The sequence below is a fragment of the Nansenia antarctica genome (assembly GCF_963989245.1).
Source record: "Nansenia antarctica genome assembly, chromosome: 9".
Taxonomy (NCBI): Eukaryota; Metazoa; Chordata; class Actinopteri; order Argentiniformes; family Microstomatidae; genus Nansenia; species Nansenia antarctica.
This window is the reverse complement of record NC_137679.1, coordinates 27,247,449-27,390,430: the sequence shown is the minus strand read 5'-3', so window position 1 is coordinate 27,390,430 and position 142,982 is coordinate 27,247,449.

The following is a 142,982-nucleotide window of genomic DNA, read 5'->3' as shown; positions in this document are numbered from 1 at the left end:
TTCAGTCATTAACAGAGCTGTTCTGAAAGTGTCCAAGCGGTCTGTTCTTAGAGTGGACTGTTTTTTGCATTCGTTCTCAAGTTATATCAAACTATCAAATTGTTGTTTTCTGCCTTTCACGAGCACATTTTGACTTGTTGTTGAATAATCCTATAATGTAACTCTAAATGACAATCAGAGCAACTTGAATTGCGTGTGTGCAGCCTTTTGCTCAAAAGTGATCAACGTTTCGTTTTCAGAGTCTCTTTTGACAATCTCTTCGAGAGCTGTTTTCAGTCATTAACTGAGCTGTTCTGAAAGTGTCCAAGCGGCCTGTTCTTAGAGTGGACTGTTTTTTGCATTCGTTCTCAAGTTATATCAAACTATCAAAGTGTTGTTTTCTGCCTTTCACGAGCACATTTTGACTTGTTGTTGAATAATCCTATATTGTAACTCTAAATGACAATCAGAGCAACTTGAATTGCGTGTGTGCAGCCTTTTGCTCAAAAGTGATCAACGTTTCGTTTTCAGAGTCTCTTTTGACAATCTCTTCGAGAGCTGTTTTCAGTCATTAACAGAGCTGTTCTGAAAGTGTCCAAGCGGCGTGTTCTTAGAGTGGACTGTTTTTTGCATTCGTTCTCAAGTTATATCAAACTATCAAAGTGTTGTTTTCTGCCTTTCACGAGCACATTTTGAATTGTTGAATAATCCTATAATGTAACTCTAAATGACAATCAGAGCAACTTGAATTGCGTGTGTGCAGCCTTTTGCTCAAAAGTGATCAACGTTTCGTTTTCGGAGTCTCTTTTGACAATCTCTTCGAGAGCTGTTTTCAGTCATTAACAGAGCTGTTCTGAAAGTGTCCAAGCGGCCTGTTCTTAGAGTGGACTGTTTTTTGCATTCGTTCTCAAGTTATATCAAACTATCAAAGTGTTGTTTTCTGCCTTTCACGAGCACATTTTGACTTGTTGTTGAATAATCCTATAATGTAACTCTAAATGACAATCAGAGCAACTTGAATTGCGTGTGTGCAGCCTTTTGCTCAAAAGTGATCAACGTTTCGTTTTCGGAGTCTCTTTTGACAATCTCTTCGAGAGCTGTTTTCAGTCATTAACAGAGCTGTTCTGAAAGTGTCCAAGCGGCCTGTTCTTAGAGTGGACTGTTTTTTGCATTCGTTCTCAAGTTATATCAAACTATCAAATTGTAGTTTTCTGCCTTTCACGAGCACATTTTGACTTGTTGTTGAATAATCCTATAATGTAACTCTAAATGACAATCAGAGCAACTTGAATTGCGTGTGTGCAGCCTTTTGCTCAAAAGTGATCAACGTTTCGTTTTCGGAGTCTCTTTTGACAATCTCTTCGAGAGCTGTTTTCAGTCATTAACTGAGCTGTTCTGAAAGTGTCCAAGCGGCCTGTTCTTAGAGTGGACTGTTTTTTGCATTCGTTCTCAAGTTATATCAAACTATCAAAGTGTTGTTTTCTGCCTTTCACGAGCACATTTTGACTTGTTGTTGAATAATCCTATAATGTAACTCTAAATGACAATCAGAGCAACTTGAATTGCGTGTGTGCAGCCTTTTGCTCAAAAGTGATCAACGTTTCGTTTTCGGAGTCTCTTTTGACAATCTCTTCGAGAGCTGTTTTCAGTCATTAACAGAGCTGTTCTGAAAGTGTCCAAGCGGCCTGTTCTTAGAGTGGACTGTTTTTTGCATTCGTTCTCAAGTTATATCAAACTATCAAATTGTAGTTTTCTGCCTTTCACGAGCACATTTTGACTTGTTGTTGAATAATCCTATAATGTAACTCTAAATGACAATCAGAGCAACTTGAATTGCGTGTGTGCAGCCTTTTGCTCAAAAGTGATCAACGTTTCGTTTTCAGAGTCTCTTTTGACAATCTCTTCGAGAGCTGTTTTCAGTCATTAACAGAGCTGTTCTGAAAGTGTCCAAGCGGCCTGTTCTTAGAGTGGACTGTTTTTTGCATTCGTTCTCAAGTTATATCAAACTATCAAAGTGTTGTTTTCTGCCTTTCACGAGCACATTTTGACTTGTTGTTGAATAATCCTATAATGTAACTCTAAATGACAATCAGAGCAACTTGAATTGCGTGTGTGCAGCCTTTTGCTCAGAAGTGATCAACGTTTCGTTTTCAGAGTCTCTTTTGACAATCTCTTCGAGAGCTGTTTTCAGTCATTAACAGAGCTGTTCTGAAAGTGTCCAAGCGGTCTGTTCTTAGAGTGGACTGTTTTTTGCATTCGTTCTCAAGTTATATCAAACTATCAAATTGTTGTTTTCTGCCTTTCACGAGCACATTTTGACTTGTTGTTGAATAATCCTATAATGTAACTCTAAATGACAATCAGAGCAACTTGAATTGCGTGTGTGCAGCCTTTTGCTCAAAAGTGATCAACGTTTCGTTTTCAGAGTCTCTTTTGACAATCTCTTCGAGAGCTGTTTTCAGTCATTAACTGAGCTGTTCTGAAAGTGTCCAAGCGGCCTGTTCTTAGAGTGGACTGTTTTTTGCATTCGTTCTCAAGTTATATCAAACTATCAAAGTGTTGTTTTCTGCCTTTCACGAGCACATTTTGACTTGTTGTTGAATAATCCTATATTGTAACTCTAAATGACAATCAGAGCAACTTGAATTGCGTGTGTGCAGCCTTTTGCTCAAAAGTGATCAACGTTTCGTTTTCAGAGTCTCTTTTGACAATCTCTTCGAGAGCTGTTTTCAGTCATTAACAGAGCTGTTCTGAAAGTGTCCAAGCGGCGTGTTCTTAGAGTGGACTGTTTTTTGCATTCGTTCTCAAGTTATATCAAACTATCAAAGTGTTGTTTTCTGCCTTTCACGAGCACATTTTGAATTGTTGAATAATCCTATAATGTAACTCTAAATGACAATCAGAGCAACTTGAATTGCGTGTGTGCAGCCTTTTGCTCAAAAGTGATCAACGTTTCGTTTTCGGAGTCTCTTTTGACAATCTCTTCGAGAGCTGTTTTCAGTCATTAACAGAGCTGTTCTGAAAGTGTCCAAGCGGCCTGTTCTTAGAGTGGACTGTTTTTTGCATTCGTTCTCAAGTTATATCAAACTATCAAAGTGTTGTTTTCTGCCTTTCACGAGCACATTTTGACTTGTTGTTGAATAATCCTATAATGTAACTCTAAATGACAATCAGAGCAACTTGAATTGCGTGTGTGCAGCCTTTTGCTCAAAAGTGATCAACGTTTCGTTTTCAGAGTCTCTTTTGACAATCTCTTCGAGAGCTGTTTTCAGTCATTAAACAGAGCTGTTCTGAAAGTGTCCAAGCGGTCTGTTCTTAGAGTGGACTGTTTTTGCATTCGTTCTCAAGTTATATCAAACTATCAAAGTGTTGTTTTCTGCCTTTCACGAGCACATTTTGACTTGTTGTTGAATAATCCTATAATGTAACTCTAAATGACAATCAGAGCAACTTGAATTGCGTGTGTGCAGCCTTTTGCTCAAAAGTGATCAACGTTTCGTTTTCGGAGTCTCTTTTGACAATCTCTTCGAGAGCTGTTTTCAGTCATTAACTGAGCTGTTCTGAAAGTGTCCAAGCGGCCTGTTCTTAGAGTGGACTGTTTTTTGCATTCGTTCTCAAGTTATATCAAACTATCAAATTGTTGTTTTCTGCCTTTCACGAGCCCATTTTGACTTGTTGTTGAATAATCCTATAATGTAACTCTAAATGACAATCAGAGCAACTTGAATTGCGTGTGTGCAGCCTTTTGCTCAAAAGTGATCAACGTTTCGTTTTCAGAGTCTCTTTTGACAATCTCTTCGAGAGCTGTTTTCAGTCATTAACTGAGCTGTTCTGAAAGTGTCCAAGCGGCCTGTTCTTAGAGTGGACTGTTTTTTGCATTCGTTCTCAAGTTATATCAAACTATCAAAGTGTTGTTTTCTGCCTTTCACGAGCACATTTTGACTTGTTGTTGAATAATCCTATATTGTAACTCTAAATGACAATCAGAGCAACTTGAATTGCGTGTGTGCAGCCTTTTGCTCAAAAGTGATCAACGTTTCGTTTTCAGAGTCTCTTTTGACAATCTCTTCGAGAGCTGTTTTCAGTCATTAACAGAGCTGTTCTGAAAGTGTCCAAGCGGCCTGTTCTTAGAGTGGACTGTTTTTTGCATTCGTTCTCAAGTTATATCAAACTATCAAAGTGTTGTTTTCTGCCTTTCACGAGCACATTTTGACTTGTTGTTGAATAATCCTATAATGTAACTCTAAATGACAATCAGAGCAACTTGAATTGCGTGTGTGCAGCCTTTTGCTCAAAAGTGATCAACGTTTCGTTTTCGGAGTCTCTTTTGACAATCTCTTCGAGAGCTGTTTTCAGTCATTAACAGAGCTGTTCTGAAAGTGTCCAAGCGGCCTGTTCTTAGAGTGGACTGTTTTTTGCATTCGTTCTCAAGTTATATCAAACTATCAAATTGTAGTTTTCTGCCTTTCACGAGCACATTTTGACTTGTTGTTGAATAATCCTATAATGTAACTCTAAATGACAATCAGAGCAACTTGAATTGCGTGTGTGCAGCCTTTTGCTCAAAAGTGATCAACGTTTCGTTTTCAGAGTCTCTTTTGACAATCTCTTCGAGAGCTGTTTTCAGTCATTAACAGAGCTGTTCTGAAAGTGTCCAAGCGGCCTGTTCTTAGAGTGGACTGTTTTTTGCATTCGTTCTCAAGTTATATCAAACTATCAAAGTGTTGTTTTCTGCCTTTCACGAGCACATTTTGACTTGTTGAATAATCCTATAATGTAACTCTAAATGACAATCAGAGCAACTTGAATTGCGTGTGTGCAGCCTTTTGCTCAAAAGTGATCAACGTTTCGTTTTCGGAGTCTCTTTTGGCAATCTCTTCGAGAGCTGTTTTCAGTCATTAACTGAGCTGTTCTGAAAGTGTCCAAGCGGCCTGTTCTTAGAGTGGACTGTTTTTTGCATTCGTTCTCAAGTTATATCAAACTATCAAAGTGTTGTTTTCTGCCTTTCACGAGCACATTTTGACTTGTTGTTGAATAATCCTATATTGTAACTCTAAATGACAATCAGAGCAACTTGAATTGCGTGTGTGCAGCCTTTTGCTCAAAAGTGATCAACGTTTCGTTTTCAGAGTCTCTTTTGACAATCTCTTCGAGAGCTGTTTTCAGTCATTAACAGAGCTGTTCTGAAAGTGTCCAAGCGGCGTGTTCTTAGAGTGGACTGTTTTTTGCATTCGTTCTCAAGTTATATCAAACTATCAAAGTGTTGTTTTCTGCCTTTCACGAGCACATTTTGACTTGTTGAATAATCCTATAATGTAACTCTAAATGACAATCAGAGCAACTTGAATTGCGTGTGTGCAGCCTTTTGCTCAAAAGTGATCAACGTTTCGTTTTCGGAGTCTCTTTTGACAATCTCTTCGAGAGCTGTTTTCAGTCATTAACAGAGCTGTTCTGAAAGTGTCCAAGCGGCCTGTTCTTAGAGTGGACTGTTTTTTGCATTCGTTCTCAAGTTATATCAAACTATCAAATTGTAGTTTTCTGCCTTTCACGAGCACATTTTGACTTGTTGTTGAATAATCCTATAATGTAACTCTAAATGACAATCAGAGCAACTTGAATTGCGTGTGTGCAGCCTTTTGCTCAAAAGTGATCAACGTTTCGTTTTCAGAGTCTCTTTTGACAATCTCTTCGAGAGCTGTTTTCAGTCATTAACAGAGCTGTTCTGAAAGTGTCCAAGCGGCCTGTTCTTAGAGTGGACTGTTTTTTGCATTCGTTCTCAAGTTATATCAAACTATCAAAGTGTTGTTTTCTGCCTTTCACGAGCACATTTTGACTTGTTGAATAATCCTATAATGTAACTCTAAATGACAATCAGAGCAACTTGAATTGCGTGTGTGCAGCCTTTTGCTCAAAAGTGATCAACGTTTCGTTTTCAGAGTCTCTTTTGACAATCTCTTCGAGAGCTGTTTTCAGTCATTAACTGAGCTGTTCTGAAAGTGTCCAAGCGGCCTGTTCTTAGAGTGGACTGTTTTTTGCATTCGTTCTCAAGTTATATCAAACTATCAAAGTGTTGTTTTCTGCCTTTCACGAGCACATTTTGACTTGTTGAATAATCCTATAATGTAACTCTAAATGACAATCAGAGCAACTTGAATTGCGTGTGTGCAGCCTTTTGCTCAAAAGTGATCAACGTTTCGTTTTCGGAGTCTCTTTTGACAATCTCTTCGAGAGCTGTTTTCAGTCATTAACAGAGCTGTTCTGAAAGTGTCCAAGCGGCCTGTTCTTAGAGTGGACTGTTTTTTGCATTCGTTCTCAAGTTATATCAAACTATCAAAGTGTTGTTTTCTGCCTTTCACGAGCACATTTTGACTTGTTGTTGAATAATCCTATAATGTAACTCTAAATGACAATCAGAGCAACTTGAATTGCGTGTGTGCAGCCTTTTGCTCAAAAGTGATCAACGTTTCGTTTTCGGAGTCTCTTTTGACAATCTCTTCGAGAGCTGTTTTCAGTCATTAACAGAGCTGTTCTGAAAGTGTCCAAGCGGCCTGTTCTTAGAGTGGACTGTTTTTTGCATTCGTTCTCAAGTTATATCAAACTATCAAATTGTAGTTTTCTGCCTTTCACGAGCACATTTTGACTTGTTGTTGAATAATCCTATAATGTAACTCTAAATGACAATCAGAGCAACTTGAATTGCGTGTGTGCAGCCTTTTGCTCAAAAGTGATCAACGTTTCGTTTTCAGAGTCTCTTTTGACAATCTCTTCGAGAGCTGTTTTCAGTCATTAACAGAGCTGTTCTGAAAGTGTCCAAGCGGCCTGTTCTTAGAGTGGACTGTTTTTTGCATTCGTTCTCAAGTTATATCAAACTATCAAAGTGTTGTTTTCTGCCTTTCACGAGCACATTTTGACTTGTTGAATAATCCTATAATGTAACTCTAAATGACAATCAGAGCAACTTGAATTGCGTGTGTGCAGCCTTTTGCTCAAAAGTGATCAACGTTTCGTTTTCAGAGTCTCTTTTGACAATCTCTTCGAGAGCTGTTTTCAGTCATTAACTGAGCTGTTCTGAAAGTGTCCAAGCGGCCTGTTCTTAGAGTGGACTGTTTTTTGCATTCGTTCTCAAGTTATATCAAACTATCAAAGTGTTGTTTTCTGCCTTTCACGAGCACATTTTGACTTGTTGTTGAATAATCCTATAATGTAACTCTAAATGACAATCAGAGCAACTTGAATTGCGTGTGTGCAGCCTTTTGCTCAAAAGTGATCAACGTTTCGTTTTCGGAGTCTCTTTTGACAATCTCTTCGAGAGCTGTTTTCAGTCATTAACAGAGCTGTTCTGAAAGTGTCCAAGCGGCCTGTTCTTAGAGTGGACTGTTTTTTGCATTCGTTCTCAAGTTATATCAAACTATCAAAGTGTTGTTTTCTGCCTTTCACGAGCACATTTTGACTTGTTGTTGAATAATCCTATAATGTAACTCTAAATGACAATCAGAGCAACTTGAATTGCGTGTGTGCAGCCTTTTGCTCAGAAGTGATCAACGTTTCGTTTTCAGAGTCTCTTTTGACAATCTCTTCGAGAGCTGTTTTCAGTCATTAACAGAGCTGTTCTGAAAGTGTCCAAGCGGTCTGTTCTTAGAGTGGACTGTTTTTTGCATTCGTTCTCAAGTTATATCAAACTATCAAATTGTTGTTTTCTGCCTTTCACGAGCACATTTTGACTTGTTGTTGAATAATCCTATAATGTAACTCTAAATGACAATCAGAGCAACTTGAATTGCGTGTGTGCAGCCTTTTGCTCAAAAGTGATCAACGTTTCGTTTTCAGAGTCTCTTTTGACAATCTCTTCGAGAGCTGTTTTCAGTCATTAACTGAGCTGTTCTGAAAGTGTCCAAGCGGCCTGTTCTTAGAGTGGACTGTTTTTTGCATTCGTTCTCAAGTTATATCAAACTATCAAAGTGTTGTTTTCTGCCTTTCACGAGCACATTTTGACTTGTTGTTGAATAATCCTATATTGTAACTCTAAATGACAATCAGAGCAACTTGAATTGCGTGTGTGCAGCCTTTTGCTCAAAAGTGATCAACGTTTCGTTTTCAGAGTCTCTTTTGACAATCTCTTCGAGAGCTGTTTTCAGTCATTAACAGAGCTGTTCTGAAAGTGTCCAAGCGGCGTGTTCTTAGAGTGGACTGTTTTTTGCATTCGTTCTCAAGTTATATCAAACTATCAAAGTGTTGTTTTCTGCCTTTCACGAGCACATTTTGACTTGTTGAATAATCCTATAATGTAACTCTAAATGACAATCAGAGCAACTTGAATTGCGTGTGTGCAGCCTTTTGCTCAAAAGTGATCAACGTTTCGTTTTCGGAGTCTCTTTTGACAATCTCTTCGAGAGCTGTTTTCAGTCATTAACAGAGCTGTTCTGAAAGTGTCCAAGCGGCCTGTTCTTAGAGTGGACTGTTTTTTGCATTCGTTCTCAAGTTATATCAAACTATCAAAGTGTTGTTTTCTGCCTTTCACGAGCACATTTTGACTTGTTGTTGAATAATCCTATAATGTAACTCTAAATGACAATCAGAGCAACTTGAATTGCGTGTGTGCAGCCTTTTGCTCAAAAGTGATCAACGTTTCGTTTTCAGAGTCTCTTTTGACAATCTCTTCGAGAGCTGTTTTCAGTCATTAAACAGAGCTGTTCTGAAAGTGTCCAAGCGGTCTGTTCTTAGAGTGGACTGTTTTTGCATTCGTTCTCAAGTTATATCAAACTATCAAAGTGTTGTTTTCTGCCTTTCACGAGCACATTTTGACTTGTTGTTGAATAATCCTATAATGTAACTCTAAATGACAATCAGAGCAACTTGAATTGCGTGTGTGCAGCCTTTTGCTCAAAAGTGATCAACGTTTCGTTTTCAGAGTCTCTTTTGACAATCTCTTCGAGAGCTGTTTTCAGTCATTAACAGAGCTGTTCTGAAAGTGTCCAAGCGGCCTGTTCTTAGAGTGGACTGTTTTTTGCATTCGTTCTCAAGTTATATCAAACTATCAAAGTGTTGTTTTCTGCCTTTCACGAGCACATTTTGACTTGTTGAATAATCCTATATTGTAACTCTAAATGACAATCAGAGCAACTTGAATTGCGTGTGTGCAGCCTTTTGCTCAAAAGTGATCAACGTTTCGTTTTCAGAGTCTCTTTTGACAATCTCTTCGAGAGCTGTTTTCAGTCATTAACAGAGCTGTTCTGAAAGTGTCCAAGCGGCCTGTTCTTAGAGTGGACTGTTTTTTGCATTCGTTCTCAAGTTATATCAAACTATCAAAGTGTTGTTTTCTGCCTTTCACGAGCACATTTTGACTTGTTGTTGAATAATCCTATAATGTAACTCTAAATGACAATCAGAGCAACTTGAATTGCGTGTGTGCAGCCTTTTGCTCAAAAGTGATCAACGTTTCGTTTTCGGAGTCTCTTTTGACAATCTCTTCGAGAGCTGTTTTCAGTCATTAACTGAGCTGTTCTGAAAGTGTCCAAGCGGCCTGTTCTTAGAGTGGACTGTTTTTTGCATTCGTTCTCAAGTTATATCAAACTATCAAAGTGTTGTTTTCTGCCTTTCACGAGCACATTTTGACTTGTTGAATAATCCTATAATGTAACTCTAAATGACAATCAGAGCAACTTGAATTGCGTGTGTGCAGCCTTTTGCTCAAAAGTGATCAACGTTTCGTTTTCAGAGTCTCTTTTGACAATCTCTTCGAGAGCTGTTTTCAGTCATTAACAGAGCTGTTCTGAAAGTGTCCAAGCGGCCTGTTCTTAGAGTGGACTGTTTTTTGCATTCGTTCTCAAGTTATATCAAACTATCAAAGTGTTGTTTTCTGCCTTTCACGAGCACATTTTGACTTGTTGTTGAATAATCCTATAATGTAACTCTAAATGACAATCAGAGCAACTTGAATTGCGTGTGTGCAGCCTTTTGCTCAAAAGTGATCAACGTTTCGTTTTCAGAGTCTCTTTTGACAATCTCTTCGAGAGCTGTTTTCAGTCATTAACAGAGCTGTTCTGAAAGTGTCCAAGCGGCCTGTTCTTAGAGTGGACTGTTTTTTGCATTCGTTCTCAAGTTATATCAAACTATCAAAGTGTTGTTTTCTGCCTTTCACGAGCACATTTTGACTTGTTGTTGAATAATCCTATAATGTAACTCTAAATGACAATCAGAGCAACTTGAATTGCGTGTGTGCAGCCTTTTGCTCAAAAGTGATCAACGTTTCGTTTTCGGAGTCTCTTTTGACAATCTCTTCGAGAGCTGTTTTCAGTCATTAACAGAGCTGTTCTGAAAGTGTCCAAGCGGCCTGTTCTTAGAGTGGACTGTGTTTTTTGCATTCGTTCTCAAGTTATATCAAACTATCAAAGTGTTGTTTTCTGCCTTTCACGAGCACATTTTGACTTGTTGTTGAATAATCCTATAATGTAACTCTAAATGACAATCAGAGCAACTTGAATTGCGTGTGTGCAGCCTTTTGCTCAAAAGTGATCAACGTTTCGTTTTCAGAGTCTCTTTTGACAATCTCTTCGAGAGCTGTTTTCAGTCATTAACAGAGCTGTTCTGAAAGTGTCCAAGCGGCCTGTTCTTAGAGTGGACTGTTTTTTGCATTCGTTCTCAAGTTATATCAAACTATCAAAGTGTTGTTTTCTGCCTTTCACGAGCACATTTTGACTTGTTGTTGAATAATCCTATAATGTAACTCTAAATGACAATCAGAGCAACTTGAATTGCGTGTGTGCAGCCTTTTGCTCAAAAGTGATCAACGTTTCGTTTTCGGAGTCTCTTTTGACAATCTCTTCGAGAGCTGTTTTCAGTCATTAACAGAGCTGTTCTGAAAGTGTCCAAGCGGCCTGTTCTTAGAGTGGACTGTGTTTTTTGCATTCGTTCTCAAGTTATATCAAACTATCAAAGTGTTGTTTTCTGCCTTTCACGAGCACATTTTGACTTGTTGTTGAATAATCCTATAATGTAACTCTAAATGACAATCAGGAGCAACTTGAATTGCGTGTGTGCAGCCTTTTGCTCAAAAGTGATCAACGTTTCGTTTTCGGAGTCTCTTTTGACAATCTCTTCGAGAGCTGTTTTCAGTCATTAACAGAGCTGTTCTGAAAGTGTCCAAGCGGCCTGTTCTTAGAGTGGACTGTTTTTTGCATTCGTTCTCAAGTTATATCAAACTATCAAATTGTTGTTTTCTGCCTTTCACGAGCACATTTTGACTTGTTGTTGAATAATCCTATAATGTAACTCTAAATGACAATCAGAGCAACTTGAATTGCGTGTGTGCAGCCTTTTGCTCAAAAGTGATCAACGTTTCGTTTTCAGAGTCTCTTTTGACAATCTCTTCGAGAGCTGTTTTCAGTCATTAACAGAGCTGTTCTGAAAGTGTCCAAGCGGCCTGTTCTTAGAGTGGACTGTTTTTTGCATTCGTTCTCAAGTTATATCAAACTATCAAAGTGTTGTTTTCTGCCTTTCACGAGCACATTTTGACTTGTTGTTGAATAATCCTATAATGTAACTCTAAATGACAATCAGAGCAACTTGAATTGCGTGTGTGCAGCCTTTTGCTCAAAAGTGATCAACGTTTCGTTTTCAGAGTCTCTTTTGACAATCTCTTCGTGAGCTGTTTTCAGTCATTAACAGAGCTGTTCTGAAAGTGTCCAAGCGGTCTGTTCTTAGAGTGGACTGTTTTTGCATTCGTTCTCAAGTTATATCAAACTATCAAAGTGTTGTTTTCTGCCTTTCACGAGCACATTTTGACTTGTTGTTGAATAATCCTATAATGTAACTCTAAATGACAATCAGAGCAACTTGAATTGCGTGTGTGCAGCCTTTTGCTCAAAAGTGATCAACGTTTCGTTTTCAGAGTCTCTTTTGACAATCTCTTCGAGAGCTGTTTTCAGTCATTAACTGAGCTGTTCTGAAAGTGTCCAAGCGGCCTGTTCTTAGAGTGGACTGTTTTTTGCATTCGTTCTCAAGTTATATCAAACTATCAAAGTGTTGTTTTCTGCCTTTCACGAGCACATTTTGACTTGTTGTTGAATAATCCTATAATGTAACTCTAAATGACAATCAGAGCAACTTGAATTGCGTGTGTGCAGCCTTTTGCTCAAAAGTGATCAACGTTTCGTTTTCGGAGTCTCTTTTGACAATCTCTTCGAGAGCTGTTTTCAGTCATTAACAGAGCTGTTCTGAAAGTGTCCAAGCGGCCTGTTCTTAGAGTGGACTGTTTTTTGCATTCGTTCTCAAGTTATATCAAACTATCAATTTGTAGTTTTCTGCCTTTCACGAGCACATTTTGACTTGTTGTTGAATAATCCTATAATGTAACTCTAAATGACAATCAGAGCAACTTGAATTGCGTGTGTGCAGCCTTTTGCTCAAAAGTGATCAACGTTTCGTTTTCAGAGTCTCTTTTGACAATCTCTTCGAGAGCTGTTTTCAGTCATTAACAGAGCTGTTCTGAAAGTGTCCAAGCGGTCTGTTCTTAGAGTGGACTGTTTTTGCATTCGTTCTCAAGTTATATCAAACTATCAAAGTGTTGTTATCTGCCTTTCACGAGCACATTTTGACTTGTTGTTGAATAATCCTATAATGTAACTCTAAATGACAATCAGAGCAACTTGAATTGCGTGTGTGCAGCCTTTTGCTCAAAAGTGATCAACGTTTCGTTTTCAGAGTCTCTTTTGACAATCTCTTCGAGAGCTGTTTTCAGTCATTAACAGAGCTGTTCTGAAAGTGTCCAAGCGGTCTGTTCTTAGAGTGGACTGTTTTTGCATTCGTTCTCAAGTTATATCAAACTATCAAAGTGTTGTTATCTGCCTTTCACGAGCACATTTTGACTTGTTGTTGAATAATCCTATAATGTAACTCTAAATGACAATCAGAGCAACTTGAATTGCGTGTGTGCAGCCTTTTGCTCAAAAGTGATCAACGTTTCGTTTTCAGAGTCTCTTTTGACAATCTCTTCGAGAGCTGTTTTGAGTCATTAACAGAGCTGTTCTGAAAGTGTCCAAGCGGCCTGTTCTTAGAGTGAACTGTTTTTGCATTCGTTCTCAAGTTATATCAAACTATCAAAGTGTTGTTTTCTGCCTTTCACGAGCACATTTTGACTTGTTGTTGAATAATCCTATAATGTAACTCTAAATGACAATCAGAGCAACTTGAATTGCGTGTGTGCAGCCTTTTGCTCAAAAGTGATCAACGTTTCGTTTTCGGAGTCTCTTTTGACAATCTCTTCGAGAGCTGTTTTCAGTCATTAACTGAGCTGTTCTGAAAGTGTCCAAGCGGCCTGTTCTTAGAGTGGACTGTTTTTTGCATTCGTTCTCAAGTTATATCAAACTATCAAAGTGTTGTTTTCTGCCTTTCACGAGCACATTTTGACTTGTTGTTGAATAATCCTATATTGTAACTCTAAATGACAATCAGAGCAACTTGAATTGCGTGTGTGCAGCCTTTTGCTCAAAAGTGATCAACGTTTCGTTTTCAGAGTCTCTTTTGACAATCTCTTCGAGAGCTGTTTTCAGTCATTAACAGAGCTGTTCTGAAAGTGTCCAAGCGGCCTGTTCTTAGAGTGGACTGTTTTTTGCATTCGTTCTCAAGTTATATCAAACTATCAAAGTGTTGTTTTCTGCCTTTCACGAGCACATTTTGACTTGTTGTTGAATAATCCTATAATGTAACTCTAAATGACAATCAGAGCAACTTGAATTGCGTGTGTGCAGCCTTTTGCTCAAAAGTGATCAACGTTTCGTTTTCGGAGTCTCTTTTGACAATCTCTTCTAGAGCTGTTTTCAGTCATTAACTGAGCTGTTCTGAAAGTGTCCAAGCGGCCTGTTCTTAGAGTGGACTGTTTTTTGCATTCTTTCTCAAGTCATATCAAACTATCAAAGTGTTGTTTTCTGCCTTTCACGAGCACATTTTGACTTGTTGTTGAATAATCCTATAATGTAACTCTAAATGACAATCAGAGCAACTTGAATTGCGTGTGTGCAGCCTTTTGCTCAAAAGTGATCAACGTTTCGTTTTCAGAGTCTCTTTTGACAATCTCTTCGAGAGCTGTTTTCAGTCATTAACAGAGCTGTTCTGAAAGTGTCCAAGCGGCCTGTTCTTAGAGTGGACTGTTTTTTGCATTCGTTCTCAAGTTATATCAAACTATCAAAGTGTTGTTTTCTGCCTTTCACGAGCACATTTTGACTTGTTGTTGAATAATCCTATAATGTAACTCTAAATGACAATCAGAGCAACTTGAATTGCGTGTGTGCAGCCTTTTGCTCAAAAGTGATTAACGTTTCGTTTTCAGAGTCTCTTTTGACAATCTCTTCGAGAGCTGTTTTCAGTCATTAACAGAGCTGTTCTGAAAGTGTCCAAGCGGCCTGTTCTTAGAGTGGACTGTTTTTTGCATTCGTTCTCAAGTTATATCAAACTATCAAAGTGTTGTTTTCTGCCTTTCACGAGCACATTTTGACTTGTTGTTGAATAATCCTATAATGTAACTCTAAATGACAATCAGAGCAACTTGAATTGCGTGTGTGCAGCCTTTTGCTCAAAAGTGATCAACGTTTCGTTTTCGGAGTCTCTTTTGACAATCTCTTCGAGAGCTGTTTACAGTCATTAACAGAGCTGTTCTGAAAGTGTCCAAGCGGCCTGTTCTTAGAGTGGACTGTTTTTTGCATTCGTTCTCAAGTTCTATCAGTGTTGTTTTCTGCTTTTCTGGAGCACATTTTGACTTGTTGTTGAATAATCCTATAATGTAACTCTAAATGACAATCAGAGCAACTTGAATTGCGTGTGTGCAGCCTTTTGCTCAAAAGTGATCAACGTTTCGTTTTCGGAGTCTCTTTTGACAATCTCTTCGAGAGCTGTTTTCAGTCATTAACTGAGCTGTTCTGAAAGTGTCCAAGCGGCCTGTTCTTAGAGTGGACTGTTTTTTGCATTCGTTCTCAAGTTATATCAAACTATCAAATTGTTGTTTTCTGCCTTTCACGAGCACATTTTGACTTGTTGTTGAATAATCCTATAATGTAACTCTAAATGACAATCAGAGCAACTTGAATTGCGTGTGTGCAGCCTTTTGCTCAAAAGTGATCAACGTTTCGTTTTCAGAGTCTCTTTTGACAATCTCTTCGAGAGCTGTTTTCAGTCATTAACTGAGCTGTTCTGAAAGTGTCCAAGCGGTCTGTTCTTAGAGTGGACTGTTTTTGCATTCGTTCTCAAGTTATATCAAACTATCAAATTGTAGTTTTCTGCCTTTCACGAGCACATTTTGACTTGTTGTTGAATAATCCTATAATGTAACTCTAAATGACAATCAGAGCAACTTGAATTGCGTGTGTGCAGCCTTTTGCTCAAAAGTGATCAACGTTTCGTTTTCAGAGTCTCTTTTGACAATCTCTTCGAGAGCTGTTTTCAGTCATTAACAGAGCTGTTCTGAAAGTGTCCAAGCGGCCTGTTCTTAGAGTGGACTGTTTTTTGCATTCGTTCTCAAGTTATATCAAACTATCAAAGTGTTGTTTTCTGCCTTTCACGAGCACATTTTGACTTGTTGTTGAATAATCCTATAACGTAACTCTAAATGACAATCAGAGCAACTTGAATTGCGTGTGTGCAGCCTTTTGCTCAAAAGTGATCAACGTTTCGTTTTCAGAGTCTCTTTTGACAATCTCTTCGAGAGCTGTTTTCAGTCATTAACAGAGCTGTTCTGAAAGTGTCCAAGCGGTCTGTTCTTAGAGTGGACTGTTTTTGCATTCGTTCTCAAGTTATATCAAACTATCAAAGTGTTGTTTTCTGCCTTTCACGAGCACATTTTGACTTGTTGTTGAATAATCCTATAATGTAACTCTAAATGACAATCAGAGCAACTTGAATTGCGTGTGTGCAGCCTTTTGCTCAAAAGTGATCAACGTTTCGTTTTCGGAGTCTCTTTTGACAATCTCTTCGAGAGCTGTTTTCAGTCATTAACTGAGCTGTTCTGAAAGTGTCCAAGCGGCCTGTTCTTAGAGTGGACTGTTTTTTGCATTCGTTCTCAAGTTATATCAAACTATCAAAGTGTTGTTTTCTGCCTTTCACGAGCACATTTTGACTTGTTGAATAATCCTATAATGTAACTCTAAATGACAATCAGAGCAACTTGAATTGCGTGTGTGCAGCCTTTTGCTCAAAAGTGATCAACGTTTCGTTTTCAGAGTCTCTTTTGACAATCTCTTCGAGAGCTGTTTTCAGTCATTAACTGAGCTGTTCTGAAAGTGTCCAAGCGGCCTGTTCTTAGAGTGGACTGTTTTTTGCATTCGTTCTCAAGTTATATCAAACTATCAAAGTGTTGTTTTCTGCCTTTCACGAGCACATTTTGACTTGTTGTTGAATAATCCTATAATGTAACTCTAAATGACAATCAGAGCAACTTGATTTGCGTGTGTGCAGCCTTTTGCTCAAAAGTGATCAACGTTTCGTTTTCGGAGTCTCTTTTGACAATCTCTTCGAGAGCTGTTTTCAGTCATTAACAGAGCTGTTCTGAAAGTGTCCAAGCGGCCTGTTCTTAGAGTGGACTGTTTTTTGCATTCGTTCTCAAGTTATATCAAACTATCAAATTGTAGTTTTCTGCCTTTCACGAGCACATTTTGACTTGTTGTTGAATAATCCTATAATGTAACTCTAAATGACAATCAGAGCAACTTGAATTGCGTGTGTGCAGCCTTTTGCTCAAAAGTGATCAACGTTTCGTTTTCAGAGTCTCTTTTGACAATCTCTTCGAGAGCTGTTTTCAGTCATTAACAGAGCTGTTCTGAAAGTGTCCAAGCGGCCTGTTCTTAGAGTGGACTGTTTTTTGCATTCGTTCTCAAGTTATATCAAACTATCAAAGTGTTGTTTTCTGCCTTTCACGAGCACATTTTGACTTGTTGTTGAATAATCCTATAATGTAACTCTAAATGACAATCAGAGCAACTTGAATTGCGTGTGTGCAGCCTTTTGCTCAGAAGTGATCAACGTTTCGTTTTCAGAGTCTCTTTTGACAATCTCTTCGAGAGCTGTTTTCAGTCATTAACAGAGCTGTTCTGAAAGTGTCCAAGCGGTCTGTTCTTAGAGTGGACTGTTTTTTGCATTCGTTCTCAAGTTATATCAAACTATCAAATTGTTGTTTTCTGCCTTTCACGAGCACATTTTGACTTGTTGTTGAATAATCCTATAATGTAACTCTAAATGACAATCAGAGCAACTTGAATTGCGTGTGTGCAGCCTTTTGCTCAAAAGTGATCAACGTTTCGTTTTCAGAGTCTCTTTTGACAATCTCTTCGAGAGCTGTTTTCAGTCATTAACTGAGCTGTTCTGAAAGTGTCCAAGCGGCCTGTTCTTAGAGTGGACTGTTTTTTGCATTCGTTCTCAAGTTATATCAAACTATCAAAGTGTTGTTTTCTGCCTTTCACGAGCACATTTTGACTTGTTGTTGAATAATCCTATATTGTAACTCTAAATGACAATCAGAGCAACTTGAATTGCGTGTGTGCAGCCTTTTGCTCAAAAGTGATCAACGTTTCGTTTTCAGAGTCTCTTTTGACAATCTCTTCGAGAGCTGTTTTCAGTCATTAACAGAGCTGTTCTGAAAGTGTCCAAGCGGCGTGTTCTTAGAGTGGACTGTTTTTTGCATTCGTTCTCAAGTTATATCAAACTATCAAAGTGTTGTTTTCTGCCTTTCACGAGCACATTTTGACTTGTTGAATAATCCTATAATGTAACTCTAAATGACAATCAGAGCAACTTGAATTGCGTGTGTGCAGCCTTTTGCTCAAAAGTGATCAACGTTTCGTTTTCGGAGTCTCTTTTGACAATCTCTTCGAGAGCTGTTTTCAGTCATTAACAGAGCTGTTCTGAAAGTGTCCAAGCGGCCTGTTCTTAGAGTGGACTGTTTTTTGCATTCGTTCTCAAGTTATATCAAACTATCAAAGTGTTGTTTTCTGCCTTTCACGAGCACATTTTGACTTGTTGTTGAATAATCCTATAATGTAACTCTAAATGACAATCAGAGCAACTTGAATTGCGTGTGTGCAGCCTTTTGCTCAAAAGTGATCAACGTTTCGTTTTCAGAGTCTCTTTTGACAATCTCTTCGAGAGCTGTTTTCAGTCATTAAACAGAGCTGTTCTGAAAGTGTCCAAGCGGTCTGTTCTTAGAGTGGACTGTTTTTGCATTCGTTCTCAAGTTATATCAAACTATCAAAGTGTTGTTTTCTGCCTTTCACGAGCACATTTTGACTTGTTGTTGAATAATCCTATAATGTAACTCTAAATGACAATCAGAGCAACTTGAATTGCGTGTGTGCAGCCTTTTGCTCAAAAGTGATCAACGTTTCGTTTTCGGAGTCTCTTTTGACAATCTCTTCGAGAGCTGTTTTCAGTCATTAACTGAGCTGTTCTGAAAGTGTCCAAGCGGCCTATTCTTAGAGTGGACTGTTTTTTGCATTCGTTCTCAAGTTATATCAAACTATCAAATTGTTGTTTTCTGCCTTTCACGAGCCCATTTTGACTTATTGTTGAATAATCCTATAATGTAACTCTAAATGACAATCAGAGCAACTTGAATTGCGTGTGTGCAGCCTTTTGCTCAAAAGTGATCAACGTTTCGTTTTCAGAGTCTCTTTTGACAATCTCTTCGAGAGCTGTTTTCAGTCATTAACTGAGCTGTTCTGAAAGTGTCCAAGCGGCCTGTTCTTAGAGTGGACTGTTTTTTGCATTCGTTCTCAAGTTATATCAAACTATCAAAGTGTTGTTTTCTGCCTTTCACGAGCACATTTTGACTTGTTGTTGAATAATCCTATATTGTAACTCTAAATGACAATCAGAGCAACTTGAATTGCGTGTGTGCAGCCTTTTGCTCAAAAGTGATCAACGTTTCGTTTTCAGAGTCTCTTTTGACAATCTCTTCGAGAGCTGTTTTCAGTCATTAACAGAGCTGTTCTGAAAGTGTCCAAGCGGCGTGTTCTTAGAGTGGACTGTTTTTTGCATTCGTTCTCAAGTTATATCAAACTATCAAAGTGTTGTTTTCTGCCTTTCACGAGCACATTTTGACTTGTTGAATAATCCTATAATGTAACTCTAAATGACAATCAGAGCAACTTGAATTGCGTGTGTGCAGCCTTTTGCTCAAAAGTGATCAACGTTTCGTTTTCAGAGTCTCTTTTGACAATCTCTTCGAGAGCTGTTTTCAGTCATTAACTGAGCTGTTCTGAAAGTGTCCAAGCGGCCTGTTCTTAGAGTGGACTGTTTTTTGCATTCGTTCTCAAGTTATATCAAACTATCAAAGTGTTGTTTTCTGCCTTTCACGAGCACATTTTGACTTGTTGTTGAATAATCCTATAATGTAACTCTAAATGACAATCAGAGCAACTTGAATTGCGTGTGTGCAGCCTTTTGCTCAAAAGTGATCAACGTTTCGTTTTCAGAGTCTCTTTTGACAATCTCTTCGAGAGCTGTTTTGAGTCATTAACAGAGCTGTTCTGAAAGTGTCCAAGCGGCCTGTTCTTAGAGTGGACTGTTTTTGCATTCGTTCTCAAGTTATATCAAACTATCAAAGTGTTGTTTTCTGCCTTTCACGAGCACATTTTGACTTGTTGTTGAATAATCCTATAATGTAACTCTAAATGACAATCAGAGCAACTTGAATTGCGTGTGTGCAGCCTTTTGCTCAAAAGTGATCAACGTTTCGTTTTCGGAGTCTCTTTTGACAATCTCTTCGAGAGCTGTTTTCAGTCATTAACTGAGCTGTTCTGAAAGTGTCCAAGCGGCCTGTTCTTAGAGTGGACTGTTTTTTGCATTCGTTCTCAAGTTATATCAAACTATCAAAGTGTTGTTTTCTGCCTTTCACGAGCACATTTTGACTTGTTGTTGAATAATCCTATAATGTAACTCTAAATGACAATCAGAGCAACTTGAATTGCGTGTGTGCAGCCTTTTGCTCAAAAGTGATCAACGTTTCGTTTTCAGAGTCTCTTTTGACAATCTCTTCGAGAGCTGTTTTCAGTCATTAACAGAGCTGTTCTGAAAGTGTCCAAGCGGCCTGTTCTTAGAGTGGACTGTTTTTGCATTCGTTCTCAAGTTATATCAAACTATCAAAGTGTTGTTTTCTGCATTTCACGAGCACATTTTGACTAGTTGTTGAATAATCCTATAATGTAACTCTAAATGACAATCAGAGCAACTTGAATTGCGTGTGTGCAGCCTTTTGCTCAAAAGTGATCAACGTTTCGTTTTCGGAGTCTCTTTTGACAATCTCTTCGAGAGCTGTTTTCAGTCATTAACTGAGCTGTTCTGAAAGTGTCCAAGCGGCCTGTTCTTAGAGTGGACTGTTTTTTGCATTCGTTCTCAAGTTATATCAAACTATCAAAGTGTTGTTTTCTGCCTTTCACGAGCACATTTTGACTTGTTGTTGAATAATCCTATATTGTAACTCTAAATGACAATCAGAGCAACTTGAATTGCGTGTGTGCAGCCTTTTGCTCAAAAGTGATCAACGTTTCGTTTTCAGAGTCTCTTTTGACAATCTCTTCGAGAGCTGTTTTCAGTCATTAACAGAGCTGTTCTGAAAGTGTCCAAGCGGCCTGTTCTTAGAGTGGACTGTTTTTTGCATTCGTTCTCAAGTTATATCAAACTATCAAAGTGTTGTTTTCTGCCTTTCACGAGCACATTTTGACTTGTTGTTGAATAATCCTATAATGTAACTCTAAATGACAATCAGAGCAACTTGAATTGCGTGTGTGCAGCCTTTTGCTCAAAAGTGATCAACGTTTCGTTTTCAGAGTCTCTTTTGACAATCTCTTCGAGAGCTGTTTTCAGTCATTAACAGAGCTGTTCTGAAAGTGTCCAAGCGGCCTGTTCTTAGAGTGGACTGTTTTTTGCATTCGTTCTCAAGTTATATCAAACTATCAAAGTGTTGTTTTCTGCCTTTCACGAGCACATTTTGACTTGTTGTTGAATAATCCTATAATGTAACTCTAAATGACAATCAGAGCAACTTGAATTGCGTGTGTGCAGCCTTTTGCTCAAAAGTGATCAACGTTTCGTTTTCGGAGTCTCTTTTGACAATCTCTTCTAGAGCTGTTTTCAGTCATTAACTGAGCTGTTCTGAAAGTGTCCAAGCGGCCTGTTCTTAGAGTGGACTGTTTTTTGCATTCTTTCTCAAGTCATATCAAACTATCAAAGTGTTGTTTTATGCCTTTCACGAGCACATTTTGACTTGTTGTTGAATAATCCTATAATGTAACTCTAAATGACAATCAGAGCAACTTGAATTGCGTGTGTGCAGCCTTTTGCTCAAAAGTGATCAACGTTTCGTTTTCAGAGTCTCTTTTGACAATCTCTTCGAGAGCTGTTTTCAGTCATTAACAGAGCTGTTCTGAAAGTGTCCAAGCGGCCTGTTCTTAGAGTGGACTGTTTTTTGCATTCGTTCTCAAGTTATATCAAACTATCAAAGTGTTGTTTTCTGCCTTTCACGAGCACATTTTGACTTGTTGTTGAATAATCCTATAATGTAACTCTAAATGACAATCAGAGCAACTTGAATTGCGTGTGTGCAGCTTTTTGCTCAAAAGTGATCAACGTTTCGTTTTCAGAGTCTCTTTTGACAATCTCTTCGAGAGCTGTTTTCAGTCATTAACAGAGCTGTTCTGAAAGTGTCCAAGCGGCCTGTTCTTAGAGTGGACTGTTTTTTGCATTCGTTCTCAAGTTATATCAAACTATCAAAGTGTTGTTTTCTGCCTTTCACGAGCACATTTTGACTTGTTGTTGAATAATCCTATAATGTAACTCTAAATGACAATCAGAGCAACTTGAATTGCGTGTGTGCAGCCTTTTGCTCAAAAGTGATTAACGTTTCGTTTTCAGAGTCTCTTTTGACAATCTCTTCGAGAGCTGTTTTCAGTCATTAACAGAGCTGTTCTGAAAGTGTCCAAGCGGCCTGTTCTTAGAGTGGACTGTTTTTTGCATTCGTTCTCAAGTTATATCAAACTATCAAAGTGTTGTTTTCTGCCTTTCACGAGCACATTTTGACTTGTTGTTGAATAATCCTATAATGTAACTCTAAATGACAATCAGAGCAACTTGAATTGCGTGTGTGCAGCCTTTTGCTCAAAAGTGATCAACGTTTCGTTTTCAGAGTCTCTTTTGACAGTCTCTTCGAGAGCTGTTTTCAGTCATTAACAGAGCTGTTCTGAAAGTGTCCAAGCGGCCTGTTCTTAGAGTGGACTGTTTTTTGCATTCGTTCTCAAGTTATATCAAACTATCAAAGTGTTGTTTTCTGCCTTTCACGAGCACATTTTGACTTGTTGTTGAATAATCCTATAATGTAACTCTAAATGACAATCAGAGCAACTTGAATTGCGTGTGTGCAGCCTTTTGCTCAAAAGTGATCAACGTTTCGTTTTCGGAGTCTCTTTTGACAATCTCTTCGAGAGCTGTTTTCAGTCATTAACTGAGCTGTTCTGAAAGTGTCCAAGCGGCCTGTTCTTAGAGTGGACTGTTTTTTGCATTCGTTCTCAAGTTATATCAAACTATCAAAGTGTTGTTTTCTGCCTTTCACGAGCACATTTTGACTTGTTGTTGAATAATCCTATATTGTAACTCTAAATGACAATCAGAGCAACTTGAATTGCGTGTGTGCAGCCTTTTGCTCAAAAGTGATCAACGTTTCGTTTTCAGAGTCTCTTTTGACAATCTCTTCGAGAGCTGTTTTCAGTCATTAACAGAGCTGTTCTGAAAGTGTCCAAGCGGCCTGTTCTTAGAGTGGACTGTTTTTTGCATTCGTTCTCAAGTTATATCAAACTATCAAAGTGTTGTTTTCTGCCTTTCACGAGCACATTTTGACTTGTTGTTGAATAATCCTATAATGTAACTCTAAATGACAATCAGAGCAACTTGAATTGCGTGTGTGCAGCCTTTTGCTCAAAAGTGATCAACGTTTCGTTTTCGGAGTCTCTTTTGACAATCTCTTCTAGAGCTGTTTTCAGTCATTAACTGAGCTGTTCTGAAAGTGTCCAAGCGGCCTGTTCTTAGAGTGGACTGTTTTTTGCATTCTTTCTCAAGTCATATCAAACTATCAAAGTGTTGTTTTCTGCCTTTCACGAGCACATTTTGACTTGTTGTTGAATAATCCTATAATGTAACTCTAAATGACAATCAGAGCAACTTGAATTGCGTGTGTGCAGCCTTTTGCTCAAAAGTGATCAACGTTTCGTTTTCAGAGTCTCTTTTGACAATCTCTTCGAGAGCTGTTTTCAGTCATTAACAGAGCTGTTCTGAAAGTGTCCAAGCGGCCTGTTCTTAGAGTGGACTGTTTTTTGCATTCGTTCTCAAGTTATATCAAACTATCAAAGTGTTGTTTTCTGCCTTTCACGAGCACATTTTGACTTGTTGTTGAATAATCCTATAATGTAACTCTAAATGACAATCAGAGCAACTTGAATTGCGTGTGTGCAGCCTTTTGCTCAAAAGTGATTAACGTTTCGTTTTCAGAGTCTCTTTTGACAATCTCTTCGAGAGCTGTTTTCAGTCATTAACAGAGCTGTTCTGAAAGTGTCCAAGCGGCCTGTTCTTAGAGTGGACTGTTTTTTGCATTCGTTCTCAAGTTATATCAAACTATCAAAGTGTTGTTTTCTGCCTTTCACGAGCACATTTTGACTTGTTGTTGAATAATCCTATAATGTAACTCTAAATGACAATCAGAGCAACTTGAATTGCGTGTGTGCAGCCTTTTGCTCAAAAGTGATCAACGTTTCGTTTTCGGAGTCTCTTTTGACAATCTCTTCGAGAGCTGTTTACAGTCATTAACAGAGCTGTTCTGAAAGTGTCCAAGCGGCCTGTTCTTAGAGTGGACTGTTTTTTGCATTCGTTCTCAAGTTCTATCAGTGTTGTTTTCTGCTTTTCTGGAGCACATTTTGACTTGTTGTTGAATAATCCTATAATGTAACTCTAAATGACAATCAGAGCAACTTGAATTGCGTGTGTGCAGCCTTTTGCTCAAAAGTGATCAACGTTTCGTTTTCGGAGTCTCTTTTGACAATCTCTTCGAGAGCTGTTTTCAGTCATTAACTGAGCTGTTCTGAAAGTGTCCAAGCGGCCTGTTCTTAGAGTGGACTGTTTTTTGCATTCGTTCTCAAGTTATATCAAACTATCAAATTGTTGTTTTCTGCCTTTCACGAGCACATTTTGACTTGTTGTTGAATAATCCTATAATGTAACTCTAAATGACAATCAGAGCAACTTGAATTGCGTGTGTGCAGCCTTTTGCTCAAAAGTGATCAACGTTTCGTTTTCAGAGTCTCTTTTGACAATCTCTTCGAGAGCTGTTTTCAGTCATTAACTGAGCTGTTCTGAAAGTGTCCAAGCGGTCTGTTCTTAGAGTGGACTGTTTTTGCATTCGTTCTCAAGTTATATCAAACTATCAAATTGTAGTTTTCTGCCTTTCACGAGCACATTTTGACTTGTTGTTGAATAATCCTATAATGTAACTCTAAATGACAATCAGAGCAACTTGAATTGCGTGTGTGCAGCCTTTTGCTCAAAAGTGATCAACGTTTCGTTTTCAGAGTCTCTTTTGACAATCTCTTCGAGAGCTGTTTTCAGTCATTAACAGAGCTGTTCTGAAAGTGTCCAAGCGGCCTGTTCTTAGAGTGGACTGTTTTTTGCATTCGTTCTCAAGTTATATCAAACTATCAAAGTGTTGTTTTCTGCCTTTCACGAGCACATTTTGACTTGTTGTTGAATAATCCTATAACGTAACTCTAAATGACAATCAGAGCAACTTGAATTGCGTGTGTGCAGCCTTTTGCTCAAAAGTGATCAACGTTTCGTTTTCAGAGTCTCTTTTGACAATCTCTTCGAGAGCTGTTTTCAGTCATTAACAGAGCTGTTCTGAAAGTGTCCAAGCGGTCTGTTCTTAGAGTGGACTGTTTTTGCATTCGTTCTCAAGTTATATCAAACTATCAAAGTGTTGTTTTCTGCCTTTCACGAGCACATTTTGACTTGTTGTTGAATAATCCTATAATGTAACTCTAAATGACAATCAGAGCAACTTGAATTGCGTGTGTGCAGCCTTTTGCTCAAAAGTGATCAACGTTTCGTTTTCGGAGTCTCTTTTGACAATCTCTTCGAGAGCTGTTTTCAGTCATTAACTGAGCTGTTCTGAAAGTGTCCAAGCGGCCTGTTCTTAGAGTGGACTGTTTTTTGCATTCGTTCTCAAGTTATATCAAACTATCAAAGTGTTGTTTTCTGCCTTTCACGAGCACATTTTGACTTGTTGAATAATCCTATAATGTAACTCTAAATGACAATCAGAGCAACTTGAATTGCGTGTGTGCAGCCTTTTGCTCAAAAGTGATCAACGTTTCGTTTTCAGAGTCTCTTTTGACAATCTCTTCGAGAGCTGTTTTCAGTCATTAACTGAGCTGTTCTGAAAGTGTCCAAGCGGCCTGTTCTTAGAGTGGACTGTTTTTTGCATTCGTTCTCAAGTTATATCAAACTATCAAAGTGTTGTTTTCTGCCTTTCACGAGCACATTTTGACTTGTTGTTGAATAATCCTATATTGTAACTCTAAATGACAATCAGAGCAACTTGAATTGCGTGTGTGCAGCCTTTTGCTCAAAAGTGATCAACGTTTCGTTTTCAGAGTCTCTTTTGACAATCTCTTCGAGAGCTGTTTTCAGTCATTAACAGAGCTGTTCTGAAAGTGTCCAAGCGGCCTGTTCTTAGAGTGGACTGTTTTTGCATTCGTTCTCAAGTTATATCAAACTATCAAAGTGTTGTTTTCTGCATTTCACGAGCACATTTTGACTAGTTGTTGAATAATCCTATAATGTAACTCTAAATGACAATCAGAGCAACTTGAATTGCGTGTGTGCAGCCTTTTGCTCAAAAGTGATCAACGTTTCGTTTTCGGAGTCTCTTTTGACAATCTCTTCGAGAGCTGTTTTCAGTCATTAACTGAGCTGTTCTGAAAGTGTCCAAGCGGCCTGTTCTTAGAGTGGACTGTTTTTTGCATTCGTTCTCAAGTTATATCAAACTATCAAAGTGTTGTTTTCTGCCTTTCACGAGCACATTTTGACTTGTTGTTGAATAATCCTATATTGTAACTCTAAATGACAATCAGAGCAACTTGAATTGCGTGTGTGCAGCCTTTTGCTCAAAAGTGATCAACGTTTCGTTTTCAGAGTCTCTTTTGACAATCTCTTCGAGAGCTGTTTTCAGTCATTAACAGAGCTGTTCTGAAAGTGTCCAAGCGGCCTGTTCTTAGAGTGGACTGTTTTTTGCATTCGTTCTCAAGTTATATCAAACTATCAAAGTGTTGTTTTCTGCCTTTCACGAGCACATTTTGACTTGTTGTTGAATAATCCTATAATGTAACTCTAAATGACAATCAGAGCAACTTGAATTGCGTGTGTGCAGCCTTTTGCTCAAAAGTGATCAACGTTTCGTTTTCAGAGTCTCTTTTGACAATCTCTTCGAGAGCTGTTTTCAGTCATTAACAGAGCTGTTCTGAAAGTGTCCAAGCGGCCTGTTCTTAGAGTGGACTGTTTTTTGCATTCGTTCTCAAGTTATATCAAACTATCAAAGTGTTGTTTTCTGCCTTTCACGAGCACATTTTGACTTGTTGTTGAATAATCCTATAATGTAACTCTAAATGACAATCAGAGCAACTTGAATTGCGTGTGTGCAGCCTTTTGCTCAAAAGTGATCAACGTTTCGTTTTCGGAGTCTCTTTTGACAATCTCTTCTAGAGCTGTTTTCAGTCATTAACTGAGCTGTTCTGAAAGTGTCCAAGCGGCCTGTTCTTAGAGTGGACTGTTTTTTGCATTCTTTCTCAAGTCATATCAAACTATCAAAGTGTTGTTTTATGCCTTTCACGAGCACATTTTGACTTGTTGTTGAATAATCCTATAATGTAACTCTAAATGACAATCAGAGCAACTTGAATTGCGTGTGTGCAGCCTTTTGCTCAAAAGTGATCAACGTTTCGTTTTCAGAGTCTCTTTTGACAATCTCTTCGAGAGCTGTTTTCAGTCATTAACAGAGCTGTTCTGAAAGTGTCCAAGCGGCCTGTTCTTAGAGTGGACTGTTTTTTGCATTCGTTCTCAAGTTATATCAAACTATCAAAGTGTTGTTTTCTGCCTTTCACGAGCACATTTTGACTTGTTGTTGAATAATCCTATAATGTAACTCTAAATGACAATCAGAGCAACTTGAATTGCGTGTGTGCAGCTTTTTGCTCAAAAGTGATCAACGTTTCGTTTTCAGAGTCTCTTTTGACAATCTCTTCGAGAGCTGTTTTCAGTCATTAACAGAGCTGTTCTGAAAGTGTCCAAGCGGCCTGTTCTTAGAGTGGACTGTTTTTTGCATTCGTTCTCAAGTTATATCAAACTATCAAAGTGTTGTTTTCTGCCTTTCACGAGCACATTTTGACTTGTTGTTGAATAATCCTATAATGTAACTCTAAATGACAATCAGAGCAACTTGAATTGCGTGTGTGCAGCCTTTTGCTCAAAAGTGATTAACGTTTCGTTTTCAGAGTCTCTTTTGACAATCTCTTCGAGAGCTGTTTTCAGTCATTAACAGAGCTGTTCTGAAAGTGTCCAAGCGGCCTGTTCTTAGAGTGGACTGTTTTTTGCATTCGTTCTCAAGTTATATCAAACTATCAAAGTGTTGTTTTCTGCCTTTCACGAGCACATTTTGACTTGTTGTTGAATAATCCTATAATGTAACTCTAAATGACAATCAGAGCAACTTGAATTGCGTGTGTGCAGCCTTTTGCTCAAAAGTGATCAACGTTTCGTTTTCAGAGTCTCTTTTGACAGTCTCTTCGAGAGCTGTTTTCAGTCATTAACAGAGCTGTTCTGAAAGTGTCCAAGCGGCCTGTTCTTAGAGTGGACTGTTTTTTGCATTCGTTCTCAAGTTATATCAAACTATCAAAGTGTTGTTTTCTGCCTTTCACGAGCACATTTTGACTTGTTGTTGAATAATCCTATAATGTAACTCTAAATGACAATCAGAGCAAATTGAATTGCGTGTGTGCAGCCTTTTGCTCAGAAGTGATCAACGTTTCGTTTTCAGAGTCTCTTTTGACAATCTCTTCGAGAGCTGTTTTCAGTCATTAACAGAGCTGTTCTGAAAGTGTCCAAGCGGCCTGTTCTTAGAGTGGACTGTTTTTTGCATTCGTTCTCAAGTTATATCAAACTATCAAAGTGTTGTTTTCTGCCTTTCACGAGCACATTTTGACTTGTTGTTGAATAATCCTATATTGTAACTCTAAATGACAATCAGAGCAACTTGAATTGCGTGTGTGCAGCCTTTTGCTCAAAAGTGATCAACGTTTCGTTTTCAGAGTCTCTTTTGACAATCTCTTCGAGAGCTGTTTTCAGTCATTAACAGAGCTGTTCTGAAAGTGTCCAAGCGGCGTGTTCTTAGAGTGGACTGTTTTTTGCATTCGTTCTCAAGTTATATCAAACTATCAAAGTGTTGTTTTCTGCCTTTCACGAGCACATTTTGACTTGTTGAATAATCCTATAATGTAACTCTAAATGACAATCAGAGCAACTTGAATTGCGTGTGTGCAGCCTTTTGCTCAAAAGTGATCAACGTTTCGTTTTCGGAGTCTCTTTTGACAATCTCTTCGAGAGCTGTTTTCAGTCATTAACAGAGCTGTTCTGAAAGTGTCCAAGCGGCCTGTTCTTAGAGTGGACTGTTTTTTGCATTCGTTCTCAAGTTATATCAAACTATCAAAGTGTTGTTTTCTGCCTTTCACGAGCACATTTTGACTTGTTGTTGAATAATCCTATAATGTAACTCTAAATGACAATCAGAGCAACTTGAATTGCGTGTGTGCAGCCTTTTGCTCAAACGTGATCAACGTTTCGTTTTCGGAGTCTCTTTTGACAATCTCTTCGAGAGCTGTTTTCAGTCATTAACTGAGCTGTTCTGAAAGTGTCCAAGCGGCCTGTTCTTAGAGTGGACTGTTTTTTGCATTCGTTCTCAAGTTATATCAAACTATCAAATTGTTGTTTTCTGCCTTTCACGAGCCCATTTTGACTTGTTGTTGAATAATCCTATAATGTAACTCTAAATGACAATCAGAGCAACTTGAATTGCGTGTGTGCAGCCTTTTGCTCAAAAGTGATCAACGTTTCGTTTTCAGAGTCTCTTTTGACAATCTCTTCGAGAGCTGTTTTCAGTCATTAACTGAGCTGTTCTGAAAGTGTCCAAGCGGCCTGTTCTTAGAGTGGACTGTTTTTTGCATTCGTTCTCAAGTTATATCAAACTATCAAAGTGTTGTTTTCTGCCTTTCACGAGCACATTTTGACTTGTTGTTGAATAATCCTATATTGTAACTCTAAATGACAATCAGAGCAACTTGAATTGCGTGTGTGCAGCCTTTTGCTCAAAAGTGATCAACGTTTCGTTTTCAGAGTCTCTTTTGACAATCTCTTCGAGAGCTGTTTTCAGTCATTAACAGAGCTGTTCTGAAAGTGTCCAAGCGGCGTGTTCTTAGAGTGGACTGTTTTTTGCATTCGTTCTCAAGTTATATCAAACTATCAAAGTGTTGTTTTATGCCTTTCACGAGCACATTTTGACTTGTTGAATAATCCTATAATGTAACTCTAAATGACAATCAGAGCAACTTGAATTGCGTGTGTGCAGCCTTTTGCTCAAAAGTGATCAACGTTTCGTTTTCAGAGTCTCTTTTGACAATCTCTTCGAGAGCTGTTTTCAGTCATTAACTGAGCTGTTCTGAAAGTGTCCAAGCGGCCTGTTCTTAGAGTGGACTGTTTTTTGCATTCGTTCTCAAGTTATATCAAACTATCAAAGTGTTGTTTTCTGCCTTTCACGAGCACATTTTGACTTGTTGTTGAATAATCCTATAATGTAACTCTAAATGACAATCAGAGCAACTTGAATTGCGTGTGTGCAGCCTTTTGCTCAAAAGTGATCAACGTTTCGTTTTCAGAGTCTCTTTTGACAATCTCTTCGAGAGCTGTTTTGAGTCATTAACAGAGCTGTTCTGAAAGTGTCCAAGCGGCCTGTTCTTAGAGTGGACTGTTTTTGCATTCGTTCTCAAGTTATATCAAACTATCAAAGTGTTGTTTTCTGCCTTTCACGAGCACATTTTGACTTGTTGTTGAATAATCCTATAATGTAACTCTAAATGACAATCAGAGCAACTTGAATTGCGTGTGTGCAGCCTTTTGCTCAAAAGTGATCAACGTTTCGTTTTCGGAGTCTCTTTTGACAATCTCTTCGAGAGCTGTTTTCAGTCATTAACTGAGCTGTTCTGAAAGTGTCCAAGCGGCCTGTTCTTAGAGTGGACTGTTTTTTGCATTCGTTCTCAAGTTATATCAAACTATCAAAGTGTTGTTTTCTGCCTTTCACGAGCACATTTTGACTTGTTGTTGAATAATCCTATAATGTAACTCTAAATGACAATCAGAGCAACTTGAATTGCGTGTGTGCAGCCTTTTGCTCAAAAGTGATCAACGTTTCGTTTTCAGAGTCTCTTTTGACAATCTCTTCGAGAGCTGTTTTCAGTCATTAACAGAGCTGTTCTGAAAGTGTCCAAGCGGCCTGTTCTTAGAGTGGACTGTTTTTGCATTCGTTCTCAAGTTATATCAAACTATCAAAGTGTTGTTTTCTGCCTTTCACGAGCACATTTTGACTAGTTGTTGAATAATCCTATAATGTAACTCTAAATGACAATCAGAGCAACTTGAATTGCGTGTGTGCAGCCTTTTGCTCAAAAGTGATCAACGTTTCGTTTTCGGAGTCTCTTTTGACAATCTCTTCGAGAGCTGTTTTCAGTCATTAACTGAGCTGTTCTGAAAGTGTCCAAGCGGCCTGTTCTTAGAGTGGACTGTTTTTTGCATTCGTTCTCAAGTTATATCAAACTATCAAAGTGTTGTTTTCTGCCTTTCACGAGCACATTTTGACTTGTTGTTGAATAATCCTATATTGTAACTCTAAATGACAATCAGAGCAACTTGAATTGCGTGTGTGCAGCCTTTTGCTCAAAAGTGATCAACGTTTCGTTTTCAGAGTCTCTTTTGACAATCTCTTCGAGAGCTGTTTTCAGTCATTAACAGAGCTGTTCTGAAAGTGTCCAAGCGGCCTGTTCTTAGAGTGGACTGTTTTTTGCATTCGTTCTCAAGTTATATCAAACTATCAAAGTGTTGTTTTCTGCCTTTCACGAGCACATTTTGACTTGTTGTTGAATAATCCTATAATGTAACTCTAAATGACAATCAGAGCAACTTGAATTGCGTGTGTGCAGCCTTTTGCTCAAAAGTGATCAACGTTTCGTTTTCAGAGTCTCTTTTGACAATCTCTTCGAGAGCTGTTTTCAGTCATTAACAGAGCTGTTCTGAAAGTGTCCAAGCGGCCTGTTCTTAGAGTGGACTGTTTTTTGCATTCGTTCTCAAGTTATATCAAACTATCAAAGTGTTGTTTTCTGCCTTTCACGAGCACATTTTGACTTGTTGTTGAATAATCCTATAATGTAACTCTAAATGACAATCAGAGCAACTTGAATTGCGTGTGTGCAGCCTTTTGCTCAAAAGTGATCAACGTTTCGTTTTCGGAGTCTCTTTTGACAATCTCTTCTAGAGCTGTTTTCAGTCATTAACTGAGCTGTTCTGAAAGTGTCCAAGCGGCCTGTTCTTAGAGTGGACTGTTTTTTGCATTCTTTCTCAAGTCATATCAAACTATCAAAGTGTTGTTTTATGCCTTTCACGAGCACATTTTGACTTGTTGTTGAATAATCCTATAATGTAACTCTAAATGACAATCAGAGCAACTTGAATTGCGTGTGTGCAGCCTTTTGCTCAAAAGTGATCAACGTTTCGTTTTCAGAGTCTCTTTTGACAATCTCTTCGAGAGCTGTTTTCAGTCATTAACAGAGCTGTTCTGAAAGTGTCCAAGCGGCCTGTTCTTAGAGTGGACTGTTTTTTGCATTCGTTCTCAAGTTATATCAAACTATCAAAGTGTTGTTTTCTGCCTTTCACGAGCACATTTTGACTTGTTGTTGAATAATCCTATAATGTAACTCTAAATGACAATCAGAGCAACTTGAATTGCGTGTGTGCAGCTTTTTGCTCAAAAGTGATCAACGTTTCGTTTTCAGAGTCTCTTTTGACAATCTCTTCGAGAGCTGTTTTCAGTCATTAACAGAGCTGTTCTGAAAGTGTCCAAGCGGCCTGTTCTTAGAGTGGACTGTTTTTTGCATTCGTTCTCAAGTTATATCAAACTATCAAAGTGTTGTTTTCTGCCTTTCACGAGCACATTTTGACTTGTTGTTGAATAATCCTATAATGTAACTCTAAATGACAATCAGAGCAACTTGAATTGCGTGTGTGCAGCCTTTTGCTCAAAAGTGATTAACGTTTCGTTTTCAGAGTCTCTTTTGACAATCTCTTCGAGAGCTGTTTTCAGTCATTAACAGAGCTGTTCTGAAAGTGTCCAAGCGGCCTGTTCTTAGAGTGGACTGTTTTTTGCATTCGTTCTCAAGTTATATCAAACTATCAAAGTGTTGTTTTCTGCCTTTCACGAGCACATTTTGACTTGTTGTTGAATAATCCTATAATGTAACTCTAAATGACAATCAGAGCAACTTGAATTGCGTGTGTGCAGCCTTTTGCTCAAAAGTGATCAACGTTTCGTTTTCAGAGTCTCTTTTGACAATCTCTTCGAGAGCTGTTTTCAGTCATTAACAGAGCTGTTCTGAAAGTGTCCAAGCGGCCTGTTCTTAGAGTGGACTGTTTTTTGCATTCGTTCTCAAGTTATATCAAACTATCAAAGTGTTGTTTTCTGCCTTTCACGAGCACATTTTGACTTGTTGTTGAATAATCCTATAATGTAACTCTAAATGACAATCAGAGCAAATTGAATTGCGTGTGTGCAGCCTTTTGCTCAGAAGTGATCAACGTTTCGTTTTCAGAGTCTCTTTTGACAATCTCTTCGAGAGCTGTTTTCAGTCATTAACAGAGCTGTTCTGAAAGTGTCCAAGCGGCCTGTTCTTAGAGTGGACTGTTTTTTGCATTCGTTCTCAAGTTATATCAAACTATCAAAGTGTTGTTTTCTGCCTTTCACGAGCACATTTTGACTTGTTGTTGAATAATCCTATATTGTAACTCTAAATGACAATCAGAGCAACTTGAATTGCGTGTGTGCAGCCTTTTGCTCAAAAGTGATCAACGTTTCGTTTTCAGAGTCTCTTTTGACAATCTCTTCGAGAGCTGTTTTCAGTCATTAACAGAGCTGTTCTGAAAGTGTCCAAGCGGCGTGTTCTTAGAGTGGACTGTTTTTTGCATTCGTTCTCAAGTTATATCAAACTATCAAAGTGTTGTTTTCTGCCTTTCACGAGCACATTTTGACTTGTTGAATAATCCTATAATGTAACTCTAAATGACAATCAGAGCAACTTGAATTGCGTGTGTGCAGCCTTTTGCTCAAAAGTGATCAACGTTTCGTTTTCGGAGTCTCTTTTGACAATCTCTTCGAGAGCTGTTTTCAGTCATTAACAGAGCTGTTCTGAAAGTGTCCAAGCGGCCTGTTCTTAGAGTGGACTGTTTTTTGCATTCGTTCTCAAGTTATATCAAACTATCAAAGTGTTGTTTTCTGCCTTTCACGAGCACATTTTGACTTGTTGTTGAATAATCCTATAATGTAACTCTAAATGACAATCAGAGCAACTTGAATTGCGTGTGTGCAGCCTTTTGCTCAAAAGTGATCAACGTTTCGTTTTCAGAGTCTCTTTTGACAATCTCTTCGAGAGCTGTTTTCAGTCATTAAACAGAGCTGTTCTGAAAGTGTCCAAGCGGTCTGTTCTTAGAGTGGACTGTTTTTGCATTCGTTCTCAAGTTATATCAAACTATCAAAGTGTTGTTTTCTGCCTTTCACGAGCACATTTTGACTTGTTGTTGAATAATCCTATAATGTAACTCTAAATGACAATCAGAGCAACTTGAATTGCGTGTGTGCAGCCTTTTGCTCAAACGTGATCAACGTTTCGTTTTCGGAGTCTCTTTTGACAATCTCTTCGAGAGCTGTTTTCAGTCATTAACTGAGCTGTTCTGAAAGTGTCCAAGCGGCCTGTTCTTAGAGTGGACTGTTTTTTGCATTCGTTCTCAAGTTATATCAAACTATCAAATTGTTGTTTTCTGCCTTTCACGAGCCCATTTTGACTTGTTGTTGAATAATCCTATAATGTAACTCTAAATGACAATCAGAGCAACTTGAATTGCGTGTGTGCAGCCTTTTGCTCAAAAGTGATCAACGTTTCGTTTTCAGAGTCTCTTTTGACAATCTCTTCGAGAGCTGTTTTCAGTCATTAACTGAGCTGTTCTGAAAGTGTCCAAGCGGCCTGTTCTTAGAGTGGACTGTTTTTTGCATTCGTTCTCAAGTTATATCAAACTATCAAAGTGTTGTTTTCTGCCTTTCACGAGCACATTTTGACTTGTTGTTGAATAATCCTATATTGTAACTCTAAATGACAATCAGAGCAACTTGAATTGCGTGTGTGCAGCCTTTTGCTCAAAAGTGATCAACGTTTCGTTTTCAGAGTCTCTTTTGACAATCTCTTCGAGAGCTGTTTTCAGTCATTAACAGAGCTGTTCTGAAAGTGTCCAAGCGGCGTGTTCTTAGAGTGGACTGTTTTTTGCATTCGTTCTCAAGTTATATCAAACTATCAAAGTGTTGTTTTATGCCTTTCACGAGCACATTTTGACTTGTTGAATAATCCTATAATGTAACTCTAAATGACAATCAGAGCAACTTGAATTGCGTGTGTGCAGCCTTTTGCTCAAAAGTGATCAACGTTTCGTTTTCAGAGTCTCTTTTGACAATCTCTTCGAGAGCTGTTTTCAGTCATTAACTGAGCTGTTCTGAAAGTGTCCAAGCGGCCTGTTCTTAGAGTGGACTGTTTTTTGCATTCGTTCTCAAGTTATATCAAACTATCAAAGTGTTGTTTTCTGCCTTTCACGAGCACATTTTGACTTGTTGTTGAATAATCCTATAATGTAACTCTAAATGACAATCAGAGCAACTTGAATTGCGTGTGTGCAGCCTTTTGCTCAAAAGTGATTAACGTTTCGTTTTCAGAGTCTCTTTTGACAATCTCTTCGAGAGCTGTTTTCAGTCATTAACAGAGCTGTTCTGAAAGTGTCCAAGCGGCCTGTTCTTAGAGTGGACTGTTTTTTGCATTCGTTCTCAAGTTATATCAAACTATCAAAGTGTTGTTTTCTGCCTTTCACGAGCACATTTTGACTTGTTGTTGAATAATCCTATAATGTAACTCTAAATGACAATCAGAGCAACTTGAATTGCGTGTGTGCAGCCTTTTGCTCAAAAGTGATCAACGTTTCGTTTTCAGAGTCTCTTTTGACAATCTCTTCGAGAGCTGTTTTCAGTCATTAACAGAGCTGTTCTGAAAGTGTCCAAGCGGCCTGTTCTTAGAGTGGACTGTTTTTTGCATTCGTTCTCAAGTTATATCAAACTATCAAAGTGTTGTTTTCTGCCTTTCACGAGCACATTTTGACTTGTTGTTGAATAATCCTATAATGTAACTCTAAATGACAATCAGAGCAACTTGAATTGCGTGTGTGCAGCCTTTTGCTCAAAAGTGATCAACGTTTCGTTTTCGGAGTCTCTTTTGACAATCTCTTCTAGAGCTGTTTTCAGTCATTAACTGAGCTGTTCTGAAAGTGTCCAAGCGGCCTGTTCTTAGAGTGGACTGTTTTTTGCATTCTTTCTCAAGTCATATCAAACTATCAAAGTGTTGTTTTCTGCCTTTCACGAGCACATTTTGACTTGTTGTTGAATAATCCTATAATGTAACTCTAAATGACAATCAGAGCAACTTGAATTGCGTGTGTGCAGCCTTTTGCTCAAACGTGATCAACGTTTCGTTTTCGGAGTCTCTTTTGACAATCTCTTCGAGAGCTGTTTTCAGTCATTAACTGAGCTGTTCTGAAAGTGTCCAAGCGGCCTGTTCTTAGAGTGGACTGTTTTTTGCATTCGTTCTCAAGTTATATCAAACTATCAAATTGTTGTTTTCTGCCTTTCACGAGCCCATTTTGACTTGTTGTTGAATAATCCTATAATGTAACTCTAAATGACAATCAGAGCAACTTGAATTGCGTGTGTGCAGCCTTTTGCTCAAAAGTGATCAACGTTTCGTTTTCAGAGTCTCTTTTGACAATCTCTTCGAGAGCTGTTTTCAGTCATTAACTGAGCTGTTCTGAAAGTGTCCAAGCGGCCTGTTCTTAGAGTGGACTGTTTTTTGCATTCGTTCTCAAGTTATATCAAACTATCAAAGTGTTGTTTTCTGCCTTTCACGAGCACATTTTGACTTGTTGTTGAATAATCCTATATTGTAACTCTAAATGACAATCAGAGCAACTTGAATTGCGTGTGTGCAGCCTTTTGCTCAAAAGTGATCAACGTTTCGTTTTCAGAGTCTCTTTTGACAATCTCTTCGAGAGCTGTTTTCAGTCATTAACAGAGCTGTTCTGAAAGTGTCCAAGCGGCGTGTTCTTAGAGTGGACTGTTTTTTGCATTCGTTCTCAAGTTATATCAAACTATCAAAGTGTTGTTTTATGCCTTTCACGAGCACATTTTGACTTGTTGAATAATCCTATAATGTAACTCTAAATGACAATCAGAGCAACTTGAATTGCGTGTGTGCAGCCTTTTGCTCAAAAGTGATCAACGTTTCGTTTTCAGAGTCTCTTTTGACAATCTCTTCGAGAGCTGTTTTCAGTCATTAACTGAGCTGTTCTGAAAGTGTCCAAGCGGCCTGTTCTTAGAGTGGACTGTTTTTTGCATTCGTTCTCAAGTTATATCAAACTATCAAAGTGTTGTTTTCTGCCTTTCACGAGCACATTTTGACTTGTTGTTGAATAATCCTATAATGTAACTCTAAATGACAATCAGAGCAACTTGAATTGCGTGTGTGCAGCCTTTTGCTCAAAAGTGATTAACGTTTCGTTTTCAGAGTCTCTTTTGACAATCTCTTCGAGAGCTGTTTTCAGTCATTAACAGAGCTGTTCTGAAAGTGTCCAAGCGGCCTGTTCTTAGAGTGGACTGTTTTTTGCATTCGTTCTCAAGTTATATCAAACTATCAAAGTGTTGTTTTCTGCCTTTCACGAGCACATTTTGACTTGTTGTTGAATAATCCTATAATGTAACTCTAAATGACAATCAGAGCAACTTGAATTGCGTGTGTGCAGCCTTTTGCTCAAAAGTGATCAACGTTTCGTTTTCAGAGTCTCTTTTGACAATCTCTTCGAGAGCTGTTTTCAGTCATTAACAGAGCTGTTCTGAAAGTGTCCAAGCGGCCTGTTCTTAGAGTGGACTGTTTTTTGCATTCGTTCTCAAGTTATATCAAACTATCAAAGTGTTGTTTTCTGCCTTTCACGAGCACATTTTGACTTGTTGTTGAATAATCCTATAATGTAACTCTAAATGACAATCAGAGCAACTTGAATTGCGTGTGTGCAGCCTTTTGCTCAAAAGTGATCAACGTTTCGTTTTCGGAGTCTCTTTTGACAATCTCTTCTAGAGCTGTTTTCAGTCATTAACTGAGCTGTTCTGAAAGTGTCCAAGCGGCCTGTTCTTAGAGTGGACTGTTTTTTGCATTCTTTCTCAAGTCATATCAAACTATCAAAGTGTTGTTTTATGCCTTTCACGAGCACATTTTGACTTGTTGTTGAATAATCCTATAATGTAACTCTAAATGACAATCAGAGCAACTTGAATTGCGTGTGTGCAGCCTTTTGCTCAAAAGTGATCAACGTTTCGTTTTCAGAGTCTCTTTTGACAATCTCTTCGAGAGCTGTTTTCAGTCATTAACAGAGCTGTTCTGAAAGTGTCCAAGCGGCCTGTTCTTAGAGTGGACTGTTTTTTGCATTCGTTCTCAAGTTATATCAAACTATCAAAGTGTTGTTTTCTGCCTTTCACGAGCACATTTTGACTTGTTGTTGAATAATCCTATAATGTAACTCTAAATGACAATCAGAGCAACTTGAATTGCGTGTGTGCAGCTTTTTGCTCAAAAGTGATCAACGTTTCGTTTTCAGAGTCTCTTTTGACAATCTCTTCGAGAGCTGTTTTCAGTCATTAACAGAGCTGTTCTGAAAGTGTCCAAGCGGCCTGTTCTTAGAGTGGACTGTTTTTTGCATTCGTTCTCAAGTTATATCAAACTATCAAAGTGTTGTTTTCTGCCTTTCACGAGCACATTTTGACTTGTTGTTGAATAATCCTATAATGTAACTCTAAATGACAATCAGAGCAACTTGAATTGCGTGTGTGCAGCCTTTTGCTCAAAAGTGATTAACGTTTCGTTTTCAGAGTCTCTTTTGACAATCTCTTCGAGAGCTGTTTTCAGTCATTAACAGAGCTGTTCTGAAAGTGTCCAAGCGGCCTGTTCTTAGAGTGGACTGTTTTTTGCATTCGTTCTCAAGTTATATCAAACTATCAAAGTGTTGTTTTCTGCCTTTCACGAGCACATTTTGACTTGTTGTTGAATAATCCTATAATGTAACTCTAAATGACAATCAGAGCAACTTGAATTGCGTGTGTGCAGCCTTTTGCTCAAAAGTGATCAACGTTTCGTTTTCGGAGTCTCTTTTGACAATCTCTTCGAGAGCTGTTTACAGTCATTAACAGAGCTGTTCTGAAAGTGTCCAAGCGGCCTGTTCTTAGAGTGGACTGTTTTTTGCATTCGTTCTCAAGTTCTATCAGTGTTGTTTTCTGCTTTTCTGGAGCACATTTTGACTTGTTGTTGAATAATCCTATAATGTAACTCTAAATGACAATCAGAGCAACTTGAATTGCGTGTGTGCAGCTTTTTGCTCAAAAGTGATCAACGTTTCGTTTTCAGAGTCTCTTTTGACAATCTCTTCGAGAGCTGTTTTCAGTCATTAACAGAGCTGTTCTGAAAGTGTCCAAGCGGCCTGTTCTTAGAGTGGACTGTTTTTTGCATTCGTTCTCAAGTTATATCAAACTATCAAAGTGTTGTTTTCTGCCTTTCACGAGCACATTTTGACTTGTTGTTGAATAATCCTATAATGTAACTCTAAATGACAATCAGAGCAACTTGAATTGCGTGTGTGCAGCCTTTTGCTCAAAAGTGATTAACGTTTCGTTTTCAGAGTCTCTTTTGACAATCTCTTCGAGAGCTGTTTTCAGTCATTAACAGAGCTGTTCTGAAAGTGTCCAAGCGGCCTGTTCTTAGAGTGGACTGTTTTTTGCATTCGTTCTCAAGTTATATCAAACTATCAAAGTGTTGTTTTCTGCCTTTCACGAGCACATTTTGACTTGTTGTTGAATAATCCTATAATGTAACTCTAAATGACAATCAGAGCAACTTGAATTGCGTGTGTGCAGCCTTTTGCTCAAAAGTGATCAACGTTTCGTTTTCGGAGTCTCTTTTGACAATCTCTTCTAGAGCTGTTTTCAGTCATTAACTGAGCTGTTCTGAAAGTGTCCAAGCGGCCTGTTCTTAGAGTGGACTGTTTTTTGCATTCTTTCTCAAGTCATATCAAACTATCAAAGTGTTGTTTTATGCCTTTCACGAGCACATTTTGACTTGTTGTTGAATAATCCTATAATGTAACTCTAAATGACAATCAGAGCAACTTGAATTGCGTGTGTGCAGCCTTTTGCTCAAAAGTGATCAACGTTTCGTTTTCAGAGTCTCTTTTGACAATCTCTTCGAGAGCTGTTTTCAGTCATTAACAGAGCTGTTCTGAAAGTGTCCAAGCGGCCTGTTCTTAGAGTGGACTGTTTTTTGCATTCGTTCTCAAGTTATATCAAACTATCAAAGTGTTGTTTTCTGCCTTTCACGAGCACATTTTGACTTGTTGTTGAATAATCCTATAATGTAACTCTAAATGACAATCAGAGCAACTTGAATTGCGTGTGTGCAGCTTTTTGCTCAAAAGTGATCAACGTTTCGTTTTCAGAGTCTCTTTTGACAATCTCTTCGAGAGCTGTTTTCAGTCATTAACAGAGCTGTTCTGAAAGTGTCCAAGCGGCCTGTTCTTAGAGTGGACTGTTTTTTGCATTCGTTCTCAAGTTATATCAAACTATCAAAGTGTTGTTTTCTGCCTTTCACGAGCACATTTTGACTTGTTGTTGAATAATCCTATAATGTAACTCTAAATGACAATCAGAGCAACTTGAATTGCGTGTGTGCAGCCTTTTGCTCAAAAGTGATTAACGTTTCGTTTTCAGAGTCTCTTTTGACAATCTCTTCGAGAGCTGTTTTCAGTCATTAACAGAGCTGTTCTGAAAGTGTCCAAGCGGCCTGTTCTTAGAGTGGACTGTTTTTTGCATTCGTTCTCAAGTTATATCAAACTATCAAAGTGTTGTTTTCTGCCTTTCACGAGCACATTTTGACTTGTTGTTGAATAATCCTATAATGTAACTCTAAATGACAATCAGAGCAACTTGAATTGCGTGTGTGCAGCCTTTTGCTCAAAAGTGATCAACGTTTCGTTTTCGGAGTCTCTTTTGACAATCTCTTCGAGAGCTGTTTACAGTCATTAACAGAGCTGTTCTGAAAGTGTCCAAGCGGCCTGTTCTTAGAGTGGACTGTTTTTTGCATTCGTTCTCAAGTTCTATCAGTGTTGTTTTCTGCTTTTCTGGAGCACATTTTGACTTGTTGTTGAATAATCCTATAATGTAACTCTAAATGACAATCAGAGCAACTTGAATTGCGTGTGTGCAGCTTTTTGCTCAAAAGTGATCAACGTTTCGTTTTCAGAGTCTCTTTTGACAATCTCTTCGAGAGCTGTTTTCAGTCATTAACAGAGCTGTTCTGAAAGTGTCCAAGCGGCCTGTTCTTAGAGTGGACTGTTTTTTGCATTCGTTCTCAAGTTATATCAAACTATCAAAGTGTTGTTTTCTGCCTTTCACGAGCACATTTTGACTTGTTGTTGAATAATCCTATAATGTAACTCTAAATGACAATCAGAGCAACTTGAATTGCGTGTGTGCAGCCTTTTGCTCAAAAGTGATTAACGTTTCGTTTTCAGAGTCTCTTTTGACAATCTCTTCGAGAGCTGTTTTCAGTCATTAACAGAGCTGTTCTGAAAGTGTCCAAGCGGCCTGTTCTTAGAGTGGACTGTTTTTTGCATTCGTTCTCAAGTTATATCAAACTATCAAAGTGTTGTTTTCTGCCTTTCACGAGCACATTTTGACTTGTTGTTGAATAATCCTATAATGTAACTCTAAATGACAATCAGAGCAACTTGAATTGCGTGTGTGCAGCCTTTTGCTCAAAAGTGATCAACGTTTCGTTTTCGGAGTCTCTTTTGACAATCTCTTCTAGAGCTGTTTTCAGTCATTAACTGAGCTGTTCTGAAAGTGTCCAAGCGGCCTGTTCTTAGAGTGGACTGTTTTTTGCATTCTTTCTCAAGTCATATCAAACTATCAAAGTGTTGTTTTATGCCTTTCACGAGCACATTTTGACTTGTTGTTGAATAATCCTATAATGTAACTCTAAATGACAATCAGAGCAACTTGAATTGCGTGTGTGCAGCCTTTTGCTCAAAAGTGATCAACGTTTCGTTTTCAGAGTCTCTTTTGACAATCTCTTCGAGAGCTGTTTTCAGTCATTAACAGAGCTGTTCTGAAAGTGTCCAAGCGGCCTGTTCTTAGAGTGGACTGTTTTTTGCATTCGTTCTCAAGTTATATCAAACTATCAAAGTGTTGTTTTCTGCCTTTCACGAGCACATTTTGACTTGTTGTTGAATAATCCTATAATGTAACTCTAAATGACAATCAGAGCAACTTGAATTGCGTGTGTGCAGCTTTTTGCTCAAAAGTGATCAACGTTTCGTTTTCAGAGTCTCTTTTGACAATCTCTTCGAGAGCTGTTTTCAGTCATTAACAGAGCTGTTCTGAAAGTGTCCAAGCGGCCTGTTCTTAGAGTGGACTGTTTTTTGCATTCGTTCTCAAGTTATATCAAACTATCAAAGTGTTGTTTTCTGCCTTTCACGAGCACATTTTGACTTGTTGTTGAATAATCCTATAATGTAACTCTAAATGACAATCAGAGCAACTTGAATTGCGTGTGTGCAGCCTTTTGCTCAAAAGTGATTAACGTTTCGTTTTCAGAGTCTCTTTTGACAATCTCTTCGAGAGCTGTTTTCAGTCATTAACAGAGCTGTTCTGAAAGTGTCCAAGCGGCCTGTTCTTAGAGTGGACTGTTTTTTGCATTCGTTCTCAAGTTATATCAAACTATCAAAGTGTTGTTTTCTGCCTTTCACGAGCACATTTTGACTTGTTGAATAATCCTATAATGTAACTCTAAATGACAATCAGAGCAACTTGAATTGCGTGTGTGCAGCCTTTTGCTCAAAAGTGATCAACGTTTCGTTTTCGGAGTCTCTTTTGACAATCTCTTCGAGAGCTGTTTACAGTCATTAACAGAGCTGTTCTGAAAGTGTCCAAGCGGCCTGTTCTTAGAGTGGACTGTTTTTTGCATTCGTTCTCAAGTTCTATCAGTGTTGTTTTCTGCTTTTCTGGAGCACATTTTGACTTGTTGTTGAATAATCCTATAATGTAACTCTAAATGACAATCAGAGCAACTTGAATTGCGTGTGTGCAGCCTTTTGCTCAAAAGTGATCAACGTTTCGTTTTCGGAGTCTCTTTTGACAATCTCTTCGAGAGCTGTTTTCAGTCATTAACTGAGCTGTTCTGAAAGTGTCCAAGCGGCCTGTTCTTAGAGTGGACTGTTTTTTGCATTCGTTCTCAAGTTATATCAAACTATCAAAGTGTTGTTTTCTGCCTTTCACGAGCACATTTTGACTTGTTGTTGAATAATCCTATAATGTAACTCTAAATGACAATCAGAGCAACTTGAATTGCGTGTGTGCAGCTTTTTGCTCAAAAGTGATCAACGTTTCGTTTTCAGAGTCTCTTTTGACAATCTCTTCGAGAGCTGTTTTCAGTCATTAACAGAGCTGTTCTGAAAGTGTCCAAGCGGCCTGTTCTTAGAGTGGACTGTTTTTTGCATTCGTTCTCAAGTTATATCAAACTATCCAATTGTTGTTTTCTGCCTTTCACGAGCACATTTTGACTTGTTGTTGAATAATCCTATAATGTAACTCTAAATGACAATCAGAGCAACTTGAATTGCGTGTGTGCAGCCTTTTGCTCAAAAGTGATCAACGTTTCGTTTTCAGAGTCTCTTTTGACAATCTCTTCGAGAGCTGTTTTCAGTCATTAACTGAGCTGTTCTGAAAGTGTCCAAGCGGTCTGTTCTTAGAGTGGACTGTTTTTGCATTCGTTCTCAAGTTATATCAAACTATCAAAGTGTTGTTTTCTGCCTTTCACGAGCACATTTTGACTTGTTGTTGAATAATCCTATAATGTAACTCTAAATGACAATCAGAGCAAATTGAATTGCGTGTGTGCAGCCTTTTGCTCAGAAGTGATCAACGTTTCGTTTTCAGAGTCTCTTTTGACAATCTCTTCGAGAGCTGTTTTCAGTCATTAACAGAGCTGTTCTGAAAGTGTCCAAGCGGCCTGTTCTTAGAGTGGACTGTTTTTTGCATTCGTTCTCAAGTTATATCAAACTATCAAAGTGTTGTTTTCTGCCTTTCACGAGCACATTTTGACTTGTTGTTGAATAATCCTATATTGTAACTCTAAATGACAATCAGAGCAACTTGAATTGCGTGTGTGCAGCCTTTTGCTCAAAAGTGATCAACGTTTCGTTTTCAGAGTCTCTTTTGACAATCTCTTCGAGAGCTGTTTTCAGTCATTAACAGAGCTGTTCTGAAAGTGTCCAAGCGGCGTGTTCTTAGAGTGGACTGTTTTTTGCATTCGTTCTCAAGTTATATCAAACTATCAAAGTGTTGTTTTCTGCCTTTCACGAGCACATTTTGACTTGTTGAATAATCCTATAATGTAACTCTAAATGACAATCAGAGCAACTTGAATTGCGTGTGTGCAGCCTTTTGCTCAAAAGTGATCAACGTTTCGTTTTCGGAGTCTCTTTTGACAATCTCTTCGAGAGCTGTTTTCAGTCATTAACAGAGCTGTTCTGAAAGTGTCCAAGCGGCCTGTTCTTAGAGTGGACTGTTTTTTGCATTCGTTCTCAAGTTATATCAAACTATCAAAGTGTTGTTTTCTGCCTTTCACGAGCACATTTTGACTTGTTGTTGAATAATCCTATAATGTAACTCTAAATGACAATCAGAGCAACTTGAATTGCGTGTGTGCAGCCTTTTGCTCAAAAGTGATCAACGTTTCGTTTTCAGAGTCTCTTTTGACAATCTCTTCGAGAGCTGTTTTCAGTCATTAAACAGAGCTGTTCTGAAAGTGTCCAAGCGGTCTGTTCTTAGAGTGGACTGTATTTGCATTCGTTCTCAAGTTATATCAAACTATCAAAGTGTTGTTTTCTGCCTTTCACGAGCACATTTTGACTTGTTGTTGAATAATCCTATAATGTAACTCTAAATGACAATCAGAGCAACTTGAATTGCGTGTGTGCAGCCTTTTGCTCAAACGTGATCAACGTTTCGTTTTCGGAGTCTCTTTTGACAATCTCTTCGAGAGCTGTTTTCAGTCATTAACTGAGCTGTTCTGAAAGTGTCCAAGCGGCCTGTTCTTAGAGTGGACTGTTTTTTGCATTCGTTCTCAAGTTATATCAAACTATCAAATTGTTGTTTTCTGCCTTTCACGAGCCCATTTTGACTTGTTGTTGAATAATCCTATAATGTAACTCTAAATGACAATCAGAGCAACTTGAATTGCGTGTGTGCAGCCTTTTGCTCAAAAGTGATCAACGTTTCGTTTTCAGAGTCTCTTTTGACAATCTCTTCGAGAGCTGTTTTCAGTCATTAACTGAGCTGTTCTGAAAGTGTCCAAGCGGCCTGTTCTTAGAGTGGACTGTTTTTTGCATTCGTTCTCAAGTTATATCAAACTATCAAAGTGTTGTTTTCTGCCTTTCACGAGCACATTTTGACTTGTTGTTGAATAATCCTATATTGTAACTCTAAATGACAATCAGAGCAACTTGAATTGCGTGTGTGCAGCCTTTTGCTCAAAAGTGATCAACGTTTCGTTTTCAGAGTCTCTTTTGACAATCTCTTCGAGAGCTGTTTTCAGTCATTAACAGAGCTGTTCTGAAAGTGTCCAAGCGGCGTGTTCTTAGAGTGGACTGTTTTTTGCATTCGTTCTCAAGTTATATCAAACTATCAAAGTGTTGTTTTATGCCTTTCACGAGCACATTTTGACTTGTTGAATAATCCTATAATGTAACTCTAAATGACAATCAGAGCAACTTGAATTGCGTGTGTGCAGCCTTTTGCTCAAAAGTGATCAACGTTTCGTTTTCAGAGTCTCTTTTGACAATCTCTTCGAGAGCTGTTTTCAGTCATTAACTGAGCTGTTCTGAAAGTGTCCAAGCGGCCTGTTCTTAGAGTGGACTGTTTTTTGCATTCGTTCTCAAGTTATATCAAACTATCAAAGTGTTGTTTTCTGCCTTTCACGAGCACATTTTGACTTGTTGTTGAATAATCCTATAATGTAACTCTAAATGACAATCAGAGCAACTTGAATTGCGTGTGTGCAGCCTTTTGCTCAAAAGTGATCAACGTTTCGTTTTCAGAGTCTCTTTTGACAATCTCTTCGAGAGCTGTTTTGAGTCATTAACAGAGCTGTTCTGAAAGTGTCCAAGCGGCCTGTTCTTAGAGTGGACTGTTTTTGCATTCGTTCTCAAGTTATATCAAACTATCAAAGTGTTGTTTTCTGCCTTTCACGAGCACATTTTGACTTGTTGTTGAATAATCCTATAATGTAACTCTAAATGACAATCAGAGCAACTTGAATTGCGTGTGTGCAGCCTTTTGCTCAAAAGTGATCAACGTTTCGTTTTCGGAGTCTCTTTTGACAATCTCTTCGAGAGCTGTTTTCAGTCATTAACTGAGCTGTTCTGAAAGTGTCCAAGCGGCCTGTTCTTAGAGTGGACTGTTTTTTGCATTCGTTCTCAAGTTATATCAAACTATCAAAGTGTTGTTTTCTGCCTTTCACGAGCACATTTTGACTTGTTGTTGAATAATCCTATATTGTAACTCTAAATGACAATCAGAGCAACTTGAATTGCGTGTGTGCAGCCTTTTGCTCAAAAGTGATCAACGTTTCGTTTTCAGAGTCTCTTTTGACAATCTCTTCGAGAGCTGTTTTCAGTCATTAACAGAGCTGTTCTGAAAGTGTCCAAGCGGCCTGTTCTTAGAGTGGACTGTTTTTTGCATTCGTTCTCAAGTTATATCAAACTATCAAAGTGTTGTTTTCTGCCTTTCACGAGCACATTTTGACTTGTTGTTGAATAATCCTATAATGTAACTCTAAATGACAATCAGAGCAACTTGAATTGCGTGTGTGCAGCCTTTTGCTCAAAAGTGATCAACGTTTCGTTTTCAGAGTCTCTTTTGACAATCTCTTCGAGAGCTGTTTTCAGTCATTAACAGAGCTGTTCTGAAAGTGTCCAAGCGGCCTGTTCTTAGAGTGGACTGTTTTTGCATTCGTTCTCAAGTTATATCAAACTATCAAAGTGTTGTTTTCTGCCTTTCACGAGCACATTTTGACTAGTTGTTGAATAATCCTATAATGTAACTCTAAATGACAATCAGAGCAACTTGAATTGCGTGTGTGCAGCCTTTTGCTCAAAAGTGATCAACGTTTCGTTTTCGGAGTCTCTTTTGACAATCTCTTCGAGAGCTGTTTTCAGTCATTAACTGAGCTGTTCTGAAAGTGTCCAAGCGGCCTGTTCTTAGAGTGGACTGTTTTTTGCATTCGTTCTCAAGTTATATCAAACTATCAAAGTGTTGTTTTCTGCCTTTCACGAGCACATTTTGACTTGTTGTTGAATAATCCTATATTGTAACTCTAAATGACAATCAGAGCAACTTGAATTGCGTGTGTGCAGCCTTTTGCTCAAAAGTGATCAACGTTTCGTTTTCAGAGTCTCTTTTGACAATCTCTTCGAGAGCTGTTTTCAGTCATTAACAGAGCTGTTCTGAAAGTGTCCAAGCGGCCTGTTCTTAGAGTGGACTGTTTTTTGCATTCGTTCTCAAGTTATATCAAACTATCAAAGTGTTGTTTTCTGCCTTTCACGAGCACATTTTGACTTGTTGTTGAATAATCCTATAATGTAACTCTAAATGACAATCAGAGCAACTTGAATTGCGTGTGTGCAGCCTTTTGCTCAAAAGTGATCAACGTTTCGTTTTCAGAGTCTCTTTTGACAATCTCTTCGAGAGCTGTTTTCAGTCATTAACAGAGCTGTTCTGAAAGTGTCCAAGCGGCCTGTTCTTAGAGTGGACTGTTTTTTGCATTCGTTCTCAAGTTATATCAAACTATCAAAGTGTTGTTTTCTGCCTTTCACGAGCACATTTTGACTTGTTGTTGAATAATCCTATAATGTAACTCTAAATGACAATCAGAGCAACTTGAATTGCGTGTGTGCAGCCTTTTGCTCAAAAGTGATCAACGTTTCGTTTTCGGAGTCTCTTTTGACAATCTCTTCTAGAGCTGTTTTCAGTCATTAACTGAGCTGTTCTGAAAGTGTCCAAGCGGCCTGTTCTTAGAGTGGACTGTTTTTTGCATTCTTTCTCAAGTCATATCAAACTATCAAAGTGTTGTTTTATGCCTTTCACGAGCACATTTTGACTTGTTGTTGAATAATCCTATAATGTAACTCTAAATGACAATCAGAGCAACTTGAATTGCGTGTGTGCAGCCTTTTGCTCAAAAGTGATCAACGTTTCGTTTTCAGAGTCTCTTTTGACAATCTCTTCGAGAGCTGTTTTCAGTCATTAACAGAGCTGTTCTGAAAGTGTCCAAGCGGCCTGTTCTTAGAGTGGACTGTTTTTTGCATTCGTTCTCAAGTTATATCAAACTATCAAAGTGTTGTTTTCTGCCTTTCACGAGCACATTTTGACTTGTTGTTGAATAATCCTATAATGTAACTCTAAATGACAATCAGAGCAACTTGAATTGCGTGTGTGCAGCTTTTTGCTCAAAAGTGATCAACGTTTCGTTTTCAGAGTCTCTTTTGACAATCTCTTCGAGAGCTGTTTTCAGTCATTAACAGAGCTGTTCTGAAAGTGTCCAAGCGGCCTGTTCTTAGAGTGGACTGTTTTTTGCATTCGTTCTCAAGTTATATCAAACTATCAAAGTGTTGTTTTCTGCCTTTCACGAGCACATTTTGACTTGTTGTTGAATAATCCTATAATGTAACTCTAAATGACAATCAGAGCAACTTGAATTGCGTGTGTGCAGCCTTTTGCTCAAAAGTGATTAACGTTTCGTTTTCAGAGTCTCTTTTGACAATCTCTTCGAGAGCTGTTTTCAGTCATTAACAGAGCTGTTCTGAAAGTGTCCAAGCGGCCTGTTCTTAGAGTGGACTGTTTTTTGCATTCGTTCTCAAGTTATATCAAACTATCAAAGTGTTGTTTTCTGCCTTTCACGAGCACATTTTGACTTGTTGTTGAATAATCCTATAATGTAACTCTAAATGACAATCAGAGCAACTTGAATTGCGTGTGTGCAGCCTTTTGCTCAAAAGTGATCAACGTTTCGTTTTCAGAGTCTCTTTTGACAATCTCTTCGAGAGCTGTTTTCAGTCATTAACAGAGCTGTTCTGAAAGTGTCCAAGCGGCCTGTTCTTAGAGTGGACTGTTTTTTGCATTCGTTCTCAAGTTATATCAAACTATCAAAGTGTTGTTTTCTGCCTTTCACGAGCACATTTTGACTTGTTGTTGAATAATCCTATAATGTAACTCTAAATGACAATCAGAGCAACTTGAATTGCGTGTGTGCAGCCTTTTGCTCAAAAGTGATCAACGTTTCGTTTTCGGAGTCTCTTTTGACAATCTCTTCTAGAGCTGTTTTCAGTCATTAACTGAGCTGTTCTGAAAGTGTCCAAGCGGCCTGTTCTTAGAGTGGACTGTTTTTTGCATTCTTTCTCAAGTCATATCAAACTATCAAAGTGTTGTTTTATGCCTTTCACGAGCACATTTTGACTTGTTGTTGAATAATCCTATAATGTAACTCTAAATGACAATCAGAGCAACTTGAATTGCGTGTGTGCAGCCTTTTGCTCAAAAGTGATCAACGTTTCGTTTTCAGAGTCTCTTTTGACAATCTCTTCGAGAGCTGTTTTCAGTCATTAACAGAGCTGTTCTGAAAGTGTCCAAGCGGCCTGTTCTTAGAGTGGACTGTTTTTTGCATTCGTTCTCAAGTTATATCAAACTATCAAAGTGTTGTTTTCTGCCTTTCACGAGCACATTTTGACTTGTTGTTGAATAATCCTATAATGTAACTCTAAATGACAATCAGAGCAACTTGAATTGCGTGTGTGCAGCTTTTTGCTCAAAAGTGATCAACGTTTCGTTTTCAGAGTCTCTTTTGACAATCTCTTCGAGAGCTGTTTTCAGTCATTAACAGAGCTGTTCTGAAAGTGTCCAAGCGGCCTGTTCTTAGAGTGGACTGTTTTTTGCATTCGTTCTCAAGTTATATCAAACTATCAAAGTGTTGTTTTCTGCCTTTCACGAGCACATTTTGACTTGTTGTTGAATAATCCTATAATGTAACTCTAAATGACAATCAGAGCAACTTGAATTGCGTGTGTGCAGCCTTTTGCTCAAAAGTGATTAACGTTTCGTTTTCAGAGTCTCTTTTGACAATCTCTTCGAGAGCTGTTTTCAGTCATTAACAGAGCTGTTCTGAAAGTGTCCAAGCGGCCTGTTCTTAGAGTGGACTGTTTTTTGCATTCGTTCTCAAGTTATATCAAACTATCAAAGTGTTGTTTTCTGCCTTTCACGAGCACATTTTGACTTGTTGTTGAATAATCCTATAATGTAACTCTAAATGACAATCAGAGCAACTTGAATTGCGTGTGTGCAGCCTTTTGCTCAAAAGTGATCAACGTTTCGTTTTCGGAGTCTCTTTTGACAATCTCTTCGAGAGCTGTTTACAGTCATTAACAGAGCTGTTCTGAAAGTGTCCAAGCGGCCTGTTCTTAGAGTGGACTGTTTTTTGCATTCGTTCTCAAGTTCTATCAGTGTTGTTTTCTGCTTTTCTGGAGCACATTTTGACTTGTTGTTGAATAATCCTATAATGTAACTCTAAATGACAATCAGAGCAACTTGAATTGCGTGTGTGCAGCTTTTTGCTCAAAAGTGATCAACGTTTCGTTTTCAGAGTCTCTTTTGACAATCTCTTCGAGAGCTGTTTTCAGTCATTAACAGAGCTGTTCTGAAAGTGTCCAAGCGGCCTGTTCTTAGAGTGGACTGTTTTTTGCATTCGTTCTCAAGTTATATCAAACTATCAAAGTGTTGTTTTCTGCCTTTCACGAGCACATTTTGACTTGTTGTTGAATAATCCTATAATGTAACTCTAAATGACAATCAGAGCAACTTGAATTGCGTGTGTGCAGCCTTTTGCTCAAAAGTGATTAACGTTTCGTTTTCAGAGTCTCTTTTGACAATCTCTTCGAGAGCTGTTTTCAGTCATTAACAGAGCTGTTCTGAAAGTGTCCAAGCGGCCTGTTCTTAGAGTGGACTGTTTTTTGCATTCGTTCTCAAGTTATATCAAACTATCAAAGTGTTGTTTTCTGCCTTTCACGAGCACATTTTGACTTGTTGTTGAATAATCCTATAATGTAACTCTAAATGACAATCAGAGCAACTTGAATTGCGTGTGTGCAGCCTTTTGCTCAAAAGTGATCAACGTTTCGTTTTCGGAGTCTCTTTTGACAATCTCTTCTAGAGCTGTTTTCAGTCATTAACTGAGCTGTTCTGAAAGTGTCCAAGCGGCCTGTTCTTAGAGTGGACTGTTTTTTGCATTCTTTCTCAAGTCATATCAAACTATCAAAGTGTTGTTTTATGCCTTTCACGAGCACATTTTGACTTGTTGTTGAATAATCCTATAATGTAACTCTAAATGACAATCAGAGCAACTTGAATTGCGTGTGTGCAGCCTTTTGCTCAAAAGTGATCAACGTTTCGTTTTCAGAGTCTCTTTTGACAATCTCTTCGAGAGCTGTTTTCAGTCATTAACAGAGCTGTTCTGAAAGTGTCCAAGCGGCCTGTTCTTAGAGTGGACTGTTTTTTGCATTCGTTCTCAAGTTATATCAAACTATCAAAGTGTTGTTTTCTGCCTTTCACGAGCACATTTTGACTTGTTGTTGAATAATCCTATAATGTAACTCTAAATGACAATCAGAGCAACTTGAATTGCGTGTGTGCAGCTTTTTGCTCAAAAGTGATCAACGTTTCGTTTTCAGAGTCTCTTTTGACAATCTCTTCGAGAGCTGTTTTCAGTCATTAACAGAGCTGTTCTGAAAGTGTCCAAGCGGCCTGTTCTTAGAGTGGACTGTTTTTTGCATTCGTTCTCAAGTTATATCAAACTATCAAAGTGTTGTTTTCTGCCTTTCACGAGCACATTTTGACTTGTTGTTGAATAATCCTATAATGTAACTCTAAATGACAATCAGAGCAACTTGAATTGCGTGTGTGCAGCCTTTTGCTCAAAAGTGATTAACGTTTCGTTTTCAGAGTCTCTTTTGACAATCTCTTCGAGAGCTGTTTTCAGTCATTAACAGAGCTGTTCTGAAAGTGTCCAAGCGGCCTGTTCTTAGAGTGGACTGTTTTTTGCATTCGTTCTCAAGTTATATCAAACTATCAAAGTGTTGTTTTCTGCCTTTCACGAGCACATTTTGACTTGTTGTTGAATAATCCTATAATGTAACTCTAAATGACAATCAGAGCAACTTGAATTGCGTGTGTGCAGCCTTTTGCTCAAAAGTGATCAACGTTTCGTTTTCGGAGTCTCTTTTGACAATCTCTTCGAGAGCTGTTTACAGTCATTAACAGAGCTGTTCTGAAAGTGTCCAAGCGGCCTGTTCTTAGAGTGGACTGTTTTTTGCATTCGTTCTCAAGTTCTATCAGTGTTGTTTTCTGCTTTTCTGGAGCACATTTTGACTTGTTGTTGAATAATCCTATAATGTAACTCTAAATGACAATCAGAGCAACTTGAATTGCGTGTGTGCAGCCTTTTGCTCAAAAGTGATCAACGTTTCGTTTTCGGAGTCTCTTTTGACAATCTCTTCGAGAGCTGTTTACAGTCATTAACAGAGCTGTTCTGAAAGTGTCCAAGCGGCCTGTTCTTAGAGTGGACTGTGTTTTTTGCATTCGTTCTCAAGTTATATCAAACTATCAAAGTGTTGTTTTCTGCCTTTCACGAGCACATTTTGACTTGTTGTTGAATAATCCTATAATGTAACTCTAAATGACAATCAGGAGCAACTTGAATTGCGTGTGTGCAGCCTTTTGCTCAAAAGTGATCAACGTTTCTTTTTCGGAGTCTCTTTTGACAATCTCTTCGAGAGCTGTTTTCAGTCATTAACAGAGCTGTTCTGAAAGTGTCCAAGCGGCCTGTTCTTAGAGTGGACTGTTTTTTGCATTCGTTCTCAAGTTATATCAAACTATCAAAGTGTTGTTTTCTGCCTTTCACGAGCACATTTTGACTTGTTGAATAATCCTATAATGTAACTCTAAATGACAATCAGAGCAACTTGAATTGCGTGTGTGCAGCCTTTTGCTCAAAAGTGATCAACGTTTCGTTTTCGGAGTCTCTTTTGACAATCTCTTCGAGAGCTGTTTACAGTCATTAACAGAGCTGTTCTGAAAGTGTCCAAGCGGCCTGTTCTTAGAGTGGACTGTTTTTTGCATTCGTTCTCAAGTTCTATCAGTGTTGTTTTCTGCTTTTCTGGAGCACATTTTGACTTGTTGTTGAATAATCCTATAATGTAACTCTAAATGACAATCAGAGCAACTTGAATTGCGTGTGTGCAGCCTTTTGCTCAAAAGTGATCAACGTTTCGTTTTCGGAGTCTCTTTTGACAATCTCTTCGAGAGCTGTTTTCAGTCATTAACTGAGCTGTTCTGAAAGTGTCCAAGCGGCCTGTTCTTAGAGTGGACTGTTTTTTGCATTCGTTCTCAAGTTATATCAAACTATCAAAGTGTTGTTTTCTGCCTTTCACGAGCACATTTTGACTTGTTGTTGAATAATCCTATAATGTAACTCTAAATGACAATCAGAGCAACTTGAATTGCGTGTGTGCAGCTTTTTGCTCAAAAGTGATCAACGTTTCGTTTTCAGAGTCTCTTTTGACAATCTCTTCGAGAGCTGTTTTCAGTCATTAACAGAGCTGTTCTGAAAGTGTCCAAGCGGCCTGTTCTTAGAGTGGACTGTTTTTTGCATTCGTTCTCAAGTTATATCAAACTATCAAATTGTTGTTTTCTGCCTTTCACGAGCACATTTTGACTTGTTGTTGAATAATCCTATAATGTAACTCTAAATGACAATCAGAGCAACTTGAATTGCGTGTGTGCAGCCTTTTGCTCAAAAGTGATCAACGTTTCGTTTTCAGAGTCTCTTTTGACAATCTCTTCGAGAGCTGTTTTCAGTCATTAACTGAGCTGTTCTGAAAGTGTCCAAGCGGTCTGTTCTTAGAGTGGACTGTTTTTGCATTCGTTCTCAAGTTATATCAAACTATCAAAGTGTTGTTTTCTGCCTTTCACGAGCACATTTTGACTTGTTGTTGAATAATCCTATAATGTAACTCTAAATGACAATCAGAGCAACTTGAATTGCGTGTGTTCAGCCTTTTGCTCAAAAGTGATCAACGTTTCGTTTTCGGAGTCTCTTTTGACAATCTCTTCGAGAGCTGTTTTCAGTCATTAACTGAGCTGTTCTGAAAGTGTCCAAGCGGCCTGTTCTTAGAGTGGACTGTTTTTTGCATTCGTTCTCAAGTTATATCAAACTATCAAAGTGTTGTTTTCTGCCTTTCACGAGCACATTTTGACTTGTTGTTGAATAATCCTATAATGTAACTCTAAATGACAATCAGAGCAACTTGAATTGCGTGTGTGCAGCCTTTTGCTCAAAAGTGATCAACGTTTCGTTTTCAGAGTCTCTTTTGACAATCTCTTCGAGAGCTGTTTTCAGTCATTAAACAGAGCTGTTCTGAAAGTGTCCAAGCGGTCTGTTCTTAGAGTGGACTGTTTTTGCATTCGTTCTCAAGTTATATCAAACTATCAAAGTGTTGTTTTCTGCCTTTCACGAGCACATTTTGACTTGTTGTTGAATAATCCTATAATGTAACTCTAAATGACAATCAGAGCAACTTGAATTGCGTGTGTGCAGCCTTTTGCTCAAAAGTGATCAACGTTTCGTTTTCGGAGTCTCTTTTGACAATCTCTTCGAGAGCTGTTTTCAGTCATTAACTGAGCTGTTCTGAAAGTGTCCAAGCGGCCTGTTCTTAGAGTGGACTGTTTTTTGCATTCGTTCTCAAGTTATATCAAACTATCAAATTGTTGTTTTCTGCCTTTCACGAGCCCATTTTGACTTGTTGTTGAATAATCCTATAATGTAACTCTAAATGACAATCAGAGCAACTTGAATTGCGTGTGTGCAGCCTTTTGCTCAAAAGTGATCAACGTTTCGTTTTCAGAGTCTCTTTTGACAATCTCTTCGAGAGCTGTTTTCAGTCATTAACTGAGCTGTTCTGAAAGTGTCCAAGCGGCCTGTTCTTAGAGTGGACTGTTTTTTGCATTCGTTCTCAAGTTATATCAAACTATCAAAGTGTTGTTTTCTGCCTTTCACGAGCACATTTTGACTTGTTGTTGAATAATCCTATATTGTAACTCTAAATGACAATCAGAGCAACTTGAATTGCGTGTGTGCAGCCTTTTGCTCAAAAGTGATCAACGTTTCGTTTTCAGAGTCTCTTTTGACAATCTCTTCGAGAGCTGTTTTCAGTCATTAACAGAGCTGTTCTGAAAGTGTCCAAGCGGCCTGTTCTTAGAGTGGACTGTTTTTTGCATTCGTTCTCAAGTTATATCAAACTATCAAAGTGTTGTTTTCTGCCTTTCACGAGCACATTTTGACTTGTTGTTGAATAATCCTATAATGTAACTCTAAATGACAATCAGAGCAACTTGAATTGCGTGTGTGCAGCCTTTTGCTCAAAAGTGATCAACGTTTCGTTTTCAGAGTCTCTTTTGACAATCTCTTCGAGAGCTGTTTTCAGTCATTAACAGAGCTGTTCTGAAAGTGTCCAAGCGGCCTGTTCTTAGAGTGGACTGTTTTTGCATTCGTTCTCAAGTTATATCAAACTATCAAAGTGTTGTTTTCTGCCTTTCACGAGCACATTTTGACTTGTTGTTGAATAATCCTATAATGTAACTCTAAATGACAATCAGAGCAACTTGAATTGCGTGTGTGCAGCCTTTTGCTCAAAAGTGATCAACGTTTCGTTTTCGGAGTCTCTTTTGACAATCTCTTCGAGAGCTGTTTTCAGTCATTAACTGAGCTGTTCTGAAAGTGTCCAAGCGGCCTGTTCTTAGAGTGGACTGTTTTTTGCATTCGTTCTCAAGTTATATCAAACTATCAAATTGTTGTTTTCTGCCTTTCACGAGCCCATTTTGACTTGTTCTTGAATAATCCTATAATGTAACTCTAAATGACAATCAGAGCAACTTGAATTGCGTGTGTGCAGCCTTTTGCTCAAAAGTGATCAACGTTTCGTTTTCAGAGTCTCTTTTGACAATCTCTTCGAGAGCTGTTTTCAGTCATTAACTGAGCTGTTCTGAAAGTGTCCAAGCGGCCTGTTCTTAGAGTGGACTGTTTTTTGCATTCGTTCTCAAGTTATATCAAACTATCAAAGTGTTGTTTTCTGCCTTTCACGAGCACATTTTGACTTGTTGTTGAATAATCCTATATTGTAACTCTAAATGACAATCAGAGCAACTTGAATTGCGTGTGTTGCAGCCTTTTGCTCAAAAGTGATCAACGTTTCGTTTTCAGAGTCTCTTTTGACAATCTCTTCGAGAGCTGTTTTCAGTCATTAACAGAGCTGTTCTGAAAGTGTCCAAGCGGCCTGTTCTTAGAGTGGACTGTTTTTGCATTCGTTCTCAAGTTATATCAAACTATCAAAGTGTTGTTTTCTGCCTTTCACGAGCACATTTTGACTTGTTGTTGAATAATCCTATAATGTAACTCTAAATGACAATCAGAGCAACTTGAATTGCGTGTGTGCAGCCTTTTGCTCAAAAGTGATCAACGTTTCGTTTTCGGAGTCTCTTTTGACAATCTCTTCGAGAGCTGTTTTCAGTCATTAACAGAGCTGTTCTGAAAGTGTCCAAGCGGCCTGTTCTTAGAGTGGACTGTTTTTTGCATTCGTTCTCAAGTTATATCAAACTATCAAATTGTTGTTTTCTGCCTTTCACGATCACATTTTGACTTGTTGTTGAATAATCCTATAATGTAACTCTAAATGACAATCAGAGCAACTTGAATTGCGTGTGTGCAGCCTTTTGCTCAAAAGTGATCAACGTTTCGTTTTCAGAGTCTCTTTTGACAATCTCTTCGAGAGCTGTTTTCAGTCATTAACAGAGCTGTTCTGAAAGTGTCCAAGCGGCCTGTTCTTAGAGTGGACTGTTTTTGCATTCGTTCTCAAGTTATATCAAACTATCAAAGTGTTGTTTTCTGCCTTTCACGAGCACATTTTGACTTGTTGTTGAATAATCCTATAATGTAACTCTAAATGACAATCAGAGCAACTTGAATTGCGTGTGTGCAGCCTTTTGCTCAAAAGTGATCAACGTTTCGTTTTCGGAGTCTCTTTTGACAATCTCTTCGAGAGCTGTTTTCAGTCATTAACTGAGCTGTTCTGAAAGTGTCCAAGCGGCCTGTTCTTAGAGTGGACTGTTTTTTGCATTCGTTCTCAAGTTATATCAAACTATCAAAGTGTTGTTTTCTGCCTTTCACGAGCACATTTTGACTTGTTGTTGAATAATCCTATATTGTAACTCTAAATGACAATCAGAGCAACTTGAATTGCGTGTGTGCAGCCTTTTGCTCAAAAGTGATCAACGTTTCGTTTTCAGAGTCTCTTTTGACAATCTCTTCGAGAGCTGTTTTCAGTCATTAACAGAGCTGTTCTGAAAGTGTCCAAGCGGCCTGTTCTTAGAGTGGACTGTTTTTTGCATTCGTTCTCAAGTTATATCAAACTATCAAAGTGTTGTTTTCTGCCTTTCACGAGCACATTTTGACTTGTTGTTGAATAATCCTATAATGTAACTCTAAATGACAATCAGAGCAACTTGAATTGCGTGTGTGCAGCCTTTTGCTCAAAATTGATCAACGTTTCGTTTTCAGAGTCTCTTTTGACAATCTCTTCGAGAGCTGTTTTCAGTCATTAACAGAGCTGTTCTGAAAGTGTCCAAGCGGCCTGTTCTTAGAGTGGACTGTTTTTGCATTCGTTCTCAAGTTATATCAAACTATCAAAGTGTTGTTTTCTGCCTTTCACGAGCACATTTTGACTTGTTGTTGAATAATCCTATAATGTAACTCTAAATGACAATCAGAGCAACTTGAATTGCGTGTGTGCAGCCTTTTGCTCAAAAGTGATCAACGTTTCGTTTTCAGAGTCTCTTTTGACAATCTCTTCGAGAGCTGTTTTCAGTCATTAACAGAGCTGTTCTGAAAGTGTCCAAGCGGCCTGTTCTTAGAGTGGACTGTTTTTTGCATTCGTTCTCAAGTTATATCAAACTATCAAAGTGTTGTTTTCTGCCTTTCACGAGCACATTTTGACTTGTTGTTGAATAATCCTATAATGTAACTCTAAATGACAATCAGAGCAACTTGAATTGCGTGTGTGCAGCCTTTTGCTCAAAAGTGATCAACGTTTCGTTTTCAGAGTCTCTTTTGACAATCTCTTCGAGAGCTGTTTTCAGTCATTAACAGAGCTGTTCTGAAAGTGTCCAAGCGGCCTGTTCTTAGAGTGGACTGTTTTTGCATTCGTTCTCAAGTTATATCAAACTATCAAAGTGTTGTTTTCTGCCTTTCACGAGCACATTTTGACTTGTTGTTGAATAATCCTATAATGTAACTCTAAATGACAATCAGAGCAACTTGAATTGCGTGTGTGCAGCCTTTTGCTCAAAAGTGATCAACGTTTCGTTTTCGGAGTCTCTTTTGACAATCTCTTCGAGAGCTGTTTTCAGTCATTAACTGAGCTGTTCTGAAAGTGTCCAAGCGGCCTGTTCTTAGAGTGGACTGTTTTTTGCATTCGTTCTCAAGTTATATCAAACTATCAAAGTGTTGTTTTCTGCCTTTCACGAGCACATTTTGACTTGTTGTTGAATAATCCTATATTGTAACTCTAAATGACAATCAGAGCAACTTGAATTGCGTGTGTGCAGCCTTTTGCTCAAAAGTGATCAACGTTTCGTTTTCAGAGTCTCTTTTGACAATCTCTTCGAGAGCTGTTTTCAGTCATTAACAGAGCTGTTCTGAAAGTGTCCAAGCGGCCTGTTCTTAGAGTGGACTGTTTTTTGCATTCGTTCTCAAGTTATATCAAACTATCAAAGTGTTGTTTTCTGCCTTTCACGAGCACATTTTGACTTGTTGTTGAATAATCCTATAATGTAACTCTAAATGACAATCAGAGCAACTTGAATTGCGTGTGTGCAGCCTTTTGCTCAAAATTGATCAACGTTTCGTTTTCAGAGTCTCTTTTGACAATCTCTTCGAGAGCTGTTTTCAGTCATTAACAGAGCTGTTCTGAAAGTGTCCAAGCGGCCTGTTCTTAGAGTGGACTGTTTTTGCATTCGTTCTCAAGTTATATCAAACTATCAAAGTGTTGTTTTCTGCCTTTCACGAGCACATTTTGACTTGTTGTTGAATAATCCTATAATGTAACTCTAAATGACAATCAGAGCAACTTGAATTGCGTGTGTGCAGCCTTTTGCTCAAAAGTGATCAACGTTTCGTTTTCAGAGTCTCTTTTGACAATCTCTTCGAGAGCTGTTTTCAGTCATTAACAGAGCTGTTCTGAAAGTGTCCAAGCGGCCTGTTCTTAGAGTGGACTGTTTTTTGCATTCGTTCTCAAGTTATATCAAACTATCAAAGTGTTGTTTTCTGCCTTTCACGAGCACATTTTGACTTGTTGTTGAATAATCCTATAATGTAACTCTAAATGACAATCAGAGCAACTTGAATTGCGTGTGTGCAGCCTTTTGCTCAAAAGTGATCAACGTTTCGTTTTCAGAGTCTCTTTTGACAATCTCTTCGAGAGCTGTTTTCAGTCATTAACAGAGCTGTTCTGAAAGTGTCCAAGCGGCCTGTTCTTAGAGTGGACTGTTTTTGCATTCGTTCTCAAGTTATATCAAACTATCAAAGTGTTGTTTTCTGCCTTTCACGAGCACATTTTGACTTGTTGTTGAATAATCCTATAATGTAACTCTAAATGACAATCAGAGCAACTTGAATTGCGTGTGTGCAGCCTTTTGCTCAAAAGTGATCAACGTTTCGTTTTCGGAGTCTCTTTTGACAATCTCTTCGAGAGCTGTTTTCAGTCATTAACTGAGCTGTTCTGAAAGTGTCCAAGCGGCCTGTTCTTAGAGTGGACTGTTTTTTGCATTCGTTCTCAAGTTATATCAAACTATCAAAGTGTTGTTTTCTGCCTTTCACGAGCACATTTTGACTTGTTGTTGAATAATCCTATATTGTAACTCTAAATGACAATCAGAGCAACTTGAATTGCGTGTGTGCAGCCTTTTGCTCAAAAGTGATCAACGTTTCGTTTTCAGAGTCTCTTTTGACAATCTCTTCGAGAGCTGTTTTCAGTCATTAACAGAGCTGTTCTGAAAGTGTCCAAGCGGCCTGTTCTTAGAGTGGACTGTTTTTTGCATTCGTTCTCAAGTTCTATCAGTGTTGTTTTCTGCTTTTCTGGAGCACATTTTGACTTGTTGCTGAATGCTCCTATAATGTAACTCTAAATGACAATCAGAGCAACTTGAATTGCGTGTGTGCAGCCTTTTGCTCAAAAGTGATCAACGTTTCGTTTTCGGAGTCTCTTTTGACAATCTCTTCGAGAGCTGTTTTCAGTCATTAACAGAGCTGTTCTGAAAGTGTCCAAGCGGCCTGTTCTTAGAGTGGACTGTTTTTTGCATTCGTTCTCAAGTTATATCAAACTATCAAAGTGTTGTTTTCTGCCTTTCACGAGCACATTTTGACTTGTTGTTGAATAATCCTATAATGTAACTCTAAATGACAATCAGAGCAACTTGAATTGCGTGTGTGCAGCCTTTTGCTCAAAAGTGATCAACGTTTCGTTTTCAGAGTCTCTTTTGACAATCTCTTCGAGAGCTGTTTTCAGTCATTAACAGAGCTGTTCTGAAAGTGTCCAAGCGGCCTGTTCTTAGAGTGGACTGTTTTTGCATTCGTTCTCAAGTTATATCAAACTATCAAAGTGTTGTTTTCTGCCTTTCACGAGCACATTTTGACTTGTTGTTGAATAATCCTATAATGTAACTCTAAATGACAATCAGAGCAACTTGAATTGCGTGTGTGCAGCCTTTTGCTCAAAAGTGATCAACGTTTCGTTTTCGGAGTCTCTTTTGACAATCTCTTCGAGAGCTGTTTTCAGTCATTAACTGAGCTGTTCTGAAAGTGTCCAAGCGGCCTGTTCTTAGAGTGGACTGTTTTTTGCATTCGTTCTCAAGTTATATCAAACTATCAAAGTGTTGTTTTCTGCCTTTCACGAGCACATTTTGACTTGTTGTTGAATAATCCTATATTGTAACTCTAAATGACAATCAGAGCAACTTGAATTGCGTGTGTGCAGCCTTTTGCTCAAAAGTGATCAACGTTTCGTTTTCAGAGTCTCTTTTGACAATCTCTTCGAGAGCTGTTTTCAGTCATTAACAGAGCTGTTCTGAAAGTGTCCAAGCGGCCTGTTCTTAGAGTGGACTGTTTTTTGCATTCGTTCTCAAGTTCTATCAGTGTTGTTTTCTGCTTTTCTGGAGCACATTTTGACTTGTTGCTGAATGCTCCTATAATGTAACTCTAAATGACAATCAGAGCAACTTGAATTGCGTGTGTGCAGCCTTTTGCTCAAAAGTGATCAACGTTTCGTTTTCGGAGTCTCTTTTGACAATCTCTTCGAGAGCTGTTTACAGTCATTAACAGAGCTGTTCTGAAAGTGTCCAAGCGGCCTGTTCTTAGAGTGGACTGTTTTCTTGCATTCGTTCTCAAGTTATATTAAACTATCAAAGTGTTGTTTTCTGCCTTTCACGAGCACATTTTGACTTGTTGTTGAATAATCCTATAATGTAACTCTAAATGACAATCAGAGCAACTTGAATTGCGTGTGTGCAGCCTTTTGCTCAAAAGTGATCAACGTTTCGTTTTCGGAGTCTCTTTTGACAATCTCTTCGAGAGCTGTTTTCAGTCATTAACAGAGCTGTTCTGAAAGTGTCCAAGCGGCCTGTTCTTAGAGTGGACTGTTTTTTGCATTCGTTCTCAAGTTCTATCAGTGTTGTTTTCTGCTTTTCTGGAGCACATTTTGACTTGTTGCTGAATGCTCCTATAATGTAACTCTAAATGACAATCAGAGCAACTTGAATTGCCTGTGTGCAGCCTTTTGCTCAAAAGTGATCAACGTTTCGTTTTCAGAGTCTCTTTTGACAATCTCTTCGAGAGCTGTTTTCAGTCATTAACAGAGCTGTTCTGAAAGTGTCCAAGAGGCCTGTTCTTAGAGTGGACTGTTTTTTGCATTCGTTCTCAAGTTATATCAAACTATCAAAGTGTTGTTTTCTGCCTTTCACGAGCACATTTTGACTTGTTGTTGAATAATCCTATAATGTAACTCTAAATGACAATCAGAGCAACTTGAATTGCGTGTGTGCAGCCTTTTGCTCAAAAGTGATCAACGTTTCGTTTTCAGAGTCTCTTTTGACAATCTCTTCGAGAGCTGTTTTCAGTCATTAACAGAGCTGTTCTGAAAGTGTCCAAGCGGCCTGTTCTTAGAGTGGACTGTTTTTGCATTCGTTCTCAAGTTATATCAAACTATCAAAGTGTTGTTTTCTGCCTTTCACGAGCACATTTTGACTTGTTCTTGAATAATCCTATATTGTAACTCTAAATGACAATCAGAGCAACTTGAATTGCGTGTGTGCAGCCTTTTGCTCAAAAGTGATCAACGTTTCGTTTTCAGAGTCTCTTTTGACAATCTCTTCGAGAGCTGTTTTCACTCATTAACAGAGCTGTTCTGAAAGTGTCCAAGCGGCCTGTTCTTAGAGTGGACTGTTTTTTGCATTCGTTCTCAAGTTATATCAAACTATCAAAGTGTTGTTTTCTGCCTTTCACGAGCACATTTTGACTTGTTGTTGAATAATCCTATAATGTAACTCTAAATGACAATCAGAGCAACTTGAATTGCGTGTGTGCAGCCTTTTGCTCAAAAGTGATCAACGTTTCGTTTTCGGAGTCTCTTTTGACAATCTCTTCGAGAGCTGTTTTCAGTCATTAACTGAGCTGTTCTGAAAGTGTCCAAGCGGCCTGTTCTTAGAGTGGACTGTTTTTTGCATTCGTTCTCAAGTTATATCAAACTATCAAAGTGTTGTTTTCTGCCTTTCACGAGCACATTTTGACTTGTTGTTGAATAATCCTATAATGTAACTCTAAATGACAATCAGAGCAACTTGAATTGCGTGTGTGCAGCCTTTTGCTCAAAATTGATCAACGTTTCGTTTTCAGAGTCTCTTTTGACAATCTCTTCGAGAGCTGTTTTCAGTCATTAACAGAGCTGTTCTGGAAGTGTCCAAGCGGCCTGTTCTTAGAGTGGACTGTTTTTGCATTCGTTCTCAAGTTATATCAAACTATCAAAGTGTTGTTTTCTGCCTTTCACGAGCACATTTTGACTTGTTGTTGAATAATCCTATAATGTAACTCTAAATGACAATCAGAGCAACTTGAATTGCGTGTGTGCAGCCTTTTGCTCAAAAGTGATCAACGTTTCGTTTTCAGAGTCTCTTTTGACAATCTCTTCGAGAGCTGTTTTCAGTCATTAACAGAGCTGTTCTGAAAGTGTCCAAGCGGCCTGTTCTTAGAGTGGACTGTTTTTTGCATTCGTTCTCAAGTTATATCAAACTATCAAAGTGTTGTTTTCTGCCTTTCACGAGCACATTTTGACTTGTTGTTGAATAATCCTATAATGTAACTCTAAATGACAATCAGAGCAACTTGAATTGCGTGTGTGCAGCCTTTTGCTCAAAAGTGATCAACGTTTCGTTTTCAGAGTCTCTTTTGACAATCTCTTCGAGAGCTGTTTTCAGTCATTAACAGAGCTGTTCTGAAAGTGTCCAAGCGGCCTGTTCTTAGAGTGGACTGTTTTTGCATTCGTTCTCAAGTTATATCAAACTATCAAAGTGTTGTTTTCTGCCTTTCACGAGCACATTTTGACTTGTTGTTGAATAATCCTATAATGTAACTCTAAATGACAATCAGAGCAACTTGAATTGCGTGTGTGCAGCCTTTTGCTCAAAAGTGATCAACGTTTCGTTTTCGGAGTCTCTTTTGACAATCTCTTCGAGAGCTGTTTTCAGTCATTAACTGAGCTGTTCTGAAAGTGTCCAAGCGGCCTGTTCTTAGAGTGGACTGTTTTTTGCATTCGTTCTCAAGTTATATCAAACTATCAAAGTGTTGTTTTCTGCCTTTCACGAGCACATTTTGACTTGTTGTTGAATAATCCTATATTGTAACTCTAAATGACAATCAGAGCAACTTGAATTGCGTGTGTGCAGCCTTTTGCTCAAAAGTGATCAACGTTTCGTTTTCAGAGTCTCTTTTGACAATCTCTTCGAGAGCTGTTTTCAGTCATTAACAGAGCTGTTCTGAAAGTGTCCAAGCGGCCTGTTCTTAGAGTGGACTGTTTTTTGCATTCGTTCTCAAGTTCTATCAGTGTTGTTTTCTGCTTTTCTGGAGCACATTTTGACTTGTTGCTGAATGCTCCTATAATGTAACTCTAAATGACAATCAGAGCAACTTGAATTGCGTGTGTGCAGCCTTTTGCTCAAAAGTGATCAACGTTTCGTTTTCGGAGTCTCTTTTGACAATCTCTTCGAGAGCTGTTTTCAGTCATTAACAGAGCTGTTCTGAAAGTGTCCAAGCGGCCTGTTCTTAGAGTGGACTGTTTTTTGCATTCGTTCTCAAGTTATATCAAACTATCAAAGTGTTGTTTTCTGCCTTTCACGAGCACATTTTGACTTGTTGTTGAATAATCCTATAATGTAACTCTAAATGACAATCAGAGCAACTTGAATTGCGTGTGTGCAGCCTTTTGCTCAAAAGTGATCAACGTTTCGTTTTCAGAGTCTCTTTTGACAATCTCTTCGAGAGCTGTTTTCAGTCATTAACAGAGCTGTTCTGAAAGTGTCCAAGCGGCCTGTTCTTAGAGTGGACTGTTTTTGCATTCGTTCTCAAGTTATATCAAACTATCAAAGTGTTGTTTTCTGCCTTTCACGAGCACATTTTGACTTGTTGTTGAATAATCCTATAATGTAACTCTAAATGACAATCAGAGCAACTTGAATTGCGTGTGTGCAGCCTTTTGCTCAAAAGTGATCAACGTTTCGTTTTCGGAGTCTCTTTTGACAATCTCTTCGAGAGCTGTTTTCAGTCATTAACTGAGCTGTTCTGAAAGTGTCCAAGCGGCCTGTTCTTAGAGTGGACTGTTTTTTGCATTCGTTCTCAAGTTATATCAAACTATCAAAGTGTTGTTTTCTGCCTTTCACGAGCACATTTTGACTTGTTGTTGAATAATCCTATATTGTAACTCTAAATGACAATCAGAGCAACTTGAATTGCGTGTGTGCAGCCTTTTGCTCAAAAGTGATCAACGTTTCGTTTTCAGAGTCTCTTTTGACAATCTCTTCGAGAGCTGTTTTCAGTCATTAACAGAGCTGTTCTGAAAGTGTCCAAGCGGCCTGTTCTTAGAGTGGACTGTTTTTTGCATTCGTTCTCAAGTTCTATCAGTGTTGTTTTCTGCTTTTCTGGAGCACATTTTGACTTGTTGCTGAATGCTCCTATAATGTAACTCTAAATGACAATCAGAGCAACTTGAATTGCGTGTGTGCAGCCTTTTGCTCAAAAGTGATCAACGTTTCGTTTTCGGAGTCTCTTTTGACAATCTCTTCGAGAGCTGTTTACAGTCATTAACAGAGCTGTTCTGAAAGTGTCCAAGCGGCCTGTTCTTAGAGTGGACTGTTTTCTTGCATTCGTTCTCAAGTTATATTAAACTATCAAAGTGTTGTTTTCTGCCTTTCACGAGCACATTTTGACTTGTTGTTGAATAATCCTATAATGTAACTCTAAATGACAATCAGAGCAACTTGAATTGCGTGTGTGCAGCCTTTTGCTCAAAAGTGATCAACGTTTCGTTTTCGGAGTCTCTTTTGACAATCTCTTCGAGAGCTGTTTTCAGTCATTAACAGAGCTGTTCTGAAAGTGTCCAAGCGGCCTGTTCTTAGAGTGGACTGTTTTTTGCATTCGTTCTCAAGTTCTATCAGTGTTGTTTTCTGCTTTTCTGGAGCACATTTTGACTTGTTGCTGAATGCTCCTATAATGTAACTCTAAATGACAATCAGAGCAACTTGAATTGCCTGTGTGCAGCCTTTTGCTCAAAAGTGATCAACGTTTCGTTTTCAGTCTCTTTTGACAATCTCTTCGAGAGCTGTTTTCAGTCATTAACAGAGCTGTTCTGAAAGTGTCCAAGAGGCCTGTTCTTAGAGTGGACTGTTTTTTGCATTCGTTCTCAAGTTATATCAAACTATCAAAGTGTTGTTTTCTGCCTTTCACGAGCACATTTTGACTTGTTGTTGAATAATCCTATAATGTAACTCTAAATGACAATCAGAGCAACTTGAATTGCGTGTGTGCAGCCTTTTGCTCAAAAGTGATCAACGTTTCGTTTTCAGAGTCTCTTTTGACAATCTCTTCGAGAGCTGTTTTCAGTCATTAACAGAGCTGTTCTGAAAGTGTCCAAGCGGCCTGTTCTTAGAGTGGACTGTTTTTGCATTCGTTCTCAAGTTATATCAAACTATCAAAGTGTTGTTTTCTGCCTTTCACGAGCACATTTTGACTTGTTGTTGAATAATCCTATATTGTAACTCTAAATGACAATCAGAGCAACTTGAATTGCGTGTGTGCAGCCTTTTGCTCAAAAGTGATCAACGTTTCGTTTTCAGAGTCTCTTTTGACAATCTCTTCGAGAGCTGTTTTCACTCATTAACAGAGCTGTTCTGAAAGTGTCCAAGCGGCCTGTTCTTAGAGTGGACTGTTTTTTGCATTCGTTCTCAAGTTATATCAAACTATCAAAGTGTTGTTTTCTGCCTTTCACGAGCACATTTTGACTTGTTGTTGAATAATCCTATAATGTAACTCTAAATGACAATCAGAGCAACTTGAATTGCGTGTGTGCAGCCTTTTGCTCAAAAGTGATCAACGTTTCGTTTTCGGAGTCTCTTTTGACAATCTCTTCGAGAGCTGTTTTCAGTCATTAACTGAGCTGTTCTGAAAGTGTCCAAGCGGCCTGTTCTTAGAGTGGACTGTTTTTTGCATTCGTTCTCAAGTTATATCAAACTATCAAAGTGTTGTTTTCTGCCTTTCACGAGCACATTTTGACTTGTTGTTGAATAATCCTATATTGTAACTCTAAATGACAATCAGAGCAACTTGAATTGCGTGTGTGCAGCCTTTTGCTCAAAAGTGATCAACGTTTCGTTTTCAGAGTCTCTTTTGACAATCTCTTCGAGAGCTGTTTTCAGTCATTAACAGAGCTGTTCTGAAAGTGTCCAAGCGGCCTGTTCTTAGAGTGGACTGTTTTTTGCATTCGTTCTCAAGTTCTATCAGTGTTGTTTTCTGCTTTTCTGGAGCACATTTTGACTTGTTGCTGAATGCTCCTATAATGTAACTCTAAATGACAATCAGAGCAACTTGAATTGCGTGTGTGCAGCCTTTTGCTCAAAAGTGATCAACGTTTCGTTTTCGGAGTCTCTTTTGACAATCTCTTCGAGAGCTGTTTACAGTCATTAACAGAGCTGTTCTGAAAGTGTCCAAGCGGCCTGTTCTTAGAGTGGACTGTTTTCTTGCATTCGTTCTCAAGTTATATTAAACTATCAAAGTGTTGTTTTCTGCCTTTCACGAGCACATTTTGACTTGTTGTTGAATAATCCTATAATGTAACTCTAAATGACAATCAGAGCAACTTGAATTGCGTGTGTGCAGCCTTTTGCTCAAAAGTGATCAACGTTTCGTTTTCGGAGTCTCTTTTGACAATCTCTTCGAGAGCTGTTTTCAGTCATTAACAGAGCTGTTCTGAAAGTGTCCAAGCGGCCTGTTCTTAGAGTGGACTGTTTTTTGCATTCGTTCTCAAGTTCTATCAGTGTTGTTTTCTGCTTTTCTGGAGCACATTTTGACTTGTTGCTGAATGCTCCTATAATGTAACTCTAAATGACAATCAGAGCAACTTGAATTGCCTGTGTGCAGCCTTTTGCTCAAAAGTGATCAACGTTTCGTTTTCAGAGTCTCTTTTGACAATCTCTTCGAGAGCTGTTTTCAGTCATTAACAGAGCTGTTCTGAAAGTGTCCAAGAGGCCTGTTCTTAGAGTGGACTGTTTTTTGCATTCGTTCTCAAGTTATATCAAACTATCAAAGTGTTGTTTTCTGCCTTTCACGAGCACATTTTGACTTGTTGTTGAATAATCCTATAATGTAACTCTAAATGACAATCAGAGCAACTTGAATTGCGTGTGTGCAGCCTTTTGCTCAAAAGTGATCAACGTTTCGTTTTCAGAGTCTCTTTTGACAATCTCTTCGAGAGCTGTTTTCAGTCATTAACAGAGCTGTTCTGAAAGTGTCCAAGCGGCCTGTTCTTAGAGTGGACTGTTTTTGCATTCGTTCTCAAGTTATATCAAACTATCAAAGTGTTGTTTTCTGCCTTTCACGAGCACATTTTGACTTGTTGTTGAATAATCCTATATTGTAACTCTAAATGACAATCAGAGCAACTTGAATTGCGTGTGTGCAGCCTTTTGCTCAAAAGTGATCAACGTTTCGTTTTCAGAGTCTCTTTTGACAATCTCTTCGAGAGCTGTTTTCACTCATTAACAGAGCTGTTCTGAAAGTGTCCAAGCGGCCTGTTCTTAGAGTGGACTGTTTTTTGCATTCGTTCTCAAGTTATATCAAACTATCAAAGTGTTGTTTTCTGCCTTTCACGAGCACATTTTGACTTGTTGTTGAATAATCCTATAATGTAACTCTAAATGACAATCAGAGCAACTTGAATTGCGTGTGTGCAGCCTTTTGCTCAAAAGTGATCAACGTTTCGTTTTCGGAGTCTCTTTTGACAATCTCTTCGAGAGCTGTTTTCAGTCATTAACTGAGCTGTTCTGAAAGTGTCCAAGCGGCCTGTTCTTAGAGTGGACTGTTTTTTGCATTCGTTCTCAAGTTATATCAAACTATCAAAGTGTTGTTTTCTGCCTTTCACGAGCACATTTTGACTTGTTGTTGAATAATCCTATATTGTAACTCTAAATGACAATCAGAGCAACTTGAATTGCGTGTGTGCAGCCTTTTGCTCAAAAGTGATCAACGTTTCGTTTTCAGAGTCTCTTTTGACAATCTCTTCGAGAGCTGTTTTCAGTCATTAACAGAGCTGTTCTGAAAGTGTCCAAGCGGCCTGTTCTTAGAGTGGACTGTTTTTTGCATTCGTTCTCAAGTTATATCAAACTATCAAAGTGTTGTTTTCTGCCTTTCACGAGCACATTTTGACTTGTTGTTGAATAATCCTATAATGTAACTCTAAATGACAATCAGAGCAACTTGAATTGCGTGTGTGCAGCCTTTTGCTCAAAATTGATCAACGTTTCGTTTTCAGAGTCTCTTTTGACAATCTCTTCGAGAGCTGTTTTCAGTCATTAACAGAGCTGTTCTGAAAGTGTCCAAGCGGCCTGTTCTTAGAGTGGACTGTTTTTGCATTCGTTCTCAAGTTATATCAAACTATCAAAGTGTTGTTTTCTGCCTTTCACGAGCACATTTTGACTTGTTGTTGAATAATCCTATAATGTAACTCTAAATGACAATCAGAGCAACTTGAATTGCGTGTGTGCAGCCTTTTGCTCAAAAGTGATCAACGTTTCGTTTTCAGAGTCTCTTTTGACAATCTCTTCGAGAGCTGTTTTCAGTCATTAACAGAGCTGTTCTGAAAGTGTCCAAGCGGCCTGTTCTTAGAGTGGACTGTTTTTGCATTCGTTCTCAAGTTATATCAAACTATCAAAGTGTTGTTTTCTGCCTTTCACGAGCACATTTTGACTTGTTGTTGAATAATCCTATATTGTAACTCTAAATGACAATCAGAGCAACTTGAATTGCGTGTGTGCAGCCTTTTGCTCAAAAGTGATCAACGTTTCGTTTTCAGAGTCTCTTTTGACAATCTCTTCGAGAGCTGTTTTCACTCATTAACAGAGCTGTTCTGAAAGTGTCCAAGCGGCCTGTTCTTAGAGTGGACTGTTTTTTGCATTCGTTCTCAAGTTATATCAAACTATCAAAGTGTTGTTTTCTGCCTTTCACGAGCACATTTTGACTTGTTGTTGAATAATCCTATAATGTAACTCTAAATGACAATCAGAGCAACTTGAATTGCGTGTGTGCAGCCTTTTGCTCAAAAGTGATCAACGTTTCGTTTTCGGAGTCTCTTTTGACAATCTCTTCGAGAGCTGTTTTCAGTCATTAACTGAGCTGTTCTGAAAGTGTCCAAGCGGCCTGTTCTTAGAGTGGACTGTTTTTTGCATTCGTTCTCAAGTTATATCAAACTATCAAAGTGTTGTTTTCTGCCTTTCACGAGCACATTTTGACTTGTTGTTGAATAATCCTATATTGTAACTCTAAATGACAATCAGAGCAACTTGAATTGCGTGTGTGCAGCCTTTTGCTCAAAAGTGATCAACGTTTCGTTTTCAGAGTCTCTTTTGACAATCTCTTCGAGAGCTGTTTTCAGTCATTAACAGAGCTGTTCTGAAAGTGTCCAAGCGGCCTGTTCTTAGAGTGGACTGTTTTTTGCATTCGTTCTCAAGTTATATCAAACTATCAAAGTGTTGTTTTCTGCCTTTCACGAGCACATTTTGACTTGTTGTTGAATAATCCTATAATGTAACTCTAAATGACAATCAGAGCAACTTGAATTGCGTGTGTGCAGCCTTTTGCTCAAAATTGATCAACGTTTCGTTTTCAGAGTCTCTTTTGACAATCTCTTCGAGAGCTGTTTTCAGTCATTAACAGAGCTGTTCTGAAAGTGTCCAAGCGGCCTGTTCTTAGAGTGGACTGTTTTTGCATTCGTTCTCAAGTTATATCAAACTATCAAAGTGTTGTTTTCTGCCTTTCACGAGCACATTTTGACTTGTTGTTGAATAATCCTATAATGTAACTCTAAATGACAATCAGAGCAACTTGAATTGCGTGTGTGCAGCCTTTTGCTCAAAAGTGATCAACGTTTCGTTTTCAGAGTCTCTTTTGACAATCTCTTCGAGAGCTGTTTTCAGTCATTAACAGAGCTGTTCTGAAAGTGTCCAAGCGGCCTGTTCTTAGAGTGGACTGTTTTTGCATTCGTTCTCAAGTTATATCAAACTATCAAAGTGTTGTTTTCTGCCTTTCACGAGCACATTTTGACTTGTTGTTGAATAATCCTATATTGTAACTCTAAATGACAATCAGAGCAACTTGAATTGCGTGTGTGCAGCCTTTTGCTCAAAAGTGATCAACGTTTCGTTTTCAGAGTCTCTTTTGACAATCTCTTCGAGAGCTGTTTTCACTCATTAACAGAGCTGTTCTGAAAGTGTCCAAGCGGCCTGTTCTTAGAGTGGACTGTTTTTGCATTCGTTCTCAAGTTATATCAAACTATCAAAGTGTTGTTTTCTGCCTTTCACGAGCACATTTTGACTTGTTGTTGAATAATCCTATAATGTAACTCTAAATGACAATCAGAGCAACTTGAATTGCGTGTGTGCAGCCTTTTGCTCAAAAGTGATCAACGTTTCGTTTTCGGAGTCTCTTTTGACAATCTCTTCGAGAGCTGTTTTCAGTCATTAACTGAGCTGTTCTGAAAGTGTCCAAGCGGCCTGTTCTTAGAGTGGACTGTTTTTTGCATTCGTTCTCAAGTTATATCAAACTATCAAAGTGTTGTTTTCTGCCTTTCACGAGCACATTTTGACTTGTTGTTGAATAATCCTATATTGTAACTCTAAATGACAATCAGAGCAACTTGAATTGCGTGTGTGCAGCCTTTTGCTCAAAAGTGATCAACGTTTCGTTTTCAGAGTCTCTTTTGACAATCTCTTCGAGAGCTGTTTTCAGTCATTAACAGAGCTGTTCTGAAAGTGTCCAAGCGGCCTGTTCTTAGAGTGGACTGTTTTTTGCATTCGTTCTCAAGTTATATCAAACTATCAAAGTGTTGTTTTCTGCCTTTCACGAGCACATTTTGACTTGTTGTTGAATAATCCTATAATGTAACTCTAAATGACAATCAGAGCAACTTGAATTGCGTGTGTGCAGCCTTTTGCTCAAAATTGATCAACGTTTCGTTTTCAGAGTCTCTTTTGACAATCTCTTCGAGAGCTGTTTTCAGTCATTAACAGAGCTGTTCTGAAAGTGTCCAAGCGGCCTGTTCTTAGAGTGGACTGTTTTTGCATTCGTTCTCAAGTTATATCAAACTATCAAAGTGTTGTTTTCTGCCTTTCACGAGCACATTTTGACTTGTTGTTGAATAATCCTATAATGTAACTCTAAATGACAATCAGAGCAACTTGAATTGCGTGTGTGCAGCCTTTTGCTCAAAAGTGATCAACGTTTCGTTTTCAGAGTCTCTTTTGACAATCTCTTCGAGAGCTGTTTTCAGTCATTAACAGAGCTGTTCTGAAAGTGTCCAAGCGGCCTGTTCTTAGAGTGGACTGTTTTTGCATTCGTTCTCAAGTTATATCAAACTATCAAAGTGTTGTTTTCTGCCTTTCACGAGCACATTTTGACTTGTTGTTGAATAATCCTATAATGTAACTCTAAATGACAATCAGAGCAACTTGAATTGCGTGTGTGCAGCCTTTTGCTCAAAAGTGATCAACGTTTCGTTTTCGGAGTCTCTTTTGACAATCTCTTCGAGAGCTGTTTTCAGTCATTAACTGAGCTGTTCTGAAAGTGTCCAAGCGGCCTGTTCTTAGAGTGGACTGTTTTTTGCATTCGTTCTCAAGTTATATCAAACTATCAAAGTGTTGTTTTCTGCCTTTCACGAGCACATTTTGACTTGTTGTTGAATAATCCTATATTGTAACTCTAAATGACAATCAGAGCAACTTGAATTGCGTGTGTGCAGCCTTTTGCTCAAAAGTGATCAACGTTTCGTTTTCAGAGTCTCTTTTGACAATCTCTTCGAGAGCTGTTTTCAGTCATTAACAGAGCTGTTCTGAAAGTGTCCAAGCGGCCTGTTCTTAGAGTGGACTGTTTTTTGCATTCGTTCTCAAGTTATATCAAACTATCAAAGTGTTGTTTTCTGCCTTTCACGAGCACATTTTGACTTGTTGTTGAATAATCCTATAATGTAACTCTAAATGACAATCAGGGCAACTTGAATTGCGTGTGTGCAGCCTTTTGCTCAAAAGTGATCAACGTTTCGTTTTCAGAGTCTCTTTTGACAATCTCTTCGAGAGCTGTTTTCAGTCATTAACAGAGCTGTTTTCAGTCATTAACAGAGCTGTTCTGAAAGTGTCCAAGCGGCCTGTTCTTAGAGTGGACTGTTTTTTGCATTCGTTCTCAAGTTATATCAAACTATCAAAGTGTTGTTTTCTGCCTTTCACGAGCACATTTCGACTTGTTGTTGAATAATCCTATAATGTAACTCTAAATGACAATCAGAGCAACTTGAATTGCGTGTGTGCAGCCTTTTGCTCAAAAGTGATCAACGTTTCGTTTTCGGAGTCTCTTTTGACAATCTCTTCGAGAGCTGTTTTCAGTCATTAACTGAGCTGTTCTGAAAGTGTCCAAGCGGCCTGTTCTTAGAGTGGACTGTTTTTTGCATTCGTTCTCAAGTTATATCAAACTATCAAAGTGTTGTTTTCTGCCTTTCACGAGCACATTTTGACTTGTTGTTGAATAATCCTATATTGTAACTCTAAATGACAATCAGAGCAACTTGAATTGCGTGTGTGCAGCCTTTTGCTCAAAAGTGATCAACGTTTCGTTTTCAGAGTCTCTTTTGACAATCTCTTCGAGAGCTGTTTTCAGTCATTAACAGAGCTGTTCTGAAAGTGTCCAAGCGGCCTGTTCTTAGAGTGGACTGTTTTTTGCATTCGTTCTCAAGTTATATCAAACTATCAAAGTGTTGTTTTCTGCCTTTCACGAGCACATTTTGACTTGTTGTTGAATAATCCTATAATGTAACTCTAAATGACAATCAGAGCAACTTGAATTGCGTGTGTGCAGCCTTTTGCTCAAAAGTGATCAACGTTTCGTTTTCGGAGTCTCTTTTGACAATCTCTTCGAGAGCTGTTTACAGTCATTAACAGAGCTGTTCTGAAAGTGTCCAAGCGGCCTGTTCTTAGAGTGGACTGTTTTCTTGCATTCGTTCTCAAGTTATATTAAACTATCAAAGTGTTGTTTTCTGCCTTTCACGAGCACATTTTGACTTGTTGTTGAATAATCCTATAATGTAACTCTAAATGACAATCAGAGCAACTTGAATTGCGTGTGTGCAGCCTTTTGCTCAAAAGTGATCAACGTTTCGTTTTCAGAGTCTCTTTTGACAATCTCTTCGAGAGCTGTTTTCAGTCATTAACAGAGCTGTTTTCAGTCATTAACAGAGCTGTTCTGAAAGTGTCCAAGCGGCCTGTTCTTAGAGTGGACTGTTTTTTGCATTCGTTCTCAAGTTATATCAAACTATCAAAGTGTTGTTTTCTGCCTTTCACGAGCACATTTTGACTTGTTGTTGAATAATCCTATAATGTAACTCTAAATGACAATCAGAGCAACTTGAATTGCGTGTGTGCAGCCTTTTGCTCAAAAGTGATCAACGTTTCGTTTTCGGAGTTTTTTTTGACAATCTCTTCGAGAGCTGTTTTCAGTCATTAACAGAGCTGTTCTGAAAGTGTCCAAGCGGCCTGTTCTTAGAGTGGACTGTTTTTTGCATTCGTTCTCAAGTTATATCAAACTATCAAAGTGTTGTTTTCTGCCTTTCACGAGCACATTTCGACTTGTTGTTGAATAATCCTATAATGTAACTCTAAATGACAATCAGAGCAACTTGAATTGCGTGTGTGCAGCCTTTTGCTCAAAAGTGATCAACGTTTCGTTTTCGGAGTCTCTTTTGACAATCTCTTCGACAGCTGTTTTCAGTCATTAACTGAGCTGTTCTGAAAGTGTCCAAGCGGCCTGTTCTTAGAGTGGACTGTTTTTTGCATTCGTTCTCAAGTTATATCAAACTATCAAAGTGTTGTTTTCTGCCTTTCACGAGCACATTTTGACTTGTTGTTCAATAATCCTATATTGTAACTCTAAATGACAATCAGAGCAACTTGAATTGCGTGTGTGCAGCCTTTTGCTCAAAAGTGATCAACGTTTCGTTTTCGGAGTCTCTTTTGACAATCTCTTCGAGAGCTGTTTTCAGTCATTAACAGAGCTGTTCTGAAAGTGTCCAAGCGGCCTGTTCTTAGAGTGGACTGTTTTTTGCATTCGTTCTCAAGTTCTATCAGTGTTGTTTTCTGCTTTTCTGGAGCACATTTTGACTTGTTGCTGAATGCTCCTATAATGTAACTCTAAATGACAATCAGAGCAACTTGAATTGCGTGTGTGCAGCCTTTTGCTCAAAAGTGATCAACGTTTCGTTTTCGGAGTCTCTTTTGACAATCTCTTCGAGAGCTGTTTTCAGTCATTAACAGAGCTGTTCTGAAAGTGTCCAAGCGGCCTGTTCTTAGAGTGGACTGTTTTTTGCATTCGTTCTCAAGTTATATCAAACTATCAAAGTGTTGTTTTCTGCCTTTCACGAGCACATTTTGACTTGTTGTTGAATAATCCTATAATGTAACTCTAAATGACAATCAGAGCAACTTGAATTGCGTGTGTGCAGCCTTTTGCTCAAAAGTGATCAACGTTTCGTTTTCATAGTCTCTTTTGACAATCTCTTCGAGAGCTGTTTTCAGTCATTAACAGAGCTGTTTTCAGTCATTAACAGAGCTGTTCTGAAAGTGTCCAAGCGGCCTGTTCTTAGAGTGGACTGTTTTTTGCATTCGTTCTCAAGTTATATCAAACTATCAAAGTGTTGTTTTCTGCCTTTCACGAGCACATTTTGACTTGTTGTTGAATAATCCTATAATGTAACTCTAAATGACAATCAGAGCAACTTGAATTGCGTGTGTGCAGCCTTTTGCTCAAAAGTGATCAACGTTTCGTTTTCGGAGTTTTTTTTGACAATCTCTTCGAGAGCTGTTTTCAGTCATTAACAGAGCTGTTCTGAAAGTGTCCAAGCGGCCTGTTCTTAGAGTGGACTGTTTTTTGCATTCGTTCTCAAGTTATATCAAACTATCAAAGTGTTGTTTTCTGCCTTTCACGAGCACATTTCGACTTGTTGCTGAATGCTCCTATAATGTAACTCTAAATGACAATCAGAGCAACTTGAATTGCGTGTGTGCAGCCTTTTGCTCAAAAGTGATCAACGTTTCGTTTTCGGAGTCTCTTTTGACAATCTCTTCGAGAGCTGTTTTCAGTCATTAACAGAGCTGTTCTGAAAGTGTCCAAGCGGCCTGTTCTTAGAGTGGACTGTTTTTTGCATTCGTTCTCAAGTTATATCAAACTATCAAAGTGTTGTTTTCTGCCTTTCACGAGCACATTTCGACTTGTTGTTGAATAATCCTATATTGTAACTCTAAATGACAATCAGAGCAACTTGAATTGCGTGTGTGCAGCCTTTTGCTCAAAAGTGATCAACGTTTCGTTTTCGGAGTCTCTTTTGACAATCTCTTCGAGAGCTGTTTTCAGTCATTAACAGAGCTGTTCTGAAAGTGTCCAAGCGGCCTGTTCTTAGAGTGGACTGTTTTTTGCATTCGTTCTCAAGTTCTATCAGTGTTGTTTTCTGCTTTTCTGGAGCACATTTTGACTTGTTGCTGAATGCTCCTATAATGTAACTCTAAATGACAATCAGAGCAACTTGAATTGCGTGTGTGCAGCCTTTTGCTCAAAAGTGATCAACGTTTCGTTTTCAGAGTCTCTTTTGACAATCTCTTCGAGAGCTGTTTTCAGTCATTAACAGAGCTGTTCTGAAAGTGTCCAAGCGGCCTGTTCTTAGAGTGGACTGTTTTTTGCATTCGTTCTCAAGTTATATCAAACTATCAAAGTGTTGTTTTCTGCCTTTCACGAGCACATTTTGACTTGTTGTTGAATAATCCTATAATGTAACTCTAAATGACAATCAGAGCAACTTGAATTGCGTGTGTGCAGCCTTTTGCTCAAAAGTGATCAACGTTTCGTTTTCAGAGTCTCTTTTGACAATCTCTTCGAGAGCTGTTTTCAGTCATTAACAGAGCTGTTCTGAAAGTGTCCAAGCGGCCTGTTCTTAGAGTGGACTGTTTTTTGCATTCGTTCTCAAGTTATATCAAACTATCAAATTGTTGTTTTCTGCCTTTCACGAGCCCATTTTGACTTGTTGTTGAATAATCCTATAATGTAACTCTAAATGACAATCAGAGCAACTTGAATTGCGTGTGTGCAGCCTTTTGCTCAAAAGTGATCAACGTTTCGTTTTCAGAGTCTCTTTTGACAATCTCTTCGAGAGCTGTTTTCAGTCATTAACTGAGCTGTTCTGAAAGTGTCCAAGCGGCCTGTTCTTAGAGTGGACTGTTTTTTGCATTCGTTCTCAAGTTATATCAAACTATCAAAGTGTTGTTTTCTGCCTTTCACGAGCACATTTTGACTTGTTGTTGAATAATCCTATATTGTAACTCTAAATGACAATCAGAGCAACTTGAATTGCGTGTGTGCAGCCTTTTGCTCAAAAGTGATCAACGTTTCGTTTTCAGAGTCTCTTTTGACAATCTCTTCGAGAGCTGTTTTCAGTCATTAACAGAGCTGTTCTGAAAGTGTCCAAGCGGCCTGTTCTTAGAGTGGACTGTTTTTTGCATTCGTTCTCAAGTTATATCAAACTATCAAAGTGTTGTTTTCTGCCTTTCACGAGCACATTTTGACTTGTTGTTGAATAATCCTATAATGTAACTCTAAATGACAATCAGAGCAACTTGAATTGCGTGTGTGCAGCCTTTTGCTCAAAAGTGATCAACGTTTCGTTTTCAGAGTCTCTTTTGACAATCTCTTCGAGAGCTGTTTTCAGTCATTAACAGAGCTGTTCTGAAAGTGTCCAAGCGGCCTGTTCTTAGAGTGGACTGTTTTTGCATTCGTTCTCAAGTTATATCAAACTATCAAAGTGTTGTTTTCTGCCTTTCACGAGCACATTTTGACTTGTTGTTGAATAATCCTATAATGTAACTCTAAATGACAATCAGAGCAACTTGAATTGCGTGTGTGCAGCCTTTTGCTCAAAAGTGATCAACGTTTCGTTTTCGGAGTCTCTTTTGACAATCTCTTCGAGAGCTGTTTTCAGTCATTAACTGAGCTGTTCTGAAAGTGTCCAAGCGGCCTGTTCTTAGAGTGGACTGTTTTTTGCATTCGTTCTCAAGTTATATCAAACTATCAAATTGTTGTTTTCTGCCTTTCACGAGCCTATTTTGACTTGTTCTTGAATAATCCTATAATGTAACTCTAAATGACAATCAGAGCAACTTGAATTGCGTGTGTGCAGCCTTTTGCTCAAAAGTGATCAACGTTTCGTTTTCAGAGTCTCTTTTGACAATCTCTTCGAGAGCTGTTTTCAGTCATTAACTGAGCTGTTCTGAAAGTGTCCAAGCGGCCTGTTCTTAGAGTGGACTGTTTTTTGCATTCGTTCTCAAGTTATATCAAACTATCAAAGTGTTGTTTTCTGCCTTTCACGAGCACATTTTGACTTGTTGTTGAATAATCCTATATTGTAACTCTAAATGACAATCAGAGCAACTTGAATTGCGTGTGTTGCAGCCTTTTGCTCAAAAGTGATCAACGTTTCGTTTTCAGAGTCTCTTTTGACAATCTCTTCGAGAGCTGTTTTCAGTCATTAACAGAGCTGTTCTGAAAGTGTCCAAGCGGCCTGTTCTTAGAGTGGACTGTTTTTGCATTCGTTCTCAAGTTATATCAAACTATCAAAGTGTTGTTTTCTGCCTTTCACGAGCACATTTTGACTTGTTGTTGAATAATCCTATAATGTAACTCTAAATGACAATCAGAGCAACTTGAATTGCGTGTGTGCAGCCTTTTGCTCAAAAGTGATCAACGTTTCGTTTTCGGAGTCTCTTTTGACAATCTCTTCGAGAGCTGTTTTCAGTCATTAACAGAGCTGTTCTGAAAGTGTCCAAGCGGCCTGTTCTTAGAGTGGACTGTTTTTTGCATTCGTTCTCAAGTTATATCAAACTATCAAATTGTTGTTTTCTGCCTTTCACGATCACATTTTGACTTGTTGTTGAATAATCCTATAATGTAACTCTAAATGACAATCAGAGCAACTTGAATTGCGTGTGTGCAGCCTTTTGCTCAAAAGTGATCAACGTTTCGTTTTCAGAGTCTCTTTTGACAATCTCTTCGAGAGCTGTTTTCAGTCATTAACAGAGCTGTTCTGAAAGTGTCCAAGCGGTCTGTTCTTAGAGTGGACTGTTTTTGCATTCGTTCTCAAGTTATATCAAACTATCAAATTGTTGTTTTCTGCCTTTCACGAGCACATTTTGACTTGTTGTTGAATAATCCTATAATGTAACTCTAAATGACAATCAGAGCAACTTGAATTGCGTGTGTGCAGCCTTTTGCTCAAAAGTGATCAACGTTTCGTTTTCGGAGTCTCTTTTGACAATCTCTTCGAGAGCTGTTTTCAGTCATTAACTGAGCTGTTCTGAAAGTGTCCAAGCGGCCTGTTCTTAGAGTGGACTGTTTTTTGCATTCGTTCTCAAGTTATATCAAACTATCAAATTGTTGTTTTCTGCCTTTCACGAGCACATTTTGACTTGTTGTTGAATAATCCTATAATGTAACTCTAAATGACAATCAGAGCAACTTGAATTGCGTGTGTGCAGCCTTTTGCTCAAAAGTGATCAACGTTTCGTTTTCGGAGTCTCTTTTGACAATCTCTTCGAGAGCTGTTTTCAGTCATTAACTGAGCTGTTCTGAAAGTGTCCAAGCGGCCTGTTCTTAGAGTGGACTGTTTTTTGCATTCGTTCTCAAGTTATATCAAACTATCAAAGTGTTGTTTTCTGCCTTTCACGAGCACATTTTGACTTGTTGTTGAATAATCCTATATTGTAACTCTAAATGACAATCAGAGCAACTTGAATTGCGTGTGTGCAGCCTTTTGCTCAAAAGTGATCAACGTTTCGTTTTCAGAGTCTCTTTTGACAATCTCTTCGAGAGCTGTTTTCAGTCATTAACAGAGCTGTTCTGAAAGTGTCCAAGCGGCCTGTTCTTAGAGTGGACTGTTTTTTGCATTCGTTCTCAAGTTATATCAAACTATCAAAGTGTTGTTTTCTGCCTTTCACGAGCACATTTTGACTTGTTGTTGAATAATCCTATAATGTAACTCTAAATGACAATCAGAGCAACTTGAATTGCGTGTGTGCAGCCTTTTGCTCAAAAGTGATCAACGTTTCGTTTTCAGAGTCTCTTTTGACAATCTCTTCGAGAGCTGTTTTCAGTCATTAACAGAGCTGTTCTGAAAGTGTCCAAGCGGCCTGTTCTTAGAGTGGACTGTTTTTGCATTCGTTCTCAAGTTATATCAAACTATCAAAGTGTTGTTTTCTGCCTTTCACGAGCACATTTTGACTTGTTGTTGAATAATCCTATAATGTAACTCTAAATGACAATCAGAGCAACTTGAATTGCGTGTGTGCAGCCTTTTGCTCAAAAGTGATCAACGTTTCGTTTTCGGAGTCTCTTTTGACAATCTCTTCGAGAGCTGTTTTCAGTCATTAACTTAGCTGTTCTGAAAGTGTCCAAGCGGCCTGTTCTTAGAGTGGACTGTTTTTTGCATTCGTTCTCAAGTTATATCAAACTATCAAAGTGTTGTTTTCTGCCTTTCACGAGCACATTTTGACTTGTTGTTGAATAATCCTATAATGTAACTCTAAATGACAATCAGAGCAACTTGAATTGCGTGTGTGCAGCCTTTTGCTCAAAAGTGATCAACGTTTCGTTTTCGGAGTCTCTTTTGACAATCTCTTCGAGAGCTGTTTTCAGTCATTAACAGAGCTGTTCTGAAAGTGTCCAAGCGGCCTGTTCTTAGAGTGGACTGTTTTTTGCATTCGTTCTCAAGTTATATCAAACTATCAAATTGTTGTTTTCTGCCTTTCACGAGCCCATTTTGACTTGTTGTTGAATAATCCTATAATGTAACTCTAAATGACAATCAGAGCAACTTGAATTGCGTGTGTGCAGCCTTTTGCTCAAAAGTGATCAACGTTTCGTTTTCAGAGTCTCTTTTGACAATCTCTTCGAGAGCTGTTTTCAGTCATTAACTGAGCTGTTCTGAAAGTGTCCAAGCGGCCTGTTCTTAGAGTGGACTGTTTTTTGCATTCGTTCTCAAGTTATATCAAACTATCAAAGTGTTGTTTTCTGCCTTTCACGAGCACATTTTGACTTGTTGTTGAATAATCCTATATTGTAACTCTAAATGACAATCAGAGCAACTTGAATTGCGTGTGTGCAGCCTTTTGCTCAAAAGTGATCAACGTTTCGTTTTCAGAGTCTCTTTTGACAATCTCTTCGAGAGCTGTTTTCAGTCATTAACAGAGCTGTTCTGAAAGTGTCCAAGCGGCCTGTTCTTAGAGTGGACTGTTTTTTGCATTCGTTCTCAAGTTATATCAAACTATCAAAGTGTTGTTTTCTGCCTTTCACGAGCACATTTTGACTTGTTGTTGAATAATCCTATAATGTAACTCTAAATGACAATCAGAGCAACTTGAATTGCGTGTGTGCAGCCTTTTGCTCAAAAGTGATCAACGTTTCGTTTTCAGAGTCTCTTTTGACAATCTCTTCGAGAGCTGTTTTCAGTCATTAACAGAGCTGTTCTGAAAGTGTCCAAGCGGCCTGTTCTTAGAGTGGACTGTTTTTGCATTCGTTCTCAAGTTATATCAAACTATCAAAGTGTTGTTTTCTGCCTTTCACGAGCACATTTTGACTTGTTGTTGAATAATCCTATAATGTAACTCTAAATGACAATCAGAGCAACTTGAATTGCGTGTGTGCAGCCTTTTGCTCAAAAGTGATCAACGTTTCGTTTTCGGAGTCTCTTTTGACAATCTCTTCGAGAGCTGTTTTCAGTCATTAACTGAGCTGTTCTGAAAGTGTCCAAGCGGCCTGTTCTTAGAGTGGACTGTTTTTTGCATTCGTTCTCAAGTTATATCAAACTATCAAAGTGTTGTTTTCTGCCTTTCACGAGCACATTTTGACTTGTTGTTGAATAATCCTATAATGTAACTCTAAATGACAATCAGAGCAACTTGAATTGCGTGTGTGCAGCCTTTTGCTCAAAAGTGATCAACGTTTCGTTTTCGGAGTCTCTTTTGACAATCTCTTCGAGAGCTGTTTTCAGTCATTAACAGAGCTGTTCTGAAAGTGTCCAAGCGGCCTGTTCTTAGAGTGGACTGTTTTTTGCATTCGTTCTCAAGTTATATCAAACTATCAAATTGTTGTTTTCTGCCTTTCACGAGCACATTTTGACTTGTTGTTGAATAATCCTATAATGTAACTCTAAATGACAATCAGAGCAACTTGAATTGCGTGTGTGCAGCCTTTTGCTCAAAAGTGATCAACGTTTCGTTTTCAGAGTCTCTTTTGACAATCTCTTCGAGAGCTGTTTTCAGTCATTAACAGAGCTGTTCTGAAAGTGTCCAAGCGGTCTGTTCTTAGAGTGGACTGTTTTTGCATTCGTTCTCAAGTTATATCAAACTATCAAAGTGTTGTTTTCTGCCTTTCACGAGCACATTTTGACTTGTTGTTGAATAATCCTATAATGTAACTCTAAATGACAATCAGAGCAACTTGAATTGCGTGTGTGCAGCCTTTTGCTCAAAAGTGATCAACGTTTCGTTTTCGGAGTCTCTTTTGACAATCTCTTCGAGAGCTGTTTTCAGTCATTAACAGAGCTGTTCTGAAAGTGTCCAAGCGGCCTGTTCTTAGAGTGGACTGTTTTTTGCATTCGTTCTCAAGTTATATCAAACTATCAAATTGTTGTTTTCTGCCTTTCACGATCACATTTTGACTTGTTGTTGAATAATCCTATAATGTAACTCTAAATGACAATCAGAGCAACTTGAATTGCGTGTGTGCAGCCTTTTGCTCAAAAGTGATCAACGTTTCGTTTTCAGAGTCTCTTTTGACAATCTCTTCGAGAGCTGTTTTCAGTCATTAACAGAGCTGTTCTGAAAGTGTCCAAGCGGTCTGTTCTTAGAGTGGACTGTTTTTGCATTCGTTCTCAAGTTATATCAAACTATCAAATTGTTGTTTTCTGCCTTTCACGAGCACATTTTGACTTGTTGTTGAATAATCCTATAATGTAACTCTAAATGACAATCAGAGCAACTTGAATTGCGTGTGTGCAGCCTTTTGCTCAAAAGTGATCAACGTTTCGTTTTCGGAGTCTCTTTTGACAATCTCTTCGAGAGCTGTTTTCAGTCATTAACTGAGCTGTTCTGAAAGTGTCCAAGCGGCCTGTTCTTAGAGTGGACTGTTTTTTGCATTCGTTCTCAAGTTATATCAAACTATCAAATTGTTGTTTTCTGCCTTTCACGAGCACATTTTGACTTGTTGTTGAATAATCCTATAATGTAACTCTAAATGACAATCAGAGCAACTTGAATTGCGTGTGTGCAGCCTTTTGCTCAAAAGTGATCAACGTTTCGTTTTCGGAGTCTCTTTTGACAATCTCTTCGAGAGCTGTTTTCAGTCATTAACTGAGCTGTTCTGAAAGTGTCCAAGCGGCCTGTTCTTAGAGTGGACTGTTTTTTGCATTCGTTCTCAAGTTATATCAAACTATCAAAGTGTTGTTTTCTGCCTTTCACGAGCACATTTTGACTTGTTGTTGAATAATCCTATATTGTAACTCTAAATGACAATCAGAGCAACTTGAATTGCGTGTGTGCAGCCTTTTGCTCAAAAGTGATCAACGTTTCGTTTTCAGAGTCTCTTTTGACAATCTCTTCGAGAGCTGTTTTCAGTCATTAACAGAGCTGTTCTGAAAGTGTCCAAGCGGCCTGTTCTTAGAGTGGACTGTTTTTTGCATTCGTTCTCAAGTTATATCAAACTATCAAAGTGTTGTTTTCTGCCTTTCACGAGCACATTTTGACTTGTTGTTGAATAATCCTATAATGTAACTCTAAATGACAATCAGAGCAACTTGAATTGCGTGTGTGCAGCCTTTTGCTCAAAAGTGATCAACGTTTCGTTTTCGGAGTCTCTTTTGACAATCTCTTCGAGAGCTGTTTTCAGTCATTAACAGAGCTGTTCTGAAAGTGTCCAAGCGGCCTGTTCTTAGAGTGGACTGTTTTTTGCATTCGTTCTCAAGTTATATCAAACTATCAAATTGTTGTTTTCTGCCTTTCACGAGCCCATTTTGACTTGTTCTTGAATAATCCTATAATGTAACTCTAAATGACAATCAGAGCAACTTGAATTGCGTGTGTGCAGCCTTTTGCTCAAAAGTGATCAACGTTTCGTTTTCAGAGTCTCTTTTGACAATCTCTTCGAGAGCTGTTTTCAGTCATTAACTGAGCTGTTCTGAAAGTGTCCAAGCGGCCTGTTCTTAGAGTGGACTGTTTTTTGCATTCGTTCTCAAGTTATATCAAACTATCAAAGTGTTGTTTTCTGCCTTTCACGAGCACATTTTGACTTGTTGTTGAATAATCCTATATTGTAACTCTAAATGACAATCAGAGCAACTTGAATTGCGTGTGTTGCAGCCTTTTGCTCAAAAGTGATCAACGTTTCGTTTTCAGAGTCTCTTTTGACAATCTCTTCGAGAGCTGTTTTCAGTCATTAACAGAGCTGTTCTGAAAGTGTCCAAGCGGCCTGTTCTTAGAGTGGACTGTTTTTGCATTCGTTCTCAAGTTATATCAAACTATCAAAGTGTTGTTTTCTGCCTTTCACGAGCACATTTTGACTTGTTGTTGAATAATCCTATAATGTAACTGTAAATGACAATCAGAGCAACTTGAATTGCGTGTGTGCAGCCTTTTGCTCAAAAGTGATCAACGTTTCGTTTTCGGAGTCTCTTTTGACAATCTCTTCGAGAGCTGTTTTCAGTCATTAACAGAGCTGTTCTGAAAGTGTCCAAGCGGCCTGTTCTTAGTGTGGACTGTTTTTTGCATTCGTTCTCAAGTTATATCAAACTATCAAATTGTTGTTTTCTGCCTTTCACGATCACATTTTGACTTGTTGTTGAATAATCCTATAATGTAACTCTAAATGACAATCAGAGCAACTTGAATTGCGTGTGTGCAGCCTTTTGCTCAAAAGTGATCAACGTTTCGTTTTCAGAGTCTCTTTTGACAATCTCTTCGAGAGCTGTTTTCAGTCATTAACAGAGCTGTTCTGAAAGTGTCCAAGCGGTCTGTTCTTAGAGTGGACTGTTTTTGCATTCGTTCTCAAGTTATATCAAACTATCAAATTGTTGTTTTCTGCCTTTCACGAGCACATTTTGACTTGTTGTTGAATAATCCTATAATGTAACTCTAAATGACAATCAGAGCAACTTGAATTGCGTGTGTGCAGCCTTTTGCTCAAAAGTGATCAACGTTTCGTTTTCGGAGTCTCTTTTGACAATCTCTTCGAGAGCTGTTTTCAGTCATTAACTGAGCTGTTCTGAAAGTGTCCAAGCGGCCTGTTCTTAGAGTGGACTGTTTTTTGCATTCGTTCTCAAGTTATATCAAACTATCAAATTGTTGTTTTCTGCCTTTCACGAGCACATTTTGACTTGTTGTTGAATAATCCTATAATGTAACTCTAAATGACAATCAGAGCAACTTGAATTGCGTGTGTGCAGCCTTTTGCTCAAAAGTGATCAACGTTTCGTTTTCGGAGTCTCTTTTGACAATCTCTTCGAGAGCTGTTTTCAGTCATTAACTGAGCTGTTCTGAAAGTGTCCAAGCGGCCTGTTCTTAGAGTGGACTGTTTTTTGCATTCGTTCTCAAGTTATATCAAACTATCAAAGTGTTGTTTTCTGCCTTTCACGAGCACATTTTGACTTGTTGTTGAATAATCCTATATTGTAACTCTAAATGACAATCAGAGCAACTTGAATTGCGTGTGTGCAGCCTTTTGCTCAAAAGTGATCAACGTTTCGTTTTCAGAGTCTCTTTTGACAATCTCTTCGAGAGCTGTTTTCAGTCATTAACAGAGCTGTTCTGAAAGTGTCCAAGCGGCCTGTTCTTAGAGTGGACTGTTTTTTGCATTCGTTCTCAAGTTATATCAAACTATCAAAGTGTTGTTTTCTGCCTTTCACGAGCACATTTTGACTTGTTGTTGAATAATCCTATAATGTAACTCTAAATGACAATCAGAGCAACTTGAATTGCGTGTGTGCAGCCTTTTGCTCAAAAGTGATCAACGTTTCGTTTTCAGAGTCTCTTTTGACAATCTCTTCGAGAGCTGTTTTCAGTCATTAACAGAGCTGTTCTGAAAGTGTCCAAGCGGCCTGTTCTTAGAGTGGACTGTTTTTGCATTCGTTCTCAAGTTATATCAAACTATCAAAGTGTTGTTTTCTGCCTTTCACGAGCACATTTTGACTTGTTGTTGAATAATCCTATAATGTAACTCTAAATGACAATCAGAGCAACTTGAATTGCGTGTGTGCAGCCTTTTGCTCAAAAGTGATCAACGTTTCGTTTTCGGAGTCTCTTTTGACAATCTCTTCGAGAGCTGTTTTCAGTCATTAACTGAGCTGTTCTGAAAGTGTCCAAGCGGCCTGTTCTTAGAGTGGACTGTTTTTTGCATTCGTTCTCAAGTTATATCAAACTATCAAAGTGTTGTTTTCTGCCTTTCACGAGCACATTTTGACTTGTTGTTGAATAATCCTATAATGTAACTCTAAATGACAATCAGAGCAACTTGAATTGCGTGTGTGCAGCCTTTTGCTCAAAAGTGATCAACGTTTCGTTTTCGGAGTCTCTTTTGACAATCTCTTCGAGAGCTGTTTTCAGTCATTAACAGAGCTGTTCTGAAAGTGTCCAAGCGGCCTGTTCTTAGAGTGGACTGTTTTTTGCATTCGTTCTCAAGTTATATCAAACTATCAAATTGTTGTTTTCTGCCTTTCACGAGCACATTTTGACTTGTTGTTGAATAATCCTATAATGTAACTCTAAATGACAATCAGAGCAACTTGAATTGCGTGTGTGCAGCCTTTTGCTCAAAAGTGATCAACGTTTCGTTTTCAGAGTCTCTTTTGACAATCTCTTCGAGAGCTGTTTTCAGTCATTAACAGAGCTGTTCTGAAAGTGTCCAAGCGGTCTGTTCTTAGAGTGGACTGTTTTTGCATTCGTTCTCAAGTTATATCAAACTATCAAAGTGTTGTTTTCTGCCTTTCACGAGCACATTTTGACTTGTTGTTGAATAATCCTATAATGTAACTCTAAATGACAATCAGAGCAACTTGAATTGCGTGTGTGCAGCCTTTTGCTCAAAAGTGATCAACGTTTCGTTTTCGGAGTCTCTTTTGACAATCTCTTCGAGAGCTGTTTTCAGTCATTAACAGAGCTGTTCTGAAAGTGTCCAAGCGGCCTGTTCTTAGAGTGGACTGTTTTTTGCATTCGTTCTCAAGTTATATCAAACTATCAAATTGTTGTTTTCTGCCTTTCACGATCACATTTTGACTTGTTGTTGAATAATCCTATAATGTAACTCTAAATGACAATCAGAGCAACTTGAATTGCGTGTGTGCAGCCTTTTGCTCAAAAGTGATCAACGTTTCGTTTTCAGAGTCTCTTTTGACAATCTCTTCGAGAGCTGTTTTCAGTCATTAACAGAGCTGTTCTGAAAGTGTCCAAGCGGTCTGTTCTTAGAGTGGACTGTTTTTGCATTCGTTCTCAAGTTATATCAAACTATCAAATTGTTGTTTTCTGCCTTTCACGAGCACATTTTGACTTGTTGTTGAATAATCCTATAATGTAACTCTAAATGACAATCAGAGCAACTTGAATTGCGTGTGTGCAGCCTTTTGCTCAAAAGTGATCAACGTTTCGTTTTCGGAGTCTCTTTTGACAATCTCTTCGAGAGCTGTTTTCAGTCATTAACTGAGCTGTTCTGAAAGTGTCCAAGCGGCCTGTTCTTAGAGTGGACTGTTTTTTGCATTCGTTCTCAAGTTATATCAAACTATCAAATTGTTGTTTTCTGCCTTTCACGAGCACATTTTGACTTGTTGTTGAATAATCCTATAATGTAACTCTAAATGACAATCAGAGCAACTTGAATTGCGTGTGTGCAGCCTTTTGCTCAAAAGTGATCAACGTTTCGTTTTCGGAGTCTCTTTTGACAATCTCTTCGAGAGCTGTTTTCAGTCATTAACTGAGCTGTTCTGAAAGTGTCCAAGCGGCCTGTTCTTAGAGTGGACTGTTTTTTGCATTCGTTCTCAAGTTATATCAAACTATCAAAGTGTTGTTTTCTGCCTTTCACGAGCACATTTTGACTTGTTGTTGAATAATCCTATATTGTAACTCTAAATGACAATCAGAGCAACTTGAATTGCGTGTGTGCAGCCTTTTGCTCAAAAGTGATCAACGTTTCGTTTTCAGAGTCTCTTTTGACAATCTCTTCGAGAGCTGTTTTCAGTCATTAACAGAGCTGTTCTGAAAGTGTCCAAGCGGCCTGTTCTTAGAGTGGACTGTTTTTTGCATTCGTTCTCAAGTTATATCAAACTATCAAAGTGTTGTTTTCTGCCTTTCACGAGCACATTTTGACTTGTTGTTGAATAATCCTATAATGTAACTCTAAATGACAATCAGAGCAACTTGAATTGCGTGTGTGCAGCCTTTTGCTCAAAAGTGATCAACGTTTCGTTTTCAGAGTCTCTTTTGACAATCTCTTCGAGAGCTGTTTTCAGTCATTAACAGAGCTGTTCTGAAAGTGTCCAAGCGGCCTGTTCTTAGAGTGGACTGTTTTTGCATTCGTTCTCAAGTTATATCAAACTATCAAAGTGTTGTTTTCTGCCTTTCACGAGCACATTTTGACTTGTTGTTGAATAATCCTATAATGTAACTCTAAATGACAATCAGAGCAACTTGAATTGCGTGTGTGCAGCCTTTTGCTCAAAAGTGATCAACGTTTCGTTTTCGGAGTCTCTTTTGACAATCTCTTCGAGAGCTGTTTTCAGTCATTAACTGAGCTGTTCTGAAAGTGTCCAAGCGGCCTGTTCTTAGAGTGGACTGTTTTTTGCATTCGTTCTCAAGTTATATCAAACTATCAAAGTGTTGTTTTCTGCCTTTCACGAGCACATTTTGACTTGTTGTTGAATAATCCTATAATGTAACTCTAAATGACAATCAGAGCAACTTGAATTGCGTGTGTGCAGCCTTTTGCTCAAAAGTGATCAACGTTTCGTTTTCGGAGTCTCTTTTGACAATCTCTTCGAGAGCTGTTTTCAGTCATTAACAGAGCTGTTCTGAAAGTGTCCAAGCGGCCTGTTCTTAGAGTGGACTGTTTTTTGCATTCGTTCTCAAGTTATATCAAACTATCAAATTGTTGTTTTCTGCCTTTCACGAGCACATTTTGACTTGTTGTTGAATAATCCTATAATGTAACTCTAAATGACAATCAGAGCAACTTGAATTGCGTGTGTGCAGCCTTTTGCTCAAAAGTGATCAACGTTTCGTTTTCAGAGTCTCTTTTGACAATCTCTTCGAGAGCTGTTTTCAGTCATTAACAGAGCTGTTCTGAAAGTGTCCAAGCGGTCTGTTCTTAGAGTGGACTGTTTTTGCATTCGTTCTCAAGTTATATCAAACTATCAAAGTGTTGTTTTCTGCCTTTCACGAGCACATTTTGACTTGTTGTTGAATAATCCTATAATGTAACTCTAAATGACAATCAGAGCAACTTGAATTGCGTGTGTGCAGCCTTTTGCTCAAAAGTGATCAACGTTTCGTTTTCGGAGTCTCTTTTGACAATCTCTTCGAGAGCTGTTTTCAGTCATTAACTGAGCTGTTCTGAAAGTGTCCAAGCGGCCTGTTCTTAGAGTGGACTGTTTTTTGCATTCGTTCTCAAGTTATATCAAACTATCAAATTGTTGTTTTCTGCCTTTCACGAGCACATTTTGACTTGTTGTTGAATAATCCTATAATGTAACTCTAAATGACAATCAGAGCAACTTGAATTGCGTGTGTGCAGCCTTTTGCTCAAAAGTGATCAACGTTTCGTTTTCAGAGTCTCTTTTGACAATCTCTTCGAGAGCTGTTTTCAGTCATTAACTGAGCTGTTCTGAAAGTGTCCAAGCGGCCTGTTCTTAGAGTGGACTGTTTTTTGCATTCGTTCTCAAGTTATATCAAACTATCAAAGTGTTGTTTTCTGCCTTTCACGAGCACATTTTGACTTGTTGTTGAATAATCCTATATTGTAACTCTAAATGACAATCAGAGCAACTTGAATTGCGTGTGTGCAGCCTTTTGCTCAAAAGTGATCAACGTTTCGTTTTCAGAGTCTCTTTTGACAATCTCTTCGAGAGCTGTTTTCAGTCATTAACAGAGCTGTTCTGAAAGTGTCCAAGCGGCCTGTTCTTAGAGTGGACTGTTTTTTGCATTCGTTCTCAAGTTATATCAAACTATCAAAGTGTTGTTTTCTGCCTTTCACGAGCACATTTTGACTTGTTGTTGAATAATCCTATAATGTAACTCTAAATGACAATCAGAGCAACTTGAATTGCGTGTGTGCAGCCTTTTGCTCAAAAGTGATCAACGTTTCGTTTTCAGAGTCTCTTTTGACAATCTCTTCGAGAGCTGTTTTCAGTCATTAACAGAGCTGTTCTGAAAGTGTCCAAGCGGCCTGTTCTTAGAGTGGACTGTTTTTTGCATTCGTTCTCAAGTTATATCAAACTATCAAAGTGTTGTTTTCTGCCTTTCACGAGCACATTTTGACTTGTTGTTGAATAATCCTATAATGTAACTCTAAATGACAATCAGAGCAACTTGAATTGCGTGTGTGCAGCCTTTTGCTCAAAAGTGATCAACGTTTCGTTTTCGGAGTCTCTTTTGACAATCTCTTCGAGAGCTGTTTACAGTCATTAACAGAGCTGTTCTGAAAGTGTCCAAGCGGCCTGTTCTTAGAGTGGACTGTTTTTTGCATTCGTTCTCAAGTTCTATCAGTGTTGTTTTCTGCTTTTCTGGAGCACATTTTGACTTGTTGCTGAATGCTCCTATAATGTAACTCTAAATGACAATCAGAGCAACTTGAATTGCGTGTGTGCAGCCTTTTGCTCAAAAGTGATCAACGTTTCGTTTTCAGAGTCTCTTTTGACAATCTCTTCGAGAGCTGTTTTCAGTCATTAACAGAGCTGTTCTGAAAGTGTCCAAGCGGCCTGTTCTTAGAGTGGACTGTTTTTGCATTCGTTCTCAAGTTATATCAAACTATCAAAGTGTTGTTTTCTGCCTTTCACGAGCACATTTTGACTTGTTGTTGAATAATCCTATAATGTAACTCTAAATGACAATCAGAGCAACTTGAATTGCGTGTGTGCAGCCTTTTGCTCAAAAGTGATCAACGTTTCGTTTTCGGAGTCTCTTTTGACAATCTCTTCGAGAGCTGTTTTCAGTCATTAACAGAGCTGTTCTGAAAGTGTCCAAGCGGCCTGTTCTTAGAGTGGACTGTTTTTTGCATTCGTTCTCAAGTTCTATCAGTGTTGTTTTCTGCTTTTCTGGAGCACATTTTGACTTGTTGCTGAATGCTCCTATAATGTAACTCTAAATGACAATCAGAGCAACTTGAATTGCGTGTGTGCAGCCTTTTGCTCAAAAGTGATCAACGTTTCGTTTTCAGAGTCTCTTTTGACAATCTCTTCGAGAGCTGTTTTCAGTCATTAACAGAGCTGTTCTGAAAGTGTCCAAGCGGCCTGTTCTTAGAGTGGACTGTTTTTTGCATTCGTTCTCAAGTTATATCAAACTATCAAAGTGTTGTTTTCTGCCTTTCACGAGCACATTTTGACTTGTTGTTGAATAATCCTATAATGTAACTCTAAATGACAATCAGAGCAACTTGAATTGCGTGTGTGCAGCCTTTTGCTCAAAAGTGATCAACGTTTCGTTTTCGGAGTCTCTTTTGACAATCTCTTCGAGAGCTGTTTTCAGTCATTAACTGAGCTGTTCTGAAAGTGTCCAAGCGGCCTGTTCTTAGAGTGGACTGTTTTTTGCATTCGTTCTCAAGTTATATCAAACTATCAAAGTGTTGTTTTCTGCCTTTCACGAGCACATTTTGACTTGTTGTTGAATAATCCTATATTGTAACTCTAAATGACAATCAGAGCAACTTGAATTGCGTGTGTGCAGCCTTTTGCTCAAAAGTGATCAACGTTTCGTTTTCAGAGTCTCTTTTGACAATCTCTTCGAGAGCTGTTTTCAGTCATTATCAGAGCTGTTCTGAAAGTGTCCAAGCGGCCTGTTCTTAGAGTGGACTGTTTTTTGCATTCGTTCTCAAGTTATATCAAACTATCAAAGTGTTGTTTTCTGCCTTTCACGAGCACATTTTGACTTGTTGTTGAATAATCCTATAATGTAACTCTAAATGACAATCAGAGCAACTTGAATTGCGTGTGTGCAGCCTTTTGCTCAAAATTGATCAACGTTTCGTTTTCAGAGTCTCTTTTGACAATCTCTTCGAGAGCTGTTTTCAGTCATTAACAGAGCTGTTCTGAAAGTGTCCAAGCGGCCTGTTCTTAGAGTGGACTGTTTTTGCATTCGTTCTCAAGTTATATCAAACTATCAAAGTGTTGTTTTCTGCCTTTCACGAGCACATTTTGACTTGTTGTTGAATAATCCTATAATGTAACTCTAAATGACAATCAGAGCAACTTGAATTGCGTGTGTGCAGCCTTTTGCTCAAAAGTGATCAACGTTTCGTTTTCAGAGTCTCTTTTGACAATCTCTTCGAGAGCTGTTTTCAGTCATTAACAGAGCTGTTCTGAAAGTGTCCAAGCGGCCTGTTCTTAGAGTGGACTGTTTTTTGCATTCGTTCTCAAGTTATATCAAACTATCAAAGTGTTGTTTTCTGCCTTTCACGAGCACATTTTGACTTGTTGTTGAATAATCCTATAATGTAACTCTAAATGACAATCAGAGCAACTTGAATTGCGTGTGTGCAGCCTTTTGCTCAAAAGTGATCAACGTTTCGTTTTCAGAGTCTCTTTTGACAATCTCTTCGAGAGCTGTTTTCAGTCATTAACAGAGCTGTTCTGAAAGTGTCCAAGCGGCCTGTTCTTAGAGTGGACTGTTTTTGCATTCGTTCTCAAGTTATATCAAACTATCAAAGTGTTGTTTTCTGCCTTTCACGAGCACATTTTGACTTGTTGTTGAATAATCCTATAATGTAACTCTAAATGACAATCAGAGCAACTTGAATTGCGTGTGTGCAGCCTTTTGCTCAAAAGTGATCAACGTTTCGTTTTCGGAGTCTCTTTTGACAATCTCTTCGAGAGCTGTTTTCAGTCATTAACAGAGCTGTTCTGAAAGTGTCCAAGCGGCCTGTTCTTAGAGTGGACTGTTTTTTGCATTCGTTCTCAAGTTCTATCAGTGTTGTTTTCTGCTTTTCTGGAGCACATTTTGACTTGTTGCTGAATGCTCCTATAATGTAACTCTAAATGACAATCAGAGCAACTTGAATTGCGTGTGTGCAGCCTTTTGCTCAAAAGTGATCAACGTTTCGTTTTCAGAGTCTCTTTTGACAATCTCTTCGAGAGCTGTTTTCAGTCATTAACAGAGCTGTTCTGAAAGTGTCCAAGCGGCCTGTTCTTAGAGTGGACTGTTTTTTGCATTCGTTCTCAAGTTATATCAAACTATCAAAGTGTTGTTTTCTGCCTTTCACGAGCACATTTTGACTTGTTGTTGAATAATCCTATAATGTAACTCTAAATGACAATCAGAGCAACTTGAATTGCGTGTGTGCAGCCTTTTGCTCAAAAGTGATCAACGTTTCGTTTTCGGAGTCTCTTTTGACAATCTCTTCGAGAGCTGTTTACAAGTGTCCAAGCGGCCTGTTCTTAGAGTGGACTGTTTTTTGCATTCGTTCTCAAGTTCTATCAGTGTTGTTTTCTGCTTTTCTGGAGCACATTTTGACTTGTTGCTGAATGCTCCTATAATGTAACTCTAAATGACAATCAGAGCAACTTGAATTGCGTGTGTGCAGCCTTTTGCTCAAAAGTGATCAACGTTTCGTTTTCAGAGTCTCTTTTGACAATCTCTTCGAGAGCTGTTTTCAGTCATTAACAGAGCTGTTCTGAAAGTGTCCAAGCGGCCTGTTCTTAGAGTGGACTGTTTTTGCATTCGTTCTCAAGTTATATCAAACTATCAAAGTGTTGTTTTCTGCCTTTCACGAGCACATTTTGACTTGTTGTTGAATAATCCTATAATGTAACTCTAAATAACAATCAGAGCAACTTGAATTGCGTGTGTGCAGCCTTTTGCTCAAAAGTGATCAACGTTTCGTTTTCGGAGTCTCTTTTGACAATCTCTTCGAGAGCTGTTTTCAGTCATTAACAGAGCTGTTCTGAAAGTGTCCAAGCGGCCTGTTCTTAGAGTGGACTGTTTTTTGCATTCGTTCTCAAGTTCTATCAGTGTTGTTTTCTGCTTTTCTGGAGCACATTTTGACTTGTTGCTGAATGCTCCTATAATGTAACTCTAAATGACAATCAGAGCAACTTGAATTGCGTGTGTGCAGCCTTTTGCTCAAAAGTGATCAACGTTTCGTTTTCAGAGTCTCTTTTGACAATCTCTTCGAGAGCTGTTTTCAGTCATTAACAGAGCTGTTCTGAAAGTGTCCAAGCGGCCTGTTCTTAGAGTGGACTGTTTTTTGCATTCGTTCTCAAGTTATATCAAACTATCAAAGTGTTGTTTTCTGCCTTTCACGAGCACATTTTGACTTGTTGTTGAATAATCCTATAATGTAACTCTAAATGACAATCAGAGCAACTTGAATTGCGTGTGTGCAGCCTTTTGCTCAAAAGTGATCAACGTTTCGTTTTCGGAGTCTCTTTTGACAATCTCTTCGAGAGCTGTTTTCAGTCATTAACTGAGCTGTTCTGAAAGTGTCCAAGCGGCCTGTTCTTAGAGTGGACTGTTTTTTGCATTCGTTCTCAAGTTATATCAAACTATCAAAGTGTTGTTTTCTGCCTTTCACGAGCACATTTTGACTTGTTGTTGAATAATCCTATATTGTAACTCTAAATGACAATCAGAGCAACTTGAATTGCGTGTGTGCAGCCTTTTGCTCAAAAGTGATCAACGTTTCGTTTTCAGAGTCTCTTTTGACAATCTCTTCGAGAGCTGTTTTCAGTCATTAACAGAGCTGTTCTGAAAGTGTCCAAGCGGCCTGTTCTTAGAGTGGACTGTTTTTTGCATTCGTTCTCAAGTTATATCAAACTATCAAAGTGTTGTTTTCTGCCTTTCACGAGCACATTTTGACTTGTTGTTGAATAATCCTATAATGTAACTCTAAATGACAATCAGAGCAACTTGAATTGCGTGTGTGCAGCCTTTTGCTCAAAATTGATCAACGTTTCGTTTTCAGAGTCTCTTTTGACAATCTCTTCGAGAGCTGTTTTCAGTCATTAACAGAGCTGTTCTGAAAGTGTCCAAGCGGCCTGTTCTTAGAGTGGACTGTTTTTGCATTCGTTCTCAAGTTATATCAAACTATCAAAGTGTTGTTTTCTGCCTTTCACGAGCACATTTTGACTTGTTGTTGAATAATCCTATAATGTAACTCTAAATGACAATCAGAGCAACTTGAATTGCGTGTGTGCAGCCTTTTGCTCAAAAGTGATCAACGTTTCGTTTTCGGAGTCTCTTTTGACAATCTCTTCGAGAGCTGTTTTCAGTCATTAACTGAGCTGTTCTGAAAGTGTCCAAGCGGCCTGTTCTTAGAGTGGACTGTTTTTTGCATTCGTTCTCAAGTTATATCAAACTATCAAAGTGTTGTTTTCTGCCTTTCACGAGCACATTTTTACTTGTTGTTGAATAATCCTATATTGTAACTCTAAATGACAATCAGAGCAACTTGAATTGCGTGTGTGCAGCCTTTTGCTCAAAAGTGATCAACGTTTCGTTTTCAGAGTCTCTTTTGACAATCTCTTCGAGAGCTGTTTTCAGTCATTAACAGAGCTGTTCTGAAAGTGTCCAAGCGGCCTGTTCTTAGAGTGGACTGTTTTTGCATTCGTTCTCAAGTTATATCAAACTATCAAAGTGTTGTTTTCTGCCTTTCACGAGCACATTTTGACTTGTTGTTGAATAATCCTATAATGTAACTCTAAATGACAATCAGAGCAACTTGAATTGCGTGTGTGCAGCCTTTTGCTCAAAAGTGATCAACGTTTCGTTTTCGGAGTCTCTTTTGACAATCTCTTCGAGAGCTGTTTTCAGTCATTAACAGAGCTGTTCTGAAAGTGTCCAAGCGGCCTGTTCTTAGAGTGGACTGTTTTTTGCATTCGTTCTCAAGTTCTATCAGTGTTGTTTTCTGCTTTTCTGGAGCACATTTTGACTTGTTGCTGAATGCTCCTATAATGTAACTCTAAATGACAATCAGAGCAACTTGAATTGCGTGTGTGCAGCCTTTTGCTCAAAAGTGATCAACGTTTCGTTTTCAGAGTCTCTTTTGACAATCTCTTCGAGAGCTGTTTTCAGTCATTAACAGAGCTGTTCTGAAAGTGTCCAAGCGGCCTGTTCTTAGAGTGGACTGTTTTTGCATTCGTTCTCAAGTTATATCAAACTATCAAAGTGTTGTTTTCTGCCTTTCACGAGCACATTTTGACTTGTTGTTGAATAATCCTATAATGTAACTCGAAATGACAATCAGAGCAACTTGAATTGCGTGTGTGCAGCCTTTTGCTCAAAAGTGATCAACGTTTCGTTTTCGGAGTCTCTTTTGACAATCTCTTCGAGAGCTGTTTTCAGTCATTAACTGAGCTGTTCTGAAAGTGTCCAAGCGGCCTGTTCTTAGAGTGGACTGTTTTTTGCATTCGTTCTCAAGTTATATCAAACTATCAAAGTGTTGTTTTCTGCCTTTCACGAGCACATTTTGACTTGTTGTTGAATAATCCTATATTGTAACTCTAAATGACAATCAGAGCAACTTGAATTGCGTGTGTGCAGCCTTTTGCTCAAAAGTGATCAACGTTTCGTTTTCGGAGTCTCTTTTGACAATCTCTTCGAGAGCTGTTTTCAGTCATTAACAGAGCTGTTCTGAAAGTGTCCAAGCGGCCTGTTCTTAGAGTGGACTGTTTTTTGCATTCGTTCTCAAGTTCTATCAGTGTTGTTTTCTGCTTTTCTGGAGCACATTTTGACTTGTTGCTGAATGCTCCTATAATGTAACTCTAAATGACAATCAGAGCAACTTGAATTGCCTGTGTGCAGCCTTTTGCTCAAAAGTGATCAACGTTTCGTTTTCAGAGTCTCTTTTGACAATCTCTTCGAGAGCTGTTTTCAGTCATTAACAGAGCTGTTCTGAAAGTGTCCAAGAGGCCTGTTCTTAGAGTGGACTGTTTTTTGCATTCGTTCTCAAGTTATATCAAACTATCAAAGTGTTGTTTTCTGCCTTTCACGAGCACATTTTGACTTGTTGTTGAATAATCCTATAATGTAACTCTAAATGACAATCAGAGCAACTTGAATTGCGTGTGTGCAGCCTTTTGCTCAAAAGTGATCAACGTTTCGTTTTCAGAGTCTCTTTTGACAATCTCTTCGAGAGCTGTTTTCAGTCATTAACAGAGCTGTTCTGAAAGTGTCCAAGCGGCCTGTTCTTAGAGTGGACTGTTTTTGCATTCGTTCTCAAGTTATATCAAACTATCAAAGTGTTGTTTTCTGCCTTTCACGAGCACATTTTGACTTGTTGTTGAATAATCCTATATTGTAACTCTAAATGACAATCAGAGCAACTTGAATTGCGTGTGTGCAGCCTTTTGCTCAAAAGTGATCAACGTTTCGTTTTCAGAGTCTCTTTTGACAATCTCTTCGAGAGCTGTTTTCACTCATTAACAGAGCTGTTCTGAAAGTGTCCAAGCGGCCTGTTCTTAGAGTGGACTGTTTTTTGCATTCGTTCTCAAGTTATATCAAACTATCAAAGTGTTGTTTTCTGCCTTTCACGAGCACATTTTGACTTGTTGTTGAATAATCCTATAATGTAACTCTAAATGACAATCAGAGCAACTTGAATTGCGTGTGTGCAGCCTTTTGCTCAAAAGTGATCAACGTTTCGTTTTCGGAGTCTCTTTTGACAATCTCTTCGAGAGCTGTTTTCAGTCATTAACTGAGCTGTTCTGAAAGTGTCCAAGCGGCCTGTTCTTAGAGTGGACTGTTTTTTGCATTCGTTCTCAAGTTATATCAAACTATCAAAGTGTTGTTTTCTGCCTTTCACGAGCACATTTTGACTTGTTGTTGAATAATCCTATATTGTAACTCTAAATGACAATCAGAGCAACTTGAATTGCGTGTGTGCAGCCTTTTGCTCAAAAGTGATCAACGTTTCGTTTTCAGAGTCTCTTTTGACAATCTCTTCGAGAGCTGTTTTCAGTCATTAACAGAGCTGTTCTGAAAGTGTCCAAGCGGCCTGTTCTTAGAGTGGACTGTTTTTTGCATTCGTTCTCAAGTTATATCAAACTATCAAAGTGTTGTTTTCTGCCTTTCACGAGCACATTTTGACTTGTTGTTGAATAATCCTATAATGTAACTCTAAATGACAATCAGAGCAACTTGAATTGCGTGTGTGCAGCCTTTTGCTCAAAATTGATCAACGTTTCGTTTTCAGAGTCTCTTTTGACAATCTCTTCGAGAGCTGTTTTCAGTCATTAACAGAGCTGTTCTGAAAGTGTCCAAGCGGCCTGTTCTTAGAGTGGACTGTTTTTGCATTCGTTCTCAAGTTATATCAAACTATCAAAGTGTTGTTTTCTGCCTTTCACGAGCACATTTTGACTTGTTGTTGAATAATCCTATAATGTAACTCTAAATGACAATCAGAGCAACTTGAATTGCGTGTGTGCAGCCTTTTGCTCAAAAGTGATCAACGTTTCGTTTTCAGAGTCTCTTTTGACAATCTCTTCGAGAGCTGTTTTCAGTCATTAACAGAGCTGTTCTGAAAGTGTCCAAGCGGCCTGTTCTTAGAGTGGACTGTTTTTGCATTCGTTCTCAAGTTATATCAAACTATCAAAGTGTTGTTTTCTGCCTTTCACGAGCACATTTTGACTTGTTGTTGAATAATCCTATATTGTAACTCTAAATGACAATCAGAGCAACTTGAATTGCGTGTGTGCAGCCTTTTGCTCAAAAGTGATCAACGTTTCGTTTTCAGAGTCTCTTTTGACAATCTCTTCGAGAGCTGTTTTCACTCATTAACAGAGCTGTTCTGAAAGTGTCCAAGCGGCCTGTTCTTAGAGTGGACTGTTTTTTGCATTCGTTCTCAAGTTATATCAAACTATCAAAGTGTTGTTTTCTGCCTTTCACGAGCACATTTTGACTTGTTGTTGAATAATCCTATAATGTAACTCTAAATGACAATCAGAGCAACTTGAATTGCGTGTGTGCAGCCTTTTGCTCAAAAGTGATCAACGTTTCGTTTTCGGAGTCTCTTTTGACAATCTCTTCGAGAGCTGTTTTCAGTCATTAACTGAGCTGTTCTGAAAGTGTCCAAGCGGCCTGTTCTTAGAGTGGACTGTTTTTTGCATTCGTTCTCAAGTTATATCAAACTATCAAAGTGTTGTTTTCTGCCTTTCACGAGCACATTTTGACTTGTTGTTGAATAATCCTATATTGTAACTCTAAATGACAATCAGAGCAACTTGAATTGCGTGTGTGCAGCCTTTTGCTCAAAAGTGATCAACGTTTCGTTTTCAGAGTCTCTTTTGACAATCTCTTCGAGAGCTGTTTTCAGTCATTAACAGAGCTGTTCTGAAAGTGTCCAAGCGGCCTGTTCTTAGAGTGGACTGTTTTTTGCATTCGTTCTCAAGTTATATCAAACTATCAAAGTGTTGTTTTCTGCCTTTCACGAGCACATTTTGACTTGTTGTTGAATAATCCTATAATGTAACTCTAAATGACAATCAGAGCAACTTGAATTGCGTGTGTGCAGCCTTTTGCTCAAAATTGATCAACGTTTCGTTTTCAGAGTCTCTTTTGACAATCTCTTCGAGAGCTGTTTTCAGTCATTAACAGAGCTGTTCTGAAAGTATCCAAGCGGCCTGTTCTTAGAGTGGACTGTTTTTGCATTCGTTCTCAAGTTATATCAAACTATCAAAGTGTTGTTTTCTGCCTTTCACGAGCACATTTTGACTTGTTGTTGAATAATCCTATAATGTAACTCTAAATGACAATCAGAGCAACTTGAATTGCGTGTGTGCAGCCTTTTGCTCAAAAGTGATCAACGTTTCGTTTTCAGAGTCTCTTTTGACAATCTCTTCGAGAGCTGTTTTCAGTCATTAACAGAGCTGTTCTGAAAGTGTCCAAGCGGCCTGTTCTTAGAGTGGACTGTTTTTGCATTCGTTCTCAAGTTATATCAAACTATCAAAGTGTTGTTTTCTGCCTTTCACGAGCACATTTTGACTTGTTGTTGAATAATCCTATATTGTAACTCTAAATGACAATCAGAGCAACTTGAATTGCGTGTGTGCAGCCTTTTGCTCAAAAGTGATCAACGTTTCGTTTTCAGAGTCTCTTTTGACAATCTCTTCGAGAGCTGTTTTCACTCATTAACAGAGCTGTTCTGAAAGTGTCCAAGCGGCCTGTTCTTAGAGTGGACTGTTTTTTGCATTCGTTCTCAAGTTATATCAAACTATCAAAGTGTTGTTTTCTGCCTTTCACGAGCACATTTTGACTTGTTGTTGAATAATCCTATAATGTAACTCTAAATGACAATCAGAGCAACTTGAATTGCGTGTGTGCAGCCTTTTGCTCAAAAGTGATCAACGTTTCGTTTTCGGAGTCTCTTTTGACAATCTCTTCGAGAGCTGTTTTCAGTCATTAACTGAGCTGTTCTGAAAGTGTCCAAGCGGCCTGTTCTTAGAGTGGACTGTTTTTTGCATTCGTTCTCAAGTTATATCAAACTATCAAAGTGTTGTTTTCTGCCTTTCACGAGCACATTTTGACTTGTTGTTGAATAATCCTATATTGTAACTCTAAATGACAATCAGAGCAACTTGAATTGCGTGTGTGCAGCCTTTTGCTCAAAAGTGATCAACGTTTCGTTTTCAGAGTCTCTTTTGACAATCTCTTCGAGAGCTGTTTTCAGTCATTAACAGAGCTGTTCTGAAAGTGTCCAAGCGGCCTGTTCTTAGAGTGGACTGTTTTTTGCATTCGTTCTCAAGTTATATCAAACTATCAAAGTGTTGTTTTCTGCCTTTCACGAGCACATTTTGACTTGTTGTTGAATAATCCTATAATGTAACTCTAAATGACAATCAGAGCAACTTGAATTGCGTGTGTGCAGCCTTTTGCTCAAAATTGATCAACGTTTCGTTTTCAGAGTCTCTTTTGACAATCTCTTCGAGAGCTGTTTTCAGTCATTAACAGAGCTGTTCTGAAAGTGTCCAAGCGGCCTGTTCTTAGAGTGGACTGTTTTTGCATTCGTTCTCAAGTTATATCAAACTATCAAAGTGTTGTTTTCTGCCTTTCACGAGCACATTTTGACTTGTTGTTGAATAATCCTATATTGTAACTCTAAATGACAATCAGAGCAACTTGAATTGCGTGTGTGCAGCCTTTTGCTCAAAAGTGATCAACGTTTCGTTTTCAGAGTCTCTTTTGACAATCTCTTCGAGAGCTGTTTTCACTCATTAACAGAGCTGTTCTGAAAGTGTCCAAGCGGCCTGTTCTTAGAGTGGACTGTTTTTTGCATTCGTTCTCAAGTTATATCAAACTATCAAAGTGTTGTTTTCTGCCTTTCACGAGCACATTTTGACTTGTTGTTGAATAATCCTATAATGTAACTCTAAATGACAATCAGAGCAACTTGAATTGCGTGTGTGCAGCCTTTTGCTCAAAAGTGATCAACGTTTCGTTTTCGGAGTCTCTTTTGACAATCTCTTCGAGAGCTGTTTTCAGTCATTAACTGAGCTGTTCTGAAAGTGTCCAAGCGGCCTGTTCTTAGAGTGGACTGTTTTTTGCATTCGTTCTCAAGTTATATCAAACTATCAAAGTGTTGTTTTCTGCCTTTCACGAGCACATTTTGACTTGTTGTTGAATAATCCTATATTGTAACTCTAAATGACAATCAGAGCAACTTGAATTGCGTGTGTGCAGCCTTTTGCTCAAAAGTGATCAACGTTTCGTTTTCAGAGTCTCTTTTGACAATCTCTTCGAGAGCTGTTTTCAGTCATTAACAGAGCTGTTCTGAAAGTGTCCAAGCGGCCTGTTCTTAGAGTGGACTGTTTTTTGCATTCGTTCTCAAGTTATATCAAACTATCAAAGTGTTGTTTTCTGCCTTTCACGAGCACATTTTGACTTGTTGTTGAATAATCCTATAATGTAACTCTAAATGACAATCAGAGCAACTTGAATTGCGTGTGTGCAGCCTTTTGCTCAAAATTGATCAACGTTTCGTTTTCAGAGTCTCTTTTGACAATCTCTTCGAGAGCTGTTTTCAGTCATTAACAGAGCTGTTCTGAAAGTGTCCAAGCGGCCTGTTCTTAGAGTGGACTGTTTTTGCATTCGTTCTCAAGTTATATCAAACTATCAAAGTGTTGTTTTCTGCCTTTCACGAGCACATTTTGACTTGTTGTTGAATAATCCTATAATGTAACTCTAAATGACAATCAGAGCAACTTGAATTGCGTGTGTGCAGCCTTTTGCTCAAAAGTGATCAACGTTTCGTTTTCAGAGTCTCTTTTGACAATCTCTTCGAGAGCTGTTTTCAGTCATTAACAGAGCTGTTCTGAAAGTGTCCAAGCGGCCTGTTCTTAGAGTGGACTGTTTTTTGCATTCGTTCTCAAGTTATATCAAACTATCAAAGTGTTGTTTTCTGCCTTTCACGAGCACATTTTGACTTGTTGTTGAATAATCCTATAATGTAACTCTAAATGACAATCAGAGCAACTTGAATTGCGTGTGTGCAGCCTTTTGCTCAAAATTGATCAACGTTTCGTTTTCAGAGTCTCTTTTGACAATCTCTTCGAGAGCTGTTTTCAGTCATTAACAGAGCTGTTCTGAAAGTGTCCAAGCGGCCTGTTCTTAGAGTGGACTGTTTTTGCATTCGTTCTCAAGTTATATCAAACTATCAAAGTGTTGTTTTCTGCCTTTCACGAGCACATTTTGACTTGTTGTTGAATAATCCTATAATGTAACTCTAAATGACAATCAGAGCAACTTGAATTGCGTGTGTGCAGCCTTTTGCTCAAAAGTGATCAACGTTTCGTTTTCAGAGTCTCTTTTGACAATCTCTTCGAGAGCTGTTTTCAGTCATTAACAGAGCTGTTCTGAAAGTGTCCAAGCGGCCTGTTCTTAGAGTGGACTGTTTTTGCATTCGTTCTCAAGTTATATCAAACTATCAAAGTGTTGTTTTCTGCCTTTCACGAGCACATTTTGACTTGTTGTTGAATAATCCTATATTGTAACTCTAAATGACAATCAGAGCAACTTGAATTGCGTGTGTGCAGCCTTTTGCTCAAAAGTGATCAACGTTTCGTTTTCAGAGTCTCTTTTGACAATCTCTTCGAGAGCTGTTTTCACTCATTAACAGAGCTGTTCTGAAAGTGTCCAAGCGGCCTGTTCTTAGAGTGGACTGTTTTTTGCATTCGTTCTCAAGTTATATCAAACTATCAAAGTGTTGTTTTCTGCCTTTCACGAGCACATTTTGACTTGTTGTTGAATAATCCTATAATGTAACTCTAAATGACAATCAGAGCAACTTGAATTGCGTGTGTGCAGCCTTTTGCTCAAAAGTGATCAACGTTTCGTTTTCGGAGTCTCTTTTGACAATCTCTTCGAGAGCTGTTTTCAGTCATTAACTGAGCTGTTCTGAAAGTGTCCAAGCGGCCTGTTCTTAGAGTGGACTGTTTTTTGCATTCGTTCTCAAGTTATATCAAACTATCAAAGTGTTGTTTTCTGCCTTTCACGAGCACATTTTGACTTGTTGTTGAATAATCCTATATTGTAACTCTAAATGACAATCAGAGCAACTTGAATTGCGTGTGTGCAGCCTTTTGCTCAAAAGTGATCAACGTTTCGTTTTCAGAGTCTCTTTTGACAATCTCTTCGAGAGCTGTTTTCAGTCATTAACAGAGCTGTTCTGAAAGTGTCCAAGCGGCCTGTTCTTAGAGTGGACTGTTTTTTGCATTCGTTCTCAAGTTATATCAAACTATCAAAGTGTTGTTTTCTGCCTTTCACGAGCACATTTTGACTTGTTGTTGAATAATCCTATAATGTAACTCTAAATGACAATCAGAGCAACTTGAATTGCGTGTGTGCAGCCTTTTGCTCAAAATTGATCAACGTTTCGTTTTCAGAGTCTCTTTTGACAATCTCTTCGAGAGCTGTTTTCAGTCATTAACAGAGCTGTTCTGAAAGTGTCCAAGCGGCCTGTTCTTAGAGTGGACTGTTTTTGCATTCGTTCTCAAGTTATATCAAACTATCAAAGTGTTGTTTTCTGCCTTTCACGAGCACAATTTGACTTGTTGTTGAATAATCCTATAATGTAACTCTAAATGACAATCAGAGCAACTTGAATTGCGTGTGTGCAGCCTTTTGCTCAAAAGTGATCAACGTTTCGTTTTCAGAGTCTCTTTTGACAATCTCTTCGAGAGCTGTTTTCAGTCATTAACAGAGCTGTTCTGAAAGTGTCCAAGCGGCCTGTTCTTAGAGTGGACTGTTTTTGCATTCGTTCTCAAGTTATATCAAACTATCAAAGTGTTGTTTTCTGCCTTTCACGAGCACATTTTGACTTGTTGTTGAATAATCCTATAATGTAACTCTAAATGACAATCAGAGCAACTTGAATTGCGTGTGTGCAGCCTTTTGCTCAAAAGTGATCAACGTTTCGTTTTCGGAGTCTCTTTTGACAATCTCTTCGAGAGCTGTTTTCAGTCATTAACTGAGCTGTTCTGAAAGTGTCCAAGCGGCCTGTTCTTAGAGTGGACTGTTTTTTGCATTCGTTCTCAAGTTATATCAAACTATCAAAGTGTTGTTTTCTGCCTTTCACGAGCACATTTTGACTTGTTGTTGAATAATCCTATATTGTAACTCTAAATGACAATCAGAGCAACTTGAATTGCGTGTGTGCAGCCTTTTGCTCAAAAGTGATCAACGTTTCGTTTTCAGAGTCTCTTTTGACAATCTCTTCGAGAGCTGTTTTCAGTCATTAACAGAGCTGTTCTGAAAGTGTCCAAGCGGCCTGTTCTTAGAGTGGACTGTTTTTTGCATTCGTTCTCAAGTTATATCAAACTATCAAAGTGTTGTTTTCTGCCTTTCACGAGCACATTTTGACTTGTTGTTGAATAATCCTATAATGTAACTCTAAATGACAATCAGGGCAACTTGAATTGCGTGTGTGCAGCCTTTTGCTCAAAAGTGATCAACGTTTCGTTTTCAGAGTCTCTTTTGACAATCTCTTCGAGAGCTGTTTTCAGTCATTAACAGAGCTGTTTTCAGTCATTAACAGAGCTGTTCTGAAAGTGTCCAAGCGGCCTGTTCTTAGAGTGGACTGTTTTTTGCATTCGTTCTCAAGTTATATCAAACTATCAAAGTGTTGTTTTCTGCCTTTCACGAGCACATTTCGACTTGTTGTTGAATAATCCTATAATGTAACTCTAAATGACAATCAGAGCAACTTGAATTGCGTGTGTGCAGCCTTTTGCTCAAAAGTGATCAACGTTTCGTTTTCGGAGTTTTTTTTGACAATCTCTTCGAGAGCTGTTTTCAGTCATTAACAGAGCTGTTCTGAAAGTGTCCAAGCGGCCTGTTCTTAGAGTGGACTGTTTTTTGCATTCGTTCTCAAGTTATATCAAACTATCAAAGTGTTGTTTTCTGCCTTTCACGAGCACATTTCGACTTGTTGTTGAATAATCCTATAATGTAACTCTAAATGACAATCAGAGCAACTTGAATTGCGTGTGTGCAGCCTTTTGCTCAAAAGTGATCAACGTTTCGTTTTCGGAGTCTCTTTTGACAATCTCTTCGAGAGCTGTTTTCAGTCATTAACTGAGCTGTTCTGAAAGTGTCCAAGCGGCCTGTTCTTAGAGTGGACTGTTTTTTGCATTCGTTCTCAAGTTATATCAAACTATCAAAGTGTTGTTTTCTGCCTTTCACGAGCACATTTTGACTTGTTGTTGAATAATCCTATATTGTAACTCTAAATGACAATCAGAGCAACTTGAATTGCGTGTGTGCAGCCTTTTGCTCAAAAGTGATCAACGTTTCGTTTTCAGAGTCTCTTTTGACAATCTCTTCGAGAGCTGTTTTCAGTCATTAACAGAGCTGTTCTGAAAGTGTCCAAGCGGCCTGTTCTTAGAGTGGACTGTTTTTTGCATTCGTTCTCAAGTTATATCAAACTATCAAAGTGTTGTTTTCTGCCTTTCACGAGCACATTTTGACTTGTTGTTGAATAATCCTATAATGTAACTCTAAATGACAATCAGAGCAACTTGAATTGCGTGTGTGCAGCCTTTTGCTCAAAAGTGATCAACGTTTCGTTTTCGGAGTTTTTTTTGACAATCTCTTCGAGAGCTGTTTTCAGTCATTAACAGAGCTGTTCTGAAAGTGTCCAAGCGGCCTGTTCTTAGAGTGGACTGTTTTTTGCATTCGTTCTCAAGTTATATCAAACTATCAAAGTGTTGTTTTCTGCCTTTCACGAGCACATTTCGACTTGTTGTTGAATAATCCTATAATGTAACTCTAAATGACAATCAGAGCAACTTGAATTGCGTGTGTGCAGCCTTTTGCTCAAAAGTGATCAACGTTTCGTTTTCGGAGTCTCTTTTGACAATCTCTTCGACAGCTGTTTTCAGTCATTAACTGAGCTGTTCTGAAAGTGTCCAAGCGGCCTGTTCTTAGAGTGGACTGTTTTTTGCATTCGTTCTCAAGTTATATCAAACTATCAAAGTGTTGTTTTCTGCCTTTCACGAGCACATTTTGACTTGTTGTTGAATAATCCTATAATGTAACTCTAAATGACAATCAGAGCAACTTGAATTGCGTGTGTGCAGCCTTTTGCTCAAAAGTGATCAACGTTTCGTTTTCATAGTCTCTTTTGACAATCTCTTCGAGAGCTGTTTTCAGTCATTAACAGAGCTGTTTTCAGTCATTAACAGAGCTGTTCTGAAAGTGTCCAAGCGGCCTGTTCTTAGAGTGGACTGTTTTTTGCATTCGTTCTCAAGTTATATCAAACTATCAAAGTGTTGTTTTCTGCCTTTCACGAGCACATTTTGACTTGTTGTTGAATAATCCTATAATGTAACTCTAAATGACAATCAGAGCAACTTGAATTGCGTGTGTGCAGCCTTTTGCTCAAAAGTGATCAACGTTTCGTTTTCGGAGTCTCTTTTGACAATCTCTTCGAGAGCTGTTTTCAGTCATTAACAGAGCTGTTCTGAAAGTGTCCAAGCGGCCTGTTCTTAGAGTGGACTGTTTTTTGCATTCGTTCTCAAGTTATATCAAACTATCAAAGTGTTGTTTTCTGCCTTTCACGAGCACATTTCGACTTGTTGTTGAATAATCCTATATTGTAACTCTAAATGACAATCAGAGCAACTTGAATTGCGTGTGTGCAGCCTTTTGCTCAAAAGTGATCAACGTTTCGTTTTCGGAGTCTCTTTTGACAATCTCTTCGAGAGCTGTTTTCAGTCATTAACAGAGCTGTTCTGAAAGTGTCCAAGCGGCCTGTTCTTAGAGTGGACTGTTTTTTGCATTCGTTCTCAAGTTCTATCAGTGTTGTTTTCTGCTTTTCTGGAGCACATTTTGACTTGTTGCTGAATGCTCCTATAATGTAACTCTAAATGACAATCAGAGCAACTTGAATTGCGTGTGTGCAGCCTTTTGCTCAAAAGTGATCAACGTTTCGTTTTCAGAGTCTCTTTTGACAATCTCTTCGAGAGCTGTTTTCAGTCATTAACAGAGCTGTTCTGAAAGTGTCCAAGCGGCCTGTTCTTAGAGTGGACTGTTTTTTGCATTCGTTCTCAAGTTATATCAAACTATCAAAGTGTTGTTTTCTGCCTTTCACGAGCACATTTTGACTTGTTGTTGAATAATCCTATAATGTAACTCTAAATGACAATCAGAGCAACTTGAATTGCGTGTGTGCAGCCTTTTGCTCAAAAGTGATCAACGTTTCGTTTTCGGAGTCTCTTTTGACAATCTCTTCGAGAGCTGTTTTCAGTCATTAACTGAGCTGTTCTGAAAGTGTCCAAGCGGCCTGTTCTTAGAGTGGACTGTTTTTTGCATTCGTTCTCAAGTTATATCAAACTATCAAAGTGTTGTTTTCTGCCTTTCACGAGCACATTTTGACTTGTTGTTGAATAATCCTATAATGTAACTCTAAATGACAATCAGAGCAACTTGAATTGCGTGTGTGCAGCCTTTTGCTCAAAAGTGATCAACGTTTCGTTTTCGGAGTCTCTTTTGACAATCTCTTCGAGAGCTGTTTTCAGTCATTAACAGAGCTGTTCTGAAAGTGTCCAAGCGGCCTGTTCTTAGAGTGGACTGTTTTTTGCATTCGTTCTCAAGTTATATCAAACTATCAAAGTGTTGTTTTCTGCCTTTCACGAGCACATTTTGACTTGTTGTTGAATAATCCTATAATGTAACTCTAAATGACAATCAGAGCAACTTGAATTGCGTGTGTGCAGCCTTTTGCTCAAAAGTGATCAACGTTTCGTTTTCGGAGTCTCTTTTGACAATCTCTTCGAGAGCTGTTTTCAGTCATTAACTGAGCTGTTCTGAAAGTGTCCAAGCGGCCTGTTCTTAGAGTGGACTGTTTTTTGCATTCGTTCTCAAGTTATATCAAACTATCAAAGTGTTGTTTTCTGCCTTTCACGAGCACATTTTGACTTGTTGTTGAATAATCCTATAATGTAACTCTAAATGACAATCAGAGCAACTTGAATTGCGTGTGTGCAGCCTTTTGCTCAAAAGTGATCAACGTTTCGTTTTCGGAGTCTCTTTTGACAATCTCTTCGAGAGCTGTTTTCAGTCATTAACAGAGCTGTTCTGAAAGTGTCCAAGCGGCCTGTTCTTAGAGTGGACTGTTTTTTGCATTCGTTCTCAAGTTATATCAAACTATCAAAGTGTTGTTTTCTGCCTTTCACGAGCACATTTTGACTTGTTGTTGAATAATCCTATAATGTAACTCTAAATGACAATCAGAGCAACTTGAATTGCGTGTGTGCAGCCTTTTGCTCAAAAGTGATCAACGTTTCGTTTTCGGAGTCTCTTTTGACAATCTCTTCGAGAGCTGTTTTCAGTCATTAACTGAGCTGTTCTGAAAGTGTCCAAGCGGCCTGTTCTTAGAGTGGACTGTTTTTTGCATTCGTTCTCAAGTTATATCAAACTATCAAAGTGTTGTTTTCTGCCTTTCACGAGCACATTTTGACTTGTTGTTGAATAATCCTATATTGTAACTCTAAATGACAATCAGAGCAACTTGAATTGCGTGTGTGCAGCCTTTTGCTCAAAAGTGATCAACGTTTCGTTTTCAGAGTCTCTTTTGACAATCTCTTCGAGAGCTGTTTTCAGTCATTAACATAGCTGTTCTGAAAGTGTCCAAGCGGCCTGTTCTTAGAGTGGACTGTTTTTTGCATTCTTTCTCAAGTTATATCAAACTATCAAAGTGTTGTTTTCTGCCTTTCACGAGCACATTTTGACTTGTTGTTGAATAATCCTATAATGTAACTCTAAATGACAATCAGAGCAACTTGAATTGCGTGTGTGCAGCCTTTTGCTCAAAAGTGATCAACGTTTCGTTTTCGGAGTCTCTTTTGACAATCTCTTCTAGAGCTGTTTTCAGTCATTAACTGAGCTGTTCTGAAAGTGTCCAAGCGGCCTGTTCTTAGAGTGGACTGTTTTTTGCATTCTTTCTCAAGTCATATCAAACTATCAAAGTGTTGTTTTCTGCCTTTCACGAGCACATTTTGACTTGTTGTTGAATAATCCTATAATGTAACTCTAAATGACAATCAGAGCAACTTGAATTGCGTGTGTGCAGCCTTTTGCTCAAAAGTGATCAACGTTTCGTTTTCAGAGTCTCTTTTGACAATCTCTTCGAGAGCTGTTTTCAGTCATTAACAGAGCTGTTCTGAAAGTGTCCAAGCGGCCTGTTCTTAGAGTGGACTGTTTTTTGCATTCGTTCTCAAGTTATATCAAACTATCAAAGTGTTGTTTTCTGCCTTTCACGAGCACATTTTGACTTGTTGTTGAATAATCCTATAATGTAACTCTAAATGACAATCAGAGCAACTTGAATTGCGTGTGTGCAGCTTTTTGCTCAAAAGTGATCAACGTTTCGTTTTCAGAGTCTCTTTTGACAATCTCTTCGAGAGCTGTTTTCAGTCATTAACAGAGCTGTTCTGAAAGTGTCCAAGCGGCCTGTTCTTAGAGTGGACTGTTTTTTGCATTCGTTCTCAAGTTATATCAAACTATCAAAGTGTTGTTTTCTGCCTTTCACGAGCACATTTTGACTTGTTGTTGAATAATCCTATAATGTAACTCTAAATGACAATCAGAGCAACTTGAATTGCGTGTGTGCAGCCTTTTGCTCAAAAGTGATCAACGTTTCGTTTTCGGAGTCTCTTTTGACAATCTCTTCGAGAGCTGTTTTCAGTCATTAACAGAGCTGTTCTGAAAGTGTCCAAGCGGCCTGTTCTTAGAGTGGACTGTTTTTGCATTCGTTCTCAAGTTATATCAAACTATCAAAGTGTTGTTTTCTGCCTTTCACGAGCACATTTTGACTTGTTGTTGAATAATCCTATATTGTAACTCTAAATGACAATCAGAGCAACTTGAATTGCGTGTGTGCAGCCTTTTGCTCAAAAGTGATCAACGTTTCGTTTTCGGAGTCTCTTTTGACAATCTCTTCGAGAGCTGTTTTCAGTCATTAACAGAGCTGTTCTGAAAGTGTCCAAGCGGCCTGTTCTTAGAGTGGACTGTTTTTTGCATTCTTTCTCAAGTTATATCAAACTATCAAAGTGTTGTTTTCTGCCTTTCACGAGCACATTTTGACTTGTTGTTGAATAATCCTATAATGTAACTCTAAATGACAATCAGAGCAACTTGAATTGCGTGTGTGCAGCCTTTTGCTCAAAAGTGATCAACGTTTCGTTTTCAGAGTCTCTTTTGACAATCTCTTCGAGAGCTGTTTTCAGTCATTAACAGAGCTGTTCTGAAAGTGTCCAAGCGGCCTGTTCTTAGAGTGGACTGTTTTTTGCATTCTTTCTCAAGTTATATCAAACTATCAAAGTGTTGTTTTCTGCCTTTCACGAGCACATTTTGACTTGTTGTTGAATAATCCTATAATGTAACTCTAAATGACAATCAGAGCAACTTGAATTGCGTGTGTGCAGCCTTTTGCTCAAAAGTGATCAACGTTTCGTTTTCGGAGTCTCTTTTGACAATCTCTTCTAGAGCTGTTTTCAGTCATTAACTGAGCTGTTCTGAAAGTGTCCAAGCGGCCTGTTCTTAGAGTGGACTGTTTTTTGCATTCTTTCTCAAGTCATATCAAACTATCAAAGTGTTGTTTTCTGCCTTTCACGAGCACATTTTGACTTGTTGTTGAATAATCCTATAATGTAACTCTAAATGACAATCAGAGCAACTTGAATTGCGTGTGTGCAGCCTTTTGCTCAAAAGTGATCAACGTTTCGTTTTCAGAGTCTCTTTTGACAATCTCTTCGAGAGCTGTTTTCAGTCATTAACAGAGCTGTTCTGAAAGTGTCCAAGCGGCCTGTTCTTAGAGTGGACTGTTTTTTGCATTCGTTCTCAAGTTATATCAAACTATCAAAGTGTTGTTTTCTGCCTTTCACGAGCACATTTTGACTTGTTGTTGAATAATCCTATAATGTAACTCTAAATGACAATCAGAGCAACTTGAATTGCGTGTGTGCAGCTTTTTGCTCAAAAGTGATCAACGTTTCGTTTTCAGAGTCTCTTTTGACAATCTCTTCGAGAGCTGTTTTCAGTCATTAACAGAGCTGTTCTGAAAGTGTCCAAGCGGCCTGTTCTTAGAGTGGACTGTTTTTTGCATTCGTTCTCAAGTTATATCAAACTATCAAAGTGTTGTTTTCTGCCTTTCACGAGCACATTTTGACTTGTTGTTGAATAATCCTATAATGTAACTCTAAATGACAATCAGAGCAACTTGAATTGCGTGTGTGCAGCTTTTTGCTCAAAAGTGATCAACGTTTCGTTTTCAGAGTCTCTTTTGACAATCTCTTCGAGAGCTGTTTTCAGTCATTAACAGAGCTGTTCTGAAAGTGTCCAAGCGGCCTGTTCTTAGAGTGGACTGTTTTTTGCATTCTTTCTCAAGTTATATCAAACTATCAAAGTGTTGTTTTCTGCCTTTCACGAGCACATTTTGACTTGTTGTTGAATAATCCTATAATGTAACTCTAAATGACAATCAGAGCAACTTGAATTGCGTGTGTGCAGCCTTTTGCTCAAAAGTGATCAACGTTTCGTTTTCAGAGTCTCTTTTGACAATCTCTTCGAGAGCTGTTTTCAGTCATTAACAGAGCTGTTCTGAAAGTGTCCAAGCGGCCTGTTCTTAGAGTGGACTGTTTTTTGCATTCTTTCTCAAGTTATATCAAACTATCAAAGTGTTGTTTTCTGCCTTTCACGAGCACATTTTGACTTGTTGTTGAATAATCCTATAATGTAACTCTAAATGACAATCAGAGCAACTTGAATTGCGTGTGTGCAGCCTTTTGCTCAAAAGTGATCAACGTTTCGTTTTCGGAGTCTCTTTTGACAATCTCTTCTAGAGCTGTTTTCAGTCATTAACTGAGCTGTTCTGAAAGTGTCCAAGCGGCCTGTTCTTAGAGTGGACTGTTTTTTGCATTCTTTCTCAAGTCATATCAAACTATCAAAGTGTTGTTTTCTGCCTTTCACGAGCACATTTTGACTTGTTGTTGAATAATCCTATAATGTAACTCTAAATGACAATCAGAGCAACTTGAATTGCGTGTGTGCAGCCTTTTGCTCAAAAGTGATCAACGTTTCGTTTTCAGAGTCTCTTTTGACAATCTCTTCGAGAGCTGTTTTCAGTCATTAACAGAGCTGTTCTGAAAGTGTCCAAGCGGCCTGTTCTTAGAGTGGACTGTTTTTTGCATTCGTTCTCAAGTTATATCAAACTATCAAAGTGTTGTTTTCTGCCTTTCACGAGCACATTTTGACTTGTTGTTGAATAATCCTATAATGTAACTCTAAATGACAATCAGAGCAACTTGAATTGCGTGTGTGCAGCTTTTTGCTCAAAAGTGATCAACGTTTCGTTTTCAGAGTCTCTTTTGACAATCTCTTCGAGAGCTGTTTTCAGTCATTAACAGAGCTGTTCTGAAAGTGTCCAAGCGGCCTGTTCTTAGAGTGGACTGTTTTTTGCATTCGTTCTCAAGTTATATCAAACTATCAAAGTGTTGTTTTCTGCCTTTCACGAGCACATTTTGACTTGTTGTTGAATAATCCTATAATGTAACTCTAAATGACAATCAGAGCAACTTGAATTGCGTGTGTGCAGCTTTTTGCTCAAAAGTGATCAACGTTTCGTTTTCAGAGTCTCTTTTGACAATCTCTTCGAGAGCTGTTTTCAGTCATTAACAGAGCTGTTCTGAAAGTGTCCAAGCGGCCTGTTCTTAGAGTGGACTGTTTTTTGCATTCGTTCTCAAGTTATATCAAACTATCAAAGTGTTGTTTTCTGCCTTTCACGAGCACATTTTGACTTGTTGTTGAATAATCCTATAATGTAACTCTAAATGACAATCAGAGCAACTTGAATTGCGTGTGTGCAGCCTTTTGCTCAAAAGTGATCAACGTTTCGTTTTCGGAGTCTCTTTTGACAATCTCTTCGAGAGCTGTTTTCAGTCATTAACAGAGCTGTTCTGAAAGTGTCCAAGCGGCCTGTTCTTAGAGTGGACTGTTTTTGCATTCGTTCTCAAGTTATATCAAACTATCAAAGTGTTGTTTTCTGCCTTTCACGAGCACATTTTGACTTGTTGTTGAATAATCCTATATTGTAACTCTAAATGACAATCAGAGCAACTTGAATTGCGTGTGTGCAGCCTTTTGCTCAAAAGTGATCAACGTTTCGTTTTCAGAGTCTCTTTTGACAATCTCTTCGAGAGCTGTTTTCAGTCATTAACAGAGCTGTTCTGAAAGTGTCCAAGCGGCCTGTTCTTAGAGTGGACTGTTTTTGCATTCGTTCTCAAGTTATATCAAACTATCAAAGTGTTGTTTTCTGCCTTTCACGAGCACATTTCGACTTGTTGTTGAATAATCCTATAATGTAACTCTAAATGACAATCAGAGCAACTTGAATTGCGTGTGTGCAGCCTTTTGCTCAAAAGTGATCAACGTTTCGTTTTCGGAGTTTTTTTTGACAATCTCTTCGAGAGCTGTTTTCAGTCATTAACAGAGCTGTTCTGAAAGTGTCCAAGCGGCCTGTTCTTAGAGTGGACTGTTTTTTGCATTCGTTCTCAAGTTATATCAAACTATCAAAGTGTTGTTTTCTGCCTTTCACGAGCACATTTCGACTTGTTGTTGAATAATCCTATAATGTAACTCTAAATGACAATCAGAGCAACTTGAATTGCGTGTGTGCAGCCTTTTGCTCAAAAGTGATCAACGTTTCGTTTTCGGAGTCTCTTTTGACAATCTCTTCGAGAGCTGTTTTCAGTCATTAACTGAGCTGTTCTGAAAGTGTCCAAGCGGCCTGTTCTTAGAGTGGACTGTTTTTTGCATTCGTTCTCAAGTTATATCAAACTATCAAAGTGTTGTTTTCTGCCTTTCACGAGCACATTTTGACTTGTTGTTGAATAATCCTATATTGTAACTCTAAATGACAATCAGAGCAACTTGAATTGCGTGTGTGCAGCCTTTTGCTCAAAAGTGATCAACGTTTCGTTTTCAGAGTCTCTTTTGACAATCTCTTCGAGAGCTGTTTTCAGTCATTAACAGAGCTGTTCTGAAAGTGTCCAAGCGGCCTGTTCTTAGAGTGGACTGTTTTTTGCATTCGTTCTCAAGTTATATCAAACTATCAAAGTGTTGTTTTCTGCCTTTCACGAGCACATTTTGACTTGTTGTTGAATAATCCTATAATGTAACTCTAAATGACAATCAGAGCAACTTGAATTGCGTGTGTGCAGCCTTTTGCTCAAAAGTGATCAACGTTTCGTTTTCGGAGTTTTTTTTGACAATCTCTTCGAGAGCTGTTTTCAGTCATTAACAGAGCTGTTCTGAAAGTGTCCAAGCGGCCTGTTCTTAGAGTGGACTGTTTTTTGCATTCGTTCTCAAGTTATATCAAACTATCAAAGTGTTGTTTTCTGCCTTTCACGAGCACATTTCGACTTGTTGTTGAATAATCCTATAATGTAACTCTAAATGACAATCAGAGCAACTTGAATTGCGTGTGTGCAGCCTTTTGCTCAAAAGTGATCAACGTTTCGTTTTCGGAGTCTCTTTTGACAATCTCTTCGACAGCTGTTTTCAGTCATTAACTGAGCTGTTCTGAAAGTGTCCAAGCGGCCTGTTCTTAGAGTGGACTGTTTTTTGCATTCGTTCTCAAGTTATATCAAACTATCAAAGTGTTGTTTTCTGCCTTTCACGAGCACATTTTGACTTGTTGTTCAATAATCCTATATTGTAACTCTAAATGACAATCAGAGCAACTTGAATTGCGTGTGTGCAGCCTTTTGCTCAAAAGTGATCAACGTTTCGTTTTCGGAGTCTCTTTTGACAATCTCTTCGAGAGCTGTTTTCAGTCATTAACAGAGCTGTTCTGAAAGTGTCCAAGCGGCCTGTTCTTAGAGTGGACTGTTTTTTGCATTCGTTCTCAAGTTCTATCAGTGTTGTTTTCTGCTTTTCTGGAGCACATTTTGACTTGTTGCTGAATGCTCCTATAATGTAACTCTAAATGACAATCAGAGCAACTTGAATTGCGTGTGTGCAGCCTTTTGCTCAAAAGTGATCAACGTTTCGTTTTCGGAGTCTCTTTTGACAATCTCTTCGAGAGCTGTTTTCAGTCATTAACAGAGCTGTTCTGAAAGTGTCCAAGCGGCCTGTTCTTAGAGTGGACTGTTTTTTGCATTCGTTCTCAAGTTATATCAAACTATCAAAGTGTTGTTTTCTGCCTTTCACGAGCACATTTTGACTTGTTGTTGAATAATCCTATAATGTAACTCTAAATGACAATCAGAGCAACTTGAATTGCGTGTGTGCAGCCTTTTGCTCAAAAGTGATCAACGTTTCGTTTTCATAGTCTCTTTTGACAATCTCTTCGAGAGCTGTTTTCAGTCATTAACAGAGCTGTTTTCAGTCATTAACAGAGCTGTTCTGAAAGTGTCCAAGCGGCCTGTTCTTAGAGTGGACTGTTTTTTGCATTCGTTCTCAAGTTATATCAAACTATCAAAGTGTTGTTTTCTGCCTTTCACGAGCACATTTTGACTTGTTGAATAATCCTATAATGTAACTCTAAATGACAATCAGAGCAACTTGAATTGCGTGTGTGCAGCCTTTTGCTCAAAAGTGATCAACGTTTCGTTTTCGGAGTTTTTTTTGACAATCTCTTCGAGAGCTGTTTTCAGTCATTAACAGAGCTGTTCTGAAAGTGTCCAAGCGGCCTGTTCTTAGAGTGGACTGTTTTTTGCATTCGTTCTCAAGTTATATCAAACTATCAAAGTGTTGTTTTCTGCCTTTCACGAGCACATTTCGACTTGTTGCTGAATGCTCCTATAATGTAACTCTAAATGACAATCAGAGCAACTTGAATTGCGTGTGTGCAGCCTTTTGCTCAAAAGTGATCAACGTTTCGTTTTCGGAGTCTCTTTTGACAATCTCTTCGAGAGCTGTTTTCAGTCATTAACAGAGCTGTTCTGAAAGTGTCCAAGCGGCCTGTTCTTAGAGTGGACTGTTTTTTGCATTCGTTCTCAAGTTATATCAAACTATCAAAGTGTTGTTTTCTGCCTTTCACGAGCACATTTCGACTTGTTGTTGAATAATCCTATATTGTAACTCTAAATGACAATCAGAGCAACTTGAATTGCGTGTGTGCAGCCTTTTGCTCAAAAGTGATCAACGTTTCGTTTTCGGAGTCTCTTTTGACAATCTCTTCGAGAGCTGTTTTCAGTCATTAACAGAGCTGTTCTGAAAGTGTCCAAGCGGCCTGTTCTTAGAGTGGACTGTTTTTTGCATTCGTTCTCAAGTTCTATCAGTGTTGTTTTCTGCTTTTCTGGAGCACATTTTGACTTGTTGCTGAATGCTCCTATAATGTAACTCTAAATGACAATCAGAGCAACTTGAATTGCGTGTGTGCAGCCTTTTGCTCAAAAGTGATCAACGTTTCGTTTTCAGAGTCTCTTTTGACAATCTCTTCGAGAGCTGTTTTCAGTCATTAACAGAGCTGTTCTGAAAGTGTCCAAGCGGCCTGTTCTTAGAGTGGACTGTTTTTTGCATTCGTTCTCAAGTTATATCAAACTATCAAAGTGTTGTTTTCTGCCTTTCACGAGCACATTTTGACTTGTTGTTGAATAATCCTATAATGTAACTCTAAATGACAATCAGAGCAACTTGAATTGCGTGTGTGCAGCCTTTTGCTCAAAAGTGATCAACGTTTCGTTTTCGGAGTCTCTTTTGACAATCTCTTCGAGAGCTGTTTTCAGTCATTAACTGAGCTGTTCTGAAAGTGTCCAAGCGGCCTGTTCTTAGAGTGGACTGTTTTTTGCATTCGTTCTCAAGTTATATCAAACTATCAAAGTGTTGTTTTCTGCCTTTCACGAGCACATTTTGACTTGTTGTTGAATAATCCTATAATGTAACTCTAAATGACAATCAGAGCAACTTGAATTGCGTGTGTGCAGCCTTTTGCTCAAAAGTGATCAACGTTTCGTTTTCGGAGTCTCTTTTGACAATCTCTTCGAGAGCTGTTTTCAGTCATTAACAGAGCTGTTCTGAAAGTGTCCAAGCGGCCTGTTCTTAGAGTGGACTGTTTTTTGCATTCGTTCTCAAGTTATATCAAACTATCAAAGTGTTGTTTTCTGCCTTTCACGAGCACATTTTGACTTGTTGTTGAATAATCCTATAATGTAACTCTAAATGACAATCAGAGCAACTTGAATTGCGTGTGTGCAGCCTTTTGCTCAAAAGTGATCAACGTTTCGTTTTCGGAGTCTCTTTTGACAATCTCTTCGAGAGCTGTTTTCAGTCATTAACTGAGCTGTTCTGAAAGTGTCCAAGCGGCCTGTTCTTAGAGTGGACTGTTTTTTGCATTCGTTCTCAAGTTATATCAAACTATCAAAGTGTTGTTTTCTGCCTTTCACGAGCACATTTTGACTTGTTGTTGAATAATCCTATAATGTAACTCTAAATGACAATCAGAGCAACTTGAATTGCGTGTGTGCAGCCTTTTGCTCAAAAGTGATCAACGTTTCGTTTTCGGAGTCTCTTTTGACAATCTCTTCGAGAGCTGTTTTCAGTCATTAACTGAGCTGTTCTGAAAGTGTCCAAGCGGCCTGTTCTTAGAGTGGACTGTTTTTTGCATTCGTTCTCAAGTTATATCAAACTATCAAAGTGTTGTTTTCTGCCTTTCACGAGCACATTTTGACTTGTTGTTGAATAATCCTATATTGTAACTCTAAATGACAATCAGAGCAACTTGAATTGCGTGTGTGCAGCCTTTTGCTCAAAAGTGATCAACGTTTCGTTTTCAGAGTCTCTTTTGACAATCTCTTCGAGAGCTGTTTTCAGTCATTAACATAGCTGTTCTGAAAGTGTCCAAGCGGCCTGTTCTTAGAGTGGACTGTTTTTTGCATTCTTTCTCAAGTTATATCAAACTATCAAAGTGTTGTTTTCTGCCTTTCACGAGCACATTTTGACTTGTTGTTGAATAATCCTATAATGTAACTCTAAATGACAATCAGAGCAACTTGAATTGCGTGTGTGCAGCCTTTTGCTCAAAAGTGATCAACGTTTCGTTTTCGGAGTCTCTTTTGACAATCTCTTCTAGAGCTGTTTTCAGTCATTAACTGAGCTGTTCTGAAAGTGTCCAAGCGGCCTGTTCTTAGAGTGGACTGTTTTTTGCATTCTTTCTCAAGTCATATCAAACTATCAAAGTGTTGTTTTCTGCCTTTCACGAGCACATTTTGACTTGTTGTTGAATAATCCTATAATGTAACTCTAAATGACAATCAGAGCAACTTGAATTGCGTGTGTGCAGCCTTTTGCTCAAAAGTGATCAACGTTTCGTTTTCAGAGTCTCTTTTGACAATCTCTTCGAGAGCTGTTTTCAGTCATTAACAGAGCTGTTCTGAAAGTGTCCAAGCGGCCTGTTCTTAGAGTGGACTGTTTTTTGCATTCGTTCTCAAGTTATATCAAACTATCAAAGTGTTGTTTTCTGCCTTTCACGAGCACATTTTGACTTGTTGTTGAATAATCCTATAATGTAACTCTAAATGACAATCAGAGCAACTTGAATTGCGTGTGTGCAGCTTTTTGCTCAAAAGTGATCAACGTTTCGTTTTCAGAGTCTCTTTTGACAATCTCTTCGAGAGCTGTTTTCAGTCATTAACAGAGCTGTTCTGAAAGTGTCCAAGCGGCCTGTTCTTAGAGTGGACTGTTTTTTGCATTCGTTCTCAAGTTATATCAAACTATCAAAGTGTTGTTTTCTGCCTTTCACGAGCACATTTTGACTTGTTGTTGAATAATCCTATAATGTAACTCTAAATGACAATCAGAGCAACTTGAATTGCGTGTGTGCAGCCTTTTGCTCAAAAGTGATCAACGTTTCGTTTTCGGAGTCTCTTTTGACAATCTCTTCGAGAGCTGTTTTCAGTCATTAACAGAGCTGTTCTGAAAGTGTCCAAGCGGCCTGTTCTTAGAGTGGACTGTTTTTGCATTCGTTCTCAAGTTATATCAAACTATCAAAGTGTTGTTTTCTGCCTTTCACGAGCACATTTTGACTTGTTGTTGAATAATCCTATATTGTAACTCTAAATGACAATCAGAGCAACTTGAATTGCGTGTGTGCAGCCTTTTGCTCAAAAGTGATCAACGTTTCGTTTTCGGAGTCTCTTTTGACAATCTCTTCGAGAGCTGTTTTCAGTCATTAACAGAGCTGTTCTGAAAGTGTCCAAGCGGCCTGTTCTTAGAGTGGACTGTTTTTTGCATTCTTTCTCAAGTTATATCAAACTATCAAAGTGTTGTTTTCTGCCTTTCACGAGCACATTTTGACTTGTTGTTGAATAATCCTATAATGTAACTCTAAATGACAATCAGAGCAACTTGAATTGCGTGTGTGCAGCCTTTTGCTCAAAAGTGATCAACGTTTCGTTTTCGGAGTCTCTTTTGACAATCTCTTCTAGAGCTGTTTTCAGTCATTAACTGAGCTGTTCTGAAAGTGTCCAAGCGGCCTGTTCTTAGAGTGGACTGTTTTTTGCATTCTTTCTCAAGTCATATCAAACTATCAAAGTGTTGTTTTCTGCCTTTCACGAGCACATTTTGACTTGTTGTTGAATAATCCTATAATGTAACTCTAAATGACAATCAGAGCAACTTGAATTGCGTGTGTGCAGCCTTTTGCTCAAAAGTGATCAACGTTTCGTTTTCAGAGTCTCTTTTGACAATCTCTTCGAGAGCTGTTTTCAGTCATTAACAGAGCTGTTCTGAAAGTGTCCAAGCGGCCTGTTCTTAGAGTGGACTGTTTTTTGCATTCGTTCTCAAGTTATATCAAACTATCAAAGTGTTGTTTTCTGCCTTTCACGAGCACATTTTGACTTGTTGTTGAATAATCCTATAATGTAACTCTAAATGACAATCAGAGCAACTTGAATTGCGTGTGTGCAGCTTTTTGCTCAAAAGTGATCAACGTTTCGTTTTCAGAGTCTCTTTTGACAATCTCTTCGAGAGCTGTTTTCAGTCATTAACAGAGCTGTTCTGAAAGTGTCCAAGCGGCCTGTTCTTAGAGTGGACTGTTTTTTGCATTCGTTCTCAAGTTATATCAAACTATCAAAGTGTTGTTTTCTGCCTTTCACGAGCACATTTTGACTTGTTGTTGAATAATCCTATAATGTAACTCTAAATGACAATCAGAGCAACTTGAATTGCGTGTGTGCAGCTTTTTGCTCAAAAGTGATCAACGTTTCGTTTTCAGAGTCTCTTTTGACAATCTCTTCGAGAGCTGTTTTCAGTCATTAACAGAGCTGTTCTGAAAGTGTCCAAGCGGCCTGTTCTTAGAGTGGACTGTTTTTTGCATTCGTTCTCAAGTTATATCAAACTATCAAAGTGTTGTTTTCTGCCTTTCACGAGCACATTTTGACTTGTTGTTGAATAATCCTATAATGTAACTCTAAATGACAATCAGAGCAACTTGAATTGCGTGTGTGCAGCCTTTTGCTCAAAAGTGATCAACGTTTCGTTTTCGGAGTCTCTTTTGACAATCTCTTCGAGAGCTGTTTTCAGTCATTAACAGAGCTGTTCTGAAAGTGTCCAAGCGGCCTGTTCTTAGAGTGGACTGTTTTTGCATTCGTTCTCAAGTTATATCAAACTATCAAAGTGTTGTTTTCTGCCTTTCACGAGCACATTTTGACTTGTTGTTGAATAATCCTATATTGTAACTCTAAATGACAATCAGAGCAACTTGAATTGCGTGTGTGCAGCCTTTTGCTCAAAAGTGATCAACGTTTCGTTTTCGGAGTCTCTTTTGACAATCTCTTCGAGAGCTGTTTTCAGTCATTAACAGAGCTGTTCTGAAAGTGTCCAAGCGGCCTGTTCTTAGAGTGGACTGTTTTTTGCATTCTTTCTCAAGTTATATCAAACTATCAAAGTGTTGTTTTCTGCCTTTCACGAGCACATTTTGACTTGTTGTTGAATAATCCTATAATGTAACTCTAAATGACAATCAGAGCAACTTGAATTGCGTGTGTGCAGCCTTTTGCTCAAAAGTGATCAACGTTTCGTTTTCGGAGTCTCTTTTGACAATCTCTTCTAGAGCTGTTTTCAGTCATTAACTGAGCTGTTCTGAAAGTGTCCAAGCGGCCTGTTCTTAGAGTGGACTGTTTTTTGCATTCTTTCTCAAGTCATATCAAACTATCAAAGTGTTGTTTTCTGCCTTTCACGAGCACATTTTGACTTGTTGTTGAATAATCCTATAATGTAACTCTAAATGACAATCAGAGCAACTTGAATTGCGTGTGTGCAGCCTTTTGCTCAAAAGTGATCAACGTTTCGTTTTCAGAGTCTCTTTTGACAATCTCTTCGAGAGCTGTTTTCAGTCATTAACAGAGCTGTTCTGAAAGTGTCCAAGCGGCCTGTTCTTAGAGTGGACTGTTTTTTGCATTCGTTCTCAAGTTATATCAAACTATCAAAGTGTTGTTTTCTGCCTTTCACGAGCACATTTTGACTTGTTGTTGAATAATCCTATAATGTAACTCTAAATGACAATCAGAGCAACTTGAATTGCGTGTGTGCAGCTTTTTGCTCAAAAGTGATCAACGTTTCGTTTTCAGAGTCTCTTTTGACAATCTCTTCGAGAGCTGTTTTCAGTCATTAACAGAGCTGTTCTGAAAGTGTCCAAGCGGCCTGTTCTTAGAGTGGACTGTTTTTTGCATTCGTTCTCAAGTTATATCAAACTATCAAAGTGTTGTTTTCTGCCTTTCACGAGCACATTTTGACTTGTTGTTGAATAATCCTATAATGTAACTCTAAATGACAATCAGAGCAACTTGAATTGCGTGTGTGCAGCCTTTTGCTCAAAAGTGATCAACGTTTCGTTTTCGGAGTCTCTTTTGACAATCTCTTCGAGAGCTGTTTTCAGTCATTAACAGAGCTGTTCTGAAAGTGTCCAAGCGGCCTGTTCTTAGAGTGGACTGTTTTTGCATTCGTTCTCAAGTTATATCAAACTATCAAAGTGTTGTTTTCTGCCTTTCACGAGCACATTTTGACTTGTTGTTGAATAATCCTATATTGTAACTCTAAATGACAATCAGAGCAACTTGAATTGCGTGTGTGCAGCCTTTTGCTCAAAAGTGATCAACGTTTCGTTTTCGGAGTCTCTTTTGACAATCTCTTCGAGAGCTGTTTTCAGTCATTAACAGAGCTGTTCTGAAAGTGTCCAAGCGGCCTGTTCTTAGAGTGGACTGTTTTTTGCATTCGTTCTCAAGTTATATCAAACTATCAAAGTGTTGTTTTCTGCCTTTCACGAGCACATTTTGACTTGTTGTTGAATAATCCTATAATGTAACTCTAAATGACAATCAGAGCAACTTGAATTGCGTGTGTGCAGCCTTTTGCTCAAAAGTGATCAACGTTTCGTTTTCAGAGTCTCTTTTGACAATCTCTTCGAGAGCTGTTTTCAGTCATTAACAGAGCTGTTCTGAAAGTGTCCAAGCGGCCTGTTCTTAGAGCGGACTGTTTTTTGCATTCGTTCTCAAGTTATATCAAACTATCAAAGTGTTGTTTTCTGCCTTTCACGAGCACATTTTGACTTGTTGTTGAATAATCCTATAATGTAACTCTAAATGACAATCAGAGCAACTTGAATTGCGTGTGTGCAGCCTTTTGCTCAAAAGTGATCAACGTTTCGTTTTCAGAGTCTCTTTTGACAATCTCTTCGAGAGCTGTTTTCAGTCATTAACAGAGCTGTTCTGAAAGTGTCCAAGCGGCCTGTTCTTAGAGTGGACTGTTTTTGCATTCGTTCTCAAGTTATATCAAACTATCAAAGTGTTGTTTTCTGCCTTTCACGAGCACATTTTGACTTGTTGTTGAATAATCCTATAATGTAACTCTAAATGACAATCAGAGCAACTTGAATTGCGTGTGTGCAGCCTTTTGCTCAAAAGTGATCAACGTTTCGTTTTCGGAGTCTCTTTTGACAATCTCTTCGAGAGCTGTTTTCAGTCATTAACTGAGCTGTTCTGAAAGTGTCCAAGCGGCCTGTTCTTAGAGTGGACTGTTTTTTGCATTCGTTCTCAAGTTATATCAAACTATCAAAGTGTTGTTTTCTGCCTTTCACGAGCACATTTTGACTTGTTGTTGAATAATCCTATATTGTAACTCTAAATGACAATCAGAGCAACTTGAATTGCGTGTGTGCAGCCTTTTGCTCAAAAGTGATCAACGTTTCGTTTTCAGAGTCTCTTTTGACAATCTCTTCGAGAGCTGTTTTCAGTCATTAACAGAGCTGTTCTGAAAGTGTCCAAGCGGCCTGTTCTTAGAGTGGACTGTTTTTTGCATTCGTTCTCAAGTTCTATCAGTGTTGTTTTCTGCTTTTCTGGAGCACATTTTGACTTGTTGCTGAATGCTCCTATAATGTAACTCTAAATGACAATCAGAGCAACTTGAATTGCGTGTGTGCAGCCTTTTGCTCAAAAGTGATCAACGTTTCGTTTTCGGAGTCTCTTTTGACAATCTCTTCGAGAGCTGTTTTCAGTCATTAACAGAGCTGTTCTGAAAGTGTCCAAGCGGCCTGTTCTTAGAGTGGACTGTTTTTTGCATTCGTTCTCAAGTTATATCAAACTATCAAAGTGTTGTTTTCTGCCTTTCACGAGCACATTTTGACTTGTTGTTGAATAATCCTATAATGTAACTCTAAATGACAATCAGAGCAACTTGAATTGCGTGTGTGCAGCCTTTTGCTCAAAAGTGATCAACGTTTCGTTTTCGGAGTCTCTTTTGACAATCTCTTCGAGAGCTGTTTTCAGTCATTAACTGAGCTGTTCTGAAAGTGTCCAAGCGGCCTGTTCTTAGAGTGGACTGTTTTTTGCATTCGTTCTCAAGTTATATCAAACTATCAAAGTGTTGTTTTCTGCCTTTCACGAGCACATTTTGACTTGTTGTTGAATAATCCTATATTGTAACTCTAAATGACAATCAGAGCAACTTGAATTGCGTGTGTGCAGCCTTTTGCTCAAAAGTGATCAACGTTTCGTTTTCAGAGTCTCTTTTGACAATCTCTTCGAGAGCTGTTTTCAGTCATTAACAGAGCTGTTCTGAAAGTGTCCAAGCGGCCTGTTCTTAGAGTGGACTGTTTTTTGCATTCGTTCTCAAGTTATATCAAACTATCAAAGTGTTGTTTTCTGCCTTTCACGAGCACATTTTGACTTGTTGTTGAATAATCCTATAATGTAACTCTAAATGACAATCAGAGCAACTTGAATTGCGTGTGTGCAGCCTTTTGCTCAAAAGTGATCAACGTTTCGTTTTCGGAGTCTCTTTTGACAATCTCTTCGAGAGCTGTTTTCAGTCATTAACTGAGCTGTTCTGAAAGTGTCCAAGCGGCCTGTTCTTAGAGTGGACTGTTTTTTGCATTCGTTCTCAAGTTATATCAAACTATCAAAGTGTTGTTTTCTGCCTTTCACGAGCACATTTTGACTTGTTGTTGAATAATCCTATAATGTAACTCTAAATGACAATCAGAGCAACTTGAATTGCGTGTGTGCAGCCTTTTGCTCAAAAGTGATCAACGTTTCGTTTTCGGAGTCTCTTTTGACAATCTCTTCGAGAGCTGTTTTCAGTCATTAACAGAGCTGTTCTGAAAGTGTCCAAGCGGCCTGTTCTTAGAGTGGACTGTTTTTTGCATTCGTTCTCAAGTTCTATCAGTGTTGTTTTCTGCTTTTCTGGAGCACATTTTGACTTGTTGCTGAATGCTCCTATAATGTAACTCTAAATGACAATCAGAGCAACTTGAATTGCGTGTGTGCAGCCTTTTGCTGAAAAGTGATCAACGTTTCGTTTTCAGAGTCTCTTTTGACAATCTCTTCGAGAGCTGTTTTCAGTCATTAACTGAGCTGTTCTGAAAGTGTCCAAGCGGCCTGTTCTTAGAGTGGACTGTTTTTTGCATTCGTTCTCAAGTTATATCAAACTATCAAAGTGTTGTTTTCTGCCTTTCACGAGCACATTTTGACTTGTTGTTGAATAATCCTATATTGTAACTCTAAATGACAATCAGAGCAACTTGAATTGCGTGTGTGCAGCCTTTTGCTCAAAAGTGATCAACGTTTCGTTTTCAGAGTCTCTTTTGACAATCTCTTCGAGAGCTGTTTTCAGTCATTAACAGAGCTGTTCTGAAAGTGTCCAAGCGGCCTGTTCTTAGAGTGGACTGTTTTTTGCATTCGTTCTCAAGTTATATCAAACTATCAAAGTGTTGTTTTCTGCCTTTCACGAGCACATTTTGACTTGTTCTTGAATAATCCTATAATGTAACTCTAAATGACAATCAGAGCAACTTGAATTGCGTGTGTGCAGCCTTTTGCTCAAAAGTGATCAACGTTTCGTTTTCGGAGTCTCTTTTGACAATCTCTTCGAGAGCTGTTTTCAGTCATTAACTGAGCTGTTCTGAAAGTGTCCAAGCGGCCTGTTCTTAGAGTGGACTGTTTTTTGCATTCGTTCTCAAGTTATATCAAACTATCAAAGTGTTGTTTTCTGCCTTTCACGAGCACATTTTGACTTGTTGTTGAATAATCCTATATTGTAACTCTAAATGACAATCAGAGCAACTTGAATTGCGTGTGTGCAGCCTTTTGCTCAAAAGTGATCAACGTTTCGTTTTCAGAGTCTCTTTTGACAATCTCTTCGAGAGCTGTTTTCAGTCATTAACAGAGCTGTTCTGAAAGTGTCCAAGCGGCCTGTTCTTAGAGTGGACTGTTTTTTGCATTCGTTCTCAAGTTATATCAAACTATCAAAGTGTTGTTTTCTGCCTTTCACGAGCACATTTTGACTTGTTGTTGAATAATCCTATAATGTAACTCTAAATGACAATCAGAGCAACTTGAATTGCGTGTGTGCAGCCTTTTGCTGAAAAGTGATCAACGTTTCGTTTTCAGAGTCTCTTTTGACAATCTCTTCGAGAGCTGTTTTCAGTCATTAACAGAGCTGTTCTGAAAGTGTCCAAGCGGCCTGTTCTTAGAGTGGACTGTTTTTTGCATTCGTTCTCAAGTTATATCAAACTATCAAAGTGTTGTTTTCTGCCTTTCACGAGCACATTTTGACTTGTTGTTGAATAATCCTATAATGTAACTCTAAATGACAATCAGAGCAACTTGAATTGCGTGTGTGCAGCCTTTTGCTCAAAAGTGATCAACGTTTCGTTTTCAGAGTCTCTTTTGACAATCTCTTCGAGAGCTGTTTTCAGTCATTAACAGAGCTGTTCTGAAAGTGTCCAAGCGGCCTGTTCTTAGAGTGGACTGTTTTTGCATTCGTTCTCAAGTTATATCAAACTATCAAAGTGTTGTTTTCTGCCTTTCACGAGCACATTTTGACTTGTTGTTGAATAATCCTATAATGTAACTCTAAATGACAATCAGAGCAACTTGAATTGCGTGTGTGCAGCCTTTTGCTCAAAAGTGATCAACGTTTCGTTTTCGGAGTCTCTTTTGACAATCTCTTCTAGAGCTGTTTTCAGTCATTAACTGAGCTGTTCTGAAAGTGTCCAAGCGGCCTGTTCTTAGAGTGGACTGTTTTTTGCATTCTTTCTCAAGTCATATCAAACTATCAAAGTGTTGTTTTCTGCCTTTCACGAGCACATTTTGACTTGTTGTTGAATAATCCTATAATGTAACTCTAAATGACAATCAGAGCAACTTGAATTGCGTGTGTGCAGCCTTTTGCTCAAAAGTGATCAACGTTTCGTTTTCAGAGTCTCTTTTGACAATCTCTTCGAGAGCTGTTTTCAGTCATTAACAGAGCTGTTCTGAAAGTGTCCAAGCGGCCTGTTCTTAGAGTGGACTGTTTTTTGCATTCGTTCTCAAGTTATATCAAACTATCAAAGTGTTGTTTTCTGCCTTTCACGAGCACATTTTGACTTGTTGTTGAATAATCCTATAATGTAACTCTAAATGACAATCAGAGCAACTTGAATTGCGTGTGTGCAGCTTTTTGCTCAAAAGTGATCAACGTTTCGTTTTCAGAGTCTCTTTTGACAATCTCTTCGAGAGCTGTTTTCAGTCATTAACAGAGCTGTTCTGAAAGTGTCCAAGCGGCCTGTTCTTAGAGTGGACTGTTTTTTGCATTCGTTCTCAAGTTATATCAAACTATCAAAGTGTTGTTTTCTGCCTTTCACGAGCACATTTTGACTTGTTGTTGAATAATCCTATAATGTAACTCTAAATGACAATCAGAGCAACTTGAATTGCGTGTGTGCAGCCTTTTGCTCAAAAGTGATCAACGTTTCGTTTTCGGAGTCTCTTTTGACAATCTCTTCGAGAGCTGTTTTCAGTCATTAACAGAGCTGTTCTGAAAGTGTCCAAGCGGCCTGTTCTTAGAGTGGACTGTTTTTGCATTCGTTCTCAAGTTATATCAAACTATCAAAGTGTTGTTTTCTGCCTTTCACGAGCACATTTTGACTTGTTGTTGAATAATCCTATATTGTAACTCTAAATGACAATCAGAGCAACTTGAATTGCGTGTGTGCAGCCTTTTGCTCAAAAGTGATCAACGTTTCGTTTTCGGAGTCTCTTTTGACAATCTCTTCGAGAGCTGTTTTCAGTCATTAACAGAGCTGTTCTGAAAGTGTCCAAGCGGCCTGTTCTTAGAGTGGACTGTTTTTTGCATTCGTTCTCAAGTTATATCAAACTATCAAAGTGTTGTTTTCTGCCTTTCACGAGCACATTTTGACTTGTTGTTGAATAATCCTATAATGTAACTCTAAATGACAATCAGAGCAACTTGAATTGCGTGTGTGCAGCCTTTTGCTCAAAAGTGATCAACGTTTCGTTTTCAGAGTCTCTTTTGACAATCTCTTCGAGAGCTGTTTTCAGTCATTAACAGAGCTGTTCTGAAAGTGTCCAAGCGGCCTGTTCTTAGAGCGGACTGTTTTTTGCATTCGTTCTCAAGTTATATCAAACTATCAAAGTGTTGTTTTCTGCCTTTCACGAGCACATTTTGACTTGTTGTTGAATAATCCTATAATGTAACTCTAAATGACAATCAGAGCAACTTGAATTGCGTGTGTGCAGCCTTTTGCTCAAAAGTGATCAACGTTTCGTTTTCAGAGTCTCTTTTGACAATCTCTTCGAGAGCTGTTTTCAGTCATTAACAGAGCTGTTCTGAAAGTGTCCAAGCGGCCTGTTCTTAGAGTGGACTGTTTTTGCATTCGTTCTCAAGTTATATCAAACTATCAAAGTGTTGTTTTCTGCCTTTCACGAGCACATTTTGACTTGTTGTTGAATAATCCTATAATGTAACTCTAAATGACAATCAGAGCAACTTGAATTGCGTGTGTGCAGCCTTTTGCTCAAAAGTGATCAACGTTTCGTTTTCGGAGTCTCTTTTGACAATCTCTTCGAGAGCTGTTTTCAGTCATTAACTGAGCTGTTCTGAAAGTGTCCAAGCGGCCTGTTCTTAGAGTGGACTGTTTTTTGCATTCGTTCTCAAGTTATATCAAACTATCAAAGTGTTGTTTTCTGCCTTTCACGAGCACATTTTGACTTGTTGTTGAATAATCCTATATTGTAACTCTAAATGACAATCAGAGCAACTTGAATTGCGTGTGTGCAGCCTTTTGCTCAAAAGTGATCAACGTTTCGTTTTCAGAGTCTCTTTTGACAATCTCTTCGAGAGCTGTTTTCAGTCATTAACAGAGCTGTTCTGAAAGTGTCCAAGCGGCCTGTTCTTAGAGTGGACTGTTTTTTGCATTCGTTCTCAAGTTCTATCAGTGTTGTTTTCTGCTTTTCTGGAGCACATTTTGACTTGTTGCTGAATGCTCCTATAATGTAACTCTAAATGACAATCAGAGCAACTTGAATTGCGTGTGTGCAGCCTTTTGCTCAAAAGTGATCAACGTTTCGTTTTCGGAGTCTCTTTTGACAATCTCTTCGAGAGCTGTTTTCAGTCATTAACAGAGCTGTTCTGAAAGTGTCCAAGCGGCCTGTTCTTAGAGTGGACTGTTTTTTGCATTCGTTCTCAAGTTATATCAAACTATCAAAGTGTTGTTTTCTGCCTTTCACGAGCACATTTTGACTTGTTGTTGAATAATCCTATAATGTAACTCTAAATGACAATCAGAGCAACTTGAATTGCGTGTGTGCAGCCTTTTGCTCAAAAGTGATCAACGTTTCGTTTTCGGAGTCTCTTTTGACAATCTCTTCGAGAGCTGTTTTCAGTCATTAACTGAGCTGTTCTGAAAGTGTCCAAGCGGCCTGTTCTTAGAGTGGACTGTTTTTTGCATTCGTTCTCAAGTTATATCAAACTATCAAAGTGTTGTTTTCTGCCTTTCACGAGCACATTTTGACTTGTTGTTGAATAATCCTATATTGTAACTCTAAATGACAATCAGAGCAACTTGAATTGCGTGTGTGCAGCCTTTTGCTCAAAAGTGATCAACGTTTCGTTTTCAGAGTCTCTTTTGACAATCTCTTCGAGAGCTGTTTTCAGTCATTAACAGAGCTGTTCTGAAAGTGTCCAAGCGGCCTGTTCTTAGAGTGGACTGTTTTTTGCATTCGTTCTCAAGTTATATCAAACTATCAAAGTGTTGTTTTCTGCCTTTCACGAGCACATTTTGACTTGTTGTTGAATAATCCTATAATGTAACTCTAAATGACAATCAGAGCAACTTGAATTGCGTGTGTGCAGCCTTTTGCTCAAAAGTGATCAACGTTTCGTTTTCGGAGTCTCTTTTGACAATCTCTTCGAGAGCTGTTTTCAGTCATTAACTGAGCTGTTCTGAAAGTGTCCAAGCGGCCTGTTCTTAGAGTGGACTGTTTTTTGCATTCGTTCTCAAGTTATATCAAACTATCAAAGTGTTGTTTTCTGCCTTTCACGAGCACATTTTGACTTGTTGTTGAATAATCCTATAATGTAACTCTAAATGACAATCAGAGCAACTTGAATTGCGTGTGTGCAGCCTTTTGCTCAAAAGTGATCAACGTTTCGTTTTCGGAGTCTCTTTTGACAATCTCTTCGAGAGCTGTTTTCAGTCATTAACAGAGCTGTTCTGAAAGTGTCCAAGCGGCCTGTTCTTAGAGTGGACTGTTTTTTGCATTCGTTCTCAAGTTCTATCAGTGTTGTTTTCTGCTTTTCTGGAGCACATTTTGACTTGTTGCTGAATGCTCCTATAATGTAACTCTAAATGACAATCAGAGCAACTTGAATTGCGTGTGTGCAGCCTTTTGCTGAAAAGTGATCAACGTTTCGTTTTCAGAGTCTCTTTTGACAATCTCTTCGAGAGCTGTTTTCAGTCATTAACTGAGCTGTTCTGAAAGTGTCCAAGCGGCCTGTTCTTAGAGTGGACTGTTTTTTGCATTCGTTCTCAAGTTATATCAAACTATCAAAGTGTTGTTTTCTGCCTTTCACGAGCACATTTTGACTTGTTGTTGAATAATCCTATATTGTAACTCTAAATGACAATCAGAGCAACTTGAATTGCGTGTGTGCAGCCTTTTGCTCAAAAGTGATCAACGTTTCGTTTTCAGAGTCTCTTTTGACAATCTCTTCGAGAGCTGTTTTCAGTCATTAACAGAGCTGTTCTGAAAGTGTCCAAGCGGCCTGTTCTTAGAGTGGACTGTTTTTTGCATTCGTTCTCAAGTTATATCAAACTATCAAAGTGTTGTTTTCTGCCTTTCACGAGCACATTTTGACTTGTTCTTGAATAATCCTATAATGTAACTCTAAATGACAATCAGAGCAACTTGAATTGCGTGTGTGCAGCCTTTTGCTCAAAAGTGATCAACGTTTCGTTTTCGGAGTCTCTTTTGACAATCTCTTCGAGAGCTGTTTTCAGTCATTAACTGAGCTGTTCTGAAAGTGTCCAAGCGGCCTGTTCTTAGAGTGGACTGTTTTTTGCATTCGTTCTCAAGTTATATCAAACTATCAAAGTGTTGTTTTCTGCCTTTCACGAGCACATTTTGACTTGTTGTTGAATAATCCTATATTGTAACTCTAAATGACAATCAGAGCAACTTGAATTGCGTGTGTGCAGCCTTTTGCTCAAAAGTGATCAACGTTTCGTTTTCAGAGTCTCTTTTGACAATCTCTTCGAGAGCTGTTTTCAGTCATTAACAGAGCTGTTCTGAAAGTGTCCAAGCGGCCTGTTCTTAGAGTGGACTGTTTTTTGCATTCGTTCTCAAGTTATATCAAACTATCAAAGTGTTGTTTTCTGCCTTTCACGAGCACATTTTGACTTGTTGTTGAATAATCCTATAATGTAACTCTAAATGACAATCAGAGCAACTTGAATTGCGTGTGTGCAGCCTTTTGCTGAAAAGTGATCAACGTTTCGTTTTCAGAGTCTCTTTTGACAATCTCTTCGAGAGCTGTTTTCAGTCATTAACAGAGCTGTTCTGAAAGTGTCCAAGCGGCCTGTTCTTAGAGTGGACTGTTTTTTGCATTCGTTCTCAAGTTATATCAAACTATCAAAGTGTTGTTTTCTGCCTTTCACGAGCACATTTTGACTTGTTGTTGAATAATCCTATAATGTAACTCTAAATGACAATCAGAGCAACTTGAATTGCGTGTGTGCAGCCTTTTGCTCAAAAGTGATCAACGTTTCGTTTTCAGAGTCTCTTTTGACAATCTCTTCGAGAGCTGTTTTCAGTCATTAACAGAGCTGTTCTGAAAGTGTCCAAGCGGCCTGTTCTTAGAGTGGACTGTTTTTGCATTCGTTCTCAAGTTATATCAAACTATCAAAGTGTTGTTTTCTGCCTTTCACGAGCACATTTTGACTTGTTGTTGAATAATCCTATAATGTAACTCTAAATGACAATCAGAGCAACTTGAATTGCGTGTGTGCAGCCTTTTGCTCAAAAGTGATCAACGTTTCGTTTTCGGAGTCTCTTTTGACAATCTCTTCGAGAGCTGTTTTCAGTCATTAACTGAGCTGTTCTGAAAGTGTCCAAGCGGCCTGTTCTTAGAGTGGACTGTTTTTTGCATTCGTTCTCAAGTTATATCAAACTATCAAAGTGTTGTTTTCTGCCTTTCACGAGCACATTTTGACTTGTTGTTGAATAATCCTATATTGTAACTCTAAATGACAATCAGAGCAACTTGAATTGCGTGTGTGCAGCCTTTTGCTCAAAAGTGATCAACGTTTCGTTTTCAGAGTCTCTTTTGACAATCTCTTCGAGAGCTGTTTTCAGTCATTAACAGAGCTGTTCTGAAAGTGTCCAAGCGGCCTGTTCTTAGAGTGGACTGTTTTTTGCATTCGTTCTCAAGTTATATCAAACTATCAAAGTGTTGTTTTCTGCCTTTCACGAGCACATTTTGACTTGTTCTTGAATAATCCTATAATGTAACTCTAAATGACAATCAGAGCAACTTGAATTGCGTGTGTGCAGCCTTTTGCTCAAAAGTGATCAACGTTTCGTTTTCGGAGTCTCTTTTGACAATCTCTTCGAGAGCTGTTTTCAGTCATTAACTGAGCTGTTCTGAAAGTGTCCAAGCGGCCTGTTCTTAGAGTGGACTGTTTTTTGCATTCGTTCTCAAGTTATATCAAACTATCAAAGTGTTGTTTTCTGCCTTTCACGAGCACATTTTGACTTGTTGTTGAATAATCCTATATTGTAACTCTAAATGACAATCAGAGCAACTTGAATTGCGTGTGTGCAGCCTTTTGCTCAAAAGTGATCAACGTTTCGTTTTCAGAGTCTCTTTTGACAATCTCTTCGAGAGCTGTTTTCAGTCATTAACAGAGCTGTTCTGAAAGTGTCCAAGCGGCCTGTTCTTAGAGTGGACTGTTTTTTGCATTCGTTCTCAAGTTATATCAAACTATCAAAGTGTTGTTTTCTGCCTTTCACGAGCACATTTTGACTTGTTGTTGAATAATCCTATAATGTAACTCTAAATGACAATCAGAGCAACTTGAATTGCGTGTGTGCAGCCTTTTGCTCAAAAGTGATCAACGTTTCGTTTTCAGAGTCTCTTTTGACAATCTCTTCGAGAGCTGTTTTCAGTCATTAACAGAGCTGTTCTGAAAGTGTCCAAGCGGCCTGTTCTTAGAGTGGACTGTTTTTTGCATTCGTTCTCAAGTTATATCAAACTATCAAAGTGTTGTTTTCTGCCTTTCACGAGCACATTTTGACTTGTTGTTGAATAATCCTATAATGTAACTCTAAATGACAATCAGAGCAACTTGAATTGCGTGTGTGCAGCCTTTTGCTCAAAAGTGATCAACGTTTCGTTTTCAGAGTCTCTTTTGACAATCTCTTCGAGAGCTGTTTTCAGTCATTAACAGAGCTGTTCTGAAAGTGTCCAAGCGGCCTGTTCTTAGAGTGGACTGTTTTTGCATTCGTTCTCAAGTTATATCAAACTATCAAAGTGTTGTTTTCTGCCTTTCACGAGCACATTTTGACTTGTTGTTGAATAATCCTATAATGTAACTCTAAATGACAATCAGAGCAACTTGAATTGCGTGTGTGCAGCCTTTTGCTCAAAAGTGATCAACGTTTCGTTTTCGGAGTCTCTTTTGACAATCTCTTCGAGAGCTGTTTTCAGTCATTAACTGAGCTGTTCTGAAAGTGTCCAAGCGGCCTGTTCTTAGAGTGGACTGTTTTTTGCATTCGTTCTCAAGTTATATCAAACTATCAAAGTGTTGTTTTCTGCCTTTCACGAGCACATTTTGACTTGTTGTTGAATAATCCTATATTGTAACTCTAAATGACAATCAGAGCAACTTGAATTGCGTGTGTGCAGCCTTTTGCTCAAAAGTGATCAACGTTTCGTTTTCAGAGTCTCTTTTGACAATCTCTTCGAGAGCTGTTTTCAGTCATTAACAGAGCTGTTCTGAAAGTGTCCAAGCGGCCTGTTCTTAGAGTGGACTGTTTTTTGCATTCGTTCTCAAGTTCTATCAGTGTTGTTTTCTGCTTTTCTGGAGCACATTTTGACTTGTTGCTGAATGCTCCTATAATGTAACTCTAAATGACAATCAGAGCAACTTGAATTGCGTGTGTGCAGCCTTTTGCTCAAAAGTGATCAACGTTTCGTTTTCGGAGTCTCTTTTGACAATCTCTTCGAGAGCTGTTTTCAGTCATTAACAGAGCTGTTCTGAAAGTGTCCAAGCGGCCTGTTCTTAGAGTGGACTGTTTTTTGCATTCGTTCTCAAGTTATATCAAACTATCAAAGTGTTGTTTTCTGCCTTTCACGAGCACATTTTGACTTGTTGTTGAATAATCCTATAATGTAACTCTAAATGACAATCAGAGCAACTTGAATTGCGTGTGTGCAGCCTTTTGCTCAAAAGTGATCAACGTTTCGTTTTCGGAGTCTCTTTTGACAATCTCTTCGAGAGCTGTTTTCAGTCATTAACTGAGCTGTTCTGAAAGTGTCCAAGCGGCCTGTTCTTAGAGTGGACTGTTTTTTGCATTCGTTCTCAAGTTATATCAAACTATCAAAGTGTTGTTTTCTGCCTTTCACGAGCACATTTTGACTTGTTGTTGAATAATCCTATAATGTAACTCTAAATGACAATCAGAGCAACTTGAATTGCGTGTGTGCAGCCTTTTGCTCAAAAGTGATCAACGTTTCGTTTTCGGAGTCTCTTTTGACAATCTCTTCGAGAGCTGTTTTCAGTCATTAACTGAGCTGTTCTGAAAGTGTCCAAGCGGCCTGTTCTTAGAGTGGACTGTTTTTTGCATTCGTTCTCAAGTTATATCAAACTATCAAAGTGTTGTTTTCTGCCTTTCACGAGCACATTTTGACTTGTTGTTGAATAATCCTATATTGTAACTCTAAATGACAATCAGAGCAACTTGAATTGCGTGTGTGCAGCCTTTTGCTCAAAAGTGATCAACGTTTCGTTTTCAGAGTCTCTTTTGACAATCTCTTCGAGAGCTGTTTTCAGTCATTAACAGAGCTGTTCTGAAAGTGTCCAAGCGGCCTGTTCTTAGAGTGGACTGTTTTTTGCATTCGTTCTCAAGTTATATCAAACTATCAAAGTGTTGTTTTCTGCCTTTCACGAGCACATTTTGACTTGTTGTTGAATAATCCTATAATGTAACTCTAAATGACAATCAGAGCAACTTGAATTGCGTGTGTGCAGCCTTTTGCTCAAAAGTGATCAACGTTTCGTTTTCAGAGTCTCTTTTGACAATCTCTTCGAGAGCTGTTTTCAGTCATTAACAGAGCTGTTCTGAAAGTGTCCAAGCGGCCTGTTCTTAGAGTGGACTGTTTTTTGCATTCGTTCTCAAGTTATATCAAACTATCAAAGTGTTGTTTTCTGCCTTTCACGAGCACATTTTGACTTGTTGTTGAATAATCCTATAATGTAACTCTAAATGACAATCAGAGCAACTTGAATTGCGTGTGTGCAGCCTTTTGCTCAAAAGTGATCAACGTTTCGTTTTCAGAGTCTCTTTTGACAATCTCTTCGAGAGCTGTTTTCAGTCATTAACAGAGCTGTTCTGAAAGTGTCCAAGCGGCCTGTTCTTAGAGTGGACTGTTTTTGCATTCGTTCTCAAGTTATATCAAACTATCAAAGTGTTGTTTTCTGCCTTTCACGAGCACATTTTGACTTGTTGTTGAATAATCCTATAATGTAACTCTAAATGACAATCAGAGCAACTTGAATTGCGTGTGTGCAGCCTTTTGCTCAAAAGTGATCAACGTTTCGTTTTCGGAGTCTCTTTTGACAATCTCTTCGAGAGCTGTTTTCAGTCATTAACTGAGCTGTTCTGAAAGTGTCCAAGCGGCCTGTTCTTAGAGTGGACTGTTTTTTGCATTCGTTCTCAAGTTATATCAAACTATCAAAGTGTTGTTTTCTGCCTTTCACGAGCACATTTTGACTTGTTGTTGAATAATCCTATATTGTAACTCTAAATGACAATCAGAGCAACTTGAATTGCGTGTGTGCAGCCTTTTGCTCAAAAGTGATCAACGTTTCGTTTTCAGAGTCTCTTTTGACAATCTCTTCGAGAGCTGTTTTCAGTCATTAACAGAGCTGTTCTGAAAGTGTCCAAGCGGCCTGTTCTTAGAGTGGACTGTTTTTTGCATTCGTTCTCAAGTTCTATCAGTGTTGTTTTCTGCTTTTCTGGAGCACATTTTGACTTGTTGCTGAATGCTCCTATAATGTAACTCTAAATGACAATCAGAGCAACTTGAATTGCGTGTGTGCAGCCTTTTGCTCAAAAGTGATCAACGTTTCGTTTTCGGAGTCTCTTTTGACAATCTCTTCGAGAGCTGTTTTCAGTCATTAACAGAGCTGTTCTGAAAGTGTCCAAGCGGCCTGTTCTTAGAGTGGACTGTTTTTTGCATTCGTTCTCAAGTTATATCAAACTATCAAAGTGTTGTTTTCTGCCTTTCACGAGCACATTTTGACTTGTTGTTGAATAATCCTATAATGTAACTCTAAATGACAATCAGAGCAACTTGAATTGCGTGTGTGCAGCCTTTTGCTCAAAAGTGATCAACGTTTCGTTTTCGGAGTCTCTTTTGACAATCTCTTCGAGAGCTGTTTTCAGTCATTAACTGAGCTGTTCTGAAAGTGTCCAAGCGGCCTGTTCTTAGAGTGGACTGTTTTTTGCATTCGTTCTCAAGTTATATCAAACTATCAAAGTGTTGTTTTCTGCCTTTCACGAGCACATTTTGACTTGTTGTTGAATAATCCTATATTGTAACTCTAAATGACAATCAGAGCAACTTGAATTGCGTGTGTGCAGCCTTTTGCTCAAAAGTGATCAACGTTTCGTTTTCGGAGTCTCTTTTGACAATCTCTTCGAGAGCTGTTTTCAGTCATTAACAGAGCTGTTCTGAAAGTGTCCAAGCGGCCTGTTCTTAGAGTGGACTGTTTTTTGCATTCGTTCTCAAGTCATATCAAACTATCAAAGTGTTGTTTTCTGCCTTTCACGAGCACATTTTGACTTGTTGTTGAATAATCCTATAATGTAACTCTAAATGACAATCAGAGCAACTTGAATTGCGTGTGTGCAGCCTTTTGCTCAAAAGTGATCAACGTTTCGTTTTCGGAGTCTCTTTTGACAATCTCTTCGAGAGCTGTTTTCAGTCATTAACTGAGCTGTTCTGAAAGTGTCCAAGCGGCCTGTTCTTAGAGTGGACTGTTTTTTGCATTCGTTCTCAAGTTATATCAAACTATCAAAGTGTTGTTTTCTGCCTTTCACGAGCACATTTTGACTTGTTGTTGAATAATCCTATATTGTAACTCTAAATGACAATCAGAGCAACTTGAATTGCGTGTGTGCAGCCTTTTGCTCAAAAGTGATCAACGTTTCGTTTTCAGAGTCTCTTTTGACAATCTCTTCGAGAGCTGTTTTCAGTCATTAACAGAGCTGTTCTGAAAGTGTCCAAGCGGCCTGTTCTTAGAGTGGACTGTTTTTTGCATTCGTTCTCAAGTTATATCAAACTATCAAAGTGTTGTTTTCTGCCTTTCACGAGCACATTTTGACTTGTTGTTGAATAATCCTATAATGTAACTCTAAATGACAATCAGAGCAACTTGAATTGCGTGTGTGCAGCCTTTTGCTCAAAAGTGATCAACGTTTCGTTTTCAGAGTCTCTTTTGACAATCTCTTCGAGAGCTGTTTTCAGTCATTAACAGAGCTGTTCTGAAAGTGTCCAAGCGGCCTGTTCTTAGAGTGGACTGTTTTTTGCATTCGTTCTCAAGTTATATCAAACTATCAAAGTGTTGTTTTCTGCCTTTCACGAGCACATTTTGACTTGTTGTTGAATAATCCTATAATGTAACTCTAAATGACAATCAGAGCAACTTGAATTGCGTGTGTGCAGCCTTTTGCTCAAAAGTGATCAACGTTTCGTTTTCAGAGTCTCTTTTGACAATCTCTTCGAGAGCTGTTTTCAGTCATTAACAGAGCTGTTCTGAAAGTGTCCAAGCGGCCTGTTCTTAGAGTGGACTGTTTTTGCATTCGTTCTCAAGTTATATCAAACTATCAAAGTGTTGTTTTCTGCCTTTCACGAGCACATTTTGACTTGTTGTTGAATAATCCTATAATGTAACTCTAAATGACAATCAGAGCAACTTGAATTGCGTGTGTGCAGCCTTTTGCTCAAAAGTGATCAACGTTTCGTTTTCGGAGTCTCTTTTGACAATCTCTTCGAGAGCTGTTTTCAGTCATTAACTGAGCTGTTCTGAAAGTGTCCAAGCGGCCTGTTCTTAGAGTGGACTGTTTTTTGCATTCGTTCTCAAGTTATATCAAACTATCAAAGTGTTGTTTTCTGCCTTTCACGAGCACATTTTGACTTGTTGTTGAATAATCCTATATTGTAACTCTAAATGACAATCAGAGCAACTTGAATTGCGTGTGTGCAGCCTTTTGCTCAAAAGTGATCAACGTTTCGTTTTCAGAGTCTCTTTTGACAATCTCTTCGAGAGCTGTTTTCAGTCATTAACAGAGCTGTTCTGAAAGTGTCCAAGCGGCCTGTTCTTAGAGTGGACTGTTTTTTGCATTCGTTCTCAAGTTCTATCAGTGTTGTTTTCTGCTTTTCTGGAGCACATTTTGACTTGTTGCTGAATGCTCCTATAATGTAACTCTAAATGACAATCAGAGCAACTTGAATTGCGTGTGTGCAGCCTTTTGCTCAAAAGTGATCAACGTTTCGTTTTCGGAGTCTCTTTTGACAATCTCTTCGAGAGCTGTTTTCAGTCATTAACAGAGCTGTTCTGAAAGTGTCCAAGCGGCCTGTTCTTAGAGTGGACTGTTTTTTGCATTCGTTCTCAAGTTATATCAAACTATCAAAGTGTTGTTTTCTGCCTTTCACGAGCACATTTTGACTTGTTGTTGAATAATCCTATAATGTAACTCTAAATGACAATCAGAGCAACTTGAATTGCGTGTGTGCAGCCTTTTGCTCAAAAGTGATCAACGTTTCGTTTTCGGAGTCTCTTTTGACAATCTCTTCGAGAGCTGTTTTCAGTCATTAACTGAGCTGTTCTGAAAGTGTCCAAGCGGCCTGTTCTTAGAGTGGACTGTTTTTTGCATTCGTTCTCAAGTTATATCAAACTATCAAAGTGTTGTTTTCTGCCTTTCACGAGCACATTTTGACTTGTTGTTGAATAATCCTATATTGTAACTCTAAATGACAATCAGAGCAACTTGAATTGCGTGTGTGCAGCCTTTTGCTCAAAAGTGATCAACGTTTCGTTTTCAGAGTCTCTTTTGACAATCTCTTCGAGAGCTGTTTTCAGTCATTAACAGAGCTGTTCTGAAAGTGTCCAAGCGGCCTGTTCTTAGAGTGGACTGTTTTTGCATTCGTTCTCAAGTTATATCAAACTATCAAAGTGTTGTTTTCTGCCTTTCACGAGCACATTTTGACTTGTTGTTGAATAATCCTATAATGTAACTCTAAATGACAATCAGAGCAACTTGAATTGCGTGTGTGCAGCCTTTTGCTCAAAAGTGATCAACGTTTCGTTTTCGGAGTCTCTTTTGACAATCTCTTCGAGAGCTGTTTTCAGTCATTAACTGAGCTGTTCTGAAAGTGTCCAAGCGGCCTGTTCTTAGAGTGGACTGTTTTTTGCATTCGTTCTCAAGTTATATCAAACTATCAAAGTGTTGTTTTCTGCCTTTCACGAGCACATTTTGACTTGTTGTTGAATAATCCTATAATGTAACTCTAAATGACAATCAGAGCAACTTGAATTGCGTGTGTGCAGCCTTTTGCTCAAAAGTGATCAACGTTTCGTTTTCGGAGTCTCTTTTGACAATCTCTTCGAGAGCTGTTTTCAGTCATTAACAGAGCTGTTCTGAAAGTGTCCAAGCGGCCTGTTCTTAGAGTGGACTGTTTTTTGCATTCGTTCTCAAGTTCTATCAGTGTTGTTTTCTGCTTTTCTGGAGCACATTTTGACTTGTTGCTGAATGCTCCTATAATGTAACTCTAAATGACAATCAGAGCAACTTGAATTGCGTGTGTGCAGCCTTTTGCTCAAAAGTGATCAACGTTTCGTTTTCAGAGTCTCTTTTGACAATCTCTTCGAGAGCTGTTTTCAGTCATTAACAGAGCTGTTCTGAAAGTGTCCAAGCGGCCTGTTCTTAGAGTGGACTGTTTTTTGCATTCGTTCTCAAGTTATATCAAACTATCAAAGTGTTGTTTTCTGCCTTTCACGAGCACATTTTGACTTGTTGTTGAATAATCCTATAATGTAACTCTAAATGACAATCAGAGCAACTTGAATTGCGTGTGTGCAGCCTTTTGCTCAAAAGTGATCAACGTTTCGTTTTCAGAGTCTCTTTTGACAATCTCTTCGAGAGCTGTTTTCAGTCATTAACAGAGCTGTTCTGAAAGTGTCCAAGCGGCCTGTTCTTAGAGTGGACTGTTTTTGCATTCGTTCTCAAGTTATATCAAACTATCAAAGTGTTGTTTTCTGCCTTTCACGAGCACATTTTGACTTGTTGTTGAATAATCCTATAATGTAACTCTAAATGACAATCAGAGCAACTTGAATTGCGTGTGTGCAGCCTTTTGCTCAAAAGTGATCAACGTTTCGTTTTCGGAGTCTCTTTTGACAATCTCTTCGAGAGCTGTTTTCAGTCATTAACTGAGCTGTTCTGAAAGTGTCCAAGCGGCCTGTTCTTAGAGTGGACTGTTTTTTGCATTCGTTCTCAAGTTATATCAAACTATCAAAGTGTTGTTTTCTGCCTTTCACGAGCACATTTTGACTTGTTGTTGAATAATCCTATATTGTAACTCTAAATGACAATCAGAGCAACTTGAATTGCGTGTGTGCAGCCTTTTGCTCAAAAGTGATCAACGTTTCGTTTTCAGAGTCTCTTTTGACAATCTCTTCGAGAGCTGTTTTCAGTCATTAACAGAGCTGTTCTGAAAGTGTCCAAGCGGCCTGTTCTTAGAGTGGACTGTTTTTTGCATTCGTTCTCAAGTTATATCAAACTATCAAAGTGTTGTTTTCTGCCTTTCACGAGCACATTTTGACTTGTTGTTGAATAATCCTATAATGTAACTCTAAATGACAATCAGAGCAACTTGAATTGCGTGTGTGCAGCCTTTTGCTCAAAATTGATCAACGTTTCGTTTTCAGAGTCTCTTTTGACAATCTCTTCGAGAGCTGTTTTCAGTCATTAACAGAGCTGTTCTGAAAGTGTCCAAGCGGCCTGTTCTTAGAGTGGACTGGTTTTGCATTCGTTCTCAAGTTATATCAAACTATCAAAGTGTTGTTTTCTGCCTTTCACGAGCACATTTTGACTTGTTGTTGAATAACCCTATAATGTAACTCTAAATGACAATCAGAGCAACTTGAATTGCGTGTGTGCAGCCTTTTGCTCAAAAGTGATCAACGTTTCGTTTTCAGAGTCTCTTTTGACAATCTCTTCGAGAGCTGTTTTCAGTCATTAACTGAGCTGTTCTGAAAGTGTCCAAGCGGCCTGTTCTTAGAGTGGACTGTTTTTTGCATTCGTTCTCAAGTTATATCAAACTATCAAAGTGTTGTTTTCTGCCTTTCACGAGCACATTTTGACTTGTTGTTGAATAATCCTATATTGTAACTCTAAATGACAATCAGAGCAACTTGAATTGCGTGTGTGCAGCCTTTTGCTCAAAAGTGATCAACGTTTCGTTTTCGGAGTCTCTTTTGACAATCTCTTCGAGAGCTGTTTTCAGTCATTAACAGAGCTGTTCTGAAAGTGTCCAAGCGGCCTGTTCTTAGAGTGGACTGTTTTTTGCATTCGTTCTCAAGTTATATCAAACTATCAAAGTGTTGTTTTCTGCCTTTCACGAGCACATTTTGACTTGTTGTTGAATAATCCTATAATGTAACTCTAAATGACAATCAGAGCAACTTGAATTGCGTGTGTGCAGCCTTTTGCTCAAAAGTGATCAACGTTTCGTTTTCAGAGTCTCTTTTGACAATCTCTTCGAGAGCTGTTTTCAGTCATTAAACAGAGCTGTTCTGAAAGTGTCCAAGCGGTCTGTTCTTAGAGTGGACTGTTTTTGCATTCGTTCTCAAGTTATATCAAACTATCAAAGTGTTGTTTTCTGCCTTTCACGAGCACATTTTGACTTGTTGTTGAATAATCCTATAATGTAACTCTAAATGACAATCAGAGCAACTTGAATTGCGTGTGTGCAGCCTTTTGCTCAAAAGTGATCAACGTTTCGTTTTCGGAGTCTCTTTTGACAATCTCTTCGAGAGCTGTTTTCAGTCATTAACTGAGCTGTTCTGAAAGTGTCCAAGCGGCCTGTTCTTAGAGTGGACTGTTTTTTGCATTCGTTCTCAAGTTATATCAAACTATCAAATTGTTGTTTTCTGCCTTTCACGAGCCCATTTTGACTTGTTGTTGAATAATCCTATAATGTAACTCTAAATGACAATCAGAGCAACTTGAATTGCGTGTGTGCAGCCTTTTGCTCAAAAGTGATCAACGTTTCGTTTTCAGAGTCTCTTTTGACAATCTCTTCGAGAGCTGTTTTCAGTCATTAACTGAGCTGTTCTGAAAGTGTCCAAGCGGCCTGTTCTTAGAGTGGACTGTTTTTTGCATTCGTTCTCAAGTTATATCAAACTATCAAAGTGTTGTTTTCTGCCTTTCACGAGCACATTTTGACTTGTTGTTGAATAATCCTATATTGTAACTCTAAATGACAATCAGAGCAACTTGAATTGCGTGTGTGCAGCCTTTTGCTCAAAAGTGATCAACGTTTCGTTTTCAGAGTCTCTTTTGACAATCTCTTCGAGAGCTGTTTTCAGTCATTAACAGAGCTG